Genomic DNA, 142,962 nt, shown 5'->3' with positions numbered 1-142,962 from the left:
CTCTCTCTCCCTCTTTATCTCTCTCTCCCTCTTCCTCTCTCTCCTTTTTTCTCTCTCTCCCTCTTCCTCTCTCTCCTTTTTTCTCTCTCTCCCTCTTTCTCTCCCTCTTCCACTCTCTCCTTTTTTCTCTCTCTCCCTCTTCCTCTCTCTCCCTCTTTCTCTCCCTCTTTCTCTCTCTCTCCATCTTTCTCTCTCTCCATCTTTCTCTCTCTCTCCATCTTTCTCTCCCCCTCTTTCTCTCTCACTCCCCCTTTCTCTCTCTCTCCCTCTTTCTCTCTCTCTCCCTCTTTCTCTCTCACTCCCTCTTTCTCTCTCTCTCCCTCTTTCTCTCTCTCTCCCTCTTCCTCTCTCTCCCTCTTCCTCTCTCACTCCCTCTTTCTCTCTCTCTCCCTCTTCCTCTCCCTCTCTCTCTCCCTCTCTCTCTCCCTCTCTCTCTTCTTTCTCTCTCTCTCTCCCTCTTTCTCTCTTCCTCTCTTCCCTCTTTCTCTCTCCCCTCTTTCTCTCTCTCTCCCTCTTTCTCTCTCCCCCCCTCTTCCTCTCTCTCTCTCTCTCTTCCCTCTCTCTCTCCCTCTTCCTCTCTCTCCCTTTTCTCTCTCTCTCCCTCTTCCTCTCTCTCCCTCTTTCTCTCTCTCCTTTTTTCTCTCTCTCCCTCTTCCTCTCTCTCCCTCTTTCTCTCTCTCTCCCTCTTTCTCTCTCTCTTCATCTTTCTCTCTTTCTCCCTCTTTCTCTCTCTCTCTCCCTCTTTCTCTCTCACTCCCTCTTTCTCTCTCTCTCCCTATTTCTCTCTCTCTCCCTCTTCCTCTCTCTCCCTCTTCCTCTCTCACTCCCTCTTTCTCTCTCCCTCTTCCTCTCTCTCTCCCTCTTCCTCTCTCTCCCTCTTCCTCTCTCTCTCCCTCTTTCTCTCTCTCTTCCTCTCTCCCTCCCTCTTCCTCTCTCTCTCCCTCTTTCTCTTTCTCTTCCTCTCTCTCTCCCTCTTCCTCTCTCTCTCCCTCTTCCTCTCTCTCTCCCTCTTTCTCTCTCTCTTCCTCTCTCCCTCCCTCTTCCTCTCTCTCTCCCTCTTTCTCTTTCTCTTCCTCTCTCTCTCCCTCTTCCTCTCTCTCTCTTCCCTCTTCCTTCTCTCTCTCCCCTCTTTCTCTCTCTCTTCCTCTCTTTCCCTTTCTCTCTCTCTTCCTCTCTCTCGCCCTCTTCCTCTCTCTCTCCCTCTTCCTCTCTCTCTCCGTCTTCCTCTCTCTCTCCCTCTTTCTCTCTCTCTTCCTCTCTCCCTCCCTCTTCCTCTCTCTCTCCCTCTTTCTCTCTCTTTCCTCTCTCTCTCCCTCTTCCTCTCTCTCTCCCTCTTCCTCTCTCTCTCCCTCTTCCTCTCTCTCTCCCTCTTTCTCTCTCTCTTCCTCTCTTTCCCTCTTTCTCTCTCTCTTCCTCTCTCTCCCTCTTCCTCTCTCTCTCCCTCTTCCCCTCTCTCTCCCTCTTTCTCTCTCTCTTCCTCTCTCTCTCCCTCTTCCTCTCTCTCCCTCTTTCTCTCTCTCTTTCCGGAGTCAAACCCACCTTATTGGAACCACTACAAAATACAATATCAGCACAGTGACACTATTCAGACCAAATCCTGACGGATGAAAGCAGTCCACAAGGGTTTCACTGTTCACCATGTTGTACCTGTGTGTGTGTGTGTGTGTGTGTGTGTGTGTGTGTGTGTGTGTGTGTGTGTGTGTGTTACCAGGTATGTGAATTGTGGATCATGAAAATGAATGAGGGCCATTTAAAACCCCTTTATTCATAGGCTACTTGGTTAATGCACAGCCAGGATAATAAGATGTGCATATGCGAAGCTGCAGAACCAGACTTGATTAAGGGGAGGGGAGGTGAGGCTTGGCTTTTAATCAAATTAAACAAAATGGAGGGGGAAACAAATAGTTTTTTAAAATGTTTTTAAATGAGAGTCACAGGCACAAAAGGCACGTCTCTTGTTCAATGGGCACTGTGCATCACGGCTGGATAGCTGAAATCCATTACCAACTGGGTTACTGCTGAGACCTGCTTAGTGCTGCATGAAATTGTCACTTGTGTGCTTAAAATTCATGACTTGAAGATGCTCTAAATTTGAATTGAATTTAATGTAAGTAATCCACTTCATGAAGTTGAAGAATAGAATTGGAAGTTTACATTTAATTGGAATTGAGAGAGACAGAGAGAGACAGAGAGACAGAGACAGAGGGAGACAAGAGACAGAGACAGAGAGAGACAGAGAGTGACAGAGAGAGACAGAGAGAGAGAGAGAGAGAGAGAGAGAGAGACAGAGAGCGACAGAGAGACACAGAGAGAGAAAGAGACAGAGAGACAGAGACAGAAAGAGACAGAGAGACACAGAGAGAGAGAGACAGAGAGCGACAGAGAGACACAGAGAGAGAAAGAGACAGAGAGACAGAGACAGAAAGAGACAGAGAGAGACAGAGAGAGAGAGACAGAGAGCGACAGAGAGACACAGAGAGAGAAAGAGACAGAGAGACAGAGAGACAGAGACAGAAAGAGACAGAGAGACAGAGACAGAGAGAGACAGAGAGACACAGAGAGAGACAGAGACAGAGGGGACAAGTATGTGTGTGTGGCTGGGGGAGAGAAAACTGCTAAATTCTAAAGTTCAAAGTAAAGCTGAACACATTGAGCCCACACACACACACACACACACACACACACACACACACACACAGACACACACACACACACACACACACACACACACACACACACACACACAGATTGAAAAGGGGAGAGATCTCCTCCAGTGGTGCTTTGATGTTGGGGAACACTAAAATAGCAGCCAGTCTGATTCTGTGTAATACTGTAGCAACCTACCAGTAGAAGAGAACACAGTGTGTCCCCTCCCACACACACCAAACAGACATAGATAGATACTGCTCGGGAGAGCTGTGTGTGTGTGTGTGTGTGTGGACCAGGGACCAGAGCCAAGACACTGGCTGCTCGCTCTGCATCAACACACACACACACAAACACACACTCCTCACCATCCCAGTATCTGAAGGAGAGGGTATAAGGACATTAGATGGGGAGAAAATATAAAGTGAGTGGTGAGGAGAGAAGGAACGAGCAGAGAGGAAATGGGGAGGCAGGAGAGAAGAGATGAAGCAAAGGGAAGTGGATTGAAGAGGGGGAATGGGGGGAGGAGGGGAGAGGGAGAAGAAAGTAGGAAGAGAGCTTGGGATAAATGTAGCCCGAGGCTGCTGTGGCCTCCCATCGTTCCAAATGGAATGAGCAGTGTGATTGTGTGTGTGTGTGTGTGTGTGTGTGTGTGTGTGTGTGTGTGTGTGTGTGTGTGTGTGTGTGTGTGTGAGAGAGAGAGAGACACGGGAACACAAACCTGATTACCCAGCCCCTGTAGGGGAGACAAATCTACATAATTTTCTTTCGCATCTTCACAAACCCCACTGAAAATGGGGGCAATTCAGTTACCCTGGCAACCAGTGTGCCTGCCTGCAGAATACAATTGATGGAGGGGGAAAACACAGACAGACAGACAGACAGACAGACAGACAGACAGACAGACAGACAGACAGGCAGGCAGGCAGGCAGGCAGGCAGGCAGACAGACAGACAGACAGACAGACAGACAGACAGACAGACAGACAGACAGACAGACAGACAGACAGACAGACAGACAGACATACAGACAGACAGACAGACAGACAGACAGACAGACAGATAGTGAGAGAGACAGACAGAGAGGCAAAGAGACAGACAGACAGACAGACAGACAGACAGACAGACAGACAGACAGACAGACAGACAGACAGACAGACAGACAGACAGACAGACAGACAGGCAGACAGACAGGCAGACAGACAGGCAGACAGACAGACAGACAGACAGACAGACAGACAGACAGACAGACAGACAGACAGACAGACAGACAGACAGACAGACAGACAGACAGACAGACAGACAGACAGACAGACAGAGAAGCAGACAGAGAAGCAGAGACAGAGAGACAGAAGCAGAAAGACCCTCAATAAAAGTGGAGTGCGGCCCAGCCCCAGAAGTGACTCTTCTTATCAACTGTATGGAAGGACTCCTTTGTGTTGTCTTAGGAATGCCTCATTATCTCTCCAACCCCATTGGTCTCCCCTCTGAGAAGCAGAGGCTCTGTGGTCTTTACAGGTCTGTAGGTCTGATATCTTATTGGAGGTTCATTTCACAGTAATACTATTGGTAAACATATGAGGTCTTAGATTCCTAGTCTCTTTCTCATATGTACTTGTGGTGAGATACCGACACTCTTTCTTACTCTCTCTTTCCCTCTCCCATGAGCTTTGGGGTTTCTTTGTCTCTCTCTTTTCTCACTCTGATCATGCTTAGAATAATGCTTTGCTAATGTCAGTATTGCCTTGTCACTTAAGCTTCATGCCTTCTACACTACATGACCCAAAGTATGTGGACTCCTGCTCGTGGGACACCTCCTTCCAAAATCATGGTCATTAATATGGAGTTGGTCCCTCCTTTGCTGCAATAACAACCTCCACTCTTCTGGGAAGGCTTTCCACTAGATGTTGGAACATTGCTGCAGGGACTTGTTTCCATTCAGCCATGAGCATTAGTGAGGTCGAGCACTGATGTTGGGATATTAGGCCTGGCTGACAGTCGGCGTTCCAATTCATCCCAAAGGTGTTCGATGGGGTTGCGGTCAGGACTCTGTGCAGGCCAGTCAAGTTCTGACACACCAATCTCGACAAACCATTTCTGTATGGACCTCGCTTTGTGCACAGGGACATAGTCATGCTGAAACAGGAAAGGGTCTTTCCCAAACTGATGTCACAAAGAAGCACAGAAGCATATCTATAATGTCATTGTATGCTGTAACAAACAAAAAAATCCCTTCACTAGAACTAAGGGGTCTAGCCCGAACCATGAAAAACTGCCCCAGACCATTATTTCTCATCCACCAAACTTTACAGTTGGCACTATGCATTTCGGCAGGTAGAGCTCTCCTGGTAACCGCCAAATCCAGATTCATCCATCGGACTGCCAGATGGTTATGCGTGATTCATCACTCCAGAGAACGTGTTTCCACTGCTCCAGCGTCCAATGGAGGCGAGCGTTATACCACTCCAGTCGACGCTTGGCGTTGCGCATGGTGATCTCGGCCATTTCGTGAAGCTCCCGACAAAACAGTTATTGCTGATGTTGCTTCCAGTAGCAGTTTGGAACTCGGTAGTGAGTGTTGCAACCGAGGACAGCACTTGCCGGTCCAGTTCTGTGAGCTTGCTCCTAGGCGTTTCCACTAAACAATAACATCACTTACAGTTAACCGGGGCAGCTCTAGCAGGGCAGAAATTGTACAAATTGACTTGTTGGAAAGGTGCCATCCTATGACGGTGACACGTTGAAAGTCACGGAGCTCTTCAGTAAGGCCATTCTAGTGCCAATGTTTGTCTATGGAGATTACATGGCTGTGTGCTCGATTTTATACACCTGTCAGCAAAGGGTGAGGCTGAAATAGACAAATCCAATCATTTGGAAGTGTGTCCACAAACATTTGTATAGAATCCATTAATTTTACAATGTTAATAAAATATCTGCCTTTGACATAGACAATTCTCAGACCAATTCATGCTAATCAACGTCAACTCATTGCCTAATGATTGCTTGTATAGTCTTATTTCTACGAGTCATGTGAGGTACACAGTGCATTCGGAAAAGCATTAAGACACCTTGACTTTTTCCAAATGTGGTTACGTTACAGCCTAATTCTAAAATGGATGAAATAAAACATGTTCCTCAACAGTCTATGCACCAAAAAAACATAATGACAAAGTGAACACAGGTTTTTGGAATTTTTTGCAAATGTATTAAACATTTTAAAAGACAGAAATACCTTATTTACATAAGTATTCAGACCTTTTGCTATGAGACTCGAAATTGAGCTCAGGTGCATCCTGTTTCCGTTGATCAATCTTGAGATGTTTCTACAACTTGATTGAAGTCCACTTGGTCAGGGAGGTGACCAAGAACCTGATGGTCACTCTGACAGAGCTCCAAAGTTCCTCTGTGGAGATGGGAGAACCTTCTAGAAGGACAAACATCTCTCCAGTACTCAACCAATCAGGCCTTTATGGTAGAGTGTTCAGATGGAAGCCACTCCTCCGCTTGGAGTTTCCCAAAAGGCACCTAAAGGAATCTCAGACCATGAGAAACAAGATTCTCTGGTCTGATGAAACCAAGATTGAACTCTTTGGCCTGAATGCCAAGCGTCACGCCTGGAGGAAACCTGGCACAATCCCTACGGCGAAGCATGGTGGTGGCAACATCATGCTGTGGGGATATGTTTCAGCGGCAGGGACAGGGAGACTAGTCAGGATCGAGGGAAAGATGAACGGAGCAAAGTACAGAGAGAAACTTGAAGAAAACCTGCTCCAGAGCGTTCAGGAAAGTTCACCTTCTAATGGGACAACGACCCTAAGCACACAGCCAAGACAACGCAGGAGTGGCTTTGGGACAAGTCCCTGAATGTCCTTGAGTGGCCCAGCCAGAAAACGGACTGGAAACCAATCAAACATTTCTGGAGAGACCTTAAAATAGCTGTGCAGCGACGCTCCCCATTCAACCTGACAGAGCTTGAGAGGATCTGCAGAGAAGAATGGGAGAAACTCCCCAAATACAGGTGTGCCAAGCTTGTAGCGTCATACCCAAGAAGACGAGGCTGTAATCGCTGCCAAAGGTGCTTCAACAAAGTACTGAGTAAAGGGTCTTGTCTCAAAACCTGTTTTTGCTTTGTCATCATGAAGTATTGTGTGTAGATTGATGGGGGAAAAAACTATTTGATCCTTTTTAGAATAAAGTTGTAACGTAACAAAATATGGAAAAAGTCAAGGGGTCTGAATACTTTCAAAATGTACTGTATATAATATGCATATACAGTTGAAGTCGAAAGTTTACATACACTTAGGTTGGAGTCATTAAAACTTGTTTTTCAACCACTCCACATAATTTCTTGTTAACAAGCTATAGTTTTGGCAAGTAGGTTAGTACTGTGTGCATCTACTGTGTGCATGACACAAGTCATTTTTACAACAATTGTTTACAGACAGATTATTTCACTGTATCACAATTCCAGTGGGTCAGAAGTTTACATACACTACGTTTAAAGTACCTTTAAACAGTTGGAAAATTCCAGAAAATGATGTCATGGCTTTAGAAGCTTATGATAGGCTAATTGACATCATTTGAGTCAAGTTGAGGTGTACCTGTGGATGTATTTCAAGGCCTACTTTCAAACTCAGTGCCTCTTTGCTTGACATCATGGGAAAATCAAAAGAAATCACACAAGACCTCAGAAAACTGTAGACCTCCACAAGTCTGGTTCATCCTTGGGTGCAATTTCCAAACGCCTGAAGGGACCACGTTCATCTGTACAAACAATAGTACGCAAGTATAGACACCATGGGACCCCACAGCTGTCATACAGCACAGGAAGGAGATGCGTTCTGCCTCCTAGAGATGAACGTACTTTGGTGTGAAAAGTGCAAATCAATCCCAGAACAACAGCAAAGGACATTTTGAAGATGCTGGAGGAAGCAGGTACAAAAGTATCTATATCCACAGAAAAACGAGTCCTATATCGAAACACAACCTGAAAGGCCGCTCAGCAAGGAAGAAACCACTGCTTCAAAGCCGCCATAAAAAAGCCAGACTACGGTTTGCAACTGCACATGGGGACAAAGATTGTATTTTTTGGAGAAATGTCCTCTAGTCTGATGAAACAAAAATAGAACTGTTAGGCTTGCATGCCTAAGAACACCATCCCAACCGTGAAGCACGGGGGTGGCAGCATTATGTTGTGGGGTTGCTTTGCTTCAAGAGGGACTGGTGCACTTCACAAAATAGATAGCATCATGAGGGCGGAAAATTATGTGGATATATTGAAGCAACATCTGAAGACATCAGTCAGGAAGTTAAAGCTTGGTCGCAAATGGGTCTTTCAAGTGGACAATGACCCCAAGCATACTTCCAAAGTTGTGGCAAAATGGCTTAAGGACAACAAAGTCAAGGTATTGGAGTGGCCATCACAAAGCCCTGACCTCAATCCTATAGAACATTGGGGGGCAGAACTGAAAAAGCGTCTGCGAGCAAGGAGGCCTACAAACCTGACTCAGTTACACCAGCTCTGTCAGGAGGAATGACCCAAAATTCACCCATTCAACTTAATCTGGGAAGCTTGTGGAAGGCTACCCGAAACATTTGACACAAGTTAAACAATTTAAAGGCCATGCTACCAAATGCTAATTGAGTGTATGTAAACTTCTGACCCACTGGGATTATGATGAAAGAAATAAAGAAATAAAAGCTGAAATAAATCATTCTCTCTACTATTATTCTGACATTTCACATTCGTAAAATAAAGTGGTGATCCAAACTGACCTAAGACAGGGAATTTTTACTAGGATTAAATGTCAGGAATTGAAAAACTGAGATGAAATATAGTTGGCTAAGGTGTATGTAAACTTCCGACTTCCACTGTATCATACATGATAAATATCACTACACTACAAAAGGAGAGAACCTTATCTTTGCAGTGTGAAGCAATCCTCTCTCCTCTAGTGGCTTGGTGATACTGACTTGGCCTGTCACATCACTAGTCCTTGAGGTTCGAAGCCATTCTGCACCACCGAGGACAGGGTTTCTCAAACTTGGTTATCAGGACTACAAGGGGTGCACAACACAGCCGATTCAAATAATCAACTTATCATCACTGTGTACTGTTAGGTTAAAACATTTAAAACGACCACCCCTTGGGTCCCGAGGACCGAGTTTGGGAAACGCTGACCTAGGACCTCGCAGTCCTATCCCAGAATGCACTGTGGTGTATACCAGTGGGCAAGTGGCGGCTCCCGCCCTCGCTCCATCGAAAGGATCTCCCAGGAAGCATGTTCACATTCATCCCAGATACACACACACGCACGCACACACACACACACACACACACTACATAATTTAACCCTCTCCTCTCTCCCCAGCCTGTCGCACACACACACACACACAAACACACACACACACACTACATAATTTAACCCTCTCCTCTCTCCCCAGCCTGTCGCACACACACACTACATAATCTACATAATTTAACCCTCTCCTCTCTCCCCAGCCTGTCGCACACACACACACACACACAAACACACACACTACATAATTTAACCCTCTCCTCTCTCCCCAGCCTGTCGCACACACACACTACATAATCTACATAATTTAACCCTCTCCTCTCTCCCCAGCCTGTCGCACACACACACACACACACACACACACACACACACACACACACAATCTACATAATGCAGAAACCTGTATCCTCTCTCACCATGGGACTTGTCTGTGTGTTTTTATTGTATCACTCATCCCAGTTTATTTACAGCTGCTGGTCTTTCTTCTCTCCTCCGTAAAACAATCAATCAATACTGGATGTGTGTGTGTGTGTGTGTGTGTGTGTGTGTGTGTGTGTGTGTGTGTGTGTGTTTGTGTGCGTGTATGACAGGCTGGGGAGAGAGGAGAGGGTTAAATACGAACACACATATGAACATACATGCTGTGTGTGTCCTCATCTGTGTCCGTGTCTCAGTGTGTGTACGACTGCAATATTTAAACCGGAAAGTGTGTGTCTTTGTTTAAACCTGGGCTTTATATAGAGCTCAGTGTTCCTATTGCTATCAACTTTTCCCACCAGCACCAACATCCTATCTCTCTGGGACACACACACACACACACACACAGGAGTGATTATTGGGATTATTGGGCCAAGCAGCCTCAGCGGGCGTGTCTAAAGCTAATGTGTCAGATTTCATCATAACTGACAAACATTACTAAAGAGAGGAGAGAAGGGGGGGGAGACATAGCAGAGAAGGAGTGTTTTGGACTGGTGCTCCTGACACTGCTCTCATTGTTCGGCTCACACGTAGCCAGAGAGAAAGAAAGAGAGAAAGAGAGGGGTGTCCGAGTGCAAGGCTCATGTTTCACATTCTTACACACTCTCACCGGTTGCTCTGCGGTTGCTGTGAGTGTGTGTGTGTGTGTGTGCTAGCGTGCGCGTGTGTGTGCGCGAGTGCGCATTGTCACTAGGCAGAGCGTGGCACCAGGAGCACAGAGAGAAACGGAAACCTTCCATGACACACACATACAGCTCTGACCTCCAACTATGCTTCAAGACAACATATGAGGGGCTGAAGAAACATACTGAGTAGTTAGACAGGAGAGCCAGCAACCAGTGGGTTGCCAGTTCAAATCCCAGGTACGATGGGAAAAATCTGTTAGGGAAGGGAGCTGGCAACCGGAGGGTTGCTGCAGAGTTGTGGATTCGAGTCACATGACTTGAACTCGAGACAGACTTGAGTCATACATTTGACGACTTGATAGAAAATAAAATGACTTAAGACTTGGAGCCTTGACACTTGACTTTATCTGGCTAGGTTTGTAATGTTGTGATACAGCCTAGAATCGAACCAGGGTCTGTAGTGACATCTCTAGCGCTGAGATGCAGTGCCATAGACCCCTGCGCCACTTGGGTTTGAGGGTACTGTTTGTCACCGTTATAATACAATGAATGTATTGTTCAGTTTTGTGTTGCATAGTGGCTTTGCTGGCATAAGATTCACAAGAGACTACATGTTTTAGTTCCTGTTTGACAGATTTGAATTGATTTCTCGAGGGGAACCAGGCTGTACAGTCTGGCCCTCTACTTGCATTCGTTCAGATAGGACAGGTTAAGTCTGATACAGAGGCCTGTTGCCTGTGCATGTTGGGTCAATCTACTTGTATGTTTTGTATTATATGGTGCTTTCATCATTGGATCACCAAGACCTGTAAATACGTCTACACTGAGCACATCAACCTGCCTTGTCTTCTGCTGATGTCATGCCCTTACCACTGCTACAAGGTCCCTATTTTACAATGACATCATCCAAACGTGTTGAAGACAAAATAATGAAAAAGGCCTCAATAAATAGACAAAGATTTGTAGTTGTTGCATGTTATGATTTTTTTTTTTACTTGACTTGCAAACTCGTGACTCGACTTTGCTCTTAGACTGCACGGCATGGACTTGACTCGAGGTCTTGACCCGTTCTACTCGTGACTCGACTTTGCTCTTAGACTGGACGGCATGGACTTGACTCGAGGTCTTGACCCGTTCTACTTGGGACTCGACTTGCCCTTAGAATGCGCCGCATGGACTTGACCCGTTCTACTTGGGACTCGACTTGCTTGTGACTTGGTCCCACCTCAAATCCTAGATTCCATGGTCTGGCCGGCTCCCTTCTCTCCACTGGGATTCTCTGCCTCTGACCATATTACAGGGGCTGAGTCACTGGCTCACTAGTGCTCTTCCATGCCGTCCCTAGGAGGGGTGCGTCACTTGAGTGGGTTGAGTCACTGACGTGATTTTCCTGTCCGGTTTTGCGCCTCCCTCGGGCTTGTGCGGTTGAGGAGATCTACGTGGGCTATACTCAGCCTTGTGTCAGGGTAGTAAGTTCGTGGTCTGTTGATATCCCTCTAGTGGTGTGGGGGCTGTGCTTTGGCAAAGTGGGTGGGGTTATATACTGCCTGGTTGGCCCTGTCTGGGGGTATTGTCGGACGGGGCCACAGTGTCCCCCGACTCACCCCTGTCTCAGTCCCCAGTATCTATGCTACAATAGTCTCTGTGGCGGGGACTAGGGTCAGTCTGTTATATCTCATGTCCTGTGTGAATTTATGTATGCTCCCTCTAATTCTCTCGCCCTCCCCTTCCGGAGGACCTGGGACCATGCCTCAGGACTAACTGGCCTGATGACTCCTTGCTGTCCACAGTCCACCTGGTCATGCTGCTGCTCCAGTTTCAACTGTTCTGCCTGCGGCTAGGGAACCCTGACCTGTTCACCGGACGTACTACCTTGTCCCAGACCTTCTGCTTTCGACGCTCTCTCTCTACCGCACCTGCTGTCTCGACCTCTGAATGCTCGGCTATGAAAAGCCAACTGACATTTACTCCTGCGGGACTGACTGACCTGTTGCACCCTCTACAACCACTTTGATTATTATTTGACCCTGCTGGTCATCTAAACTTAACATGTGTAAATATTTGTATGAACGTAACAAGATTCAACAACTGAGACATAAACTGAACAAGTTCCACAGACATGTGACTAACAGAAATGGAATAATGTGTCCCTGAACAAAGGGGGGGGCCACCAGCTGCATTAAGTACTGCAGTGCATCTCCTCCTAATGGACTGCACCAGATTTGCAAGTTCTTGCTATGAGATGTTACCCAGCTCTTCCACCAAGGCACCTGCAAGTTCCCAGACTATTCTGGGGGGAATGGGCCTAGCACTCACCCTCATCCAACAGGTCCCAGAAGTGCTCAATGGGACTGAGATCCAGGCTCTTCACTGTCCATGGCAGAACACTGACATTCCTGTCTTGCAGGAAATCACGCACAGAACGAGCAGTATGGCTGGTGGCATTGTCATGCTGGAGGGTCATGTCAGGATGAGCCTGCAGGAAGGGTACCACATGAGGGAGGAGGATGTCTTCCCTGTAACGCACAGAGTTGAGATTGCCTGCAATGACAACAAGCTCAGTCCGATGATGCTGTGACACACCGCCCCAGACCATGACGGACCCTCCACCTCCAAATCGATCCCGCTCCAGAGTACAGGCCTCGGTGTAACGCTCATTCCTTCGACGATAAACACAAATCCGATCATCACCCCTGGTGAGACAAAACCTGCTACTCGTCAGTGAAGAGCACTTTTTGCCAGTCCTGTCTGGACCAGCGGCGGTGGGTTTGTGCCCATAGACGACGTTGTTGCCAGTGATGTCTGGTGAGGACCTGCCTTACAACAGGCCTACAAGCCCTCAGTCCAGCCTCTCTCAGCCTATTGCAGACAGTCTGAGCACTGATGGAGGGACTGTACGTTTCTGGTGTAACTCGGGGAGTTGTTGTTGCCATCCTGTACCTGTCCCACAGGTGTGATGTTCAGATGTACCAATCCTGTGCAGGTGTTGTTACACGTGGTCTGCCACTGTGAGGACGGTCAGCTGTCCATCCTGTCTCACTGTAGCGCTGTCTTAGGCATCTGTACGGACATTGCAATTTATTACCCTGGCCACATCTGCAGTCCTCATGCCTTCTTGCAGCATGATTAAGGCACGTTCACGTAGGTGAGCAGGGAACCTGGGCATCTTTCTTTTTGTGTTTTTCAGAGTCAGTAGAAAGGCCTCTTTAGTGTCCTGGGTTTTCATAACTGTGACCTTAATTGCTTACCGTCTGTAAGCTGTTAGTGTCTTAACGACCGTTCCACAGGTGCATTTTCAGTCATTGTTTATGGTTCATTGAACAAGCATGGGAAACAGTGTTTAAACCCTTTACAATGAAGATCTGTTAAGTTATTTGGATTTCTACGAATTATCTTTGAAAGACAGGGTCCTGAAAAAGGGACATTTCTTTTTTTCCTGAGTTTACTAACAACTTGAAGAACAATCTGGCCTTAAATGGCCATGTACTCTTATAATCTCCACCTGGCACAGTCAGAAGAGGACTGGCCACCCCTCAGAGCCTGGTTCCTCTCTAGGTTTCTTCCTAGGTTCATGCCTTTCTAGTTTATCCTAACCACCGTGCTTCATCTGCATTTGCTTGCTGTTTGGGGTTTTAGGCTGGATTTTCTGTATAAGCACTTTGTGACATCTGCTGATGTAAAAAGGGCGTGATAAATACATTTGATTGATTGATTGGTTATGCCCTTGAGCAAGGCAATTAAACCCCACAACAACAGCTCCCCGAGGTCTCAGTGTGGCAGCACCTAGCACCTCTCCACCCCCCCAAAAAATGTATGTGTCTTTTGGAGCGGTTGGATTAAAAACAGAAGTCAACTTTTGGTTGGACCTTGTGTACAATTGAGCAATAAAGTTATTATAAAATATCTTCAAGGTGGCTTATGGCTGGGGAACAAAAAACAGCTAACCTGTTTCTATTCTTCAGACAGACAGTACAGTTGCCCTGCATACAGGACTGTCTACTGTTGACGAATGCTTCAGCTGACGCCATGCAAAACACATAGCAGTTACACAGTGCACACATCAAAGCAGGAACACCTGACTGTGAGGCAAAGGAGCCATTGCACAATCCCAGCATGCCTCAGTAATGAGTGTGCGTTTAAGGGGCAGTGGCCTGTGTGTTTGCATTCACCAATCAGAGCGGTTTGAACATCTGTTATCTAATGAGGATAGATAGTATCCAATGAGCATAGATAGAACATCTGGCACCAATGATCGCCATTCTTCCAAAACCTGAACTTTAACCTCTCCTACCTTGCGCCATGGGCTGTTTTTCATCTCGCTCTCTCTCTCTCATTACCACACCCTTCTTCTACATACCATAGTATAGCACAATACATTTCCACAAATTTAACAATGTAGATGGATGATATTCCATCTAAAAAGATCTTTATGCAAAAGTTTATTAAAAATAATAATAATAATTACACACTTCGATTTTCTCCGTTTGAATGACATTTATCAAAAACGTATATACCAACAATACATTGCAGGATTTCATGGTAGCTAATGTTTGTGTTAGCCATGATAGTTACCTGGATTTACTGCTGCTAGTAGTAGCAATCAGGTTAGCATGTGGCTAGCTACAGGGCCGGACTACCGCATTTGGGGCCCCAGGCAACGACCTCTGGTGGTCCCCCACCCTCAGCTAACTTACTGCATTTCAACACATTTTTCCATAGTGCAGAGAGAAACATCTGCAGTTTTATAATACTATTTACACATTTTGTAATGGGGCTAAGAGAAAAGAATTAAGTTTGAAAGCTCATTTCCTGTAATTCTATACTTTTTGCCATGGGGCAGAGAGATAACTTTGCCGTTTTGAAACTCATTTCCTGCTATTCTACACATTTTGCCATGAGGCAGAGAGATAACTTTGCCGTTTTGAAACTCATTTCCTGCTATTCTACACATTTTGCCATAAGGGAGAGATAACTTTGCCGTTTTGAAACTCATTTCCTGCTATTCTACACATTTTGCCATGAGGCAGAGAGATAACTTTGCCGTTTTGAAACTCATTTCCTGCTATTCTACACATTTTGCCATAAGGCTGAGAGACAAGTTTGCAGTTTAAAGATATTTTCAACCCTCCCAACCCAAACTATTATTCACATTTTTGTTTGGGGGTTTAGGGGCCAGTTTGGTGTAACAGTTTGGTTATAGACGTTCAATGTCTACTATGATGGGAAAGGTGTATCTTAATTTGGCGTAACAGTAGGAGAAATGCTGATGTGCTGAACTGCTAATAAGTCAGGTGTTTCCAGGCTGCTCGTGGGCAGCCAGTAGGGGAAAGCCAGAGGTATAAGAGTCCCTATTCTAAAAGTCTGCGAGCTGTAGAAGTGTTTTTTAAAAATGGAGGGGGCTGATACAGAATAAATAAAACACTCCTGCGCGTCTACTGCTCCTCCTTACGTCACATCCGGAAAGCGTGTCCCGACATGCCTTCATGAATGTCGTATTGGGACTTTTAGTTGGAAGGATGAAACAAATCAGAATGTTTAACAGCAACCTAATTCTGCAATCTTCCATTTAAATCAATAATCCCCCCCCCACACACACACACACACACACACACACACTAACGGTCAATACACAAGCTGTTCAGAATCAACATGGTAAGTAGGAGAGAAAATGCCCAGCCCATTCATTCTCACCGGCGTGTAGCCCAGCGGTGTGTGTACTTTGGAGAAGGCTGACTCGGCATATTAGCCTAATTGTGTTTCTGAATTGGGTGGTGTGTGAGTGTTTCTCTGTGTAATTAAACAAAATGTATGCATTCAATGTAGAACAGAGAGGAAGCAGAAAGAAAGTCAATGGGACCATTTTTAACTGGACAGCAGATAGTGCTGACACAGCGTGCACACACACACACTCACACCTGTCAGATGGAGAGACCCTGGGAACAAACTGTTTCTCTGCTAAGTGAAGGAGAAAAATACACTATTCCTCCATCACTCCCTCCCCACCCTCCCCTTTCCATCCGTCCTTCACATTTGAATCTGGCCTCCTCCATCCTCTCCTGCACATGTCTCTTCTTCCTCTTCTCTGTCAACACAGAGAACAGACACATGCAGCTAGCACCATACACACACACACACACACACACGTAGACACACACACGCACGTAGACACACAAGCGTGCACACCTCAACAGGTATGACGCATCCTCTGTACCGATCACTCCATCAGCTGCAAGGACCAACAACTTTCTCTGTCTCTCTGTCTCTGTCTCTCCAGTATACCTTTATTTGTCTCTGTCTCTACAGTATACCTTTATTTGTCTCTGTATCTTTCTCTACAGTATACCTTTATTTGTCTGTCTCTACAGTATACCTTTATTTGTCTCTGTCTCTTTCTCTACAGTATACCTTTATTTGCCTCTGTCTCTACAGTATACCTTTATTTGTCTCTGTATCTTTCTCTACAGTATACCTTTATTTGTCTGTCTCTACAGTATACCTTTATTTGTCTCTGTCTCTTTCTCTACAGTATACCTTTATTTGCCTCTGTCTCTACAGTATACCTTTATTTGCCTCTGTCTCTACAGTATACATTTATTTGCCTCTGTCTCTACAGTATACCTTTATTTGTCTCTGTCTCTTTCTCTACAGTATACCTTTATTTGTCTCTGTCTCTACAGTATACCTTTATTTGTCTCTGTCTCTTTCCCTACAGTATACCTTTATTTGTCTCTGTCTCTACAGTATACCTTTATTTGTCTCTGTCTCTACAGTATACCTTTATTTGTCTCTGTCTCTACAGTATACCTTTATTTGTCTCTGTCTCTGTCTCTACAGTATACCTTTATTTGTCTCTGTCTCTACAGTATACCTTTATTTGTCTCTGTCTCTACAGTATACCTTTATTTGTCTCTGTCTCTTTCTCTACAGTATACCTTTATTTGTCTCTGTCTCTACAGTATACCTTTATTTGTCTCTGTCTCTTTCTCTACAGTATACCTTTATTTGCCTCTGTCTCTGTCTCTACAGTATACCTTTATTTGTCTATGTCTCTACAGTATACCTTTATTTGTCTCTGTCTCTACAGTATACCTTTATTTGTCTCTGTCTCTTTCTCTACAGTATACCTTTATTTGTCTCTGTCTCTTTCTCTACAGTATACCTTTATTTGTCTCTGTCTCTACAGTATACCTTTATTTGTCTCTGTCTCTTTCTCTACAGTATACCTTTATTTGTCTCTTTCTCTACAGTATACCTTTATTTGTCTCTGTCTCTACAGTATACCTTTATTTGCCTCTGTCTCTGTCTCTACAGTATACCTTTATTTGTCTCTGTCTCTACAGTATACCTTTATTTGTCTCTGTCTCTGTCTCTACAGTATACCTTTATTTGTCTCTGTCTCATTCTCTACAGTATACCTTTATTTGTCTCTGTCTCTACAGTATACCTTTATTTGTCTCTGTCTCTACAGTATACCTTTATTTGTCTCTGTCTCTACAGTATACCTTTATTTGTCTCTGTCTCTACAGTATACCTTTATTTGTCTCTGTCTCTACAGTATACCTTTATTTGTCTCTGTCTCTGTCTCTACAGTATACCTTTATTTGTCTCTGTCTCATTCTCTACAGTATACCTTTATTTGTCTCTGTCTCTACAGTATACCTTTATTTGTCTCTGTCTCTACAGTATACCTTTATTTGTCTCTGTCTCTTTCTCTACGGTATACCTTTATTTGTATACCTTTATTTGTCTCTTTCTATTTGTCTCTGTCTCTACAGTATACCTTTATTTGTCTCTGTCTCTACAGTATACCTTTATTTGCCTCTGTCTCTACAGTATACCTTTATTTGTCTCTGTCTCTACAGTATACCTTTATTTGTCTCTGTCTCTACAGTATACTTTATTTGTCTCTGTCTCTCTATACCTTTATTTGTCTCTGTCTCTACAGTATACCTTTATTTGTCTCTGTCTCTACAGTATACCTTTATTTGTCTCTGTCTCTACAGTATACCTTTATTTGTCTCTGTCTCTACAGTATACCTTTATTTGTATCTGTCTCTACAGTATACCTTTATTTGCCTCTGTCTCTACAGTATACCTTTATTTGCCTCTGTCTCTACAGTATACCTTTATTTGCCTCTGTCTCTACAGTATACCTTTATTTGTCTCTGTCTCTTTCTCTACAGTATACCTTTATTTGTCTCTGTCTCTACAGTATACATTTATTTGTCTCTGTCTCTACAGTATACCTTTATTTGTCTCTGTCTCTACAGTATACCTTTATTTGTCTCTGTCTCTTTCTTTGTCTCTGTCTCTACAGTATACATTTATTTGTCTACAGTATACCTTTATTTGTCTCTGTCTCTACAGTATACATTTATTTGTCTCTGTCTCTTTCCCTACAGTATACCTTTATTTGTCTCTGTCTCTACAGTATACCTTTATTTGTCTCTGTCTCTACAGTATACCTTTATTTGTCTCTGTCTCTACAGTATACATTTATTTGTCTCTGTCTCTTTCCCTACAGTATACCTTTATTTGTCTCCGTCCCTCTATTTATACAGGAACACGACATTCAGCCCTTCTCAACAGCGTCCGTCTGTCTTTCTGCTTCTGTCTCTGCTTCTCTGTCTGCTTCTCTGTCTGTCTGTCTGTCTGTCTGTCTGTCTGTCTGTCTGTCTGTCTGTCTGTCTGTCTGTCTGTCTGTCTGTCTGTCTGTCTGTCTGTCTGTCTGTCTGTCTGTCTGTCTGTCTGTCTGTCTGTCTGTCTGTCTGTCTGTCTGTCTGTGTGTGTGTGTGTGTGTGTGTGTGTGTGTGTGTGTGTGTGTGTGTGTGTGTGTGTGTGTGTGTGTGTGTGTGTGTGTGTGTATCCATGTCCGGGGTATAGGTTGGCGGTTCAGGACAAAATGGAATCAGGCCTCAAACAAGAAGCAAGCAGCATGTACACGCACACACAATATGTGTTGTACACTGACTCCCGATCCTCTCTCCCCCTCCCTCACACACAGAAAACCGCTCTCTCCCCCTCCCTCACACACAGACTACCGCTCTCTCCCTCACACACAGAAAACCGCTCCTCCCCTCCCTCACACACACAGACACACAGACTACCGCTCTCTCCCCATCCCTCACACACAGACTACCGCTCTCTCCCCCTCCCTCACACACAGACTACCGCTCTCTCCCCTCCCACACACACAGACTACCGCTCTCCCCCATCCCTCACACACAGAAAACCGCTCTCTCCCCCTCCCTCACACACAGACTACCGCTCTCTCCCCTCCCACACACACAGACTACCGCTCTCTCCCCATCCCTCACACACAGACTACCGCTCTCTCACCATCTCTCCCCTCCCTCACACACAGACTACCGCTCTCTCACCATCTCTCCCCTTCCCTCACACAGACTACCGCTCGCTCTCCATCTCTCTCCCTCCCTCACACAGACTACCGCTCTCTCCCCATCCCTCACACACAGACTACCGCTCTCTCACCATCTCTCCCCCTCCCTCACACACAGACTACCGCTCTCTCACCATCTCTCCCCTCTTCCCTCCCTCACACAGACTACCGCTCGCTCTCCATCTCTCTCCCTCCCTCACACAGACTACCGCTCTCTCTCTCTCCATCTCTCTCCCTCCCTCACACAGACTACCGCTCTCTCTCCATCTCTCTCCCTACCTCACACAGACTACCGCTCTCTCACCATCTCTCTCCCTCCCTCACACAGACTACCACTCTCTCTCCATCTCTCCCCCTCCCTCACACACAGACTACCGCTCGCTCTCCATCTCTCTTCCTCCCTCACACAGACTACCGCTCTCTCACCATCTCTCCCCCTCCCTCACACAGACTACCACTCTCTCTCCTTCACACACACTCACAAACTTCCTTGCTCTCTCACACACAGATGGAGTGAACAGTCATCTGATTGAGCCTTGCAATCCACCTCTGAGTGTGGGTCGTTAGAAACACACACACACAGTTCAGCAATAATTGACTATGGGTCGTTAGGAGATCGTACTAAAGTGGACAATGGGAGATTAGGGGAACTTAATGACCGCTTTACAAAGCCTCTACTAGCATAAACATACACACACACACACACACGCACCAGTACACACACAGGCAAGTAATCATGTATGATGATGACAGATTAGAAGGTAATTGCAGACGGGGCCAGTGTTTCAATAGGTTTGAATTCTATCGGTTTGACTAAGAAATGGTCGTCTGGCTTTCGGTTGCCCTGGATACTGACGGAGAGGCACTGCACGTTCTCACGTTGCTGTAAGACCAGCACAAAGCCACGGTGGACTAGGTTGTCAGGAAACGGAGGAGGTACGTCGACAGTTCTACCTGGACTTGTCCCGTGCCACATTCTCCCCTGAAAAAAAGACAGTTCTAGCAGCAGGTGGCCTCTGCTCTCTCCATCATTCCCTTTGTCTTTCTCTCTCTGTCTCTCTGTCTGCTGGTTGTGACCCATTTAACAGCAGACTCTGCTATAGACATAACATACTCAGTATTCAGCTGGCCCACTCTTTCCCTAGTGCTCCGTCTGATCAAATATACATTAAGTCAGCCTGTGAACACGCAAGTAGAGGTACCAAAACACACTCTAAAAACGCACATATGGTGCCTCCTCCATTTTCCGCCATTGTGTGGAAGCAAAATCAGCCTTTCACAATCAGACACACACACACACCATTGACATCATACGTCTCCAAGAGAGTTGCTTAAGCTGGCAGACAATTTTAATATCACAGGGCAGCTTCGTTCCTCAATGGAGCTTAGAACTGTTTGTGTGGTGTGTGTATGTGTAAACGCGAGTGTGTGAACCCATAGCAACTCTCCACCAAGTATCTTTTGGGGGAGAGACGGAGTAGATGGACAGCCTAAAGCAGATATGAACTACGATTTCTCATTTGTCGTCCCCAGAATGGTTCCCTACGGAATCAGGGCAGCTCAGAGCTCAGAGTTCAGCCTTCCAACACTCAGACCTCATTCCAATCAATATTTCTATCAGGAATATAAATGGATTCTTGTTTGTTTGACCAATGCAACAGGGAGAATTTAAACCCTTTCTCAGACATATGACAGGGTTTATTTCTAGAGAGAGAAGACGGAGGATCTCCCTAGGAAAACAACCTGATGCCTCTTTGAGCGAGTGGTTCTCTCTCTGTGTCACACTTGAGACCGTCGTGTGTGTGTGTGTGTGTGTGTGTGTGTGTGTGTGTGCGTGTCCATTTGTGTGTTGTTACTGTCTAACTGCGTTTTGAGTAATTGTGTCGTAGTCGAGATGGTGATCACGATTACGTTTCCTCTTAACATTTGAGTCCCTGCATCTCCGTAGGAGTGACATTCCTCTCTCTCTCACACACACACACACACACACACACACACACACACACACACACACACACCACCTGGGATTGGACTGGAAATAACAGGGGGGGAAAAGTCTGCCTGTGGAATTCCAGAGCTGTGAAATGGGGTGTGCTATTCTGCTGAGCTGCTGGTTCTGGGAATAAAGGACTGAGGAGTTGCATACATGCATTTTCCCAGAGTCCCAGAACAGCCCTGAGGACGGAGAGAAAGAGGAGAAGGGGGAGCCGGGGGAAAAGACAGACAGGCAACACCTCCACATCCCATCACCTCCTCCCCCTTTCAAGAACCTGACAGAATAAACTGTGTGTGTGTGTGTGTGTGTGTATAGCTGCCATGGCACAATATTGCTATCAGGCCTGTAGATTTCTATTCATTTTCCTTGGAGGCGACATGTGCTTTCGTTGCAGGGTGCAGATTAATGTCTTAGTGGGGCTCTGCTGGGATTGAGAGACACCACAGCTATACAGAGAGAGATAGAGAGAGAGATACAAGCAGAATTAAGAGAGAGGGATAGATAGGGGAATACAAATCAATAAAGATGCTTTGTTCAGTAGACTTTTTACACTCGTAAGCACAATAGAAATCCTTTCCAAACTGGTAAAACACAGACTGGTTACCCTGTACGCTGTTTAAAGACAGCGATGACAGGTGTGGTAGGGGAACAGGAGGCCTCGGCAGGGGAACAGGAGGCCTCGGCAGGGGAACAGGAGGACCCGGCAGGGGACAGACACACAGCTAACCCAGCCTGCTGGAGACTCACGAGTTTCAAAGCCCTAGCACGCCACTGATGCCAGGGTGCCAATCTGTCCACACAGGCTGGTCACAGGAAAGAGCCGTCGATTTGGGACGTTGAAAAGGTCCCGAGGACGTGGATATATGCCTTCGTCGGCGCTCACCAAAACAAAAACAATGGCGCAGCGCTGGAACTGACGAGGCTCAGAGCCAGAGCGCGACCCTTAGACCACCGCACAACGGCAATTCACAATTCTCTAACAAGCAGGGAGAGTACTTGATGATACTTAAAACGCATCGTTTTTTAAATTATGTTTGAAGCTTTCCCCAAACCATAGCCCTAACCTTAACCACTCAAAATGTATACCTAAACTTAAGCCTTTGAGCTGTTTCTCTTTTAACCCTGTAACCATGTGGAATTAACCCTGTAACCATGTGGAATTAACCCTGTAACCACGTGGAATCGATCCACAAGCTCAACACTGCCATGTTCAATGGGCATCAGTGGTGTCGTGGAGGATATACACAGCTATACGCTGCAAATCCACTTGTTCTTCAGAGGGCATTGCGTATACTCACTTCTTAATCCCCATGATGCCTATCAAAGTAGTGGAGTGGAGGCCTACGCCGTATCAATGAACAAGGCTGATGGAACAGAACAGAACGCTTAGCTTCAAATGTTGATGAACTGTTATTTCGTCACATTTTAGGCGCAGCGGTGTGCACACGGCAGTAGTAGCGCGAATGTTACAAAATGCAATTTGCGGAAAGACACCGTTCTAAAATGCACGTGCAAACGGTTTCATGGACAGAGATGGAAATATCTGTTAGACATTTAGAAAGAGGGGAGATCTAAAGATGCAACAACTATTATGGGTTGCTAATGTGACTAGGAGAATGCCTTTGGCTGCTAGACAATGAAATAAAAGTTGAAAGAAAACCAATAGAACAGGAGAACGCATAATAAGGAAGTCTTCGTAAAAGAATTGCCTCCACCGTTATAACATTTTGGTTATAGGTTACTTTGAATCAAGGTGAGACATGCCTCATTATCTGAAGTAAAATGTCCAGGTTTAAAACAATTAAGGAATGGGAAAAATATATAGTGATGCTAATGACAGGCCTAATCGTGTTCTTGTAGATGGAAAGGCTTTCCCAGAAACCATCTCAATGAAAAGTTCACAAGCTACAGAGTAGCTACAGACCTCCATCTCATGTGCTACAGAAACACTGCTAACTGAACAGCAGTGTTAGGTGCCTGTGCACTTGAATTAAAGGGTAACTACACAACAACAAAAAATGGGGGAAAAATAAATAAATCGGTCTCCTGATGTGGTTTAAGCATAGTTATGGACCTTTTCTATTAAAAATATGTGACTTTGAGAGTGAAAACCTGGGGGGGGATTCAAAAATCAGAAACATGTGACTCAGTTGACAGGCTAATTTATCTGTTTTAATAGACGGCCTACTATTAGCCTGCTTGCACAGTACAGCTTGGGTTGGCCTGACTCAAAGACTAATATGGGATTCCTCATTTTAGGTCATTCAGAGTGTGTTACTGTTTCTCATAGAACTTCACACAGATCACCTTTCCTTCGCTGGGTGGTCCGTTTGGGAAAACGTTGGCTACATTAGAGTATATCCAAATCTCCTGGCGCCACTACACCACCGATGGGCATGAAATGGGAGAAAACATGAAGAAAAAGAGGACGTAGGTGTACTCCCTGAAATTGTTGTACATTCTTATAAAACTTTAGTAAGAACACATTGTCTGCTTCAGAAAGCAGACTCACTGCAGCAACCTCAGACACTTGGCCAGGCATGAAACCCCTGTCATTGTAGGAAAACAGCAACAGCCTTCAGGGCAACAAGCAGTGTTGGGGAAACTACTCTGAAAAGATAGTTTACCAAGTTACAAATTACTTTACACTGAAAGAAGCAGTGTTGGGGAAACTACTCTGAAAAGATAGTTTACCAAGTTACAAATTACTTTACAGTGAATGAAGTTAAGCTACACGAAAGCTACCCTTAAGAGAAATATAGTTTACTTAACTACTTTTTCAAAGTAACTTTAGTTAACTACATCCAACCTAATTTGTGAAAAATCCTCATATGTAAATCTGAAATGTCAACAACAAACTACAAGACCAGTTCACTTTGGGGTCATATGTTAACAGAATGTGTCATTTAGCTATTAAACACAAAAACGATGTTTCAAGTGAGAATTGGGCAGGTCTGATGCCAAAAAATGAAGGAAATTATTGCCCATATCTTATTTTTGCAAAAAAAGTTGTGTGTAGTTCCAGTAGTTATCTACACCGCTACATGGCAAAAAACAGTTATTAACTACTGAAAACAGCACCTAGATTTGAATTCAGTTCAAATACCACCAAGCTACTTCAAAATGTACTTAAATTACTCATTTAACAACATGAAGTTCACTCCTCCCCAACACTGGTCAAGAAGTCACTGCCAACAACCCAGATCCTACAGGGTTATGGCTCCATTGAGATGCTGCTAAGCAATAGAGAGCCATACTATCTGTGAATACTTCTGACCTGCTTTCATGCTCCATTCCCTGGGTGGGGAGAGAAAGGGGGAAAAGAATGAAAGAGAGAGAAAAGGTATGGGCCTACTTCCCAGCCTCCTCCTCATTGGACCATGAAAGCTTCTCTTTCTACCCCTCTGTTCTCTTCTGTGTATGGCAGCCGGAAACACATTCGTATCCCTCGTGGACCGGTTCGTACCTAAAACATTTTCCATTCAGGCTGCATAGGCTTCGATCTCCTCCTTAACTTTATTTAATGGTGAGAAAAGAGGAAATAAACTGGTAAAATATGTGTACTTTCCTTATGAAACACCATTTTCCACCACCATGCAAGAGTGGCTAAATGCTAATCCTGTGTATCACGTTCAGGCAATCAGGTTAAATCTATATGACCAGAGGTTCATTTATTTTATTTTACGCCTGCTGCAGTTTCTTTTGACGCGTCAAAATGTGCGCGCGAGAGTAAAGAGCGTCAATTCACAGGCACCGCGTTGCAAAAAACAACTTAAATGTCAAGAGAATCCATTTAAACAGTTGTATTTGTTATGTTCGCTATGTAGCCCTTACATACTATTGTTGTGTGTTCCTTTTGACTCGCCTTAAATGTCCTATGGGAGCTACTGTACCTGCCTGCCAGCACCAAACAGTTATGCTGGCTCACCAACTGTGAGGAAAGTTGTAGATACATCCTAGCAGTTCATGAAGAATTTAGCTAGAATTTAGCTAGAATTTAGCTAGTCTCTTCGTTTAACATAAAAGTATTCTCTCTTATCTCTCGATTTTTCCAGGTCAGCCTGCCTAGGCTATATACGACTAGGCTATATACGACCAGGCTATATACGACTAGGCTATATACGACCAGGCTATATACGACTAGGCTATATACGACCAGGCTATATACGACCAGGCTATATACGACTAGGCTATATACGACCAGGCTATATACGACCAGGCTATATACGACTAGGCTATATACGACTAGGCTATATACGACCAGGCTATATACGACTAGGCTATATACGACCAGGCTATATACGACCAGGCTATATACGACCAGGCTATATACGACTAGGCTATATACGACCAGGCTATATACGACTAGGCTATATACGACCAGGCTATATACGACTAGGCTATATACGACCAGGCTATATACGACCAGGCTATATACGACCAGGCTATATACGACCAGGCTATATACGACTAGGCTATATACGACTAGGCTATATACGACCAGGCTATATACGACCAGGCTATATACGACTAGGCTATATACGACCAGGCTATATACGACCAGGCTATATACGACTAGGCTATATACGACTAGGCTATATACGACCAGGCTATATACGACTAGGCTATATACGACCAGGCTATATACAACTAGGCTATATACGACCAGGCTATATACGACCAGGCTATATACGACTAGGCTATATACGACTAGGCTATATACGACCAGGCTATATACGACCAGGCTATGTACGACCAGGCTATATACGACCAGGCTATATACGACTAGGCTATATACGACCAGGCTATATACGACCAGGCTATATACGACCAGGCTATATACGACCAGGCTATATACGACCAGGCTATATACGACCAGGCTATATACGACTAGGCTATATACGACCAGGCTATATACGACCAGGCTATATACGGCCAGGCTATATACGACCAGGCTATATACGACCAGGCTATATACGACCAGGCTATATACGACCAGGCTATATACGACCAGGCTATATACGACCAGGCTATATACGACCAAAATCAACACAGGTGGGCTGCATTGTTTCAAATATATATCTTATTTGACTGAAACCTTAGCTTACAGACCAATACATTTTAAACTAAATGTTTAGCTAGTCTACTTAGCACAGGGAAGATCATAACAATTTCTCAAATTCCTTTGCAACAAACGACCCACGCCATTTATCGGCTTATTTTATCAGAATTGCTCCGCATACACTTGAGAAAAATACACCGTTGACGCTCACGCCGGTTTGTTTTCTCTCAGTCTTGGTTTCCACTAATGAGATACAGCCCTGCATTAGGTTAGGGGTGAAAAACCAGACTGCTGTAACATGATTGGCTGAACACGATACACATCATCTGGGATTAGCATTCAGCCACTAGCATTGTGGTGTAAAAATGAAAATATGCATAAAGAGGAAATCGAAGCCTTTGCAGCCTGAATGGAAAATGTTTTTGGTAAAAACCGGTCCACGGGGAAACGAATGTACTGCCGGCGGAATACAATGCATTTGGACGGTAAGATGACATGACTCAATATCGCCATCTGCCAGCCTCTGGGCTAGTCTTACTGGTCTGTTACAGTCACAAACACACTGTGCCAACTTAATCAAATGTTTCTTCTCCTTCTCTCTCCTGTTCTTCCCGTCTGTCCATTGTTGGAAACCTGTCCATTAATTTCTCCTATATGGATGGATTTGGGTATAGTTATAGCAGGGGTTGTGAATTAAAGATGTAAGGAGAGGGGGGAGCGCTTTCAGACTCTTAGGATGCAGCTAACCTGACTAGTTTATGATGAAGTGGTGTCTGTCCCCCTCTCTGTCTCCTTCTCTGACCCATAACAGGGGGGTCACCTAATCTTCTGTGGATGCAGTGCTGTTCATTAGGAGGATCATATCCTGTCCTCTCTTTCACTCTACAGTTTCCTCTCCAATCCGTATTACCACTCAGATATAAATCTAGTATGACTGACTCCCTAACCACGAAAATACCACGATCCCCTTGACAGCAAACATCGATGAACCATCAGCGAGTAAACAGTTAACCCGCTAAACACTACCCCTCTCATCCTCTCCCCACTCGCCCGTGACAAACCTCGCCAAAACCCTCCCGTGCGCCCATGTCCTTGGTTCAGGCGACATACGGTGAACCTCGGACAGACCCTCGCACGTGAGGCGACGGGCCATTTAATTCATAATTCTGTCCTCTATTCCTAACGTTGTTCTGAATGCCTAGCACCACACCAGAAGGCAGGGAGACCTGCAGGGAGAGAAAACGCCCTGCGTTGTTTCACGGGCATGTGGAATCTGTAGGCTACATACATAACATCCCCATGGAGAGCAAAAACACATTTCATACTGTCTTATTAATGCAGTATATGGATGCACCGATACCGCGTAATTCAGACATAAGGCTATCAGATGTATTTTTATCAACTGTGGGCCTGATAATTTGGTAGGCTACTCTCGATAAAATAGGTTATCAAGATGTTCTTAATAAACAGAACGCTTCGATGTGACACCACGGTAGACTATGATGACAATTAAACAAGAATAATCTGCCTACTAAACCCGTCGAATAGGAACCACACGGTGTTACCCTTTGTAAAATGAATAGGCTATTAGTTTGAATATTGGGGTAGGCTTAGACAGGAATAACTGATCCACGTTGACGTATCCACGAAGCGGAAAATAAATGCGCCAAGGCATTGTGGGCTGGATAGCCAACATGGGCGCAAGGAACAGCATTTATAACAATATAAAACTTGGTAGAAAAGTATTACCTTTGGCTTGAGTCTCATATTCGGCTACGATCTCCTTGTCCTTTCGGAATTTGGCCGTAGACGTCATGGCTTGTTCTTCTAATCAAAAACACTATTCGTCGCAATAATGGGTTATAGGAGCAATCAGAGAAGAAAAAAATGGAACTGTAACTATTCGCTTGGAAGCAGACCCCACTGAAATATTGATAGCGAGCAGCCCCACAGCCCGTGGAATGGTATTGTCTTCTACCCCCTTCACTCTGGCCGCATTGCAAGAGTTTGGCGCTGCCGTATTCCCATTCGTGTGGACCCCTTCCTCAATGCGTTCCCAAACCCGTTTATAGAGCAGAGGAGAGATGCATTCCCCTAAACCAACAATAACCAGTCAGCCAGCACGGCCGGATGAGGAGACTCCCAAAAAGTTTAGTCCTTCAGTGAGTGGCTGTAACCACGACGGTCGGAGGATGGCTTGGCTCCGTGGTTCTCTGCTCTTCCACCTAGAGTCAGAGTGGGGTACATGGATGAGCTGGGAATGGGAAGCCAATGCGCAGGCATGGGGAAAAGCACACACACCATGCATGTATCGCATTTATTTGGTTGATACATAAACTGCTGAGTGCTTGTCCATGCATATTCATTATCACTATTCATTATTCATTATTCATTATTATCATTATTTACACATCATTCAAACCTATAACAATGGGCAACTTTATTGATACTGCAGTGATTAGGCCAGATGCTGGGTGTTGCCATGTGTCTGGGGGGTGGGTGTAGGGCCTTGCAGGGTTGGGACGGCAGTCAGATGATATCCAACTATAGTTCTGAACAGTGACGGTTAGAGTTGGTGAACGGGCCCTTGCCTACACACTACACTGTAATAACACATAGGGCTAATCTGACTCAATATAATAGCTGTACTCTTGAATTGTGATGACTAATTATCCGACAGAAATGCATTACATTGTTTTAGGGTGGGGTCATATCTGGCAGAGCCCAGAGAACATAAAGCTACAAATATATTTCAGTTCAATGTGGTCCAACGTGCCCATGACATTGACAATATAATTGACTAAAAACAGTTTAACTCCGGGTGTGTTGTGAAAAACAAAAACTCAGAAAAAAGTAAGAACACTTAAAAACAAACTGGGGTACCTTTTATAGGGGTTTGTAAATTATATAGGCAGTTACACTTTGTATTAGTTTATTGGTAGCTTAGAACACGTTACAGTTCATTTAGCCTAGGCCTATATCATTGTGTGAAATAGAGTCATGTGGTGCTTGCAAAACATGGGCATATCGCAATGTCAACCAATCAATGAGTTATAGCTGTTTTACTAAACTAACTATAGCAGCTGACAACCCCTTTAAAGAAGATGCTATCAAAGTTTAGCCCTACAGATGATATTAATGATGTTATATATACAACATTGGATCTTGCAGAGTAGTAGGCTGCAATATAGCCTGGAATTGAGGCACGAGGTTAAAATCTATCATGTATATATTTTTTTACAGACAGTCAGATCTAATATATTTATAATTAGCTCATTGTTATATCTGCGGTCAGATCACGCAATGGTCACGCAAGTTGCAATATTGTCCCGAGATGCATTTGGCTGTAGAAAAGAAATAGGAGGATATTTAAATACATACATTACAACAATGTGAAAAACTAAAGGCTTTTATACGTGGAGGGAAATATAACTGTTGCATTTGAGCATGTGTGGCATAAGAATGAAAGCCTTGTGGAAGCAGCCTGTTGCTAAATTCACAATTATTTCCTTTTCACTAATCCATAAGTGAAGGGGGAAATAATAGTGATGGTTACATCAAGCTATATACGAATAAAGTATTTCGCTTTTTTTTTTTTTGCCATAGAAAAGTCTCAGGATCAGAGGTATGAGCTAGCTAGTCAAGTCCACTGAGATATAATAAGAAGGTAAAGTCTCCGGGACACCGTTAGCTAACTAGCTTGATACCCATTGTCTTTCTACAAACGTTGACATACATCCAAGTTATAAGTTGCAAAAGTTACTTTTCTAACTATTTGTGTGATATAAACGCATACTGCATCGCACACGCTTTACAATGCAAGTTGCTAAAAGCCAATCTTATACATGCACCACATTGATTTTTACCTCGTATGTCGACTTCAATGAGAATACGAGCTTTACTATTTAATTGAAGTCCCTCGTGAAAATTTATTTGGTGCTTTCTTCACAAATTCTCAAAAAAATAACCCCGCCTCTTCATGGAAAAATATGAGATTTTGCATCTTTCGATTGGCTGAATTGATTATGAATGACATAGCATCCTTTAAATCGACTGTCAAGATTACTTAGGTAGGCGTGATATACGATTATTACCCAATGGAATAGTCATTATTGTCCCCGAGAGCCAATCAAAATTTGAAATAAAGCCGTTTAAAAAATGTTTCAGGAAGTATCGGCAGCTAACAGGAAGTTATAAACAATCAACACAACAGTGAAACTAGCTGGCTACTACTACAACAATTGACTGAATCTGTGAATGCAACGACGTAACTGAACAAAGATTCAGGAAATTGTTTCATATGAGAAGAGCACGTCGAAGATAAGTTGAAATGGCAACAGACCATTAGCTATTTTGAACATCGGATGCTGTGTTATTGTGGTCACTCGTTACTTTAAGGAAAGTAGCTAACGATAGCTATCTTGCAGCTCTGTGTTGACAAGTAGTTAATGTAGCTAGCTTGCTATCAACAAGAGTCGGTAGCTATCTAGTTAGTTAATTATTGACACCTCCAGTATAGACGTGGAAACGTTAACGGTAGCTATATGACAACGTTACGCCATCTGATTTGTGGCGTATGTTTTATAACCAACCTGCTGCTAGCGACGTCCAGGTAGTTGTTGCTAGCTAAGTTACCTACTAAGTTATCCAGTAACAATAGTGTTTAGCTAGCTAACTTAGGTATCAGTTAGCGATACATTTTTATTTTTGTTAACGTTTGCTTCAGAGGAGCTACCATTGCTACATTGATCGATCTGCTTTGACACATTTCCTCTGGACACTGGGATTCTGGGGCTAGCAGGACAGCATTTGAAGAGCATGTCTACCTCCAACTTCAAAAACAAATGTGTCACTCAAGTGAATTGTATATACTGTGAGAGTCTACTCTGCACAAGAGGAATGAAGGCAGTACTTCTTGCAGACACCGAAATTGAGCTGTTTTCTACGGACATACCTCCCAACAGGTAAGCAATACCGCCACTATGTTGTTATGACATGATCACTGAATGTTTGGATGTAGTTGTGACTAATGAGCTAATATTATGTTTTCTACTGGGGGAGGGGATCGCTCAGTTGTTTTTGTTCATATGTTGTGTGTTTGATTACAGTGAGATATAGTGAATACTTTATAAATCGACATAAGTTCTTATCAATTATCACACTCTATGGCTAGAATGAGATGGTGCCCCTTTGTCCCCCCTCTTCTAGGACTGTTGACTTTGTGGCCAGCTGCTACTCTACAGAAAGCTGCAGATGCAAACTGAGAGATATCGCCTGCCTGAAATGGTGTGTATTTAACCTTACTGTAATCACAGATTTGCCTACTCCCATCACTCTAACCTGTTTGCATCGCCATATAATCCTATGTGCTTTATGTTTACAAAATAACAGCGCAACACTACCGTGGCTGTTTTGGTGGGGGTGTTGTTTATTCATGTTTATATTGACAAATACCAATGTAAATGTGTGCAAATGTCCATGTGTTGTGCTTCAGTAGGAAAGTTGTTCAGCCAGCAGTTTGGTGGGTACAGGGAGGCTTTTGTCAGGCCCCTTTTGTTTCTCCGGTGCTTTGTTGTTGTTCACAGAAACGCATTGGGTAGATAATAGACACCTACTGCCTACTGATAGTTAGCACTTTCACAGGTGCTCCCTATAAAAAGCTGATGTGTTTTTTTTTTTTTCTCTCTCTTCCCTCTCTCTCTCTATATATATATCAATTTCCCGCTACCCCTTTCTCTGTATCTATTTCCCCTGCTCTGCCTCCCCTCTCTCCCCCTCTTCAGTGGTAATGTTGTGGGGTATCATGTGGTCGCTCCCTGTAAGCCCTGCTTGCTGTCCTGTAACAATGGCCATTTCTGGATGTTTAACAGTGATGCTGTGTCCACCCTCAACCGACTGGATGCTACAGGTTAAAACTTCTTCACTCACTGTCTCCCCAGCACACTGCCCTCTTACAGTACCTGCTCATGAACAATACAGACTATCCCAAGAGGACTGTCCTGAACCCAAAGGAGTTAGTTAAAGTAGATGTAAAGAAGAAATTCCCCTAAATGCATAGTTTGTGACAAGATACAGTACCCTCTGCAACACCGAGAGGTTGAATATATTACTTGGGGTCATTGTGCAACGCCTGGATGCTAGCCTGTTTCCGCTTTGGCCAATTTTTGATTGGCTTAGCGAGTTGGCCAGACTTAATTAAACTGCTGCACCACACAGTCTGCCACACACAAACTTTGGTGTTGACTTTGTCTTTTGTTGCAGGTTTAAACTTGTTGCTGTGGGGAGACCTTCCCGAGCTAGAGGACAGCGAAAACGAGGAATCAGAAAGCCCATCAGAGGAGGAGTGTATCAGGTAGAGAGGGATGAGGGATGGAGGAGCAAGATGTTACCCTGTGACCTACCAGAACCCCCAGGAACAGACGGAGAAGAAGCAGTGAGCGGAAGAGGAGAGGGGGGCTTACCCTGTGACCACATCCCCCTTCCCAACATCTGCCCGTTAGAAACACACTCTCCTCTCACGGTCCGCTCTCTCTCTAGGTAGCAGTCCAAGTAAAGCACATCCCTGTAACCATTAACTGCCTGCACGTTGTCGGTCAGTCTGCCCTTTGAACTCTTGTCAAATACACTATGTATTCTCACCTAATTGAATTTCTTTCTTTCTTTGGGTGAAACCAATGGTAGAACTGCCCTCTCTCCTCAAACTCACAACTGAAACCCCACTCAAACAAACTCATCTTTCTGATTCACCGACGGACAGCCGGATGGATGGATGGTCTTACCATTTCACATGGCTATTTTATACCCTTTGGGTTGCCTATTGCCATTGGACACTGGATTAAACATTGTATGCTGTGTTTTAGATGTTTGTCAGTCCTGTGTTGCTCCTTGAACAATCACGATGATCTTGTGTTTAAGTTTCAGAATCTGACATTGTTTACATTGAGTATTTGCCAGTTTATCTTGTCACTCTTTCACGAGGAGGGCCAGTGTGATCAACAGATGGTACTAGAACATACAGTATAGATACACGTTTGGTTCTAGGGCGCCTCTCTGGTGGGACTGAAGATGCTCTAGGAAAATAGATTAGGCCTAATTACGCACATGTCATCTGAACTTGGCGAAGGAGCCGGGCAGAAAATACATGATCGTGAAAAGGAAAGCTGATGTCCACTCACTACATTGTTGACATAGTAACAATATTGCAGCAAAAACAGTGAGAAAGTTGCTATCCAAACCCTGTATGATTGAAAACTTGAACGGTTGTGTGCTTGTCAGAGCACTGTATGAGTATACTGTATAATTGAGTATGGATCACTTATATAAAGGAGTGCCTGTGTAGAGCAGAACTTTCTATTGCTGCTGAAGCTTTTGCTTCAGCCGACCTTCTCAACTTGTATTCTAATGGCCTTGGATCTGATTTTTATTCTGTGGAGAGCTGTGGGCTGACTGTCATTGCAGGAGGTCATGCTCACCCTCTCACTGGATCTAAAAATGTGTTCGCTAGCATTGTTTTGATGCATCGGTGCCCAGCAAGTACTGTCGCAATGAGGGACATATCTTACATTAGCGTTAATATACCTCCCAGTTCAAGCAGACAAGCTATGCCTGTGTTAAAAAGATATGCTGAAGCTTACATGGGATATTATTTTGGGGGTCATAACAAGCATTACGAAAGGTATACCTACACACCAAATACCTGAAATGGCAGTCACCACTTTGAAATGGCAGTCACCAAGGCCCAGCGCAGTCAAAAATGTGATGGAATAATGGAATAATGGAATAATACTGTGAAATTGTGAATATGATGATAATGCCTTTTTAGTGTAAAAGCTGTTTGAAAAGACCACCTGAAATTGCAGCCTGTTTTGGTGGGATGGAGTTTTGACGTGCCTGGTATCACCACCAGGCAGTAAATTGGTTAATGGACCAATAAGAAAGAGTTCCAAACCTCTCGGCCAATAACAACTAGTTTTCCGTTTCCCCTCCCCACTCAGACCACAAAATTCTTGCTTGAGAAATAGCTCTTTTGCTAAGAAGCTATTTTTGTTTATTTTTGACAATGTTTAATTCAAAACTATCACATCAAGGTACTTGATTGTTACCCAGAAGTGAGTTCATATTGAGGTGAAAGCAGTTGCATTGGACCTTTTTAAATGATGTTCTAAGCTCTGGTTTAGTGGATCACATCTTGTGACATGATTAACAAAATGATTAGCCATTTATCTAAATCCCACAGACAATCTCTTTCCACTTAAATGTTCCTTTTTGTTTCATTTTCATTCACAAAAGCAATGTTTTGTAGTGTACTATAGTTTTTATTTTTCTCTGTTTATTTCACATTTCACTTGCATTTGAGTGTTACGTTTGGAGGCTGGTTTTTGTTTTGAGGTTTTACCTTAGTGACGGTATCACCTAAGAGCTTCCTATAGCATAGGACAATAGGGAGATAATCAATGACCATCAAAACAGTGACCAATTTTTTTTTTTTTTTTTTTAGAAATCTCCCTTGAATATGATTAACTTAAGTAGCGTGCTTTTTATTTATTAATTTTAATGTATGTATTTATTAACAGGCATTTGCTGTGTTTATACTGATGTGACTTGCCCTGCTGAAAAAATATGTATATTTTGAAATTGCACTGAAACTGCATTGGTAGTTTGAAACATTTGTTATTTTTAATGCTTATTGTATTGGTAATACACCTTTTTCCAAAATATCTATTGTTTTGTGAACTTTTTGGTCACAAAGAATCTTCAGGTACTGAAGCAAGTCTTCACATGTGAGTTCTCTAACATTGAGTTCAGGCCTAACTGTGTAGGTGTGTAATGTCTGTGGATGTGATGTTGGAATGTTGCTCTGACTGTCCTGGTCCTGATCTGCCAGCCAGCCATGGCAGCTCTCAAGTGATTCCGCCAGCACTGGGCTCCCTGCAACACACAATACATACAGCACAGCCATGGTAGGAGTCCATATGCACACTCAGCAAACGTGCGTGTGTAGGTTTTACCGGAAGTCCTCACAAGAATAGTAAACCAACGAAAATTCAGAGAAGTGAGGCCATTTTGCCATCCACACTTTGAGAAAGGCTATTTTATGCTTAGGAGTTAGGGTTAAAATGAAGGTTAGGGAAGGATTTTTAAATGGAAATTGTTGGTCCCCAAAAAGTCCTAAAGTATAGTAAGACACGCTGCCTTCAGAAACTATTCAGACCCCTTGACTTTATTCACATTTTGTTACATTACAGCCTTATTCTAAAATTGATTAAAATGTTGTTTTTTCTCTTCATCAATCTACACACAATACCCCATAATGACAAAGCTAAAACAGTTTTTCTAGACCTATATTTACATAAGTATTCAGACCCTTTACTCAGTAGTTTGTTGAAGCACCTTTGGCAGCGATTATAGCATCGAGTCTTCTTGGGTATGACGCTACAAGCTTGGCACCCGTATTTGTGGAGTTTCTCCCATTCTTCTCTGTAGATCCTCTCAAACTCTCAGGTTGGATGGAGAGCGTCGCTGCACAGTTATGTTCAGGTCTCTCCAGAGATGTTCGATCGGGTTCAAGTCTAGACTCTGGCTGGGCCACTCAAGGACGTTCAGAGACTTCTGCGTTGTCTTGGCTGTGTGCTTAGGGTCGTTGTTCTGTTGGAAGGTGAACCTTTGCCCCCAGTCTGAGGTCCTGAGCGCTCTGGAGTAGGTTTGCATCAAAGATCTCTCTGTATTTTGCTCCTTCTCATCTTACAGCACGAAGCTCAGGACCAGTCTACTGTCAGTCTGTATGTACACACACACACGTCACACTGTGCAATGTAACCCCCTCTCTGTTTCGTCTCACAGGATATTGATAAGGAGTATGAACCAAAAGGCCTGTCCTGATTTTTCTACTGGGTTAGAACCCAGACGTCACCAGACTGAATATCATCATACAGCCTCCAGTCACTGGGTTGGTACTTTTGTGTATTGGTTTTAGCTTGTGTGTTTCTACATGTACCCTGTGTGTGTGATGGCGCTCCTCAGGGATGACTATAACACGGAGGAGTCTCCACTTACTGACGAGGAAGAGCAGGAGAACTACGCCAGAGAATCGTACCCTTCCAACAATATCATTTTCGGTTATGATACTTTGCAATCTTTGTTTTTCATTCCCTTCACCTTGATCACCAGATTTACTAAGACTGTCGATGAAGATCAAACCGTTCAAAACATCCTGTACTTTCAACACGAACCCTCTCAATTACTGTATGCCCGTTATAAGTGATGATGTTCCATAGGTACTGCTGAAGGAGGGATCATTGCGTCATGCAGGAGCGAGGAGAAAGATGAGTTTGCCATCCAACTGCCACCGGCGTCCCCCAGTGGCTTGAGAGGAGCGTGCACACACAGACAGCCATAGCTACCCACCAGGTGAAGGACCTCGGCCCTAGGGCGAATGGCTGCTCTTGTCATATAGTAATATCACCTGAATTTCAACCAAGAGTAAATGACCAAATGTCTCCGTTTCAGTTCTGATTTAATGTATGATAGATGTATTAGTAGTATTAGTAGAAGTAGTATTAGATAGTATTACTTGCACTTCTATAACACTTTTTTTGAATTATTAAATAAAATGTTATGTCACATGCGCCGAATACATCAGGTTACTCCTACACCTTACTGTGAAATGCTTGCTTACGAGCCCTTAACCAACAATGCAGTTTTAAGAAAAATAAGTGTTAAGTAAAAAAATAGATAAGTCAAAAATAATAATTCAAGAGCAGCTGTAAAATAACAGTAGCGAGGCTATATACAGGGGGTACCGGTACAGAGTCAATGCGTGGGGGCACAGGTTAGTCAAGGTAATTGAAGTAAAATGTACATGTAGGTAGAGTTGGTCACTATTTATAGATGATAAACAGAGAGTAGCCGCAGTGTAAAATAGGGGGTGGGGGGACAATGCAAATAGCTGTTCAGGAGTCTTATGGCTTGGGGGCAGAAGCTGTTAAGAAGCCTTTTGGACCTAGACTTGGCGCTCTGGTACAGCTTGCCATGCGGTAGCAGAGAGAACAGTCTATGACTAGGGTGGCTGGAGTCTTTGACAATTTTTAGGGTCTTCCTCTGACGCCGCCTGGTATAGAGGTCCTGGATGGCAGGAAGCTTGGCCCCAGTGATGTACTGGGCCGTACGGACTACCCTCTGTAGTGCCTTGCGGTTGGAGTTTGAGCAGTTACCATACTAGGCAGTAATGCAACCAGTCAGGATGCTCTCGGTGGTGCAGCTGTAGAACATTGAGGATCTGAGGACCCATGCTAAATCTTTTCAGCCTCCTGAGGGGGAATAGGCTTTGTCGTTCCCTCTTCACGACTGTCTTAGTGTGTTTGGACCAATATAGTTTGTTGGTGATGTAGACACCAAGGAACTTAAAGCTCTCAACCTGCTCCACTACAGCCCTGTCGATGAGAATGGGGGCGTGCTCGGTCCTCCTTTTCCTGTAGTCCACAACCATGGTGCTGCATCATCATGGTCTGTTTCAACAAAGTGTGATTTGTTTAGCTTGAACTAATTCGGTTAGGATTCTTCTCTCAGTCTGGCAGCCAGCTGTTTTTTTGATGTGTCACAGGCCACCCGGCTGCCTATTCAAGTCTGTTGTCAAGACCCCCCTGCTGTCCTGCTCTCTGACAACCGAACACAAGAGGGCAGCATATCATTGCCATTCCACTCATTGTAGGTTCACATATAGATTGATAGCCACAAAGGACAATCCGCATTGTTAAAGGGCTTCAAAGGCTTTAATATGTGATGAAAGCGTTTGAATGATTTTGAATGACAATGTGTGTCAGGTGGTTCCTACCTCTATCCTTCCGGGTCTGTTTCCTGCTTGTCACTTACTGGTACCGAGGGACTTTTAATTTCCTTTTCATATCTAAAAGTTTGATCATGAATATTTGTAGGATATTGTTTTACGCCTATTCAAGCAGATAGGGAACTATATATAAAATGTGATTGCGGTCCAAAAATGCAATTATATTCCTCAATGCCGAGTTTTTCCAGATCCTTGCCCTCTTCAATTCAAAGCAGAGGTTTCCAATGGGGTTCAAGTCTGAAGACTGAGATGGCAGTTGCAACATGTTGATTTTGTGATCAATTACTAATGACTTTTCAGTTGTGCTTGAGCTTATTGTCTTGCTGTATGATTCACTTGCGTCAAAGTTTCAGCCTCTCGGCAGAGGCAACCTGATTTTTGCCTAAAAATGTTCTGGCACTAGGTGAAGTTCATGATGCCGTTGATCTTAAAGGCCCCCAGGACCAGTAAAAGCAAAATGGCCCCATAACATCAAAGATCCACCACCATATTTTACAAGTAGGTATGGGGTTCTTTTCTGCATATTTCTTTCATAGCAAAAACCCACCACTGGTGTGTGTGGCCAAAGAGCTCTATTTTCATGTCATCCAACAAATGTAAACTCCAGGAGTTTGCTAAACGGCATTGGCACTTGGATTGGAACCAGTGCTATGGTCAGATGACATGAAAATAGAGCTCTTTGACCACACATATCAGTGTTGGGTTTTGCGGTTTAAAAAATCTGCATATACAGAGAAGGGCTACTGCAAAATATGTTGGTAGCAACAAAGCCGGATGCCTCTAAAAGGAGGCTGAAATTTGGCCGCAAAGTGAATCTTCAGCAAGAAAACAACCCCAAGTACCAATTATACTGTGTTCCAATAACCCCAAACACACATTATTATCAAAATAATTTCCCCCCCAAAAATTGCATACAATAATAGCTCAGTATTTGTATTATTTTATGCAGTCTTTTTTTGTTCATCTTTATCAAGGGTGCTAATAATTTTGGACCTGACTGTATCTGTCCCTATACTGAGAGATTTGACAGCAGTTTGTAAAGAAGGGAGACTGTGACTAATCCACTCTGAAACTCTACTGTGTAACTATGAATAAAATATTTTAAAAAAATCAAAGATAAAAAAGGAAATATGAGAAAGAGGCAGGGCCAGAGAGATGATATGGAGGAGGATGTTTGCTCTGAAATTCGACTCTTACTGAGCCCCCTCCACGCCCAACTAAATTCTCTGTGCGCACAGCTCGCTGCATTGCCATAGAAACCTTCCCTTTAATCACAACAGAACCTAATTTCTTCCTCCTGACAAAGGCTCCACATCTGCCTTGGAGACCGCCTGCACCAGCCAGTCCCCAGCCCAGTCCCAAGGCCCACCTCCTACTCTCTAAGCCCTGCCAACCAGCAGGCCACCACTGCTCTTCCTACTCTCTCCTCTTTTCACTGTCTCCCTCACTTTCTTTTTTCCTCCCCATTTTCCTTCTCTTATTACTCCCATGCTCTTTCCATTCACTTCTCCACCTTCTGCCCCCCACTATCCTTTTTGCCGTCTACTCTGATTTGAGCCCCTATTCTCATCCCTATTTTGCTTCACATGAAATATTGCGATTAGTCTCAGACAAAGCATAAGAGCAGCTAGTGGAAACTTGCTGAGAGACATTTTACACCCACACTTGCCAGACCTGCATCTACACGAACACTCTCTGTCTCTCTCGCTCTCTTATCTGAGCTTTCCAAACTGGCCTGTTTCCTGTTCATTTTTGCCATTTCTATCTCACCTCCTCTATGCCCTTATCAGTTACAGTCAATGTCCTGTTTTGTATTATTTTTTTTCCTGTGTTTTTGCCTTCACTCTCTCTTTTGGCTCTCGTCACTGTAGGTCTAGTCAAAACGGCACTTCATTTCTTTTACGTAATACTTGCATGCAGTTCGTCAATCCTTTCCAAATCCGTTTAGATATGTGTATGTACGACAACATATTTTCCCTCTCACCTGGTAGGATTCACTTTTTATATGGCATGTTATCAGCTTCTAAGCACAAGAGAGTGCAATGGATTTTATTGCTCAGATAAATCACCTCCCTTCACACAAACCAGAAATATAATTTATTTGCAACAACTCTGTGATCTGCACTCTCCACCGGTTAAGACTCTCACCCTAATTCCCTTTTCTCTCTCTCTCCTTTTCAGATTGTCTATTTGGGAATTGTGCCAGGTATTTCCCTAGCCTGCCTGCTGCTCTGGAACATGACTAAAGAGCCCAGAGCCCTCCCCCCATTCCCCTCCAATTCACCCACCAATATGTGCTGCTAGGCAACCAGCAGACCAAGAGTCTCCAACCAATCAGGCTGTGCTGTTATTTTTCAAATCTGTTGATTGAACATCTACCTTCAGATACCATTTTATTCATGTTCTGTTTTAGGTTTTATTCTCACTTTAAAGGGTCAGTTTTCCAGGCTTTGTGTATTTTGGGGGGTGAATGTTGTGCCTAGTCCTATACTTGGCATAAAGGCAGTCCACCACTAAGCGGCAACACTAGCAGTTTACTTTTGCTTTCAGCTGGGCAAAAAAACAGGCTACCGGGCAGTGGATGCTAAGTAATCTAGATCCTTTACCTGTAGATATTTTGTAATTGACTGTGTGATTGACACAGATGTCCGTTTAATATGATTATACAACGTTATATCATTATCAGCAGTGCTACTATTGTCAGTACACTTGCATTAAAGTCATGATAGTCATCACGTTTCAGTAGTTCTAAATTAAAAAGCAAGCGATGTTATTATGCTCTCTTTCATAGTGGTTTTCCCTTCTATGAGAGGACATACATCTGAAATACTTGTGTTCTGGTGTGGACTTAAAAACCCTCAGTTTGTGGTAAATGTGAAATGTTGAGATGACAGAGTCTGCTGGAACCAGAACAGGCCCTGGGCTAGGTTAAACATTAGTCTTGATCAGCCTTCTGAGTTTCAGTTGACTTGGCGTCATTCTGCCATTTACAGGAAGTTTGCTCATGAATAATTACAGCGGCCCTCCATTTCACAGGCTGCTAAGAGGGTTCTAGTTTGTGTGTCTGAGGAGCCATGTAAATCCCCCACTGGTGGAAAAAGTACCCAACTGTCATACTTGAGTAAAAGTAGAAAATGACTCAAGTGAAAGTCACCCAGTAAAATACTACTTGAGTACAAGTCTTTGGTTTTAAATATACTTATGTATTAGAAGTAAATGTAATTGTTCAAATATATGTAAGTATCAAAAGTAAAAGTATAAATAATTTCAAATTCCTTATATAAAGCAAACCAGACGGCACCATTTTCTTTTTTTACGGACAGCCAGGGTCACTCCAACACTCAGACATCATTTATAAACAAAACATTTGTGTTTAGTGAGTCTGCCAGATCAGAGGCAATAGGGATGACCATGGATGTTCTCTTGATACTGTAAGTGCGTGAATTTGACCGTTTCCTGTCCTGCTAAGTATTAAAAATGTAACTAATACTTTGGGTGTAAGGGAAAATGTATTGAGTAAAGGGCATTATTTTCTTTAGGAATGTAGTGAAGTAAAATTAAAAGTTGTCAAAAATATAAATAGTAAAGTACAGATAACCCAAAAAACGACTTAAGTAAAAATACTTTAAAGTACTACTTAAGTACTTTACACCACTGAATTCCCCTGAGCCCCAACTTTATTTCACCATGTGCACTGGGGACCACTGCTTTTTACGAGGACTCCGTATTCCCTGTTATTACAGGTCCAAACATCTATTCTCTTATTCCTCCTTGTCCTTTCATTCCACTTGAATAAGTTTGCCCTAAATATTTCAAAAACTACAAGTTTGTATTTGGGACAAATCATTCACTAAACCCAGACCTCAACTAAATCTTGTAATGAATAATGTGGAAATCGAGCAGGTCGAGGAGACTAAACTGCTTGAAGTAACCCAGGATTGTAAACTGTCACAGTCAAAACATACTGATACCACAGTAGCTAAGATGGGGGACGTCTGTCTGTAATAAAGTGCTGCTCTGCCTTCTTAACAGCACTGTCAACAAGGAAAGTCCTAAAGAGGGACTTAGGAAAATTACAATTGGTATTGAAATGTTGAATACTCAGAGCTGTCTGTTTAAACTACGAGCACACAGCTCAGACACCTATCCACACCTCACAAGACATGCCACCAGAGAGCTCTTCACAGTCCCCAAGTCCATAACAGACTATGGGAGGCACACAGTACTACATAGAGCCATGACTACATTGAACTCTATTCCACATCAAGTAACTCATACAAGCAGTAAAATCAGATTTAAAAACAGATAAAAATACACCTTATGGAACAGCGGGGACTGTGAAGAGACACACACACACACACACACACACACACACACACACACATAATAACATACGCACTATGTACACATGGAGTTTGTGTTGTAGAAATGTAGCAGTAGAGTAATGGCCTGAGGGTACACACTTAATGTGTTGTGCAATCTGCTGTGAAATGTAATGTCATGTTTCTTTGTATAACTGCCTTTATTTTGCAATACCCCAGGAAGAGTAGCTTCTGCCTTGGCCACAGCTAATGGGGATCCATAATAAATACAAATATCTCTCGGCCAGCCCTGGTTCATTCTCTGTCCTTTCTTAGTCTCTATGCTCCTATCAGTCCCTCCCCCACCCTATCCCCCAAGTGTCCCTCCTCGTCTCTGCTCTCTGGTGGCTGTGCAGATGGTTCTTTGTTGGTGTTTCATTATGGGGCCGAGGTCAGTGTGCCCTAACATTAACCCATGGATACTCCTCCCTCGGTTTCTCTGTCTCACGGCCTCTGAATGGTACGCCATAATTTCTCAATCAACGTTCGCTTATCTATGACGTCTCCTTAACTACAGCTCCACCAATGTTTGAGAATACACAGAATGTCAGTCTCTCGCTACCTTGGTGATGAGGAAGGAGCCTTGTAAACCCCCAGATAAAGATCTAGCCAGTAGCCACCCTACAATTCAACTGTTGTGGTTGTGACTGAAAGGAAGAGCATATCTGTATTACCAACCATCATTTACCTATTACATCAGAAGATAGTCAAATTTCAGAAGAGCTGAGACATTTCAATTTGGACACCGTCTCATTGGTGTTCAATCTACACTGAACGAAAATACAAACGCAACATGTAAAGTGTTGGTCCCATGTTTCATGAGCTGAAATAAAAGATCCCAGAAATGTTCCATATGCACAAAAGCCTTATTTCTCTATAATGTTGCGCACAAATTTGTCTACATCCCTATTCGTGAGAATTTTTGCTTATGCCAAGATAATCCATCCACCTGACAGGTGTGACATATTAAGAAGCTGATTAAACAGCATGATCACAGGTGCACCTTGTGCTGTGGACAATAAAAGGCCACTCTAAAATGTGCAGGTTTGTCACATAGCATAATGCCACAGATGTCTCAAGTTAAGGGAGTGTGCAATTGGCATGTTGACTGCAGGAATGTCCACAAGAGTTGTTGCCAGAGAATTGAATGTTAATTTCTCCACCATAAGCCATCAACATTTTTTTTTATATTCAGTACGTCCAACCGGCCTCACAACTGCAGACTACGTGTATGGCGTTGTGTGTGCGAGCGGTTTGCTAATGTCAACGTTGTGAACAGAGTGCCCCATGGTGGGGTTATAACACAATCGCACAGAGATACATTGCCATGCCATTCATCCTCCGCCATTGCCTCATGTTTCAGCATGATAATACACTGCCCCATGTCACTTTAATGAAGACGCAGAGAGTCCGGAAGCAGGTACAGATGACTAGTTTAATAATGCCCCTAGAGCGTTACAAAACAAGAGACGCGTCTGACATGAAAACAGAACCAATACTGCCTGATGACTGAGGTTGGTGAGGGCTATAAGAAGGGAGAGTAGCCAGGGTGGTGCTGAAGTCCAGGTGCGCTTAACGATGGGAGCAGGTGTGCGCAATAATGGTTGCCAGGTGTGCGCAATGTGGGTTGCCAGGCCCGGTGGTTAGTAGACAGGCGACGTCGAGCGCCGGAGGGAGGGAGCAGGCGTGGCAGTGGCAAGGAAGGATCTGTACACAGAAGCTGAAAATGTTCCAATTCTTCCATGGCCTGCATACTCACCAGACATGTCATCCTTTGAACATGTTTGGGATGCTCTGGGTCGACTTGAACAACAGCGTGTTCCAGGTCCCGCCAATATTCAACAACTTCGCATAGGCCACAATCAACAACTATGTGAAGGAGATCTGCATGATGTAAATTGTGGTCACACCAGATACTGACTGGTTTTCTGATCCACACCCCTATCTTTTATTTATTTTTACCCCCTTTTTCTCCCCAATTTCATGGTGTCCAATTGTTAGTAGTTACTGTCTTGTCTCATTGCTACAACTCCCGTACGGGCTCGGGAGAGACGAAGGTCGAGAGCCATGCGTCCTCGGAAACACAACCCAACCAAGCCGCACTGCTTCTTAACACAGCGTGCATCCATACCGGAAGCCAGCCGCACCAATGTGTCAAAGGAAACACCGTACACCCAGCGTGCACTGCGCCCGGCCCACCACAGAGGTCGCTAGTGTACGATGAGACAAGGATATCCCCACCGGCCAAACCCTCCCTAACCCGGACGACGCTAGGCCAATTGTGCGTCGCCCCATGGACCTCCCGGTGGCGGCCGGCTGCGACAGATCCTGGGCTCGAACCCAGAGTCTCTGGAAGCAGCTGCGATGCAGTGCCTTAGACCACTGCACCACCCAGGAGGCCTATCTTTTATTTTTAAGGTGTCTGTGACCAACAGATATCTAAACTCAGCAAAAATAAATAAAACATCCTCTCACTGTCAACTGCGTTTATTTTCAGCAAACTTAACATGTTTGTAATATTTGTACGAACATAAGATTCAACAACTGAGACAAACTGATCAAGTTCCACAGACATGTGACTAACAGAAATGGAATAACGTGTCCCTGAACCAAGGGGGGGTAAAAATCAAAAGTAACAGTCAGTATCTGGTGTGGCCACCAGCTGCATTAAGTTCTGCAGTGCATCTCCTCCTCATGGACTGCACCAGATTTGCCAGTTCTTGCTGTGAGATGTTACTTAGCTCTTCCACCAAGGGCAGTTGTTGTTGCCATCCTGTACCTGTCCCGCAGGTGTGATGTTCGGATGCACCGATCCTCTGCACGTGTTGTTGTTACGTGGTCTGCCACTGCGAGGACAATCAGCTGTTCGTCCTGTCTCCCTGTAGCGCTGTCTTAGAAGTCTCACAGTACAGACATTGCAATTTATTGCCCTGATCACATCAGCAGTCCTCATACCTCCTTGCAGCATGCCTAATGCACATTCACACAGATGAGCAGGGACCCTGGGCATCTTTGTTTATGGTGTTTTTCAGAGTCAGTAGAAGTCCTAAGTTTTCATAACTGTGACCTTAATTGACTACTGTCTGTAAGCTGTTAGTGTCTTAACGACCGTTCCACAGGTGCGTGTTCATTAATTGTTTATGGTTCATTGAACAAGCATGGGAAACAGTGTTTAAACCCTTTACAATGAAGATCTGTGAAGTTATTTTGATTTCTACAAATTATCTTTGAAAGACATGATCCTGAAAAAGGGAAGTTATTTTTTTTGCTGAGTTTATGTTCCCAGTCATGTGAAATCCATAGATTAGGGACTAATTCATTTATTTCAATTGACTGATTTCCTTATGTGAACTGTAACTCAGTCAAATCTTTGAAATTGTAGCATGTTGTGTTTATATTTTTGTTGAGTATAAATTGGAGGCAAAATGTCTGATCTACTGTAGAAGGAAATGTACATGTATCATCTGTTCTGTCATCCCACAACAGCTCTGCCTCATCATTGGTCAGAGCCACCATTATTGAGCCATTAGCCACGGATTCTAAGTTCAACAGTGATGCTGACTGACCCCACGGGTGATGGCATTTTGCACCTAGTCCAAGTGTGTGTGGTCAAATCTGTTCAGAGAAAAATAAAATAATACTACATTTGAGAGCAAAAATCAAATCAAATGTTATTGGTCACATACACATGTATGTTAATGCGAGTGTAGCGAAATGCTTGTGCTTCTAGTTCCAACAGTGCAGTAATACAGTACCTAACAAGTAATCTAACAATTCCCCAACAACTACCTAATACACACAAATCTAAAGGGGTGAATGAGAATATGTACATATAAGTATATGGATGAGCGATGGCTGAGCGGCATAGGCAAGGTGCAATACATGGTATAAAATACAGTATATGCATGTGAGTAATGTAAGATATGTAAACATTATTAAAGTGCCATTTTTCAAAGTGGCATTGTTTAAGTGACTAGTGTTCCATTTATTATAGTGGCCAGTGATTGGGTCTCAATGTAGGCAGCAGCCTCTCTGAGGTAGTTGCTGTTTAGTAGTCTAATGGCCATGGGATAGAAGCTGTTTTTCAGTCTCTCTGTCCCAGCTTTGATGCACCTGTACTGACCTTACCTTCTGGATCATAGCGGGGTGAACAGGCAGTGGCTCGGGCGGTTGTTGTCCTTGATGATCTTTCTGCCTTCCTTTGACATCGGGTGCTGTAGGTGTCATGGAGGGCACGTAGTTTGCCCCCGGTGATGCGTTGTGCAGACCGCACCACCCTCTGGAGAGCCTTGGGTTGCGTGCGTTGCAGTTGCCGTACCAGGCGGTGATATAGTCCGACAAGATATTCTCGATTGTGCATCTGTAAAAGTTTGTCAGGGTTTTGGGTGACAAGGCAAAATTCTTCCGCCCTGATGTTGAAGAGGCACTGTTGTGCCTTCTTCACCACACTGTCTGTGTGAGTGGACCATTTGAGACATGTGGACCATTGGAGACTTATATCTCCCTCACTAACTTCAAGCATAGCTATCTAAGCAGCTTACCGTTCGCTGCAGCTGTACACAGCCCATTCTACTTGCACATCATCATCTGCACATCTATAACTCCAGTGTTAATTTGCTAAATTGTAATTACTTCGCTACTATGCCCTATTTATTGCCTTACCTCCTCACGCCATATGCACACACTGTATATAGACTTTTTTTCTATTGTGTCGTTGACTGTACGTTTGTTTATTCCATGTGTAACTCTGTGTTGTTGTTTGTGTCTCACTACTTTGCTTTATCTTGGCCAGGCCACAGTTGTTAATGAGAACTTGTTGTCAACAGGCCTACCTGGTTAAATAAAGGTGAAATAAAATAAATTCAGTTTGTCTGTGATGTTTACGCCAAGGAACTTTAAATCCTTCCACCTCCACTGCTGTCCCTTCATGTGGACAAGGGGTTTCATGTTGTTTTGTTACATAACAAAAAAAAACACTCAAGGCATGACTTATGAATGTAGGTTCAGAGGAAAAGGGTAGTGAGGAGGGTCCACCAATGAGATGCCTCTGAGCAGGCATTACACAGACCAATAGTCGCAGTACGGAACAGGTAGAATGAAGGCGGGAAACCTAGAGGGAGTTGGAGAAACTGAATTAGTGGAAATTTCCACTTTCCTGGCAAGGCAGGAGTGTGGGTGGGGCTTGAGATGGAATAAGGTGGTGTTGTACAAACACAGGGCACATGGAGTCATTCCCTGTTCTCCTTACTTCGACTCTGCTACTGGGGTGGGCTGCCATTAACCTTTTTCTCTACCACAATCTCTCTATAGAGCTCACCTTATCTCTAGGCTGTTCTTTCTACCTGCCACAGATGTTTGCACTTGGGAAAGCAGGAGATAACACCAAGAATAGAGTACAATAAGAATTCTTAAAATAGCGCTCAGCAGGTTGGCCTATCGGGTTGAAGTAAAATGTGTTTTTTTCTCCACTTGCTCATCCATTCAGTACTTTTTCCTCTCTCCTTTACACTCTGTCCCTTTTCAGTCTCTTCACAAACTCCACTATTTTGGTACTAGCAGAAATAAAAGGTGGCATCCATTTTGCAAACCTTTCCTCCCGGTCCTTTTCATTTCAGTCCTCTCTCCTTTAATGCTAATTTGACAAAACGAGAGATTAAATCAATGATTACATGCTTCGATGTTCCTGTCACCTTAAAATGAGCCGGACACCTCCGGGTTGGGGCCAAGGGGCCACATTCCAGGAGGTAGCCGGCCATGTGGCTTTGTAAGTCCACAGTCTGTAAGGATACAGAGAATACATCATGCAAGACCAATTACAGTGGTGAAGGTACGATAGCAATCATAGGTGTTTTCATTGTTGCATGTACTTATGAAAGTGTACATGACCAACACCCCTGTTGGCACTGATAGCAAAGACTGAGCTCCCCTGCTGGCACATCCACTGTCTAGGAACTCTTCAGAGGTTCTGTACACTCTGTCACTGTGCAGCAGTCAACTTATATGTTGTCCTGCTTCTTTATTGGATCTGCCTGGAACCCCGAGAAAGCCATTCAGAGCGTGCAAGACACCACTGTTCAGAAGAATAGAGCCCAGTTAGCCACTGCCAATTCTTCTAATTATGGGGACCCTTGCCCCTCCTAATCCTGACCTCTGCTCTTTGATGCCCCCCGCTCTGCTCTCCCCTCAAGCACTGACATTCCATGGATCAGGTCTTTTGTCTCCCTGTTTGTCAGGTGTGATTGATTGTGAGTAACTCTGTCTTGTGTTTATTCAGATTTTTTGGGGGGGACAATCATGAGCAAAAAAAACTCTGACATTGAAAGTTCTTTGTTTTGTGATGGTGGTGGTGGTGGTGGAGGGGATGCCTGATGGCCAAACGACTCACTTTTGCCTGTCATTCTAAAACTAAAGATCAACTTCTTGAGCACAAAGACTCTATTCTCTCTGCCTGGCCCCGACAGTTATAGAGACTCTCTGTTGCACCGCATCCGTTCATAAGTCAAAATAATGTTCCATCATGGCTTTCTAAGTCGTGTAGCAACTGTGAGGAAAATACTCTTACTGTGTCAGAGGGTAAAATGGAACACTGCCCATGATTCTGAGACCTTCTCCTGCAAACCGTAAAGATGATAGATCACACAACCGTGAACAGCATACAGATGTAGGATATTTCTCTCACTCCCTCTTCACTTTTTGCTCAAACTCACTCTTTCTCAGTGAACTTCTCTACCTGTTTCAAGCAACCTACTACAAGGGACCAGCAGGGGGACATTTCTGGAAGAGGTCCAGTATCCATGGAAACAATTTGAGGTGGTAGGCATATGAAAGAGAGAGAGAGAAAAAAAATGACAGGAAATTATCTCACAAACACTCCCCTCTCTGATTGCCCCCATTTTCCAGTCACAGAGAATGAGTAATGCTTGGACTGACTGCTTTTTTTCGGGCAGTTAGACTGCTTCTCTTTTGGTTCCGGACTACGCAAAGACTGGGATCATTAGATTGCAGATGTCTGTTTCAGTGCTCTGTGGTCTCCACGTGGTCTTCATTTCCAAAATAAAAGGACTACCGTAACTGTAGGCCTTTATATACACTATGTCAGCCTTCATTGAGTGCATTTCCTTTGCTGTCGTCTATTGATTTAGTGCCATTAATGACCAGGAAATATTGGGAAGTATTTGATTAAACTATTAGTGTAAGTATTTACCAGTTCAAGTTTATTTTTATTTTTATGATGGACACAATAGTTGTCCTCTTCCCCACGAAAAAACAAGATTCCCAGACACAAACTCCCATGGACTGAGATAACCCACTATGACTCTGACACAGCCCTTTGATCTCGCCATGTAATTATAGCTGTTTTCCACCGGTTATAATTACATTTGAGTCAAATCTGGGATTAATGACTGAATGAGCTCTCTGAGGCTTCCTCAAATAAAGCTTCGGTATTTTGGTGAACATAATATAACCAAACCAGCCAGCCAGGGTATTACTCTTGAGGGTGCCCTGAAAATAAAGTCTGGGCCTTCATTTAACACTTGTTTTGATATTCTTCATATATAAAGGGTGCACATGCATGAGTCCCAATCATTTCAACCTGAGAGTAGAAATATCCAAGCTATGGATATGGAAGATGAGCAATATCAGCAAAAAAAAATGCAAATAATCTCATAAATTCTCTCTCTTGTCACTGTTCTATCCTTTTAAAGGTTGTCTCAGCCTAATGCCAAAGAAGGATATTCATATACATCAGTAAATGTTGGCCAGGTGGAGTCAAAAGCTCATGTAACAAAAACGCTCTCCATCTAGGACCTCCAAGAGGGCTTTGTTATCAATCTTGGTGATCTCTGACATCTCTAGTGAGCACCTGGAGAGAAGCAAATGAAAATATTCTGCCCAGTGGCCCCTACCGAGCTGCGACACAAGCTGTTACAGCACCATGTTCAGGTGATCCCCGTTTTTGGTGGCCTGTACATACTTCCTGAATCAGCCCGACTAACCGGTGTCTGTATGTAGCCTCGCTACTGTATATGGCCTCACTACTGTTATTTTTCACTGTCTTTTTACTGTAGTTTTTATTTCTTTACTTACCTATTGTTCACCTTATACCTTTTTTTGCACTGTTGGTTAGAGCCTGTAAGTAAGCATTTCACTGTACGGTCTACACCTGTTGTATTCGGCGTACGTGACAAATAAACTTTGATTTGATTTAATCACCTTGAGCTCAGTTAAGCGTGTTCAGTGGGATGGCTCTGGGCACGTGATATGCCATATGTCGCGCCCTGAGCTTTAAACCATGAGATGAGTGAGAAACGGAGCAGAAGGGCTCACCTTAAATTACCCAGGAGAGAGGAATCAGGTGTGATCTGTGATATGCAGTACCACTTTCTAATACTCTGGAGCAGGTGCTCACCCCACCCACTTAGTGGGGGACAAATGAAAAGTCTAATTTCATAATAGTAAGAATAATGAAAACGGTTCTTAATACCGTGATACTAATGACATACATGTATCATATCAGAGGCAAAACTGGAGTTATCGTATTTGAGCATTGATTGTATTGTCTGGGTCTGGGTAGAGGAGATTGACAAGATAATATTCCACAGTGAGTGAGTCTGCATTATACTGGAACAGATGCTCAGTGTAGCTCCATTTGCAATACAATAGCCCCCACACAACAAGCTAAACGAAACGGTGGCCATAAACAAAAGACTCCAAAGTGGCTTGGCGTGGTGTGTGTGTGGTGCCTGCATCTGTGTGTAAGCGCGCGTGTGTGTGTGCATTTGAGTGCGCGTGCAAATACACAGGCATACAGAAAACTACAACATGTGATGGTCCTGCCCCAACCTTAGACCAAATGATGACTGTGTGAGGGCTCACCAATGCCACACTCAATTATCTAATTATATTTATAAAAGCATCCAGGTGTTATAAGGAATCAACTTTAAACGTACAGTGGGGCAAAAAAGTATTTAGTCAGCCACCAATTGTGCAAGTTCTCCCACTTAAAAAGATGAGAGAGGCCTGTAATTTTCTTCATATGTACACTTCAACTATGACAGACAAAATTAGAAAAAAAATCCAGAAAATCACATTGTAGGATTTTTTATGAATTTATTTGCAAATTATGGTGGAAAATAAGTATTTGGTCACCTACAAATAAGCAAGATTTCTGGCTCTCACAGACCTGTAACTTCTTCTTTAAGAGGCTCCTCTGTCCTCCACTCGTTACCTGTATTAATGGCATCTGTTTGAACTTGTTATCAGTATAAAAGACACCTGTCCACAACCTCAAACAGTCACACTCCAAACTCCACTATGGCCAAGACCAAAGAGCTGTCAAAGGACACCAGAAACAAAATTGTAGACCTGCACCAGGCTGGGAAGACTGAATCTGCAATAGGTAAGCAGCTTGGTTTGAAGAAATCAACTGTGGGAGTAATTATTAGGAAATGGAAAGCATACAAGACCACTGATAATCTCCCTCGATCTGGGGCTCCACGCAAGATCTCACCCCGTGGGGTCAAAATGATCACAAGAACGGTGAGCAAATATCCCAGAACCACAGTGAGGGGGACCTAGTGAATGACCTGCAGAGAGCTGGGACCAAAGTAACAAAGCCTACCATCAGTAACACACTACGCCGCCAGGGACTTAAATCCTGCAGTGCCAGACGTGTCCCCCTGCTTAAGCCAGTACATGTCCAGGCCCGTCTGAAGTTTGCTAGAGAGCATTTGGATGATCCAGAAGAAGATTGGGAGAATGTCATATGGTCAGATGAAACCAAAATATAACTTTTTGGTAAAAACTCAACTCGTCGTGTTTGGAGGACAAAGAATGCTGAGTTGCATCCAAAGAACACCACACCTACTGTGAAGCATGGGGGTGGAAACATCATGCTTTGGGGCTGTTTTTCTGCAAAGGGACCAGGACGACTGATCCGTGTAAAGGAAAGAATGAATGGGGCCATGTATGGTGAGATTTTGAGTGAAAACCTCCTTCCATCAGCAAGGGCATTGAAGATGAAACGTGGCTGGGTCTTTCAGCATGACAATGATCCCAAACACACCGCCCAGGCAACGAAGGAGTGGCTTCGTAAGAAGCATTTCAAGGTCCTGGAGTGGCCTAGCCAGTCTCCAGATCTCAACCCTAGAGAAAATCTTTGGAGGGAGTTGAAAGTCCGTGTTGCCCAGCAACAGCCCCAAAACATCACTGCTCTAGAGGAGATCTGCATGGAGGAATGGGCAAAAATACCAGCAACAGTGTGTGAAAACCTTGTGAAGACTTACAGAAAACGTTTGACCTCTGTCATTGCCAACAAAGGGTATATAGCAAAGTATTGAGATAAACTTTTGTTATTGACCAAATACTTATTTTCCACCATAATTTGCAAATAAATTCATAAAAAATCCTACAATGTGATTTTCTGGATGTTTTTTCTCATTTTGTCTGTCATAGTTGAAGTGTACCTATGATGAAAATTACAGGCCTCTCTCATCTTTTTAAGAGGGGGAACTTGCACAATTGGTGGCTGACTAAATACTTTTTTGCCCCACTGTATGTACAGTATGAACCACAAAACGATGAGAGACATACTGTACAATCTTGGCCATGGGACACAATCTATGTTGGACATGACATCAAATCTGTGAAGGAAACATTTAGGGCTACTTTTTTTGAAGGACTTCCGAGGCTTTGGTAGCGTTAAGTGAGAGAAGTGGCCAACGGTCCATACAAGTGCAGTAATCCAATGTGCAGAGCAAAGTTTCTCCAGATTCACAAAAAAAGGAGACCACCCTACTCTCCTCCCCTCACACCCCATTCTCCTTCCTGCCGTCATTGTCTGTCAGACTCAAATCAGACGGCCACACCTTAATTGCTGACCCTACGACCAAAGCCATTGTACTGCATGTGGACTTTCCTGCCATAGAATACGTGGCCCCAAACAGACCAATGATTTCTGACCAGCCCTCAGCCTGTAGTCCATTGCGTTATGTTTCATAAAAATACTGAACACGGATAAAGCATTGGTGGGACACAGAATCAGAAGTTTTATGAAACATGTTTCGAAACAACTCAGAAAAGAACTCATAGGCCTAGTTGATCCCATGATTCCCATCATTCATAGATGACCAGCATCTATGAACATTTGAACATCTTGGCCATGTTCTGTTATAATCTCCACCTGGCACAGCCAGAAGAGGACTGGTCACCCCTCATAGCCTGGTTCCTTTCTAGGTTTCTTCCTAGTTTCTGGCCTTTCTAGTGAGTCTTTCCTAGCCACCGTGCTTCTACACCTGCATTGCTTGCTGTTTGGGGTTTTAGGCTGGGTTCATGTACAGCACATTGAGATATCAGCTGATGTAAGAAGGGCTTTCTAAATGCATTTGACTAGACATACTGCTTGTTTCCCAATTATTACTCTGGCCCAAGAATTGCAATGGTTAACATTCACATGGATCACCATTCGTGCTTTACAGTTCAGATATTTCATATTACACAGACAGTCACAGACACAGCGAATAAGTGTAGGTAGCTTACTGGCTTGCTTGTAATAGGCTTATGTAGGCTAGCTATTGTATTCAAATACAAAAGCCTCCTTCTCATTTTTTTCATACGAGGCACTGTGTTCCTGACCTTCATGTTTAAAATAGAGAAGTCTAACCGAGGCAAGAGGTGTGGTTTAGTTAGTAAATGGTTTCACATCATATCATCTTTGTGCTGTAATTTGATACTTAGGCACTGAAGACAAAGGGATAAGAGTCTCTACCAGGGCTTTACACATGCTTCTAGATGGACGAAATCAAGGACAACTTGTTTTGAATACAAATATGTCAAAATCAAGACAAGAAAGAACTACAATTGGCAACAGCATTAATGATAAAAAATATTGTTGTTTTTGAATGTAGGGAATGCTTGCAGTCACACAAAGGAACTGCATTCATCAACGCACACTTCAAGCACGTTCTTAGAATAGGCTATTGCTTACATTAAACACCATTAAAATGTCAAATGTTATTCATGAGAGAAAATAACAATGTTAATATCCCTAAAATACTTTCAATTTAAATAATTTAATGTTATCACATGAACACTTTCTTTATGCTTTACATCAGAGTGCACGCTTTACATTTTCAACCAATTAGGAGAAGGACAGCTGGGAGGAGCTTGATAATCGGGCTCAAATTCCGAAGATTGACAACAATCTGTCCAATAAGAACCGCTTAAACGTGTTTGTTACTTTAGATTGTCCAATTACGTTTTAGATCGACCGTCTCCATTCTAACTAATGGACTACAGTTGAGCCTAACAGATGTCGCTGGTGTTCATAACTCTCTCCTCAGCGTGTCATTGAAACAGGCTTATATCACTGCCATAAACATCAAACAAAGTATTTATTTCGGAAGCATATTATACCCTTAAATCAAACTAGCTATGGCTGATACCGCAGTAGAGACGACCACAACCACCGAGATTTCAGCAAAGGTGAGTGATTAATTTGACTAGCTAACAACTTTACTCTTCAGCTAAGCCTGCATGAACACCAGCTAGCTAACTTGAGCTGCAATAGCAAGCTACAGTAGCCAGCCGTGTAATAATAACCAAGTAGCTAGCTAACATTAATGTTAGTCACTGTCAATGGCTGAAACATAGTATGTATTTCTCAAACATTTAGTTAGCTATTTAACCTGTTCAATAACTTCGCTAGCTCCATTAGTAGTACTACATTGATTACTGCGTTGTTTTGATTTTGCAAGAAAGGACTTTCACTGTACTTCAGCACGTGACATTTAACTTAAACTATTGGCGACTTGGCCTGTGACTAACTTTCCTAACCAGCTAGTTTTATCGTTACATTTGCAATGTGGCTACCTTAGCAAGTTTAAGTTATTACTAGTTAGTAAACGTTAGCTAAAAAGCACCTCAAATTGAATGCGCTCGAGCTACACTGTTGCGCGATGGCGGGAAGGGATAACGTTAATCTTTCACAGTGCGAGAGGAGTATGCACGCTTATCTTTCTCGTAGGGAACAGCGATGCTAGTTCCCGATGCCTTCCGTTGTGTGCACTTTGGCAGTGGTCGGGCATGCGCCGCTAGTAAATACTGGAGATATGTAGAAAGGTTACTACAATTTTAAACATCCGAATTAAAGATGGCGACGAGTATATGGCCACATCGTGGTGGACATGCTTCAGTTGTGTCAGTGAGACAACCAAGAATAACATATTTTTAGGAGCTTAAAGAGAAGAAAGAGGTTGCCGAGGAGGTGATGGTGGAGAAGAAGGAGAACGGCAGTGGGGACGCACCTGGCAATGAAACAGTGAGTTGATGCCGAAGTTCATTTCCTTGGGAGCCTCATGGCCTTTTGTCTTGGCGCCATCATCATACAGGTGTCTCCAGACTCAGCCCCAACTACCCCACCCCCACTCACTACTCTTTGTTTATTTTGTGAAATGGCACAAATGTTTCTTAAGGCATGTGTTGGACCTCATTGCATTCCCTTTCCTTATTCTCAGGGGGAATTAAGTATAAACTGCAACATGTGCCCTGTTTTAACTCTGAAGCGTGTTGGCTGTAACTCTTGGGTTAACTTTTGCAGAATACTTTTCTGAAAGAAATTCCTTATCACTCATGCATACAATTAACCCACATTTATGTGAAATATTAAAGTTTGTCATTCTTTGATTCCTTCCCTCTAGCACACAAATGGTGCAGAGGAGACAAATGGTGCAAAGGAGAAGACAAATGGTGCAATTCATTCTGAAGTAACTCCAGAGGTTGAAGAGGATGGTAAATTCATGTCCCTCTTTGGACTAACAGCTGGATATTTTTTTAAAGTTTAATGGTTATTTGATACATGTGAGGTGCTTGAAGCCCATGTTTTTACTTCATATATGCATGATTGCAGGAGAGGGAGAGGATGCAGAAGAAGATGCAGAAGAAGCTGCTGATGAGGAGGTTGACCACCCTGTGAAGCGCCCAGCTGAGGAGGAGGTACAGTTTTGTCCGATTTTAAAACCGTCAATATACAATAGTCTCACAGTAAAAGTTGAGCCATCTTTATTACTGTTTTATATCTGGCCACTAAGTTCTCTCCTCACTTAAAAAAATGTTTGTTTGCCCTCAGGAACAAGGGGAAACAAAAAAACAGAAAACAGAAAACGATGACTCAAAGGAAGCTGAAGTGGAGGCCTAGAACACTCCGTCTGTACTCTTCCGCAGCTCTGTCTACATGACGTTGTCAACTTTACCTTGTAGAGCTTGTGCTTTATGTATGTTTTACAGATTTTGTTTGCCCCCAAGATATTACATTGCACTGGAGTCCTTAAACATAGTGGCCTCCTCCCTTTTTTTATAAGATGTTATTTATTGGTTTCTTACGCAAAAAAAACTTGTGCAAATAGGATCCATGCTGTTTTATCAGTATGTTAGTTTGTTGTTGTTACTGCTGACCAGTTGATTCAGGCAGGCAGCTGCACCCTTCTCCACATTTTCAAGGTGACCTCAGACTCACTAAAGACCAAAGATAAGTTTTAAGCAGGGGCTAATGGACTATTGTTAGCATTATTAGTTCAGGCTTTTTTAATACCTTTTGTTTAGTGCTGCTGCTAGTAGTTAATCCTTTGTCTGACTGATCTGTTAACACAACAATGGCACAAATAAAAGAACACCTCCGTGATCAAAGATGGCTTGATCCTGTTTAGGGGTCTGGCTTCTGCAATGTTAATTACCCCCTGTTAATTCTTAAGGCGTTGGTCATATGTTTTGTATGCATTTTAAAACAAGTTTGTACCCAAGATACTGTTTTTCTGTTTTATTTTCAGTTATTTTTTTGTCTGGTTGACTCAAATTGTCTATAATGGTCTATATCAGAACAACATTCCCAACCTAGTGTTCTTTCTCTTCTAGTGCAGTTATATTTCATGATTGCTATTTGGTTGCTTCGGCCACTGCTTTGTATATTCTGGTTGTTGATGATTAAATAAGTCAGTCTTGTCTTTTTAACCATGGTGTTTTGTTTTTGCATACGCTGTAGTTAAATGTGCTGGATATTTACCTGTTTAAAGGGCAATTCTGCCACTTTTCAACCTCTTATTCTTGATCTCCAGTGCCATACTAGTGTCTACATATCTGTAAACGGTACTTTTCCATGGTCTGCGGTTAAGATCCTAAAAAGCGCTTCTCTGTGACATCACAGGGTAGATTTCAAAGTAAAAAATGTAAATGTCAAACCCTGCCACGAGTTTCTAGCCATAGAGAGGATATTTTCTTGCTCTCAGGGTTTTAAAAATCATTGCTTTAACTTGATATCATCGGGTTGAATTTTGTAACTTTTTTCCTACAAAACAGAAATGCGCTGTTAAACACATGTAGACACTGGTATTGTGCTGGAGATAATGAAAATGAGGTTAGTGGTGGAATTGCCATGTAAGATGCTTTACACTGTTAACACCAAATTACAATTGTGCCTAACACTAGTGTTAACAATTAAATAAGGGATGCTTTCAGTTAAAACAGTTCTAGCCATGTAAAGTATCTGATGTCAGTTGACTTAAGGCATAAGACGGAATATGGATGGGAGTAATTCCCAAGATGATTTTGTAACTGGGAAAGGGGTGATTCTTGTCATCTGGATTTTGGCTTTTTTTTCTCCATAGAACTACACTACACGTCAATCAATTGAAGTCCTGACGTGTTGCAGTTTAGACCCATCTAGTGGTGTAAACTGGTACTGTAGGTCCATTCAGGGTAGAATTGATTTTTGAGAATCGTTTTTATTTGATAGAACCCCCATGTGGATAGAGGTTTTCTGATAATGACCAGTTATGAAGATTACATAGCTGTAATCTAATACCAATATTTTACAAAAGGAAATTAAGCCTAAAGTACACATGCATAATTATCTGCATAGAGGAGACCTAAAATGTGTGAAGTTCTATGATAGTGAGCTTAATAAAAAAGGACAATAGCCCAAAAAGTAAAAATTATCATTTTAATTGAACTCAACCCTAAAGTAGCTGTTACAGTAATACAGTTAATATTGGAATTAAGGATGAAGAACATCAGAAAACACTTTATTGTAAAATACTAGAAATGTTGTGTTGAATTGAAGCAAGTTGCAACAGCATGATGATCCATACAGTTGCTGTTTTCTCAAAAGAAACCAGTCAGAAACATGACATCATCATGGCACGTGTCCAGTCTGTTATGGAGGCTTTAGTGGTAGACCCTGATCAACATTCCGCTGAGGCATCAGCTCTAGATGACTCATGACAGTGGGGTGTTTCACGGTGGTGGGCATTTTAGTGAAACTTAAAATGAAGCTGAACGCAGGCATGAGTTATTGATAACAATTCATTTTTTTAAAATGCCCGGAAACAGTCTCTGTGTCAACTAAGTGATGTTCAAGGTAAGCAATGCCGAGCAAGTTTTTTTTAGCCTGTCATAGATTTTCTCAATTGAAAAGTAACTATGATTTTACCAATGTTTTATAATTGGCTGATTACATGAAATGTTATTTGAGCTGTTTATAATCAAATGAATTGAGTGAATAAATGCAGCAGCGTGTGATGAGACTGGATAACTAACCCAAATGTGAGAGGGTCACCAGTGAGCCAGTTTGGGTCGTGTGGTGAAACAAGCCTAAACCTTAACTAAAGCATGCACCTTAGCGGTGAAAATAAGCACTTGCTGTTGGCAAATATGAACCCAAAAGTCTTCCCTCTCAAAGTTGTCCAGCGCCATCTTAAGCATAGTTCACATGCATCTTCCTGAATTCTTTCTCGCCACCAAAACAACAGAATTGTTGTTCTTCTTTTTTGTTCGGTTTCCGATGGAATGCCGAATCACACCCCAGTTTCAACTTCTCTTCCTGGTAATGACAAGAATCACTGTCATTACAACAGTCACGCCAGGAGCAAGGTGACAGGACAGAGTGATGTCCATGGCTTAGTAAAGGGTCCATCTCTGTGTGTATGTTTGTAAACGCATTAGTGAGTGTCAAGTCAAAATGGTAATAAATAATGACCATAATAATCTGAGTGCCTTGTGTGAAAGATGTAAAACCTCAGAGGCACAGTTTGGCTCTTTATTGTTCACATAGTACAAACTACATTGAGTGAGGGTGGTCCTATGGCTTGCATGTGTGTGTAAATGTACTGTAGATATGCTACTGTGCTTACATGAATTCAGGGCTTCAAGCAAAAGGTCATTGGTGACACATTCAGACAGTCCCTAAGCCTGCCTACAGTGGGATGATAGTGTGCTGACAGAGAAACAGGCAGGTAGACATTCCCTCGGACATCAGACCAAAACAGAAGATGCAGGGCATTGAGACTACAGCGCATGCATATATTAGGCGAGGCCAAAACAATTAACCCCTTCAAAGATTGTTTACATTTTTTCCTGATGTCCTGGGGAATAGGAGCCGTAGGGCCGTAATTATTTAGGCACGCACAAAATTAACATAAGTGCCGCTTTTTAGTGGAAATTATGGGAGAGAAATACATGGACACACTATAACACACTGACACCGCAGAACGGTGGCCTCTGTCAGTCTAAGCTCTAAGAGGAGCTATACTAAGTAGTGCGAGAGAGTACAGTACTGTATGTGCTTTGCAGAGAGACACAGAGTGTAGGCTATACGCGGTGTGCGTTGTGATAGAAGGCTGCAGTGTGATAGTGTGTAGTGCAGTGTGAGACAAGGGGGGGTCTAAATGTGCACCAGTAGTGGCTGGGCCTCACTTTCGGAAGGCTCACCCTCAGGGGGGGGCAGGTGGTACACCACGCAGAGGGAGGAGTACAGACAGCCCACGAATGACATCGCGCTAGAAAAGTACATCACTCCCTGGGCCCCGCCCACCAGCGAGGTCAGAGGTCCCATCGCCACGGAGACTATGATCTGAGCTAGGAAGTACTGGCAGCTGAGCAGAGAGATGTCCACCCCCATCCCTCTCCTGGTCCCTTCCTCTGACGAGCCACAGAACTACACAAACGGAGAGAGATGGCACATGTATGATTGATACTGTGAACACTTTTACAACAAACACATTTTTACAAATAAATCTATAAAGACAGTACTGTGCTATATCAAAACACTTGACCAATACTGTATAAAATACTTTCACAAAACCCCAATTCAGAACATTATATAATATGTTCACATTTATGTGTTGTATTCAGTGTATACCCATTCATATTCACTAACCTGTGGGCTCTGGTAGTATTCACACAGCAGAGAGTAAGGCAGTGTGCACAGAGAGGAGAAGAGCACCCCGTAGGTGACACAGAGCGACAGCACCACATAGAGGTTGGTGGAGAGTGTAGCAAGGCCCGTGCCAAGGCCAAACGCCAGGTAGGCAAAGAAATAGAGAGAGCGGAGGGAAAAACGCTCCTCCAGCTTCTCCAGTATGGCTATGAATAGAAACAAGAGGAGAGGAAGATAACAGAAGGGGAAAGCCTGTAAAACAACTATATCTGATAAAGAATCTAAATGATGGCTGTTGTGTGTGTTCTATTTCTGTGTTTTTGTGAGTGTGTGGAATGTTGAGTGGATTTACACTTGCTACCAGACTGAATAATCTGTTGAACATGCTCAACAGTGACGATGCGGCAGTTAGCCAGAGCCTCCCTCCTTCGTCAGTCCATAAGGTCCCACTGGCCACGGACAGTGGCCTCGGACAGTTAGTATCACTGATATTTGGCAGTCTCTGCAATGTATATAGGCTCACAGTACTTGGCCTCCATTTTGCAGGCCTGCCTAAGACTTAAGCAAAGTAACTGGCTAGGTATGGTTCTTTTTCAGCTGTAATAGGCAGCGTAGCTGTTTGGAGAACAGGGTGTTTTCTGTTTCCTTAAGTGTCCATGCATACAAAGACCTTTGAAATGTTTGAATCCTTCTTGAAAGTAATGTGATTTGTGGATTCAAATAAAGTATTTAAAAATGTGTGTTTTTCTTTTTTTGTTTATGAGTGTACTGGTGTGTGTGTGTGTGTGTAGGACTCACCTGAGTAAAAGGCAGCACTGAATGCATAGATGCACATGCCCCAGCAGCCCATGCTGACCCCAGCATTGTAGCGTTGGTAGGCCTCAGAGTCATGGGGTGCTCTGGGGTCTCCCTCAAACACTACCTCCCCCATGAAGTCAGTGTAGAACAGCAGCATGCCCTCAAAGGACAGCCAACCTATAGGATCAAGACAGGGTGGCAGATGGCTCATGTTTACATAGACATACTCACACAGCTTCCACTGGAGTACAGATAGGTTAAAATCATCAGTGATGATGTCACCGCAACCTTAGTGGGCGTACAGACAATAAAACACAAGGACATGAGTGACAAGACTCACCCAAGAAATGGTTAGTGCATAGGCTGCGCAGTGACGGAGGCATCCTGTAGATGGCGATACACAGTAGCCTCATTGACATCTGTGAATCTGCTGTCTCCACATTTTCACTCAGGTCACTCTCATAGCGCACCCCATTCAGCAGAATGTTTGCCACCTTTATTACAGGAGGAAGAAGAATCAGAAACATTAATTATCTCAACATGATGATTTGTTAAACTAATCAGAGGAATTAAACTCCAGGCTGACCTGCTGACTGAAGGTCACGGTTCTTCTGCGGCCATTTTCCAGCCCTTCACTCTGGATCACCATTGGCTCCTCCACAAGTGCAAGGCTCTGAGGGCGCTTAAGTATACCAGCGGACGAACCTCGATGGGACCCTGCCTCCATCTGAGCCTCCCCGGCCTGAGCCCCGGCCTGGGATCCTGCCCCAGCCAGGGCCGCTGTCCCAGCCACGGTTAGTGCTCTAGCCTGGGCTACTGCTCCAGACTGTGACCCAGTTCCAGGTTGAGATCCCTGGGGAGGTGGGGTGTCCCCTGGAGGCAGTGGTCGGGCTGCAGTGTCCTGGTCAAGGGGCTGTGGGGATGGCTGTCCGGTGTAGCAGTCGATGAGCACACTGTCTATATAAGAGGTTCCCAGGGATGAGGCGAACTCATTGATGCCAGTGAGAGAGTTATCCCGACTGATAAAGCTGCCATATTTAGGAGTAAGGGGGCTGAGGGGGGAGATGGGGCTGGTGAGGCCGGCACAGAGGCGTGCATTGGCACTACAGGAGTGTGCCATGGGGTTAGGGTTTGAGGGGCAGGGTTCAGAGAACTGGTAGCTATAAAGCCTCTCCTCTGCATCTTCCTCCTCCAATCCCAGGCTTGCCCCCGGAGGGACGGGGGGAGAGGGAGGCAGAGGGAGGATGGGGCTCTTTAGAGAGTTTTTAGAGTTCTTCTGAGGCTGCGTCTTTGGCAGGGGCCGCTCAGGGATGCTGTTGAGGGTCATGCACGTGGCAATGACTAATGTGACACTGGTGAACATGTAGATGACTCGAAGTTGACCTCCCATTGACCTCCCAAACTCAGTGTGGTCCCAGTTAATTCCACCCACGATGTACCCGAATCCACCACCCAGGCCTGCATAGAGTGTGTGGGACATAATCATCATAGAATATAATCATCATTATGCTATCACTATCACATCTTAGACTTATTTTATAGGTTATGTTTAACTCTACATTGTCAGAAGTGTTTTATATGTACATTTTACTGTCTCACCTACCAGTGGTGAGTGTTATAGCCAGCCAGTAGTGTATAGCGTTCCCTGACTGACCAGTAGTTAGTGCATATAGTGCTCTCTAACCTGCCAGCAGTGCGTGAATATTGAGGCCACGGTCCTGGTCCTCTGGCAGGCACACGTCCATCATGTAGGCGTGGCTGGGATTATCTGCCGAGTCCGCACAGAAGTCCATCAGAACCACTCCACAAATAGTTAGTATGATGCCCCACTTGTGATTGGTTGCTGTGTCTGCCACCGCAGCTCCAATATCTCGCCCATTCAGCACCATTGTCAAACCAAGCAGAGCTCCTACAAAGTTAAAACAGAGAACTCCACTTCAGGACTACAATATTAGTTAAAAACAGGAACAGAGTTTCACCAGAGGAGGGAGAGCCTTGCAAGACAGAATATTCCTTACCAATAGCTAAGGCTAAAATAAACGGTCTCCGACGGCCAAAGCGGGATGTACAACGATCACTCCAAGCTCCTAGGAGAGGCTGGACCAGGAATCCTAAAAACCATGAGGAGAAATTAGAAGGATTTAGTGGCACTCAAATGGGCAATGCTGATGGGAACAGCAATATAATCTAACTCTACTATTCAAAGCACAGTTATGCATTATCTTTATCTAATCAAACAGGACTTTCTGTATCTACTTCATCTCTCCCTGCCACTTCATTACCCAATATAGGACTGATGAACCACACCAGGCTGTAGAACTCTTCGGGCAGACCCATCTGTAGCAGGACAGGGGTGACATAGGCCGTCTCCATGGCGTAGCTGAACTCAATGCCAAACAGGACACAGCCGTTGAAGAGCAGCTCAGGGAAGGTGCGGCGAGGGGGCATCTCACTGAGGTCCAGCTGATCTAGGGGGCAGGGGGTGTTGGGCGGGGGGGGCGGGGACGGTCTGATAAGCTTCCGCCGCTTCGGGTGTCTCTGGAAGTTGTTGGCACGGTGACTCAGGAGGCGTGTGGTAGACGATGGGAAGCTGACAGTCTTGGGCATGGAGCTCCTCCAGAGGCCATCATTTGTGGCACCCAATGACCTCTCTGATGACCTCCCTCCTGGGCTGGCCAACAGGGGGTCACTGGCTGTGCCCATTCCTGGAGATGACATCACTCTGCTGGGCCCAGTTTACTCTGGACACACTAGGAGATTCTCATTCATAGATCAAAATGCAATCACATTAAAGTTCAAAAGGTAAATGTACCATTGTATGAGGAGAAAGACTTTACTGTAAGGAGGCATATCAATAACAGAATTGCAGTAATTACATCCATAAAGTATTAGTAGCTTTGGCAAGCTCCTTTTAGAGGACACTCAAGGTAACATCTGCTCATATGGCTAGTACTGTAAAACAGGAGAGGAATAGTAGACACCAAGGTAACCGGCGGTAAGGCCACTGCCAGCCTATGATGGCACTATACTCCTCATGGGCAAGACGCACTGCAACAAATGTGCATGTTGATGTGCACAAAACCCATGTGCTCTAGTACAGCAGTGTGGTATGCGGCATCGTCTCTCACCGTGGCTTTTTCAGTTTAGATTTTTCATGGGTGTATTTTGCCCATGTTACAAGCTAATCGGATGCGTAGGAGCTATAAAAAGCCATTGGCACAAATCGTCTCAAATAATACGTTTTAACATGCAAGGCTACACATTATTTATTTGTGAAACACACGTCCTTAAACATTAAACATGCTTGGCATGCGTCTACGGCTTGATAGGTCTGGTTTATCATCATTTATTTTCCAATTGTCATCGACGTTATGCTCGTTGACTTAAAAACATTTTTGTTCTCGAGTCAAGGTGAAGATTATACAATCGAATTAACACATGGTCTTAGACAGGGCAGAGCGTGCAAATTGAAACGTTAAAGAAATTACCTTATCACCGTTTCTCTGTCATTTATTTCAGTATTCTCTGTTGGTAAACAAGTCAATCATATTTATGATTTAGAATATTTACGTTGGATGAGAGAAATATGTTTGTTTTTTCCTTAGATGCAGTCATCTCCCTTCTTTATCCTCCGTCCCTTTTCCTTCTCCCTCTCTCTCCCTTCCCGTTCCTCACCCGTGACGTCACCACCACCCCTCCTGTTCCCTGCGCTTGGTTCTTGGTAGACCTGCAGCCTCAGCACCAATACATATGAAGTTAGCGTCATCCATATTTAAAGGCCCAGTGCAGTCAAAAACATGACTGTGTTATATATATATATATACATACTATGAGGTTGGAAGAATGGCACTGGAGGGGATGGATGCCGTTATGGCCTGCTAAGCAATTGTGCTATTTTGTGTGTTTTTTCGCGTTGTTTGTAGCTTATTTTGTACATCATGTTTATTGCTACCGTCTCTTATGACCAAAAATTGCTTCTGGATAGCAGAAGAGCGATTACTCACCTCGAACTGGACAAATATTTTTTCTTTAATGAGTCTGACCCAAAGGATATAATGTTGCTCCCGGACAAAGGCCAAATCCTCATCATTCGCATGAAGAAAATAAGTAAATACAGGGGCCTCAGGTCAGGGTGCCTTGTGAGAATTCGTCAGTGAGTGGGTAACCTGCTTCTACCATCATTCTATTGGCCAATGTGCAATCACTGGAGAATAAACTGGAGGAGCTCGGTTCGAGACTATCCTACCAACGGGACATTAAAAACTGTAATATCTTGTGTTTCACAGAGTGGTTGCTGAACGACAACACGGATAATATACAGTTGTCTGGTTTTTCCGTGCATCTGCAAGACAGAACAGCTACGCCCTGTAAGACAAGGTGTGGGGGTGTGTGTTTATTTGTCAATGACAACTGGTGCGCAATGTTTAATATTAAGGTAGTCTCGAGGTATTTCTTGCCTGAGGTAGAGTACCTCATGATAAGCTGTAGACCACACAATATACCAAGAGAGTTTTTATATTTTTCGTAGCTGTCTATTTACCTCCACAAACCAACGCTTGCACAAAGACCGCACTCAACAAGCTTTTAAGGCCATAAGCAAACAAGAAAATGCTCATCCAGAATAGTGCTCCTAGTGGCCGGGGACATTAATGCAGGGAAACTTAAATCCACTTTACCTCATTTCTACCAGCATGTCACATGTGCAACCAGAGGAGGAGAAAAATAAACAAAAAAGTCTAGATCACCTTAGATCAGATCACTCCACACACAGATGCGTACAACGCTATCCATCACCCACCATTTGGCAAATCTGACCATAATTCTATCCTCCTGATTCCTGCTTACAAGCAAAAACTAAAGCAGGTGACTCAGTGACACACTCAATACGGAAGCGGTTAGATGACGCGGATGCTATGCTACAGGACTGTTTTGCTAGCACAGACTGGAATATGTGCTGGGATTCATCCAACGGCATTGAGGAACAGTGGTGTAAAGTTCTTAAGTAAAAATACTTTAAAGTACTACTTAAGTCTGGGTTTTTTGGTATCTGTACTTTGCTATTTATATTTTTAGCAACTTTTACTAAACTACATTCCTAAAGAAATAATGCACTTTCTACTCCATACATTTTCCCTCACACCCAAAAGTACTCGTTACATTTTGATAGGAAAAATGGTCCAATTCACACACTTATCAAGAGAACATCCCTGGTCATTCCTACAGCCTCTGATCTGGCGGACTCACTAAACACAAATGCTTCGATTGTAAATTAGTGTTGGAGTGTTCCCCTGGATATCCCTCAATACAAATTGTGCTCTCTGGTTTGCTTAATATAAGGGGAGTTGAAATGATTTATACTTTTACTTTTGATACGTAAGTACATTTTAGCAATTCCATTTACTTTGATACTTAAGTATATTTAAAACCCAAATACATACTTTTACTCAAGTAATATTTTACTACTTTACTACTATTGCGTGACTTTTACTTGAGTCATTTTCTATTAAGGTATTGTTACTTTTACTCAAGTATGACTATTGAGTACTTTTTTCCACCACAGTTGGAGTATTTTATTTTATCTTTAATTAACTAGGCAGGTCAGTTAAGAACTAATTCTTATTTTCAATGACAGCCTAGGAACATTGTGTGAATTGCCTTGTTCAGGGGCAGAATGACAGATTTTTACCTTGTCAGCTCGGGGATTCGATCTTGCAACCTTTCAGTTACTAGTCCAACACTCTAACCACTAGGCTACCTGCCGCCCCTTGAGGACTATACCACCTCAGCTTCATCAATAAGTTCATTGATGACATCGTCCCCACAGTGACCATACGTACATATCCCAACCAGAAGTCATGGATCACAGGCAACACCAACACCGAGCTAAAGGCTAGAGCTGCCGCTTTCAAAGAGCGGGACACTAATCCGGACGCTTATAAGAAATCCTGCTATGCCCTCAGATGAACCATCAAACAGGCAAAGTGTCAATACAGGACTAACATTGAATCATACTATACTGACTCTGACACTCGTCGGATGTGGCAGAGCTCGCAAACTATTACGGACTACAAAGGAAAATCCAGCCACCTGCTGCCCAGTGATGAGAGTCTACCAGACGGGCTAATTACCTTTTATGCTCGAGTCGAGGCAAGCAACACTGAAGCATGCATGAGAGCACCAGCTGTTCCGGATGACTGTGAGATCACGCTGTCTGTAGCCGATGGGAGCAAGACCTTTAAAACAGGTCAACATTCACAAGGCTGCAGAGTCAGACAGATTAACAGGACGGGTACTCAGAGCATGCGCGGACCAATTGGCAAGTGTCTACACTGACATTTTCAACCTCTCCATGACCGAGTCTGTAATACCTACATGTTTCAAGCAGACCACCATAGTCCCTGTGCCCAAGAAAGCGACGGTAACCTGCCTAAATGATTACCGCCCCGTAGCACTCACGTCAGTAGCCATGAAGTGCTTTGAAAGGCTGGTCATGGCTCACAACAGCATCCTCCCGGACACCCTAGACCCACTCCAATTCGCATACCACCCCAACAGATGACACAATCTCAAATCGCACTACCCTATCCCACCTGGACAAAAGGAACACCTATGTGAGAATACTGTTCATTGACTACAGCTCAACGTTCAACACCATAATGCCCACAAAGCTCATCACTACAACAAGCCTGGGACTTAACACCTCCCTCTGCAACTGGATCCTGACGGACCACCCCCAGGTGGTAAGGATAGGAAACAACACATCTGCCACACTGATCCTCAACACGGGGGCCCCTCGAGGGTACGTGATTAATTCCCTCCTGTACTCCCTGTTCGCCCACAACTGCGTGGCCACGCACAACAACATTATTAAGTTTGCTGACGACAACGGTGGTAGGCCTGATCACCAACAACGATGAGACAGCCTATTGGGATGAGATCAGAGACCTGGCAGTGTGGTACAAGGACAACAACCTCTCAACGTGAGCAAGACAAATTAGATGATCGTGGACTACAGGAAAAGGAGGGCCCGAACAAGGCCCCTATTCACATCGACAGGGCTGTTGTGGAGCGGGTCAAGATTTTCAAGTTCCTTGGTGTCCACATCACCAACAAACTATCATGGTCCAAACACACCAAGACAGTTGTGAAGAGGGCACGACAACACCTTATCCCCCTCAGGAGACTGAAAAGATTTGGCATTGGTCCCCAGATCCTCAAAAAGTTCTACAGCTGCACCATCGAGAGTACCCTGACCAGTTACATAACCGCCTGGTATGGCAACTGCTCAGCGTCTGACCATAAGGAGCTACAGAGGGTAGTGCGTACGGCCCAGTACATCACTGGGGCCAAGCTTCCTGCCCTCCAGGACCTTTATACTAGGCGATGTCAGAGGAAGGCTCCAAAAATGGTCAAGGACTCCAGTCACCCAAGTCAGACTGTTCTCTCTGCTACTGCACGGCAAGCGGTACCAGAGCACCAAGTCTTGGTCCAAAAGGCTCCTTTAACAGTTTCTACCCCCAAGCCATGAGACTGCTGAACAATTAATCAAATGGCCACCTGGACCATTTGCATTGCCCCCCTCCACTTTGTTTTTATGCTGCTGCTACTTGCAGTTTATTATCTATACATAATACATAGCCACTTTACCCCTACCTACACTACCGTTCAAAGGTTTGGGGTCACTTAGAAATGTCCTTGTTTCTGAAAGAAAATAAACTATTTGTTTGTCCATTAAAATAACTTCAAATTGATCAGAAATACAGTGTAGACATTGTTAATGTTGTAAATGACTATTGTAGCTGGAAACGGCTGATTTTGAATGGAATATTTACATAGTTGCTGATAATGGGCCTCTGTATGCCTATCACTCCTGTGTTCCAATGGCACGCTGTGTTAACTAATCCAAGTTTATCATTTTAAAAAGGCTAATTGATCATTAGAAAACCCTTTTGCAATTGTGTTAGCACAGCTGAAAACTGTTGTCCTGATTAAAGAAGTAATAAAACTGACCTTCTTTAGACTAGTTGAGTATCTGGAGCGATTACAGGCTCAAAATGGCCAGAAACAAAGAACTTTCTTCTGAAACTCGTCACTCTATTCTTGTTCTGAGAAATTAAGGCTATTCCATGCGCGAAATTGCCAAGAATCTGAAGATCTCGTAGAACGCTGTGTACTTCTCCCTTCACAGAACAGCAAACTGTCACTAACCAGAATAGAAAGGTGTGGGAGGTCCCGGTGCACAACTGAGCAAGAGGACAAGTACATTAGAGTGTCTAGTTTGAGAAACAGATGCCTCACAAGTCCACAACTTGGTGTTTTGCTGGCCAGTCTAGTTCATAGTTCTGTCCTTCACGCTCATACCATTCCCCGACAGTCCTAGCAAAATTATTGCTTGAGAATTTGCTCTTTGCTGTGCTATTGTCGTTTCTTTTTTTGTGTAATATTTCAATTGAAAACAATAACAGTAAAAGGTACTTAACTGTTACCCAGAAATTATTTTATATTGAGATAAAAACAGCTGCATTGGACCTTTAAAATTATTGCCAACAATAACTAATAGTTAAAAGCAGTACCGATGTGTCGACCATTTACCATACAAATAAGCCTGGGCTCAGACTACCTAGACAAACATCTGCATTTGGTTTTTGTGGTGTCCAGACAGTTTTAGCCCAATACGCAATGGAGTTTCATAGAAATGCTCTCTGGTAGAAGTACAGTAGCCTAGTAGTTTTATTTTCATAAACCATAATGAGCAACATGAAAGCTGATGCCAATACTGTGTCTCCTCCTGTTAATCTTTGATCTCACCAACATTTCATAATAGAACACTTGCCACACCTTTGTTAACTTATGCAACTTGTAAACCCCAGCCCCTATCGAAGCACAAGGTCTGATAACACCAGGCTCAGAGAGTTTCTATCTACAAGCCATCAGACTGCTGAACACTTGAACTGGACTGACAACCTGCTTTGATTCTCAGCAAATTAGCACACATGCACTCAACTCACACCACCACCCACCAACACAGACATGCACTACATCCACTGCTACCAAACTCTTATTGAGTACCACAGTATGAGTCATAATACCCATAAAACCTAGCGGTAAAACCCAGAAATGGTTCCATTTTTTTTCCCACCGTTCATTTTTCCATAGGGGATTTTAGAACTACTGCATTTAAGGTCTGTGTTTCGTGTAGGCTTACTCTGGCTTGATGTTTTGATAACCGTGCAAATCTCTCTCGGGCAAGGACACTTTTAACAATACATTTCCCTGTAATTACCCCCCCCCCCCAAAAAAAAGTAATACTAATTAGCCGCTAATGTGGCTATCATACAGAACTACACATCCTGTCCCAAGCTTTGATGTAATCACTCAAGGTGCAGGGTGGGGGAAAAAACTCCATTTCTCCATGCAAACGCTCATCGACAAGCTTTAAGTAACCTAACAAGTAAATGATAGCCTTTTGTTTGTGTAAATAATTGATAGGGATACAGCTAGCTAAATATCGCCTGGTGGGCTAGCAAGTTAGGTACCTTGGTTGGCTAGTTGGCTACATTAGCTAATGTTGAACTGTATCTCACCATGGGGTAGGTGGACTTTCCCAATAGGCATATTCGATAGCATGTTAGCGCTAACGTTAAATATTCCTGCCCTGGTGGACTAGTTAGCATGTCACCATCCGTGGTGTCTGGGGGAAACTCTGACTACACGAATGATGAGCTAATGTAACTACCTAGCTAAACGTTACCTAAATATTCCTGCCCTGGTGGGCTAACATTAGCCAGCATGTTACCACATGGAAAAGTTTGACTACACGAAAGGTGAGCAAAAGTTAACTGGCTAGCTCACAAAGGACTTGTGGGCTCAATGTTTTCCCATTCAAAACAAATGCCTTTGTTCCAGGAGTGCATCTGTTGTACATGGCTAATATGTGTGAAGTCAGTTATGCATGTCAGCAGGGATGGAAATCAGGCTATTACTTTTCAGACTGGAATAGGAGACAATGTGCCAAATTAGCCTGACACAGCAGTGAAATTTTGCATTTCTAAACATTGCATGCCACAGATTTAGGACCTGAATGTTACCGGGGCTGGAGGAAATCGTAGTCTGCTGGCCAGTACATCTCAGGCTTTTTCAGAGGATCCCCTATTGCTGTTGGTCCTTCTCAGTGACCTCATGGTTAAGGGTTGTAACTTTCCTCTTTAGAATCAAAGTACAGCCATATACTGTAGCTAATTGCAATACTTACCCTAGACGGATCATTTTTCCATTCCAGCAGAAATGTCCCATCCACATAGTTGTCACGTCTACTCCCACTCCTCCTCGTTGTTGCCAGTTGTCTCATCATTGCGTACACCTGACACCATCGTTACCCGCACCTGCGCCTCATGACACTCACCTGGACTCTATCACCTTCCTGATTACCTCCCCTATATCAGACCAGCCTTTGTGATTGAACTTATGTTAACTACATTACTTCAGTTGGCTGCTTTGAGCGAAACCTCAAGTTAACATAATCTATTCTAGGAGCCTGTTTGTGTATGGTCTTTATTAATTGTTCACTTGTTTTTCAACCATGTCAGCTACAGGCAGGGATGACTGGGCCCTTCAGCAAGTGAAACAGGGGCTAAGAAATAATTGAAACATCACAGCTACTCCAACTGAAGCCTATGGGGAAAGTTAAGTAAATTACCCTTATTTAGGGTTGCACATTTTGGGGAATATTCATAGGTGGAAACTTTCCATGGGAATTAATGGAAATATGGGAATTAAAATGAATACCATTTACATGTTTATTTTTGCAATGGATATTTATATGGAGACAAACACAAACCTTAACATAAGTAGACATGATTAAATCCTTTCAATAGAGAAATTAATGTGGGGTTACAAAATGAACTTTAATTAAATTAGTCGATTTCACTGAACAACAAAAGGGAATATTGACTGTCCCGTGTATTCTGTGACGTGCATGGGCTTCAGGCAGAAGGCTTCATGCTGCTTTATGTATGTCAGGACTGCAGTTTGTTCTGCTTGGCGCAACAGTGAAGTGGGCAGGGCAGTACGGATTTCTTCTTACACCTGCAAGCAGCATCTGAACATCAGACAGTATGGCATTGTCTCCCTCAAGCCGTGCAATGGCTACTGCTATAGGTTTCAGGCTGCTTACCACTCTCCCAAAATGCTTCAACCAGAAGGATCCTCTTGATGGGGCTGTCCATATCGGCAGACTGCGATGTGGCCATTTCTTGGCGAGACTCCTTCCCCTCCAGGTGACTGTCAAACTTGACAACACAACCCCAAAGGGTGTTTATGGGCAACTTCAATATGGTGCTCTTATTCTTCTCACTTTGCTTGGTGAGGTAGGTTGCTGCTATAACTTGATGACCCATCACATACCTAACCAATTCCTTGGTTATCTTGTAGAGTTTCCTTTTCAGTGCCATGATGTCTTTGAGGAACAGATTCAATGCATGAGCAGCACAGCCAATGGTTGATGTGAGGTTTGGACTCTACTTTAGACCAAGCAGCCTTCACGTTTGCAGCATTGTCGGTCATCAGTACAAATACCTTCTGTGGTCCAAGGTCATTTGATTGCCTTCAGTTCATCTGTAATGTAGAGACCGGTGTGTCTGTGCTCTTATAGAATACTGGTTGAGGGGTGGAGATGTAGTTAATTATTCCTTTCCCACAAACATTCGATCACCCATCAGATGATTGCAATAGTCTGCTTTCTGATATGCTTGGCCTTCACTTGAACTCTGCATCCAGCAAATGAGTAGATAAAGCAAGTCTGATTGGAGGGGTGTATGCTGGACAAAGAACATTCAGAAATCTCTTCCAATACACATTGCCTGTGAGCATCAGAGGTGTACCAGTTATGTACACAGCTCGAGCAAAACATTATCAGCATTTCTGACTAGGTTCCTCCATTTGAGTTTTAAAAAATTGGATTCTAGGAGGACCATAAGCTGTTGCTATCGACTAGAAGTAGAGGGACTTTTGTCAGAGGCTGCTTGTTGTGAGCGCTGAGGGAATTTTATGCACTTGGCCAGATTCTGCGTCTTTGTTGCATTCTTCACATATGATTTGGCACAGTATTTGCGAATGTACACAGCTTTTCCTTCTATATTAGCTGCAATGAAATGTCTCCACGCATCAGTGCCCGTGGCATTTTCCTGTAAAGATGAGAAAAAAAGGAGTTAAAAAAAAACACATTTGCATGTACAGATAATTAGTTAAGCGGTTAGATTAAACAACTCCTTTGTAAGATAAATGTTTTAAAATGAAAGATGTATGGAAACTGGTTTATTAACACTCAGTTAGCAGGCTCAAGCAAACTAAAACCCACATGGTAGCAAAAACTAGCTAGCAGAAATTGTTAAGTTAGAAATGATTAAAACACACTTTGCTGGAGGCTACTATTTACTAGTTAACAAAAAAATAATGTATGTCAAAATACATTACAATACTGGGTGGGGTGAATCAACTTACCAGAAACCATGCAGTCCTTGGCTCAGACAGTGTAGGAGTATGGGCTCGATAGCATCTCATTAGTGCAAGATCTTGATAATCAGCTGTATATGTGAGGGAAGAATGCACTGTACATGCAGAGGGTTGCAATTGGGGATAGTTTAACCAAAATATGCCCAAAGACCTAGAACTGGCTTGTGTATCCAACAAAGGTCCACTGTCAAGTAACTTTTGTGGTGATTTTAAGCAAAATTCCCAGTCTTCCCATGGAAATGTTTGCAACCCTACTTGTATGTAATATAACCTTTTCTGGGAAGTGTGTGCACACATGAACTATGGAATATTTGTGGACCATTGCCTTCCCTGAAAACAGGTCCTGACAGGAGGAGGAGCATGTGTGTCAGAGGTTGTCATGCTGGATGGTGCTGGAGACTTTGGTTGTCCACGCAGCGACGACGCATGTGCTGATCTTGGTGCCAGCGAAGATGGTCTTCACGGAGGCTATAAAACCCTCTGTCCTTGATAGAGAGATCCTTCTACTTCACTGCCTCTTCAATGGTAAGGTCCCTTGCACCGTAGGGACACTTGACCTCCAGCACTGCTGTGGTGCCCACCAAACCATCCAGTGAGGCACCCAGGATCCCAGACCTGTGACAGCCCTGTGACAGATGGCTGTGTACAGGGCCTCTACTGACTGCGCACCTGCTTGGGCACAGCTGGCTTCCTCCACTTGCATTCCACATCTGCAAGGTCAACATTGTGAACCGCCAAGATAAGCTGCATGGCTACACTTACAAACTCCACGGAGTCATTCACATGTGGTAGAGGGAATCCCCTGGTCACATATAGAGACCTGCTAAGAGTCTGGATGTTAAGTGCCACATGTCTTTCAATGCAAGAAATGTGCTATATACTGTGAATTGATGTAAAATATATCACTAGCCACTTTAAACAATGCTACTTAATATAATGTTTACATACCTTACATTACTCATATCATATGTATATACTGTACTCTATACCATCTACTGCATCTTGCCTATGCTATTCTGTACCATCACTCATTCATATCTTTATGTACATATTCTTTATCCCTTTACACTTGTGTGTGTATAAGGTAGTAGTTTTGGAATTGTTAGGTTAGATTACTTGTTGGTTATTGCTGCATTATCGGAACTAGAAGCACAAGCATTTCGCTGCACTCGCATTAACATCTGCTAACCATGTGTATGTGACAAATACAATTGATTCGTTTTGAATATTTAGCTTTATGACATTGCACCTGTAGAATACTTAAGCTGTCATTTTCACATGCAGTTTTTCCATAAACTTTGAATTGCTAACTTGGGATTTTACCACTTGACATATCAATCATATATTGGGAAGGATCCTATAAATCAAGACTGAATGCATGTACCACTGAATAAATACTGTGCTTTTCAATATTTGTCTCTGGTCATGAAACTACAATACAGGCTGGATGTCTAAACAAAGTCAATTCTGAATGTCAATAGACTTTGATTAATTCTCATTAATGACAACATTCTAGAACTGAGTTCTTGCAATGTAATCTGGTTAGTGATTATATAATTAAGTGGTTCTTTCCTTTGAATTTTGGCAGCTCTACAGAACACATTGTCTTGCTAAGATGCTTTAACTTAACTGCTACACAACTCAGTGGCATGGTGATTTGTTTTGGCCCTGAGACTGGAAGGTTGTGAGTTCAATCCCTGGCTGAGTCATCCCAAAGAATGTAAAAATGGGCCATGATGCGTCTCTGCTTGGCACTCCGCATTAATGAGACAGATTGGAGATAAGGCTCTGCGATAGACTACGGTCATATCCAGTGGGTGTACTTGTACATCAAGCTACAGAAACAGGAGATGGGCTCCTGCCCTATGAGCCAATGCTACTTCACTCACCAACCTAAACGTTATCCCTCACATCCCTCTCCACATGGACAGATTTAGGGGTCCTCTCCCCTTTCAATGGTCTTATGCTCATCCTTAAATTCCACAAGGTCTGAAATGGACATAAGTCGACATACTGTACAATTATCTAGGCTACGTAACACAATCTATAACTAGTTACTAGTTAAAGTGTACTTAGTAGCTAGCTGATACGGAAGAAGTAAAACCCTTAATTTCCCTGGAACGAAACACCTCCCTCTGCAACTGGATCCAGGATGTCCTGACGGGCCGCCCCCAAGTGGTAAGGGTCGGTAACAACACATCCGCCACGCTGATCCTCAACACGGGGGCCCCTCAGGGGTGCGTTTTAAGTCGCCTCCTGTACTCCCTGTTCACTCATGACTGCAAGGCAAGACTCCAACACCAAGTTTGCTGACGACACAACAGTGGTAGGCATGACCAACGATGAGACATCCTATAGGGAAGAGGTCAGAGACCTGACCATGTGGTGCAAGGACAACAACCTCTCCCTCAACGTGAGCAAGACAAAGGAGATGATTGTGGACTACAGGAAAAGGAGGACCGAGCATGCCCCCATTCTCATCGACAGGGCTGTAGTGGAGCAGGTTGAGAGCTTCAAGTTCCTTGACGTCCACATCACCAACAGACTATCATGGTCCAAACACACCAAGACAGTCATGAAGAGGGCACGACAACACCTTTTCCCCCTCAGGAGACTGAAAAGATTTGGCATGGGTCCTCAGATCCTGTACATAGTCCATCTGTAAATAGCCCACCCAATCTACCTACCTCATCCCCATACTGTTTTTATTTACTTTTCTGCTCTTTTGCACACCAGTATCTCTAATTGCACATAATCTGCTCATTTATCACTCCAGTGTTAATCTGCTAAATTGTAATTCTTTGCTACTATGGCCTATTTATTTCCTACCTCCTCGTGCCTTTTGCACACACTGTATATATACTTTTTTCCCCTACTGTGTCATTGACTTGTTTATTGGCTTGTTTATTCCATGTTACTGTAACGGCTTTCTTCTATCTCCTCCTCTGACGAAGAGGTATAGCAAGGATCGGACCAAAATGCAGCGTGATGATGATTCATGATATTTTAATGAAGGAAAAAACTATACATGAAAAACTACAAAATAATGAAAACCGAAACAGCCCTATCTGATGCAAACACAAAGACAGGAACAATCACCCACAAAACACTCAAAGAATATGGCTGCCTAAATATGGTTCCCAATCAGAGACAACGATAAACACCTGCCTCTGATTGAGAACCACTCCAGACAGCCATAGACTTTGCTAGATACCTCCACTAAGCCACACACCCAATAACTAACAAAACCCCAAGACAAAACACACCACAATAAACCCATGTCACACCCCGGCCTGACCAAATAAATAAAGACAAACACAATAATACTTCGACCAGGGCGTGACAGTTACTTCATGTGTAACTCTGTGTTATTGTCTGTGTCACACTGCTTTGCTTTATCTTGGCCAGGTCGCAGTTGTAAATGAGAACTTGTTCTCAACTAGCCTACCTGGTGAAATAAAAAATAAATCCTTAAAAGGTTCTACAGCTGCACCATCGAGAGCATCCTGACGGGTTGAATCACTGCCTGGTATGGCAAATGCTTGGCCTCCGACCGCAAGGCACTACAGAGGGTAGTGCGTATGGCCCAGTACATCACCGGGCCAAGCTTCTGCCATCCAGGACCTCTATACCAGGCGGTGTCAGAGGAAGGCCTTAAAAATGGTAAAATACTCCCGCCACCCTAGTCATACTGTTTTCTCTGCTACTGCACTGCAAGCGGTACTGGAGCGCCAAGTCTAGGTCCAAGAAGCTTCTAAACAGCGTCTACCCGCCAAGCCATAAGACTCCTGAACAGCTAATCAAATGGCTACTCAGACTAGTTGTATTGCCCCCCCCCCCACACACACACACACACACACACACGCTGCTGCTACTCTGTTATTATCTATGCATAGCCACTTTAATAACTCCACCTACATGTACATAATTACCTCCACAACAGTGCCCCCTGCACATTGACACATTGACTCTGTACCGGTACCCCCTGTATATTTACTGCTGCTCTTTAATTGTTTGTTATTCTTATCTCTTACTTTTGTAAGGATTTCCTTAATACCGCATTGTTGGTTAAGGGCTTGTAAGTAAGAATGTCACTGTTATTTCACTGTTTTGTATTCGGTGCATGTAACAAATACATTTGATTTGATTTTAATATAGCACATGGATTAGTCATGAATTGGGCACAGGTCTCTGATCGCGCTGGTGAACGGTAGCTGACAGTGTTGGCTGATAATGACAAGCAGGAGCTTCCTGCAGGAATTTGTAGTCTTGCTGAGTGAGATCGTCTCTGTAGCTAAATAGCATTTCACATTTTTTTTGTAAATTCGAGGTGAATATATTGATAATACTCACGTGTCCATTAAAAAATGACATGGTAATCAAAACATCACGCTGAGGTAGGCCTACACCAAACACATACTTCTTTTGAAGTGTTTGTAAAATTCACAAAGTGAAAAATTAATGCTGAAAAAACGATTGGAACCATTTCGGTGTTTGACCGATAGGTTTTATGGGTGTTATGACCTGTCTACTGTGCAGGACTATTACTATTGCTAAATATTGCACAATTTGAATACTTGCCCACCAAATCCCACCTTCCCCAAAATACGTGTAAATATTGGACAAAACATGGTGGCTCCTGTATTAGATTTATGCTAAAATATTTATTATATTCTACTGGGCCATTTACTTTTTGTTCGTATTCTTATTTTTTAAATATTTCTAGTTGTTGCATTGTTCGAGAAGGAACCTGCATTCTACCTGTATGCAACCTTGATATTTCAATTAGTGTGATATGTTTAATTTCATATGGTATGTATTATTTTGTCGGTGTCCATCATCCATTTCATATGATATACTACCAATTACAATGTGTATGGTATGCTACGAATTAGAATTACTACTATATGTTACAAATCCCAATTTGTTGTAGCTAACGTAAACCTTAGCTAGATGGCTAAAATGAGCTAGGCTATTGGTTAGGTGTTAGGGTTGACTAACATGCTAAGTAGTTGTAAAGTAGCAAGTACCTAAAGTTGTCTGTAATAAGATTCAAACACACAAACATTGGGTTGCTAGACGTTCACATTATACACCTACCCACCGTACTGTCTGCCTTAAGTAACCTTCTGTCTTACATAACCAAAGATCATATCATACTAATTTGAGAGTTCCGGATTTAAATTTACTGTGTTACGTCTAGTTTACGAGACCAGGCTGGTGTAAACCCGTACATATAGTAAGTAATACAACTTGAAACTTGAAAATATGTCTGTTTTGTGCTTCAAAAGCATGCACAAACTGCGTGAAATTACATCATCTTTGAATACATAGCTATATATAATCCCAGCTATTCACTTTACTCACTTTACTTTACACTTTACTCAACAACACTGGAAATTGGAATATAGGCGACTTTGTATCTGCTCATAAAAATGTATACTTTATGTTATCAAACCCGCCCACGTGCGTTCATCGCGCCAGGGTGCTGTTCTCGATTGTGATTGGATATCAATATGGAAATAGGCGTGGTCGTTGTACATTCGCTTACCGGGCTCGTTGTGCAACTAGCGTGTCTGCTAAAGTCGGTTGTGTAAGTCGTTTTTACGCACGTATTTTGTCTCCAGCCAATTCAATACATTCCGTGGAAATGGCAAAGATTGAACTAAAGCCAGTTGGAACGAACCTGTTGAAGAGTGTTTCTGGAGAGGTACGTATGTGTTGAAACGTCAATGTGTGTGTGAGATAATGTTGGGTTGTAAACGATCCTGGCTTTATAAGCGAGGAAATCGACTCTGCCGCACCAGCGTGGTTTTGCGACACAGTCTTCGCTGGACTTCGGGCTAGAAGGTCGAGGGTTCGAGACCTACTCCCTCCTTGTTTCATTTACAATACTAAGTAGATATAGACCCAGGTCTTTACTGGTTCGGACAGATCTGTTTTCTCTTTATCAGGTTGTGCCAGGTTTAGAAAGGTCGTGAACGGCTTTCCTAGCCAGCTAACTTGCTACTTTGCGAGCCACAGGCAGCACTTTAATGATTGATATAATCCCTCCATTGCTGAAATCACAACCTTATCATTATCTCTTCATCCATATTATTATTGCAGCAAATTGTAAATGGCATCACCTAGGTATGGGTCAAAATGATCAATACAATTCAGTAGAGGAAGCATAAACATTGATCTTCCCCATCTCAACCACTCCCTATCTACCTCCTCCCTCAACGTTTCATACCTCCAGCTCTCCCTTGCTGACTTCTATCCTGCCTCCCTCCTCACTCTCTCAATGTTTCATACCTCCCGCTCTCCCTTGCTGACTTCTATCCTGCCTCCCTCCTCACTCTCTCAATGTTTCATACCTCCCACTCTCCCTTGCTGACTTCTATCCTGCCTCCCTCCTCACTCTCAATGTTTCATACCTCCCGCTCTCCCTTGCTGACTTCTATCCTGCCTCCCTCCTCACTCTTTCAATGTTTCATAACATGAAAGTGTTACTTTGTTCTGACTGACTTTTTTACATTGATTATTCAGTCAGCCATTGTTTGTGAGCCACTAATGTACTTCATTTAATTTAAACAGATACAGATAACTATTCAGGGAGGTAACCTCCCTCCTTGCCTCCCTCCCTCAATCTTTCATAACATGTCATTTTTCTCTGTCATTTGTTGCAGAGTGTGGAGCTCCAGTCTTTATGGAGTGACAAGCCTGTGGTGCTGTTCTTCCTGCGCAGGTTTGGCTGCCAGGTGTGCCGCTGGACAGCTGCAGAGATCAGTAAACTGGAACCAGACCTGACAGCCCACGGTATCGCCCTGGTGGGCATTGGACCTGAGGAGACAGGCCTGGAGGAGTTTAAGGAGGGGGGATTCTTCAAAGGAGGTTAGAAAAACCATTGCTGCTTTGCAAAAAAACACATTCTCGATTGGAGGCACAGAGTCAGTTGTCCAAAGTCACATTACAGTTGGCTGTAAGTGTCAATGCACCAATGATGTCTACAACCCAGCCTTTTTGACTTCTCAAGCAACCACAAATGTATTCAAGCACAAATGACTTTTTTTTTTTAAAGAAGCTAAATACACCCTTTTTTTAAGCAAATAAAATATTTACTTAAATAGTATATGAAAAAATATATAAGTATATAAAAATATATTGATCTTGGAATACCATTTTACATTTTAATGACAGTTTGTCATTTAGAATCAATATAAGCTTTGTCACCCTTACACAACATATGTAGCTTCCTTTTGTAACACTCAGTGCAAGCGGGAGTGTCCTAAGTAGCCATAGTTACATAGTTATGGCCATTTACTAGGAAAGCAATAAACTTGCCTCCTGATGGATTCCACAGCCGACCATAAATGCCCTGCCATAGTAAGAGTTTTGAGAATTTGTTGATCGTATCATTATCCTCCTGTTGTCTTCTGTGGCAGACCTTTACATTGACGAGAAAAAGCAATGCTACAAGGACCTGGGCTTCAAAAGGTAAGCTGGGTCGTCTGAGAACTATTTACTTCCCTAGGTGTACTACTTGGAGTGCCAAGAAGAAAAATAGCTCTTGAAAAGAACTTACATTTGTAATTTTACATTTGTAAACAGGTACACGGCTCTGAGTGTGGTTCCTGCAGCACTGGGGAAGAAAGTACGAGACGTTACGACAAAGGTAACGTTTGTGATTTCACTTTGTCCAATAGCATTTCTGTATTCATGGTTGACACGGGAGGGGGGTTATGTTCAGTTGATACTGCATGTATATGTCCTCGTCTGAGTGGAATTTGAAGGTGTTTTACATGATTTGTCCTCTGCTCTGTCCTCCAGGCCAAAGCTCAAGGGATCCAGGGGAACTTCACTGGGGACCTCCTACAGAGTGGAGGCATGCTTATCGTGGCCAAAGGTAGGTCCATACACAGGCATGGGGAGAAAAGGTTGAAGTACATTCCAGATAATCGCCATAGGAACCATATATAGGTCAGAAATGCAGCTTTCAGGGGTTGACCTGTCTGGAAAAACATATCAAAGCTGTTGTGATTAGAATTGATTGCTGGAAAGATACGTTTTTCAAATATTAGTTAAATACATAAAAAATAACCATGTGTGATAATAAGTTTCATAAGTTAAGATCCTCATGGGATTTTTTTCATAAATAGATGTAATGCTGTGGCCACTTTGTACTGTACCAAAGATTTTTTAGAACTAACCCAAGATGCACTATAGCATGCCGTTTCCAATGGAGCAAATGAAGCATAGTAGGCAGAACAAGCAAGGAGGTGGGCAAAACCAAGCACGCGCTAGCGAGATCCAATTGGTTCGTTCTACCATGCGTTAGCATATTTCTAATAGTGAATGCCTATGAAGCACGCGTGTGCAATGACTCAATTTGCCCTTGCAGTCTTTCTAAACAACGCAATTCTTAGGGTAAAGTCTATAACACATAATCCTTTTTTGGTGATCAGAAAACTGTATTGAGATCAAATGTTTCATAGATGAGAAAATTAGCAGAATGTCGGCCCAGTCTCGCTCCATTTTCTCCCACTCCTGGCCACTGGGCTTCCTCTCATCACAATATTTGGTGGTGAGTGGAAATTCCGACCACATGCTTCAGATTTATACTTCTGCCTAAACATCCGTCTCCTTGTTCTATCTGTGACTGTACTATACTCTCCACCAGAGGGCAGTGTGATAACATCAGTTCACACTAGACTGGTATTTGAGGTTGTTGGTATGCATCTCAGGCCTGTCCATGCTGTGTTTTGTGTACTATACAGGTGGAGAAAAAGTACTGCTACACTTTGTCCAGGATTCACCCGGAGACTATGTACCATTGGAGGACATTTCCAAGGCTCTTGACATCTCAGCCAATGTACAAGCAGGGGAGAGACCACAGGTAAGTTGGCAACCAACCAATGACGGGCAAGACAAGAACATTCTTGAGAGAGACCATGTTCTGGAATAATTTATATTATCATGATTTAGGGATTACTGCTGTTGTGAATGAGCTCAGAGTAGAACATTTTTAGATCTGATCATGTCACTCTTGAGATAAAGAGCTGAGTTTTTCCAGGCTGCGGACAAGTTCCTTATGGTGATTTTCCCACTGATGCTGTGTGCAGACACAGCCACACGTATATCAGAGAATACTCCTTATTGACAATGCCACACACATTCTGCCTGCACTCCATGATCCAGATCTCTTCTTCAATTTTAGATAGGCAGCCTGTATTATCACTCTTAATTCTCCAAACTCCTTTGAACCTTGACAATGGTCTTTCTGGCTGGTGTAATAGTTTTTTCAGCATATCCCTACAGTGTGAGATTTTGAAATAGCTCCCATGAGAACCTGATGATTTCTCAGTGCTCCTATGGAATCAGGAAGAGAACAGATAGACCAAGAATACCATAGCTGCTGTTTCATCTCCTGAGGATGTTCCCGTGAATAGGTTGAGCTGTTGATCATTTGTTGTAGGGAGAGGTCAGATTGGCAGGGTTTATATTTTTAACCTGTAGAAAATTTTCAGACTCCATTTACCCTTTCTTGGTGATTTAATCGTTAATGTGTTATAATCTGTCTAAATCATGCGTTATCTTAAACCACCATTCAGATAAACACAAATTGGAGCTTTAACGATGAGTGCCCGGTCTGGCCACCTTGAACCTATGTGAACGTGAATAGATTACATAGGAAACGACAGACATCTTGGACACATTCTCCAGTTCTTATTTTACCTCTGTGGTCAGTGTGTGAATGGGCACAGTTTGACTACGCTACTGATATTCCCTGGGGTTGACTTGTAAATTACTTGTAGATCTATGAATGTCAACACAGTTATATACTTAGTTCGACACTGAAGGATAAATTGTCACAAAAGATGAGGTATTTTTGGAAGGTAGAACTTAATATGAGCAAAACATTTGAGGAAATCGGCAATTCGGGATGTTTTAAATTGATTTTCTGACTGACGCATGCTACATTTGGATCAGTTTGGGGAATGTGGATTGATGCAGTCGTATCTTCAACATTTTGAATCAGGGACCGATGCATGTCGGTGAATCATTACGTCCCTAATAGTCACGTTTACGTCCACCCACCCATCGTTTGTCATTCAACAACACAATAGGGGTTTTGTAAGCACATGCCTCGAGAAATAAACAGTCATACTTCCAGACGACTGAGTGGCTGGTGACCCGGTGATTGTTAGTGATGTCTGCAGGCCTAAGAGGCTCAGCATGTGGGACACAACTGCAGGCTGCCCTCAGGCAGGCCGATGTTCTGCTAACACTTCAGTGCCAGGCCTAGAGCCAGCAAGGCATGGGTGTTTCCCCGTGACTGCTAAGGACAAGCAGATGTCCTCTCACCAGCTCGGGAACACAGCAACCTTTATGCTTTCTTTATAAGGGTGAAGAGGTGGGTGAAATAAGCCTTTAGGCTCCAACGCCTACATTGCAGTGCCGCGGTCTGTAAGCCCGGAAGGCGATGCATTTAATGGATAGCCATTTTATCACGGTTATCATGAGCTAAACATGACAGCATTAGTTAAAAAGGCATGTGGCTGTTTGATAATCACAGGAGAACAAGTTTCAGCTTAATCTGTCCATGGTGAGAAATGACTCCAGCTCACCCAGTGTGGGTGGGTTAATATGCCCACATAGGTCCTCTGGCCTGTCTGGTAGTAAACACAGTGTCACTCACAGGCTGCTATCTGTGTCTGAATCAGAGCTGGAAATGCTCCATTTCTCCCAGGGGAATCACTTCAGTCCCCTGCATTTTATTTGATATATTTATTTTATTTTACCTTTACTTAACTAGGCAAGTCAGTTAAGAACAAAATCTTATTTACCATGACAGCCTACACTGGCCAAACCCGGATGATGCTGGGCCAATTGTGCGCCACCCTATGGGACTCCCAATCATAGCCAGATGTGATGCAGCCTGGATTCAAACCAGGTACTATAGTGATGCCTCTTGCACTGAGATGCAGTGCCTTAGACCGCTGCACCACTCGGAGCCCCTGTGCCCTACCGCATCACCAGGGACATTATTTCACCCTCTCCCTCAGGAGGCCAGGTGATTTCCCCTGGACAGGGCATGGTGCACAGGGCATTGCGAGGTGGTTCCTAAATTCTATACTACAGGCCAGCTTCTGTGAGGTGTGCTGCACGGCAAAGAAGCTATGTTTTGTTATTGGTGGACTGAATTAAGTTCATGTCATTGAACCTTTTATGAGACCTGCTGTCAGTTGTACGTCTATGACAGGAGAGTGTTCCTGTGGCTGAAGGCCAAGTCCTGTTCTCAATGACGCATTAAAATAAGTGTTTGAGCCAACACTTAGCTGTCCTAGTTGGCTGTAAATCCAGCCATTGTAGCAGTTCATTTGACAGCAAAATTGATTAAATCTCATCCCTTCTCCAGAATGGACTAAAAGCTCTCCATTCCTGACTTACCACATCTCTGAGAGAGTGGCAGTCAGAAAGAAGGAAAATATTTGGGTCGCATAAATCAAACTACAACCTTTATCTACAGCATAAATGAATCAAGCCCAAGGACCAGTAACTCCTCATCAATGCAGCCCACATAACTCAAAAGGCACAAAGTAAAAGCAAATGAAAATACTGTCTGTAAAACAAAACAGTAGCTCTTAATTTTACCTTTATTTTACGAGGTAAGTCAGTTAAGAACAAATTCTTATTTTCAATGACGGCCTAGGAATAGTGGGTTAACTGCCTGTTCAGGGGCAGAACGACAGATTTGTACCTTGTCAGCTCGGGGATTTGAACTTGCAACCTTTCGGTTACTAGTCCAACGCTCTAACCACTAGGCTACCCTGCCGCCCCAGGTACCATAGTGATGCTACGCCGAAGTCCAAAACATATGGTGTATATATAGTAGTACTAGCTATGGAAAAACGTGACGTGTCTTCCCCTGGCTTTGCACCTACAGGCACGCAGACTGCCTACAGTGTGGGCCGCAATAACATCTCCAAACTGATTTGACAATTTCCTCTCGACAGCTACTGTAGGCAGCAGAATATCTGAGAAATCTTACAACTGTAACCTTGGAGCAGTGTGCTTATTATGTCACTCACAGTTGACTTACCTGTCTGAGTACATGTACAGCAGGGGTAGGAAACCCCGATCTTTGAGAGCTGGAGTCACATAACATGCAGAATCTACTGCACACACAGCTGATTAGTGAAGGTGCTGGAGGCAAAAGTCTTTGCCACACTTCCAGTCATGTGGAAATGTATTTAATTGTGGCTGAGCTTTCAGTCAGTCAGCCTTTATCAGAGCACTATGTAAAATACCCTGTTGAAGGTTTATCCATATAGTAGTATAACCTCTGTATCTCACTGCATCTCCTCCCAGTGCAACGATGATGTTTGTACCAGATGAAGCCTGAACACACCCTGGACTGGTGACAACTCAAGTGCACTTCGGGGAGGAGAGCTGAACCCCAACCACCAATCAAGCGGGGGCAAATCTGGACTGTGAAGCAGGATGATTATAACCTTTTGAATCTGCGTCAATGTTTATTATAATGGATACCCCAACTCGGTACAACCAAATCCATTTTGATTCTCGATTATAGTAGATTACTAGATGTTTTCCAGTTTGTAAATCCTTATTTATAAATGATTGTGGATAATGTTATTAAATAGTATCAAGTTGCTTGTTTACTGGTGAGTGGCCAGTCACTCCAGTTCCGTCACAGAGCGGCTAATTTAAACACCAACTGTATGTGTGCTGAGGCTTGTGCTGACTTACGCACGCCTCGCTAGACATTCCTATAAATTATCCTGATACTTTTTCCTTAATCAGATACATAACATTTAACATTGAAGATTTTATTGTCTAGTAATTTCTCTATGGTCTGTGACATTCTACGACGTACTGTGTTTGAAATACTTTTTTGTATGTATGTGTCGTGCTCAATTAAAATGAAAACTTGCTGTTTCGTGGCTTACGGGATTGAATACAATGACTTCACCCTGATGTTGGTGAGTGTTTTGCAGAGATCTGTGAATGTTTTCCACACTCGTGAAATACAAACATGGAGTTCAGTCATCTGATCTGGACAGAGCTGCCAGGTGTTGGTTGTAAAGACCTTACAGTAACCATATTCTTTTTGACATAGAGAGCTGGAACACACACGATCAACATCTTCTGAATCAAATATTTGTACCTGATCTGAAATAGCACCATTAGATCGACTTGGGTTTACCTAGGCTAAAATGTATATACCTTATGTAAGGTCATATAAACTGTTAAAATATCCAACTTGCATTCCACAAACTCAGGCCAAACACTTGTTATTCTTAGATAAAAGTGAATTTAATCCATTTATGTAATATCTTCAATAAGCATAGCATTTGTTTTTACACCAAGATATACAGTAACATAGTTTGCATATTACTAATGCAATGCGATATGCATTTTTATCACAAAACGGCACAAATTCAGAACATTGTGATGTACACAAACATTTAACAAGTTTGAATGACTCACTAGTTTGATTAGGTGAGGATTTAGCTCCATAGCTCTTTATAATGATCACAATAAAACATTGGGAAAAAAAGACTTGAAACGTCTCAGGTAAACAATCGATAGCGCTAATAACAGATTGAGTCGCAAAAATAGCTGTTTATATAGATAATTATATAGCAGCATGAGCTTTCACCTGTAAATACCAGAGAAGCACACAGCACTGACAAGGTATCTTATTGTTGCTTCAGAAATATATTTTATTTGTGTTCCATTTAGGTTTATAGTTATATCAGCTAGTTATGCAAGAAAAGTACAAATCCAATTGCAGATAGCTGTAGTTTGGGTATTTATTTGATTCTAATGGTCTAAGGAATACTGGTGGCAGAATGTATATCTATCACAGGTTGGAGAGGCTATTTTGTGTGTGTGTGTCAATGTGTAAGAGGTATGTACAATTCTCAAACTGATTTTGTGCGAATGGTATTGTTTAAATCTTATGTGCATGATGAAACCATTATAACAGATTGTTTAAAAGGACAACCAAACAACAAATACAATGGCACATCCCAAAGTAGTGTACTATATAGGGAATAGGGTGCTATTTGAGAAGCAACCCAAGTAGCTTATCTAGATGTTATCTTTATATTGTCACTGTTGGTTATTTTAATTCCTTGTCAACTACGGATAGTCGCTTTGATTGGCAACAAACTACTTCACCACTTACATCCCAAGTGAAACAGGCACCAGTAACAAAGCTATTGGAATCCCCTGCACTGCACTGTACAACATCCAAGCCATTACAAGAAGTAAACAGGCAGAGTGATTGTAAATAAAGCTTCAAAGGCAAGATACATGTACCATGAACAGTCACTAAATCAGCCTCTGATCAGACATAACAGTCGTTCAATTGACAAAGGCATCCTGAATTTTCTCAATGACAATGTTGAGCTTTTAACAATGTGTGTTTTCTTTCCCCAGCAGTGCTTCAAACCCCTCTGTTCCACCACCATGGCAATCTGTTTGATCATGTTGTCAGTTTCTCAGTCGCTCTCTCCTGTTCTGCCCTTTAGTTCTGCTGTCATTAGTTGTTAATCAAGGTAGAAAATAACAGTCCTGGCCTTGACTGGGAACTCTCTAATGAGCAGCTATTTCCCCAGTGTCAATCTGTCAAGTCTGTCCAAGAGGCCCCTATAGCAGCTAGTTACCAGGCTCCCAACTGTCCCCACACACGCACCAGCACAGTCTTTCTCTGGGCCACTAGTCAATGGCAGAGATCAAGACGTGCCCCTTCACCTGCTTCTCTATTCAAACCTACGTTCCACTTCTGTGTGGATATGCCAATGGGGTTTTGCCTCAAAGGTTGCATACAATAATCAAGTTCTAGCTTTTAGATGTTCTGAGAAGAGCATGTGTTCAATCATGGCAAGATACACAACAACGGGTAAGGAATTATGAACAATGGACATTTCTAAAAAAAAAAACATCTTTGTCAAATTGTGAACATGTGTTGCCTGTCCTGGAAACTATTGTGGAAACACCTCGCAGTGATATCTGAAATATTGGCATTTTAGACATCCAAGCCACACCATAAAAAATGTCACGCCTAGTATCCCTTTGTTGGGGGGAATATAATATTTTATTTCATTTCTCTATTTCTTGCACACCCAATATGGAAAGGGGTATCCGGATCCAAAAGTAAAGAGTGTATTTGTCTCTGTATATATTTTTTTAAACAGAGGAAGGAGACATGGCTGCACATTCCTCATTATATGAAGTATCAACCCCAGGACTATTGGTAGGCGAAGCCAGGACTATTGGTAGGCGCTAACCCCATGACTATTACGGGATGCTGGGAACAGTTTTCTGTTCTGTTTTTTATTTTATGCAGTAAACACAAAGCATTGAATACACTTAAAGACTTCTCTGTGCAGCTTTTTGAAAAACACTCCTCTAAACATTTCTTTCTGATCATATCCTGGTCCCAAATGCTGACTGGTGCTGTGTGGACAAAGCCTGAGATCAGAAACACTGTTGATCAAATGTTTGTCTCTGAAACATCCTTTAACACAACAATAAGTCAGTCAAGTAAGTCAAATCACTTTCAGTTGTGATCGAGTATAGAGTATCTAATATAAATAAGACACTGATCACTCCAAGGCAGATCATTATCACTATAAATTAATCTCAAACAAAACCGTGCTAGCCTAGCAAGTATTTAAACTTATTTCCAAGCATTTATCTTCATAGGTCTCACATTTATATATGCTATATCAAAAACATTTTAAGCCATCTTTTTTTTGTTTTTGATTTTCAAAATGTTCATATAAGGTTAAAGCTGCAAAGGTTTAACAGTCTGATGTCTTCAGGTAAATGGTTTCATTTCAAAGAGTGACGTAGCCAAGCCTTAGCCTAGGAGTGAGACTAATTATGTCCATCTCTAGGTCACCGCTGCTCCTCATTTTCACAGAGCCTTTATTCATTTCATATAGTCACACTGTAATGTCAGACTTATTATTCACTTTTGCCTCTTGCCCTGTGGCAAAATGTCTTAAAAAACAAATGTTCCATATCAGACAGTATCATACCAGGCAACTCAGTACCAAAAGATACTTTTTGCACATAAATGAAAGCCACTAAATATGTGGGCTTAAAAGCGCTGTGGATTTGCCATCTGAATGACTTGGCAAAAAGAACAAAGAGTTTAGGAAATTCTTTAAAAAGTCAGTTAAAGCATATTAAGCCAGCTTGGCTCAAACATATTCTACAAGGCTTTAGGAATGTCCTACATTTGCCCGACTATGCATGTATCCACTGACCACCCACATTGGTCCAGAGGAGCTTCAGATGTATGCATGTATACAACAAAACCACTTGTAAACAAGAACAAGCAAAAATGTTCACCCACAGACAACATCTTTAGGTTGAGTAGCCATATAAGTACATACGCATTCCAAGTGTTTTTTGTGTGTCATCATAGTTTACGTCTGCTTCAAGTGGTGATACTAGGGTGTAGTTTGGTCAGTCATCCAATCTGTAACACTTATGTAAATGTCTTATCTTCTGCCATGTAAATCAATCGGACATACTCCAAAGCAGGATGCCTCTTTGGCGTCAGTATAACACAAGGTGGTTGTTAAGCATGTTCTTTTGTTTAGCTGCCCCAAGTCAAGAAATAAATAACAAGAGTAGAGAAAAGCCCAAACTGGCTACCACACCCGACATTTAATCTCAGGATTCATGGGAGTACCCGGTTTGCACTGGAATGCATCTGAGAATGCTCCAAAATTCTGTAGGGAGCCGAGTACCCTGTGAGAGAAGATAGGTAAAGAGTGTTAACAGATTGACAGAAAATACTGTATGATACAATAGCCAAGCGCTACATTTTTACTGTTGGTCGATACCTGTATTCCAGGGGACTGTGGGAGTCAGTCTTGATGCACTGGCTGGCATATTCAGGCCGATAGGCACCACACCATACCTGGAGGAGAAAGATGTATCACTAATTAAATACATTCAAGTTCGAAACAGTAAAAGCACATTCCTTTTCTCAGCTACATGTGTTTGCATTTTACCAGTGCTGATATTTTTTGAATATACAGTAAATGTAAACCATAAAATGATAATGAAATTGATATGCCTGAGAAAAGTATTTTTCCCAAAGTGCCTTTCGACTGAATAATCCCAGCAGGGATTTTGTTTGGCTGTTATGCAGACATTGGCTTTTGACCTGGTTTTGGATAAGGACTATAAAACACTAGTCTGGCTTTGCTCTTGCCTTGTTTTCCCTGGCACCGCGGTGGTCTTTAAAAACAACAACATTCTGTACCCCTAGGTAGGTCGCTTGATATAGTCATGATCTGGTGTAGTTTTAAACTCCTTGGGCCAATTGTTTATCTCTTGAAAACCAAGTATTTAGGAAAATATCATCTCTTTGTGTTTTTGTTCTCAATGGTCTGTGGACAGCAGTGGAGGAGGGACGCTAATATAGCTTTTAGGTCCCATGGTGTAATAAAGGTTGAGAAACAGTGGCCTACTTTAGACCAGGGTTTCCCAACCTCGGTTAGCACTACACAGCTGATTCAAATAACCAACTCATCATCAAGCTTTGATTATTTTAATCAGCTGTGTAGTGCTAGGCGCAGGGGTGGGCAACTCCAGTCCTCGAGGGCCTGATTGGTGTCACACTGTTTCTCCATCACTAGCAAACACAGCTGATTAATCAAATTGCATTCTAAACTGAAGATCATGATTAGGTGATTATTGGAGTCAGGTGAGTTAGCTGGGGCAAAACTGTGACACCAATCAGGCCTTTGAGGACTGGAGTTGCCCACCCCTGTAGGGGAATCCGGCTTTAGACTACTCAATTTATTAAAATGGGAGCTTACTCACTTGGGCAAAGTTAAGGAAAAAAAGTTGCTTGTGGTCCATGTCCAGACCAGGTAAACGAAGCTCTTCTCCTTCTCTCTCCACCCACTTCATATAGGCCTGACCACAAACATGAAAAACATACAAATATAAAATATAATTAGTATTTAGTCAGAGATTTTTTGTTGTTGTTATGAAGTGGTTCATTGTGTTTTATGGGGGTTCAATGCGTTTTGTCAGGGTGCTATGATTGTGTCGCACCTTGTAAGCTTGCCGAACTCCTCCGTTGTCTGCGATGTTTTCCCCCAAAGTACTAATTCCACTGACCTGGGGTAACACAGAGACAGTCATTAAAGTCCTAATCCAGTCTCCTTTTTACCTCTTAACACCTGATTTAGGTTGTCTTAAGTGTTTGTACATAAAATATTGGAAAAAGTTCCAAAATCACCGCAGGACGTATATAACACACTCAAATTTAATCAAATCTATGTATATAGCCCTTCTTACATCAGCTTATATCTCAAAGTGCTGTACAGAAACCCAGCCTAAAACCCCAAACAGCAAGCAATGCAGGTGTAGAACCACGGTGGCTAGGAAAAACTCCCTAGAAAGGCCGGAACCTAGGAAGAAACCTAGAGAGGAACAAGGCTCTGAGGGGTGGCCAGTCCTCTTCTGGCCATGCCGGTGGAGATTATAACAGAACATGGCCAAGATGTTCAAATGTTAATAAATGACCAGCATGGTCAAATAATAATAATCACAGTAGTTGTCGAGGGTGCAGCAAGTCAGCACCTCAGGAGTAAATGTCAGTTGGCTTTTCATAGCCGATCATTAAGAGTATCTCTACCGCTCCTGCTGTCTCTAGGGAGTTGAAAACAGCAGGTCTGGGACAGGTAGCACGTCCGGTGAACAGGTCAGGGTTCCATAGCCGCAGGCAGAACAGTTGAAACTGGAGCAGCAGCACAGCAGCTAAATGGTAAACACTCAATCGAGGTTCTTTCAAAAAAAAATCTAGCATCTTCTATAATCTTTAGTTTTAGTCATTATACCAAAATACATATAACATTTTGCCCATGCTTCTGCTACATTGGGAAACTCACATTTTGTCCTCCTGCAAGCTTCCAGTTGAAGTTGCCATACTGTTGCACCATGCACTGTGACTGGTCCTTAAAGCGCTCAGCAGAATAATTACTCCACCAGTTAAGCATGTTACCATCCTTGTCAAAATTACGGCCTGTTTTTGAAAGATATAATGTGGAATTAATTGTGATGCAATCTCTTTGACATTTTCCCATGAATTAATGCTCTATACTAAAAATGATTTTGCAACACATTGGACACAGACATGGACAGTGACTGTAAATATGAGGACTGCCTCACCATTGTCATCAAACCCGTGGGTGATCTCATGTCCAATAACCATCCCTATTCCACCAAAGTTCAGGGCCTGGAGCTGCTGCTTACTGAAGAAAGGAGGTTGCAGGATACCGGCAGGGAATACTAGGAAAAGGGACAGAGAGAATCGTACAAGGAACAGATCGGGCCAAATGAACATAGACCGTCTATAATCGTTGTGATGGAAACTAATGTTGGTGCTTTTCTTTTTTACCAATTTCTGTGTTTTATGTTTGTGCTTTTCTAATAACCATTTTCATGCAAGTGACTGATTGAATGAACCTTCACGATCAGTATCTGCAATTTGGCAGTACGCCCAGACCCTTATTTTGAGAACGAAAGATACAGTGCCTTGCAAAAGTATTCACCCCCCTTGGCGTTTTTCCTATTTTGTTGCATTACAACCTGTAGTTTCAATTTATTTTTATTTGGATTTCATGTAATGGGCATACACAAAATAGTCCAAATTGGTGAAGAGAAATTTTAAAAATAACTTGTTTAATAAAAATAAAACATGGAAAAGTGGTGCGTGCATATGTATTCACCCCCTTTGACATGAAGCCCCTAAATAAGATCTGGTGCAACCAATTACCTTCAGAAGTCACATAATCAGTTAAATAAAGTCCACCTGTGTGCAATCTAAGTGTCACATGATCGGTCACATGATCTCAGTATGTATACATGTATATATATATCTGTTCTGAAAGGCCCCAGTCTGCAACACCACTAAGCAAGGGGCACCACCAAGCAAGCGACACCATGAAGATCTAGGAGCTCTCCAAACAGGTCAAGGATGAAGTTGTGGAGAAGTACAGATCAGGGTTGGGTTTAAAAAATATATCTGCAACTTTGAACATCCCACAGAGCACCATTAAATCCATTATTAAAAAATGGAAAGAATATCGCACCCCAACAAACCTGCCAAGAGAGGGCCGTCCACCAAAACTCATAGACCAGGCAAGGAGGGAATTAATCAGAGGCAACAAAGAGACCAAAGATAACCCTGAAGTAGCTGCAAAGCTCCACAGCGGACATTGGAGTATCTGTCCATAGAACCACTTTAAGCTGTACACTCCACAGAGCTGGGCTTTACGGAAGAGTGGCCAGAAAAAAGCCATCTCTGAAATAACTTTTTTTGGTGTTCGCCAAAAGGCATCTGGGAGACTCCCCAAACATATGGAAGAAGGTACTCTGGTCAGATGAGACTCAAATTTAGCTTTTTGTCCATCAAGGAAAACAATATGTCTGGCGCAAACCCAACACCTCTCATCACCCCGAGAACACCATCCCCACAGTGAAGCATGGTGGTGGCAGCATCATGCTGTGGGGATGTTTATCATCGGCAGGGACTGTGAAACTGGTCAGAATTGAAGGAATGATGGATTGCACTAAATACAGGGAAATTCTTGAGGGAAACCTGTTTCAGTCTTCCAGAGATTTGAGACTGGGACGGAGGTTCACCTTCCAGCAGGACAATGACCTTAAGCATACTGCTAAAGCAACACTTGACTGGTTTAAGGGGACACATTTAAGCGTCTTGGAATGGCCTATCCATTTTAATTCCAGGTTGTAAGGCAACAAAATAGGAAAAATGCCAAGGGGGTGAATACTTTCGTAAGCCACTGTATCTCAGTTTCAAGGTCTCAGCTTAGAGAAGAAGCCTCGTGAGGTATTGATCTGTCACATGCATGACCCAATATTGGTCAGATGAATTAAATATAGATAAGCTAAATCATGCAAATATGACTTGTCTGCATTATATAAGAGAATTAATGACTGCCCCGTGAGAACTCCTGACAGACGTTCACTATGGTGCATCAAGTTTGTTGGAACCTCTTCAGCGCGCTGATAATAAACAATGATTCTTTTATGATCCCTGTGTAAGAATTTCCACAAAATATTGACGTCACAAACTGGATTATTCATTCTGTCTGCCGAGCTTTCCAGTGGGGGGGAGGCATTGTATGACGCATGAGGGAAATTCCTGTCTGACCAAAACAGGACGAGACCCGCCCAAACCAGAGCCTTACTATGAGCTGCCCAGGAGGAGATGTATCATCCGCAAACAATTGAGGGATGGTAACTGATTTCAGTAAGTCAATTATAAATGAATCAGTATAGAAAATAAATTATACAAAATAAAATGAAGGTGACCAATGCATAAAAAGGTACTCATATTCTTATAGAGAGAAGGCTATTCACTAGTCTAACGAGAAGACTAGAGCGAGGACGTAATGGTACCATGGAAAGCCTCGCTGACAGCTGTCTACAGGCATTTATAATAAATATCTACAGTTGAAGTCGGAAGTTTACATACACTTAGGTTGGAGTCATTAAAACTTGTTTTTCAAACCACTCCACAAATTTCTTGTTAACAAACTATAGTTTTGGCAAGTCGGTTAGGACATCTACTTTGTGCATGACACAAGTCATTTTTCCAACAATTGTTTACAGACAGATTATTTCACTTATAATTCACTGTATCACAATTCCAGGGGGTCAGAAGTTTACATACACTAAGTTGACTGTGCCTTTAAACAGCTTGGTAAATTCCCCAAAATTATGTCATGCTTTAGAAGCTTCTGATAGGCTAATTGACATCATTTGAGTCAATTGGAGGTGTACCTGTGGCTGTAATTCAATGCCTACCTTGAAACGCAGTGCCTCTTTGCTTGACATCATGGAAAAATCAAAAGAAATCAGCCAAGACCTCAAATTTTTTTGTAGACATCCACAAGTCTGGTTCATCCTTGGGAGCAATTTCCAAACACCTGAAGTTACCACTTTCATCTGTACAAACAATAGTACGCAAGTATAAACACCATGGAACCACGCAGCCGTCATACCGCCCAGGAAGGAGACGCGTTCTGTCTCCTAGAAATTAACGTACTTTGGTGCAAAATGTGCAAATCAATCCCAGAACAACAGCAAAGGACCTTGTGAAGATTCTGGAGGAAACGGGTACAAAGGAATATATACACAGTAAAATGAGTCCTATATCGACATAATCTGAAAGGCCGCTCAGCAAGGAAGATGCCACCACTCCAAAACCGCCATAAAAAGCCAGACTATGGTTTGCAACTGCACATGGGGACAAAGATCGTACTTTTTGGAGAAATGTCCTCTGGTCTGATGAAACAAAAATAGAACTGTTTGGACATAATGACCATCATTATGTTTGGAGGAAAAAGGGGAGGCTTGCAAGCCGAAGAACACCATCCCAACCGTGAAGCACGGGGGTGGCAGTATCATGTTGTGGGGGTGCTTTGCTGCAGGAGGGACTGGTGCACTTCACAAATTAGATGGCAGCATGAGGCAGGAAAATTATGTGGATATATTGAAGCAACTCAAGACAACAGTCAGAAAGTTCAAGCTTGGTCGCAAATGGGTCTTCCAAATGGACAATGACCCCAAGCATACTTCCAAAGTTGTGGCAAAATGGCTTAAGGACAACAAAGTCAAGGATTTGGAGTGGCCATCACAAAGCCCTGACCTCAATCCTATAGAAAATGTGTGGGCAGAACTGAAAAAGCATGTGCGAGCAAGGAGGCCTACAAACCTGACTGTTACACCAGCTCTGTCAGTAGGAATGGGCCAAAATTCACCCAACTTATTGTGGGAAGGCTGTGGACGTTTGACCCAAGTTAAACAATTTAAAGTCAATGCTACCAAATACAAATTGAGTATACTTCTAACCCACTGGGAATGTGATGCAATAAATAAAAGCTGAAATAAATCATTCTCTAGTATTATAATTCACATTCTTAAAATAAAGTGGTGATCCTAACTGACCTAAAACGGGGAAGTTTTTCTCGGATTAAATGTCAGGAATTGTGAAAAACTGAGTTTAAATGTATTTGGCTAAGGTGTACAGTATGTAAACTTCTGACTTCCACTGTATGTACTGGATTTACATATGGTGCATAGCAAGTAATGACAAGAGAATCGTTGAAGATGCACATGGGTAATAAGGGAGATTACAGAGTGTGTTTGGGAATGTGGATGTGAAAGTTGTGTGATTGTGAGAAATGGCTTATTAAACTGATTGAAATTTGGATAATAAATCGATTGACATGATTACTATTACGATTGAAATTTGGATATTAAGAGTGATTGAAATATGATAATAAACTGATTGAAAATTGGATTAGAAGAGATTGAAATTTAGCTGTAAATTACTGAGTGAATGAAAGCTGTCAGGGGACTAGCTCACGTGTGAAAGAGGGGAATGAATGCCGCAACCAGTTCTGTGAATTTAGTTTTTCAGTCTGTAACGTTATCTAGGGTTTTGTCCACCACCACCCGTTGGATCTACAGGTGGAGGATAACATGTCTCGATAAGTAACAAGGATTACATGATAACATGTCTTCAGAGGATAACGTGATTACACGTCTCATTAGTAACGAGGATTACATGATAACATGTCTTCAGAGGATAACGTGATTACACGTCTCATTAGTAACGAGGATTACATGATAACATGTCTTCAGAGGATAACGTGATTACACGTCTCATTAGTAACGAGGATTACATGATAACATGTCTTCAGAGGATAACGTGATTACACGTCTCATTAGTAACGAGGATTACATGATAACATGTCTTCAGAGGATAACGTGATTACACGTCTCATTAGTAACAAGGATAACATGTCTCTGAGGGTAACATGCCTTTAGAATACATGAGGATAACATGACTCATCAGTGGAGTTTGATGGTACAACGTTATTATGTATGTGGAGATATGAAAGGAGAAATTACTATTCCCAAATATTCTGTTAAATAGAGCACTAGAGTGAATATTCAAACCCCTGTATGAATAGAACACTGGTGTAGAGGAGGAATTTGTGATGTAAAACACGTGTGTAATGGGTTACTAGAGATAAAGTAACATAATATTGAGTATAAGGGGTTACTAGAGAAAAGTAACATAATATTGAGTATAATGGGTTACTAGAAATCTGAAATCTGATGAAGTAACAATAGAAATAATAATAATATACAACTTGCACACCCACACATCAACGTGCTTAAGTGGTGAAAAAAATTTGGAGTAATCTTCAGTGGTCCCTTTTTGGGATCATTTGATAAATATACGGTTAAAGCATTGTACGGGACTTGAATTAAACCTAACCAATAAAACTATAAATGCTTATGAGACTTCCTCCACCCTGGTAATACATTTTGAAATAAATCCCTTACCCTGTTAAATAGACCCAATGATTTTCTGTATTCACCTACTCAACCATTTAACTTGCTAGGTAGAGACTTATTATGGACAGAGCACCATGCCATCTACAGGGGACTGATAGACCATAACACGGTCACCACCGATAAATCCATGATTATCGAAAACTTCAACAAGCATTTCTCAACGGCTGGCCATGCCTTCCTCCTGGCTACTCCAACCTCGGCCAACAGCTCCGCCCCCCCGCAGCTACTCGCCCAAGCCTCTCCAGGTTCTCCTTTACCCAAATCCAGATAGCAGATGTTCTGAAAGAGCTGCAAAACCTGGACCCGTACAAATCAGCTGGGCTTGACAATCTGGACCCTCTATTTCTGAAACTATCCGCCGCCATTGTCGCAACCCCTATTACCAGCCTGTTCAACCTCTCTTTCATATCGTCTGAGATCCCCAAGGATTGGAAAGCTGCCGCAGTCATCCCCCTCTTCAAAGGGGGAGACACCCTGGACCCAAACTGTTACAGACCTATATCCATCCTGCCCTGCCTATCTAAGGTCTTCGAAAGCCAAGTCAACAAACAGGTCACTGACCATCTCGAATCCACCGTACCTTCTCCGCTGTGCGATCTGGTTTCCGAGCCGGTCACGGGTGCACCTCAGCCACGCTCAAGGTACTAAACGATATCATAACCGCTATTGATAAAAGACAGTACTGTGCAGCCATCTTCATCGACCTTGCCAAGGCTTTCGACTCTGTCAATCACCATATTCTTATCGGCAGACTCAGTAGCCTCGGTTTTCTGATGACTGCCTTGCCTGGTTCACCAACTACTTTGCAGACAGAGTTCAGTGTGTCAAATCGGAGGGCATGCTGTCCGGTCCTCTGGCAGTCTCTATGGGGGTGCCACAGGGTTCAATTCTCGGGCCGACTCTTTTCTCTGTATATATCAATGATGTTGCTCTTGCTGCGGGCGATTCCCTGATCCACCTCTACGCAGATGACACCATTCTATATACTTTCGGCCCGTCATTGGACACTGGGCTATCTAACCTCCAAACGAGCTTCAATGCCATTACAACACTCCTTCCGTGGCCTCAAACTGCTCTTAAACGCTAGTAAAACCAAATGCAGGCTTTTCAACCGTTCGCTGTCTGCACCCGCACGCCCGACTAGCATCACCACCCTGGATGGTTCCGACCTAGAATATGAGGACATCTATAAGTACCTAGGTGGCTGGCTAGACTGTAAACTCTCCTTCCAGACTCATATCAAACATCTCCAATCTAAAATCAAATCTAGAGTCGGCTTTCTATTCCGCAACAAAGCCTCCTTCACTCACGCCGCCAAACTTACCCTCGTAAAACTGACTATCCTACCGATCCTCGACTTCGGCGATGTCATCTACAAAATAGCTTCCAACACTCTACTCAGCAAACTGGATGCAGTTTATCACAATGCCATCCGTTTTGTTACTAAAGCACCTTATACCACCCACCACTGCGACCTGTATGCTCTAGTCGGCTGGCCCTCACTACATATTCGTCGCCAGACCCACTGGCTCCAGGTCATTTACAAGTCCATGCTAGGTAAAGCTCTGCCTTATCTCAGTTCACTGGTCACGATGGCAACACCCACCCGTAGCACGCGCTCCAGCAGGTGTATCTGACTGATCATCCCTAAAGCCAACACCTCATTTGGCCACCTTTCGTTCCAGTTCTCTGCTGCCTGTGACTGGAACGAATTGCAAAAATCGCTGAAGTTGGAGACTTTTATCTCCCTCACCAACTTCAAACATCTGCTATCTGAGCAGCTAACCGATCGCTGCAGCTGTACATAGTCTATTGGTAAATAGCCCACCCAATTTTACCTACCTCATCCCCATACTGTTTATATTTATTTACTTTTCTGCTCTTTTGCACACCAATATCTCTACATGTACATGACCATCTGATCATTTATCACTCCAGTGTTAATCTGCAAAATTGTAATTATTCGCCTACCTCCTCATGCCTTTTGCACACAATGTATATAGACTCTCTTTTCTTCTGTGTTATTGACTTGTTAATTGTTTACTCCATGTGTAACTCTGTGTTGTCTGTTCACACTGCTATGCTTTATCTTGGCCAGGTCGCAGTTGCAAATGAAAACTTGTTCTCAACTAGCCTACCTGGTTAAATAAAGGTGAAATGAAATTTTTTTAAATAAAAATGCCAGCTCAGTTAATACGTATTGATCCATCCAAAGCATTACATGTTAATCTTAAAATAATAGACATTTTAATAAGTGTGAAGCAGAAAGTGAATATCCAACAGAAATTTGAAATAAATATATAGAGTAACATTGTTAGGGTAGATTCAAATGAAAACAATGCCTTCCAATATGGATAAAGTTATCATTTTTGTTTTAAACCTTGCAATGAGGGAAAAGCAGAATGTTGTTTGAGAGTGATCCATGTGTATTAGTAATAGTAGATTAATGCAACCGCTGTGTCAGATTTTTAAAAAACTTGACGGAAAAAGCATAACCTGAGAATGGCGCTCAGAGTCCAATCCAGCCAAAGAAATATCTGCCTTGTTGGAGTCAACAGAAGTTAGAAATAACACTATAAATATTCACTTACCTTTGATGATCTTCATCAGAAGGCACTCCCAGGAATCCCAGTTCGACAATAAATGACTGATTTGTTCCATAAAGTCCATAATTTATGTCCAATTATCCACTTGTTGTTAGCATTTCAGCCAAGTAATCCATCTTCATGAGGCGCGAGCACTTCGTCCAGACAAAAACTCGAAAAGTTCCGTTACAGGTCGTAGAAACAAGTCAAACGATGTATGGATGTATGGAATCAATCTTTAGGATGTTTTTAACATAAAACATCAATAATGTTCCAACCGGAGAATTCCTATGTCTTAAGAAAAGCACTGGAACGAGAGCTAACTCTGTCGGGAGCGCGCGTCACGAGCCTGAGACACTCTGCCAGACTACTGACTCATTCAGCTCCCATTCCCCCCTCCTTTATAGCAGAAGCCTGAAACAAGTTTCTAAAGACGGTTGACATCTAGTGGAAGCCGTAGGAATTGCAACTTGACTCCATAGACACTATGTATTCGGTTCGGTAGGCCAAGCTTTGAAAAACTACAAACCTCAGATTTCCCACTTCCTGGTTGGATTTTTCTCAGGTTTTCGCCTGCCATATGAGTTCTGTTATACTCAAAGACATCATTCAAACAGTTTTAGAAACTTCAGAGTGTTTTCTATCCAATACTAATAATAATATGCATATATTAGCATCTGGGACAGAGTACGAGGCAGTTCACTCTGGGCATGCTATTCATCCAAAAGTGAAAATGCTGCCCCCTATCCCAAAAAGGTTTAGAGTGCTTCCTATTGGGAAGGGAGTCCTAGTTGAAGGAAACTGATATGGAGACTCGTGAAAGTAACAAAGTGAATGGTAAATAGGCTTTCAAATTGCACTCCAATAATGCAATATCTTAGTAATTTGAAGAAGTAAGAGGGATCGAGCATTGGGAATGATATTAAATTAGAGGCTGCTCACTCTTCAAGGCCTGGTCCACTGCTCTCGTGTTTATGTCATCTGTTGTTCGGGTTAGAGATAAGATTCCTGTGATACAATAGATAGCTGCCAGTCCCTTCTGAACTCAAACAGGCTGTATGAAAGACAGTGGGGAAATTTGGGACAGGGTTATGAATAATTTAATAAGCAAGTTTTTGCTTAGTTGCTATAGTTTGGGTAGCACCAGTGATTTAAGTAAAGAAGGTAATGTCATCTAAAACAATACTCTGTTTCCATTACATGGAACTGTGTCCAGTGACTTGCCTAGTTAAATAAAGGTTAAATAAAAAAATTAAAATGTAAATAAGTAATATAATCTAAAACTTTTTTAAAAAATCCATTACGTGGAACTGTGTCCAGAATGAAGTAGATCTAAGTAAATGTTTTAGTACCGAATATTAAGTTGATAAGCCAGCACTAACATTTTGAAGGTCCTAGTAGATTTCATATTTTGACTAGTTTTATGTCCCAGGGACAGTTTGTACAGAATTGTATGTTAATGCAACAGGTCAAAATGACAAGGTTACAAGAGAGGGGCTCTGGGATTGTTTACTTTAGAAGGTGCCTATTCAGCTTGACGGGACACTGCATCATCATCAAGTCTGAAGCATAATTATGTATACGACTGATGGAATGTCCACTAGCAAGTTTTTTTTAACATGTTTATCAATGATTGTTTTTTCTGGGGGGGTTTTCACCTTTATTTAACCAGGTAGGCTAGTTGAGAACAAGTTCTCATTTACAACTGCAACCTGGCCAAGACAAAGCAAAGCAGTGTGACACAGACAACAACATAGAGTTACACATAATTTTGGATTGAATATGTTTAATATGAGTCTGGAAGGAGAGTTTACAGTTTAGCCAGACACCTAGGTATTTATAGTTGTCCACATATTCTAGGTCGGAACCATCCAGGGTGGTGATGCTAGTCGGGGAGGCGGGTGCAGACAGCGAATGGTTGAAAAGCATGCATTTGGTTTTACTAGCGTTTAAGAGCAGTTGGAGGCCACGGAAGGAGTGTTGTATGGCATTGAAACTCGTTTGGAGGTTAGTTAGCACAGTGTCCAAGGAAGGGCCAGAAGTATAATAAATGGTGTCGTCTGCATAGAGGTGGATCAGGGAATCGCCCGCAGCAAGAGCGACATCATTGATATATACAGAGAAAAGAGTCGGCCCGAGAATTGAACCCTGTGGTACCCCCATAGAGACTGGCAGAGGTCCGAACTACATGCCCTCCGATTTGACACACTGAACTCTGTCTGCAAAGTAGTTGGTGAACCAGTTGAGGCAGTTGTCAGAAAAACCAAGGCTATTGAGTCTGCCGATAAGAATACGGTGATTGGCAGAGTCAAAAGCCTTGGCCAGGTTGATGAAGACGTCTGCACAGTACTGTCGTTTATCGATGGCGGTTATGATATTGTTTAGTACCTTGAGCGTGGCTGAGGTGCATCCGTGACCGGCTCGGAAGCCGGATTGCACAGCGGAGAAGGTACGGTGGGATTCGAAATGGTCAGTAATCTGTTTATTAACTTGGCTTTCGAAGACTTTATATAGGCAGGATGGATATAGGTCTGTAACAGTCTGGGTCTAGGGTGTCACCCCCTTTGAAGAGGGGGATGACCGCGACAGCTTTCCAATCTTTAGGGATCTCAGACGATACGAAAGAGAGGTTGAACAGGCTGGTAATAGGGGTTGCAACAATGGCGGCGGATAGTTTTAGAAAGAGAGGGTCCAGATTGTCTAGCCCCACTGATTTGTACTGGTCCAGGTTCTGTATCTCTCCCTTTGAAAGGCAAGTGCCTTGGGAGCGCAGTTAAAGCTACCCAGATCCAGCTGTTAAGGGAGCTCCCAAATTAAGTTATGCCTGGCCATTTAGTTTGTTTTTACCCTATGATTTTTTCCACACACGCCAGCACCCACACACAACCCACCTACTCACAGGTTAGAAAGGATGCTGTACACAAATGACATTTTCTTTCGTTTCTATTGTCAGCGTTTTGGTTGCACACATGTAAATTATCTTGATAAGAAATGTACTGAATAACCCAATGTAAGCCTGATACACAAAATGTTTGAAATATCTTTAAATAATGTCTAAGGTACAGGGAAACAAACACTCACTGAATTGGGCTGACTGACCTCGGACCTCTGTTCTGACTTCCTGGTGAGGCCTGATCACCCACACTAGAAAGACTAGAGACATTGAGTGAGATTTAAATGGGCTATGTAAACTCTAATAATTAAGAAAAAGTTAATCATTTATCAATCGTCCTATGTGTGATTCGGACCATGAGAAAGACAGAGGGAGAGAGCGCTGCCCCTGAATCAGGAACACCTGTCGCTAGTCTATTTTACTATTACCTTTTGGGATACAATTATTTCCTGATGGAGTTATCAAGAGTTTTAATTCTAATTTGATTTGTTATTCTAATTAGTTTATTTTTGATTTAACAGGCAGTATTGTTGTTTTCTTGGACGCATGAATCACGATGTGAGTCATGTCCAAAGGGGGAATTACCGGTCCCCTGGGCCTTTGGTAAATATGCAAATAGATTTTCTTCACATGCCTGCCAGTAAAAGGAAAAAAGATGGTGGGAATGGTTGACAGTTACTCCAAATGGACTGAAGTTTTCTCCACCTCGAGTGATATATTTGTATTGCTGTTGTTGTTTTGTTTTCTTTGTTTTTGTCTTGCTTCAATAACAAATCTCACCAGATTGGGTCTGCTGGATGGTCGTGATTTCTCCCTAAGGATTCTCCCTTAGCCCTCTAACTCCCTGACCCTTTAACTCTGCGGTGAGATCGCCAAAATGATAGGGGAGTATAAGCCAATTTGAGAAATAATATTTTCAACTGTGTATTAAGAGTATTGGTAGTAGTAATACATTGTCATAAATTATTTACTGTATCTGGATTTCCTAAATCAGAAATGCCCTAAACTAAACTGTTGTTCTGGTCTGTCCTCTCTCGAGGTTATGGCGAAGGTGACCACAGATGGTATCTAGATGCATGGAAGGGATCATTTTACCAAGAACAGTGTGAACCTCAAACCCCCCCTAACCGGCTGAAGCAATGACGACAATGGCGTTCAGTACGGTCCTTCACCACAGCTACCGTGAGACCTGATCCGAGCCAGCACCCTGCACAAAGCATCCAGTCGAGGCTATCAACTGCCTTTTCTCTCATGCCTTTTCTCTTGGGAGTACGACATAAGTTCATGTCATACTGTTGGTGTACTGGTTGAAAAATGGACAAAGACATAATGGACTGTAAAGCATAGTGGAGGCTCAGGTGAGAGACATTATCAAGGGCTATCCATTTTGAACATGTGCCATTAGGAGGACAAAATGAAACACTATCTGAAGAAGAACATGAAGAAAACGGCAGAAGGATGAGTGCCGGGAGGGTTGAGGGGGGTCAACCATGCACGTAATTGATTTAGACTTATCCAAAATTGTTTATTTGGGGTATCAGGTTGATTGTGGAGGTCTGCAGACTGCGAAATTGAGTGTAATTTAGACTAAGAATGCATTGAGATACCAATCTGTCATTACCACAAATTGGGGCCGTGATGAGAAACGTTAATGTTATAAAAATAAGAGAAATATACTGTATGTCAATGTAAATTTACATTCCGCCAGTATTGGTGTATGCTAAATTGAGGGTCTTAAATTAAAGTGATAGAACCAACGTGAAGCACTAAGGACTGTCATTCTAAATTTGGGTTGGATAATTTATCAATAGTTATAATTAGGATTTCGAAAGGCGAGGCTTCTATAGACAGAGCTATGCCCCTAGATCTCTAGGAGATCTCTAGAGACGTAGAGAAAATTGGAAATGCTAAAAGAATTGCTTACATTGGCTTTGCAAAACAGAGAGACTATCTTGTGGCAGGTCAAGGGGGCACTTGTGCAATCATTGGCGATGAATGTTGTACTTTTGTCCCAGATCACTCTTCTAATATGACTGATCTCGCCGAATACATTGCCACTGTTGCTAAGAATAATTCCCCACAACCAGAGTGGACATCTGCAACTTGGTTGGAATCCCTGTTTGGAAGTTGGGGATCCCAAATTGCCCAATGGGCTGCAACATGTTTTTTATTTCTTAGTTTGTCTAAATTGTGTTATTTAACATGCTGTGTATGTGTATTCTTGATAAATTCACTCCTGCTAATAAAAGTATAACCTTTATCATGATGATAGTACCCTACTACTACTTACCCTACTAATAAGAATGTATAACCCAAAATGAAGGGTTTGAAATGATCTGTGTTTTCTGTGTTGATTTCCCTTACTTTAATAGGAGTATAGAATATTTTGATATTGAAGCTAAAATCGAAATGCTTACATTAAAATGTAATGATTATTATCACACGAGATAAGAGAATGGAATGTGATGGAACATTTTATGTTGGTGCTTTTCTATTTAACAATTTCTGTGTTCATGCAAGTGACTGATTGAACAAACCCTCAATATCAGTATCTGCAATTTGGCAGAACGCCCAGACCCTTGTTTTGAGAATGAAAGTCCTCTCAGTTTCAAGGTCTCAGCTTAGAGAAGAAGCCTTGTGAGGTATTGGTCGGTCACATGAATGAAGTAAACGTTAATGATGAATGAATTATGAATAAGCTAAATCACTGCTCCGTGGGAGCTCCTGACAGACGTTCACTATGGTACTTCAAGTTTGTTGGAACCTCTCCATTTAAGATGGACTTTGAGTGCCCCGTGGTAGAATTTCCACATCATGCACATCATCTTTTATATCAAGTGAATGAAACAAAATTCTTCACATCTGACTAATCATTGCAGCATTGTCTGAGTTACATTCATTGTTGCTGGCGCCCCAAGCCAAGTCCATATTTTTTAGCCACAAAGTTTGTGTGCACTGGAGCCTGAAACTATCAACAGCAGAACGGATTACCGCCAGTCATTGTTCTCAATGAGGTGAGAGTGGAGGTGAGCCAGCCTTTATGGAAAAACCACATGATTTCACATGTGGAAAATCACGTTTTGCACATGTGAAATCATGTGAAACCATGTGTTTTTGGAACAATTCACATGGTGATGTGGATTTTCACACTAAATTTCACATGGATTTTCACGCGATCGCATAACCTTTCACGTGGATTAAAATTCACGAGATTTCACAGATGATGCCCTGAAAATAAATGTGTTATGATACACAGTGCTTTTAACTAACATTTTTGACTACAGTGTGTATGTTTATTTAAACAGCAATTATTATTCCTCATGTCCTTACCTGGGATTTGAACTCAGAACCTCTAGGTTCACTGCATTCTGATCATCCTGCTACACCAGAATGTCTGTGTTAATAACTGATTTCACCTGCATTCTTCAAAGTATATCTCCGTTTTGTTAAAAATACACTCAAGAAAAATGATTATATTTATCATAGTGATTCAGGTGTTACATTAAAACAGAATAATATACCCCACCAACATTTGACAACTATACAGAAAACTCTCAAATAGCTAAAGTATGTAAATGTAATCAATGATGGCAGCTTCATTAAATAGTATGTCTGAATTCCATGTCTGAAATGTGCTGTATAAATAAAGCTGGATTTGATTTGATGATTTGATGGCAAAGTAGGTTACTGGCAAGGAGTGGCAGCAAGTGTCCTGTAGATTACTAGCAATGTTTTGCCAGTAAGTTCTTCTGAATGTTAAAATAACTTATTAACTAGTAGTGTCCAGGTAAGAAATGACAAATTCACAGCAACTTCTGGCAATACACTGTCATTAACTTACTGAAAAATACACAATAACCTCTTTATAGTGCATCTCATTACTGACATCTCTTCCTAAATTTGCAGGACAGACTGTGTCAAATGAGGTGCTTTACTGGCTTCGGCATAACCATCAAACACTTAGTTAATATATTTTCCAAGTAATGAACCTAGTGGCACGGCAGAAACATCAATGCACTCCCATTGTTCAAATCTCCAAAGAGTTGATGTATTCTCTAAGTTCTTGAGCACTGCTAGTTTTATGTTAATATTATATTGGTGGTGATAATTGGATAATTATTTACTTGCTTCTTGGCCCATATCTCTTCCATGCTCACAGATTTGACGCTTTAGCTACACTGAAGCAGGACATTAGAGGTTGCTGAGATGTTATGAGTTACAGTTTGTTACAGACTACGGTTTGCAACTGCACATGGGGACAAAGATTGTACTTTTTGGAGAAATGTCCTCTGGTCTAATGAAACAAAAATAGAACTGTTTGGACATCATGACCATCGTTATGTTTGGAGGAAAAAGGGGGAGGCTTGCAAGCCGAAGAACACCATCCCAACCGTGAAGCACGGGGTGGCAGCATCATGTTGTGCTGGTGCTTTGCTGCAGGAGGGACTGGTGCACTTCACAAAATAGATGGCATCATGAGGTAAGAAAATTATGTGGATATATTGAAGCAACATCAAGTTTGAGTATCTTGTAGCAACCTAAACCTATCAATGTTACATTGAGCTGGGTGAATGGAATATGAATGACAGTCATTCAGTATGCTATAATAGAAATAAGGCCATGCTCATAAAAACGCTCCTCCTTCCTCTGCAAGGTCACCAACCGCAGCTGATATAGCATCATACTGTCCTTTCACATGAACACCTTAAATTAGCTGATGGTGATGTAACCGGTCAGGATGCTCTTAATGGTGCAGCTGTAGAACTTCTTGAAGATCTGAGGAACCATGCCAAATCTTTTTAGTTTCCTGAGGGGCAATAGGCATTGTCGTGCCCTCTTCATGACTTTCTTGGTGTGTTTGGACCATGATAGTTTGTTGGTGGTGTGGACACCAAGGACCTTGAAACTTTCGACCCACTCCACTACTCTCGACCCACTCCACTACTACCCGCCAGAAAGTCCAGGATCCAGTTGCAGAAGGATGTATTTAGTCCCAGGGTCCTTAGCTTAGTGATGAGCTTTGTTGGCAGTATGGTGTTGAACGCTGAGCTGTAGTCAATTAACAGCATTTTCACATAGGTGTTCTTTTTGTCCAGGTGAGAAAAGGCAGTATGGAGTGCGATAGAGATTGCGTCATTGGTGGATCTCTTGGGGCGTTATGCAAATTTGAGTGGGTGCTGTTGATGTGAACCATGACAAGCCTTTCAAAGAACTTCATGGCTACTGATGTGAGTGATGTGGGGCGGTAATCATTTAAGCAGGTTACTATCGCTTTCTTGGGCACAGGGACTATGGTGGTCTGTTTGAAACATGTAGGTATTACAGACTCGGTCAGGGAGAGGTTGAAAATGTCAGTGAAGACACTTGCCATTTGGTCCGCACATGCTCTGAGTACACGTCCTGGTAATCTGTCTGGCCCCACAGCCTTGTGAATGTTGATATATTTAAAGGTCTTGCTTACATTGGCTACGGAGAGCGTGATCACACGGTCATCTGGAATAGCTGGTGCTCTCATGCATGCTTCAGTGATGCTAGCCTTGCAGTGAGCATAAAAGGCATTTAGCCCGTCTGATAGGCTTGCGTCACTGAGTAGCTCGCAGCTGGGTTTCCCTTTGTAGTCTGTAATAGTTCGCAAGCCCTGCCACTTCCATCAAACGTCAGAGCTGGTGTAGTAGGACTCAATCTTAGTCCTGTATTGACGCTTTGCCTGTTTGATGGTTTGTCTAAGGGCATAGTGGGATTTCTTATCAGCTTCGGGGTTAGTGTCCCGCTCCTTGAAAGCGGCAGCTCTAGTCTTTAGCTCGGTGCGGATGTTGGCTGTAAACCAAGGCTTCTGGTTGGGATATGTACGTATGATCACTGTGGGGACGACGTTGTCGATGCACTTATTGATGAAGCCGGTGACTGAGGTGGTGGTATACTCCTCAATGCCATTGGATGAATCCCGGAAACATATTCCAGTTTGTGCTAGCAAAACAGTCCTGTAGCATGGTATCCGGGTCATCTGACCACTTCCACATTGAGCGAGTCACTTGTACTTCCTGCTTTAGTTTTAGCTTTTAAACAGGAATCAGGAGGATAGAATTATGGTCAGAATTGCCAAATGGTGGGCGAGGGAGAACTTTGTACGCATCTCTGTGTGTGGAGTAAAAGTGGTCTGCAGTTTTTCCCCTCTGGTTGCACAAGTGACATGCTGGGTGAAATGAGGAAAAACGGATTTCAGTTACCCTGCATTAAAGTCCCCGGCCACTAGGACTGTCGCTTCTGGATGAGCGTTTTCTTGTTTGCTTATGGCCTTATACAGCTCGTTGAGTGCGGTCTTAGTGCCAGCGTCGTTTTGTGGTGCTAAATAGACGGCTTCAAAAAATATAGATGGAAACTCTCTTGGTAGATAGTGTGGTCTACAGATTATCATAAGGTACACTACCTCAGGCGAGCAATACCTTGAGACAACCTTAATATTAGACATATGTAACATATTGACAAATAGACACACCCCCACCCCTCGTCTTACCGGATCTAACTGTTCTGTCCTGCCGATGCACAGGAAACCCAGCCAACCGTATATTATCCGTGTCATCATTCAGCCACGACTCGGTGAAACATAAGATATTACAGTTTTTAATGTCCCATTGGTAGGATAGTCTCGAACTGAGCTCATCCAGTTTATGGTTAAGAGCTCTTTCAAGTTGTTTTTTGATCATCGTTAGACAGCCATTTTCAGGTCTTGCCATAGATTTTCAAGCAGGTTTAAGTTAAATTGCAACTCGGTCACTCGGGAACATTCACTGTCTTCTTGGTAAGCAACTCCAGTGTAGATTTGGCCTTGTTTTTTAGGTTATTGTTCTGCTGAAAGGTGAATTCATCTCCCAGTCTCTGGAAGAAAGCAGACTGAATCATTCTTCTAGGATTTTGCCTGTGTATAGCTCCATTCCGTTTCTTTTTTATCCTGATAAAATACCCAGTCCTTAAAGATTACAAACATACCCATAACATGATGCAGCCACCACTATGCTTGAAAATATGGAGAGTGGTACTCAGTAATGTGTTGTATTGGATTTGTTTTGGATTTGCCCCAAACATTTAAAAAGTTATTTGCTTTGCCATGTTTTGCTGTATTGCTTTAATGCCTTGTTGCAAACAGGATGCATGTTTTTGCTTTTATTCTCTACATGCTTCTGAATTCATCAAATAATTATGGTGTTTGCAGAACTTGTTCATTTTCTAGTAAGGGATTTTTCTTTAAGTCATGATTGGCTGACAATAGCTAACTGTGGATGGGTGACAAAAGTTGCAGCTCTTGTGTTGGCTGGTGTCATCTTACCTATCTGGTTTCTGTTTGGCGAGTAGAAAGCATTGACAACAGCAGCGCCAATGATCCACCTAGAAAAACCCCAATTAGAATAAAGATCCCATCATTTGAGAGGGAATGTGTGCTCAGTGTTCATGTCCCACTGGGCACACACTGGTTGAGTCAATAATCTTAATGAAATGACGTTGAACCAACGTGGAATGGATGTTGAATTGACATCTGTGCCCAGTGGGGGGTGCAACTACAGTATGTGAGGCTAGATGGATGTATCTTACATGTCCGGGTCGACTGGCTCTCTCAGCTTCTTCAAAGTCTTGTGTGCTTCAGCCTGCAGGTTCTCAAGGATGTTCTCAAAGTAGCTCTCCTCACTAAAGTTCAGCTGCAGAAAGAGACCAGATCATCAGAAACAATCTAGACAACAAATTCTACATCCATTTCTCTTTCAAATTGGAAGATGTATCACAGTACTTTGGCCAGGTCACACATACATGGGCATACTCCTGGTCAAGCTTCAGATTGCTCTCTTCCAGAATGTGGTCAGGATAGCCAATATGCTCCTTAATGGCCATGGCCTGTAACATAGAGCAGTAGAACAGTCAGCTGGTAAGTTCTTTGAATTACACTTTCAAAATGCTGAGGTACATGGTATGTTTGTTTGCACCGCTTTGTTTGTACCTTCTCTCTTGCCTTCTCCTTAGACTGGTCATCCATCCAGTTCAGCTCCTCAAGTGTCTCCACGTACGCTTCCTGGATCTTACTGATGAGGTCACTGACCTGTCCACACAAAGAGTTAATAAATCAACATATACACACCCGTAACAACTCACATGGACACAAATGGGCACTCATGTTAAAAGTGCAGCCTAAACTGCTTTAGTGACAGTGATATAATATGCCGGGGAGGGATTTTCCCTGTTTTGCCTGCATCTCGTCAACAGGAGTGACTCACCATGCGTTTACTCTCACCAGCAAAGGTCTCTCGCACATACAGAGCACCCACTGCGTTCTCCATGCTGCCCTGGACGTAACGCACACAGTCTCTCCACCGTGCCTCTTCCACGGTGGTCCCATACAGTGCCTGACACACACACAGACAGTCTAATTTGCCACACGTTTACACATGAATTTGCTTTTCAATGTGCTTGTTTCGACGTGTGCTCCTAAGTGTGCTCAAATATCTGTCTCACCTTTCTGTAGTGTGCCCTGGCATCTTTGAAGCGGCGACTCAGGCTGCTGACTCTCTCCATGACGAGCTGCCAGGTAAGGTAGTTCTGCAAAGTTCTGGATGAGAAAAACATGGACATATTTCACCAACTATGTCCCTCAATCGCTCAAGCAATGTATCTACATGACACACACAGCCCAAGATGGTGTGACCACAATCCACCCTCCTGCATGACTCGCGTGATAATTCACAGTATCTACTATACTGATAGAAGCACATTTGAACCATGGGCTTCTCATGATCCTACCATTGTTCTACATGAACAGCTGCCATTGGGCAGAGTCTGACCTGACAGTGTGTTTGGAAAGCACGTCGTTCATCTTCTCCAAGTAAGGAGAGCTGTAGACCACCACCTCCTCCTCTCGCTGTAGGTCCACAGCCACGCTGGACAACACTCCACGCACAAACCTTGTCCAGTTAAAACCCTGTCAGAAATATATATTTGCTGCTATTACTATCAGGCTGAGCCTTCTTCTGCAATCTACAAATACATACAGTGAATTTGGAAAGTATTCAGACCCCTTGACTTGTTTGTTACGCTACAGTCTTATTCTAAAATGGATTGAATTGTTTTTCCCCCTCATAAATCTACGCACAATACCCAATAATGACAAAGCAAATAAAGTTTTTTTTAAAATTGTGCAGATGTATAAAAAAAAACTTAAATATCACATTTACATACAGTTGAAGTTGGAAGTTTACATATACCTAAGCCAAATACATTTAAACTCAGTTTTTTACAATTCCTGACATTTAATCCTAGTAAAAATTCCCTGTCTTAGGTCAGTTAGGATCACCACTTTATTTTAAGAATGTGAAATGTCAGAATAATAGTAGAGAGAATTATTTATTTCAGCTTTTATTTCTTTCATCACATTCCCAGTGGGTCAGAAGTATACACACACTCAATTAGTATTTGGTAGCATTGCCTTAAATAGTTTAACTTGGTCACCTCCCTGACCAAGGCCCTTCTTCTCCGACTGCTCAGTTTGGCCAGACGGCCAGCTCTAGGAAGAGCACTTGTTTTTGTTGAATGTGGTAAAGTGTATGTCACTAATATGAATGGCTGGTCTTTGTTGTGACTATGCCTTGTGGGTATTTGGTTAACCCCCATACTCAAATAAGAGTATCAAGTAATGTAAGCAAAGCCATTCTTTTCATTGTAAATGTATTTTTCTGATCTTACAAGCTAAACCTAAAGGCATTGCCAATACATCTACCCTTATTGCACTAACATAAATCTATAGTTCTGGTTTATGTGCCTAAAGTTTGCTTCATTGTTTTTGGTGGTTCCAAACTTCTTCCATTTAAGAATGATGGAGGCCACTGTAATCTTGGGGACCTTCAATGCTGCAGAATTTCTTTGGTACCCTTCCCCAGATCTGTGCCTCGACACAATCCGGTCACAGAGCTCTACAGACAATTCCTTCAGCCTCATGGCTTGGTTTTTGCTCTGACATGCACTGTCAACTGTGGGACTGTGGGATGTATGTGCCTTTCCAAATCATGTGCAATAGATTGAATTTACCACAGGCTGACTACAATCAAGTTGTCAAAACATCTCAAGGATGATCAATGGAAACAGGATGCACCTGAGCTCAATTTCGAGTCTCATAGCAAAGGGTCTGAATACTTATGTAAATAAGGTATTTCTGTTTTTTATTTTGTATAAATTTGCAAACATTTCTAAAAACCTGTTTTTGCTTTGTCATTATGGGGTATTGTGTGTAGATTGATGCGGGAAATCAATCATTTAAGCAATTTTAGAATAAGGCTGTAACGTAACAAAATGTGGAAAAATGGAATGGGTCTGAATACTTTCAGAATGCACTGTACATATAGTACAGTGTACTATAAATAGACAACGCCATCCGACTCAAGTCTCATCCACTTGAAATCACTGGAGTGGAAGCACTTACGTTGAGATTGAAGGACTCCTGCAGTTTACTAAGGGTCATCTTATTGTAGAGAATCGTGACATCCTGACGTTCCTCTGCAGGGGATGTGGCCTATGACACGACAGCACAGAAAGTATAGGTGTACAGTAGTGTCTGATGTATTATAATTTGAGGTGACAAACTGTATTTAGCAGTAATATTGATCTATTCATGATATTCATCAAGTTTATAACATGCGGACAACATAAAGTAGAGTGTAGTTGATTTCATGAGTCTCTATTAGATTAGTTTCTTGCTGTAGACTAATTCATTGAAGTCTATTTTTAATTTCTGTCCCAGTTCTGGTCCCTATTGTGGCAGGTTGGCACTCACATTGGCTATATCTGTCTCTAGATCCAGCACCTGCACCATTTCCTCCACCACACGGTCATCTTCCTGGGTCAAGTTCCTGGCCTCGCGGGCAATCCTCGCCATGGAAACCATGAACTGCAAGTAGGCCTCTCGCACCTAAAGAGCCATACGACACATAACTGCAAAGTTGACCTGCAATGACATCAATATAACGTTATTAAACACGCTGTTGATGAAAGTACCCTTTTGTAGTTTCCATCGTTGAAGTAATAATCTCTGGATGGCATTCCCAGTCCTGGCTGGTCAATCTGTAAAATATAAACAGACATGTCAGTTTTCTATCACCAAATCACTATTGGTGAAGATTGACAAATAAAACATTGTGTATTCAAGACACTGTCCTTACGTAGATAATGTGGCGCCGGGAGTCGCGGTCATCCGTCCACACATACATGTCCAGAATAACCTTTTTGTGGTAATGAGAGTTGAGGGTGGCTAGAGTATCTTCCAGGCTCCAAGCCTGTTCTGGTATAATAACATTAAACAATTATATACAAGGCCATTTAATATAACATTAATCATCTGGCTTGCAGAGGGTACACTGAATACCTCTCACACAGCCAAGCATACAGTGCCTTCAGAAAGTATTCATACCCCTTGATTTAATCCACATTTTGTTGTGTTACAGCCTGAATTCAAAATGGATCAAATAAATACAAATTCTCACCCATCTACACACAATACCCCATAATGCCAAAGTGAAAACGTGTTTTTAGAAATGTTTCCATAACTATTCACACCCCTGAGTCAATACAATGCAGAAGCACCTTTGGCAGTGATAACAGCTGTAAGTCTTTCTGGGTAAGTCTCTAAGAGCTTTCCACACCTGGATTGTGCAACATTTGCTCATTATTCTTTTCAAAATTGCTAGACAACCATTTTCAAGTCTTGTCATAGATTTTCAAGTAGATTTAAGTCAAAACTGTAACTCGGCACTCAGGAACATTCACTGTCTTCTTGGTAGATTTGTCCTTGTGTTTTAGGTTATTGTCCTGTAGAAAGGTGAATTCCTCTCACAGTGTCTGGTGGAAAGCAGACTGAACCTGTGGATTTGACCTGTGCTTAGCTCCATTCCGTTTCCTTTTTATCATGAAAAACTCCCCAGTGCTCAACGATTTCAAGCACACCCATAAAATGATGCAGATGCCACTATGCTTGAAAATATGGAGAGTGGTTCTCAGTGATGTGTTGCATTGGACTTGCCCCAAACATAACACTTTGTATTCAGGACCAAAAGTTCATTGCATTGCCACATTTTTGTTGACTTGTTGCAAACAGGATGCATGTTTTGTAATGTTTTAATTCTTTACAGGCTTCCTTTTCACTCTGTCATTTAGGTTAGTATTGTGGTGTAACTACTATGTTGTTGATCCATCCTCAGTTTTCTCCTACCACAGTCATTAAACTATGTAACTGTTTTACACTCACCATTGGCCTCATGGTGAAATCCCTGAGCGGTTTCCTTCCACTCCGGCAACTGAGTTAGGAAGGTCACCTGTAACTTTGTAGTGACTAGGTGTATTGATACACCATCCAAAGTGTAATTCATAATTTGACCATGCTCAAAAGGATATTCAATGTCTGCTTTTTTTTTTTTACCCATCTACCAATAGGTGCCCTTCTTTGCGAGGCATTGGAAAACCTCCCTGGGCTTTGTGGTTGAATCTGTGTTTGAAATTCACTGCTCAACTGAGGGACCTGAGAGCCATATAATTGTATGTGTGGGTTACAGGGATGAGTTAGCCATTCAAAAATTAAGTTAACCACTATTGTTGCACACAGAGTAAGTCCATGCAACTTATTATGTGACTTGTTAAGCAAATTTTTACTCCTGAATTTATTTAGGCTAGTCATAACAAAGGGATTAAAGACTTATTAACTCAAGACATTTCAGCTTTTCATATTTTATTAATTTGTTCAATTCCATTTATGGGGTACTGTTTGTAGATCAGTGACACAAAGTCTACATTTAATCAATGTTAAATTCAGGCTGTAACACAGCAAAATGTTCAGAAAGTCAAGGAGTGTGAATACTTTCTGAAGGCACAGCACTGTAGATGGCCACTGCTGCACAATTTACAGTCATATATCCGCTTGTGAAAATGCACCAGATGCACTTACGTGTGTTCAATTTTGTTTGAGCCGGCGTCCTTGACTACATTTAATTATACTGGCGGCAGTCAGGAGGTTTGGCGCAGAGCACAGTGGTCTATTTTAAGAATCAGTCACAGTCCTGATTGAGGGTTGTTCTGCTGCCCACTCAACCCCCCCCCTCCCCCCCTTCACAACACCTGAGAGCTGGGAGGAGGGGCAGGTTGGACGAGCATGTCACACGTCACTCTCACTCATATCACTCATCATTTCAGCTAGTGTGTGTGTGTGTGTGTGATCAGTACCTGTAGCGCTGTTCCAGTCCTCTGAGGCAACAGGCCAATCTCCTATGCTGTCGATGAGACGCATGAGAGGCTTGGAGTCGAGCTGCTCTATCAGAGCTACAGCAGACAACACAGACAACACAGTAACACCTTTACGAATGCACCGTGAGTCAATCTTACATACTTACTGTTGATTAATATTACAGAGTATGCAACTAATTCTGATGAGACCAAAGAGCTGCGTAACAGTGTTAACTGCTGTTGAGTTAGTATGAGTTTAGACGTGAGAAATCCTACTCACTCTCATTCATGCAGGAGCTGTAGAGAGTTTTGGCCTTCTTGAAGGCATCACGGTCCTGATCACTCTCAGTCTCAAAAACTCCTGTGAGAAGATAACCGACAGCATTGCAAAGATTGACCTAATGTTATTCATTGATTTTATCGAACACAGCAAGTTGATGATAACACCGTGTAATCCTGCATACAAGACAGTAGCTGACCATGGGTCACTTTTATCACATAATGGCTGACCCTGAGGTTACTATGGAAACATGTTGCTGACTGACCTTTAAAGGCCCATTGATTTTCCTGTATTTCCACACTATGAGGTTATGATCATGCCGTTTTGGTGTAAGAACTGTTTGAAAAGACCACCTGAAATTTCAGCCTTTCTTGGTGGGATGGAGTTTTGGCCTTCCATGGTGACATCCCCATGCAGTAATTTGTTAGTAGACCAATAAGAAAGAGAGTTTCAAACCCCTCTGCCAATAACAACTAATTTTCAGTTTTCCCCTCCCCACTCAGACCACTCCTGGCAAAATTCTTGCTTGAGATATCGCCTTTTGCTAAATTTAATTGAAAACAATCACAGTAAGATACTTCAGTGTTACCCAAAAATGATTTGACATTGAGATAAAAAAAAAAGAATGGCTGCATTGGACCTTTAAGCACGATCTCCAGCTTATCTCTGAGGATGTCGAAGACGCTGTGGCGGGAGCTGGTCTCTGGGATGACATGGCGCTCCAGCCAGCCCCCACAGGCATACTGGTAGAAGTTCTGACAAGCCTCTACCGTTGCATCCATGTTCTGCAGAAGACGAGCAGCTGTGGGGCCACAGTCAGATGAGGAGTCAAGAGAGGGGAATATGGGATTACATAGCAGTTAAGGGAAACTTGTGATGCAGTTATCTGTGATGTTGATGTAATATTGAGTGACGAGTTTGTTTTGGGAGGAAGAACAACCCCATGTGAAGGCAGAATGCTCACCTGCAGTAACACACTCAGGAGTTGTGCAAACATTGCTGGGGGCAGAACGATACTGCTGCCCTGAAAACATGACACAGTGAATGGATATAAGAGGAACTTTTAATAGAAAACAACTATCGTCATTCCTGGCAAAGAGTATGAATTTATTTTAACAGCAGCATTAAGGACCATTTGGATTTCTCTGTCAATCATGGCTTGATACTGTCTGTCTGTCTGGTCTCTCTGTGTCACAACTTCTGCCGAAGTAGGTTCCTCTTCTATTTCGGGCGGTGTTCGGCGGTCGTCACATGTCACATGTCACTAGCCATCGCCGATTCATTTATCATGTTCCATTTGTTTTGTCTTGTTTTCACACTCACCTGGTCTCAATTCCCTAATTACATGTTGTATATTTTCCCTCTGTTTCCCCCATGTCCATGTTGGGAATTGTTTATTTTGTAAGTACGTGTTTTATGTGTTACTGGTGCACTACTGGTTTTGTAGCCATGTGTTTGTTGTTTTGCATGCAGTTAGTTTTATATATTAAACTGCTCCGGCTATTCACCACGTTCTGCTCTCCTGCGTTTGACTTCCCTGCCAACAGTTACGCACCCCTTACAGAATTCCCGACCATATCATGGAGTCAGCAGGAACAGGTGCCCCTGGTGTAGGGGTCGAGGAGCGCATCCAGGAGCAAGCAAAGGTAATCCACGCAAAGGTAATATGGGGTTGAGATCTGGAGACTGGCTAGGCCACTCCAGGACCTTGAAATGCTTCTTACGAAGCCACTCCTTCGTTGCCCGGGCGGTGTGTTTGGGATCATTGTCATATGCTGAAAGACCCAGCCACGTTTCATCTTCAATGCCCTTGCTGATGGAAGGAGGTTTTCACTCAAAATCTCATGATACATGGCCCCATTCATTCTTTCCTTTACACGGATCAGTCGTCCTGGTCCCTTTGCAGAAAAACAGCCTCAAAGCATGATGTTTCCACCCCCATGCTTCACAGTAGGTATGGTGTTCTTTGGATGCAACCCAGCATTCTTTGTCCTCCAAACACGACGAGTTGAGTTTTTACCAAAAAGTTATATTTTGGTTTCATCTGACCATGTGCCATTCTCCCAATCTCCTTCTGGATCATCCAAATGCTCTCCAGCATTCTTCAGATGGGCCTGGACATGTACTGGCTTAAGCAGGAGGACACGTCTGGCACTGCAGGATTTGAGTCCCTGGCGGCGTAGTGTGTTACTGATGGTAGGCTTTGTTACTTTGGTCCCAGCTCTCTGCAGGTCATTCATTAGGTCCCCCAGTGTGGTTCTGGGATTTTTGCTCACCGTTCTTGTGATCATTTTGACCCCACAGGGTGAGATCGTGCGTGGAGCCCCAGATCGAGGGAGATTATCAGTGGTCTTGTATGTCTTCCATTTCCTAATAATTGCTCCCACAGTTGATTTCTTCAAACCAAGCTGCTTACCTATTGCAGATTCAGTCTTCCCAGCCTGGTGCAGGTCTACAATTTTGTTTCTGGTGTCCTTTGACAGCTCTTTGGTCTTGGCCATAGTGGAGTTTGGAGTGTGACTGTTTGAGGATGTGGACAGGTGTCTTTTACAAGTTCAAACAGGTTCCATTAATACAGGTAACAAGTGGAGGACAGAGAAGCCTCTTAAAGAAGAAGTTACAGGTCTGTGAGAGACAGAAATCTTGCTTGTTTGTAGGTGACCAAATACATATTTTCCACCATAATTTGCAAATAAATTAATTAAAAATCCTACAATGTGATTTTCTGTATTTTTTCCCCCTCATTTTGTCTGTCATAGTTGAAGTGTACCGATGATGAAAATTACAGGCCTCTCTCATCTTTTTAAGTGGGAGAACTTGCACAATTGGTGGATGACTAAATACTTTTTTGCCCCACTGTATGTCTCCGTCAGGGGTACATTCGGTCCTCCACTTCACCAGTCTCCTCAAATTTATTTTTTGTGGAGAAGAAGGAAGGAGGTCTGCGCCCGTGCCTTGATTATCGAGGTCTCAATAAAATCACGGTGAGGTACAGTTACCCCGCTACCTCTTATCGCCACGGCGATTGAATCAATGCACGGGGAGCGCTTTTTCACAAAACTGGATCTCAGGAGCGCATACCACCTGGTGCGTATCCGGGAGTGAGACGAGTGGAAGATGGCGTTTAGTACCATCTCAGGGCATTATGAGTACCTTGTCATGCCGTACGGGTTGATGAATGCTCCATCAGTCTTCCAATCCTTTGTAGATGAGATTTTCAGGGACCTGCACGGGCAGGGTGTAGTGGTGTATATCGATGACATTCTGATATACTCCGCTACACGCGCCGAGCATGTGTCTTTGGTGCGCAGGGTACTTGGACGACTGTTGGAGCATGACCTGTACGCCAAGGCTGAGAAATGCCTGTTCTTTCAGCAAGCCGTCTCCTTCCTAGGGTATCGTATTTCCACATCGGGTAGAGAAGGAGCGTGAGCGCATTTCAGCCATGTGTAATTGGCCGACTCCCACCACGGTAAAGGTGGTTCAGCAATTGTTAGGGTTTGCCAATTACTACCGGAGATTTATCCTGAGTTTGGTCAGGTGGCTGCTTCCATTACCTCACTGCTGAAGGGTGTCCTGTACTTCTGCAGTGGTCAGTTGAGGCGGACAGGGCTTTTGGGAAAATAAGGGCTCTGTTTACCTAGGCGCCCGTGCTGGCCCATCCGGATCCCTCTTTGGCGTTCATAGTGGAGGTTGACGCGTCTGAGGCTGGGATAGGAGCAGTGCTCTCTCAGCGCTCGGGTACGCCACCGAAGCTCCGCCCCTGTGCCTTCTTCTCAAAGAAGTTCAGCCCAGCGGAGCAAAACTATGACGTGGGGGACCGGGAGCTTTTCACTGTCGTCAAGGCCTTGAAGGCGTGGAGACATTGGCTTGAGGGGCTAAACACCCTTTTCTCATCTGGACTGACCGCCGCAATCTGGAGTACATCCGGGCAGCGAGGAGACTGAACCCTGGCCAGGCAAGGTGTGCCATGTTTTTCACCCGTTTTGTTTTCACCCTTTCGTACAGACCAGGTTCCCAGAACATTAAGGCAGACGCACTGTCCCGGCTGTATGACACAGAGGAGCAGCCCGTGGATCCCACTCCCATACTCCCCGCCTCTTGCTTGGTGGTGCCGGTAGTGTGGGAGCTGGACGCGGACATTGAGCGGGCGTCACGTGCAGAGCCCGCTCCCCCTCAGTGTCCAGCTGGGCGTCTGGTGTCTGTACTGCTGTCCGCAACCGGCTGATCTATTGGGCCCACACGTCACCCTCCTCTGGTCATCCTGGGATCGGTCGGACGGTGTGCTGTCTTAGTGGGAAATACTGGTGGCCCACTTTGGCTAAGGATGTGAGGGTTTATGTTTCCTCCTGCTCGGTGTGCGCCCAGTGTAAGGCTCCTAGGCACCTGCCCAGAGGTAAGTTACAACCCTTACCCGTTCCACAACGGCCGTGGTCGCACCTGTCGATGGATTTCATAACCGATCTTCCACCTTCACAGGGTAACACCACGATCCTGGTCGTTGTGGATCGTTTCCCTAAGTCCTGTCATCTCCTCCATTTGCCCGGTCTCCCTACGGCCCTACAGACTGCGGAGGCCCTGTTTACTCACGTCTTCCGGCAATATGGGGTGCCTGAGTATATTGTGTCTGATCGGGGTCCCCAGTTCACGTTGAGGGTCTGGAGGGCGTTCATGGAACATCTGGGGGTCTCGGTCAGTCTTACCTCAGGTTTTCACCCCGAGAGTAACGGGCAGGTGGAGAGAGTGGGTAGGATGTGGGTAGGTTTCTGAGGTCTTATTGCCAGGAGGGAATTACAAGGGGAACATCCTCTGGCCAGTTTACATCGTAGCGTATCCTATAACATGGATATAATCACATATTTCAACTCAAGTGTCAAGACTCACCCTCGGTGATTGAGCTCCTTGACACACCAGATCTATTAGATTGCTCTGCATTGGAGAGAAAATAAACATGGAAAATGCTTGATCAGAGCACTTACTGTTACAATAGGCTGGAATGCTTTGCCCACCTCAATAATGGACATTTTATTCTGATTAGAAAATTGGTTGCCTATTTATCCCTCAATATATTTTACAAAGCACTCTGGGATAGTTGTCACAAGATGCTCATAAAGTTTTTCAGATACTGCTTGGCTTTGTGCTTTCCAACTAGACAAATCATAACATGAAAACCTGATGAATATCACAGTAAGATGTGAGTGTAATTAGTGGAGGTCAAATTCTATTTGTATTTCTACTGCCCAATTGCCATCGCCCAACTATAGCCAAACCATATGACCTCCACAATTTGACATACCCGTTAAAATGTAAATTGCATTACTATTAGTGGAGAAAATCAGAGGGTCACAGACCAATTCTGGACATTAAGCACTTTACTTTACAAATGGAATGGCATTTAGCAATTGATTAGGGGAATAGTCCTCAGTCGTTGGGTTGAGCCTACCTCTCAAAGCCGAAGTGTAGAGGACTGTCAGTCCAGCTAGGGCACAGCTGACCAGCAACAACAGCACAGATAGCCCGATCTCCACAACAGTCCAACGGCGCTTCACTGGTTTGGTTGATTTTTCCATGATATCCATTTGGCTTTCGGATTTTCCCATTCTCACCTCTCCGGGCTCTCTGGGAAATGAGCGTGCAGAGTGAAGGGGACGGGGTACAGGCAGAGAGCCTGCGTACCCGTTTGTGAGTGGGCTGTGTCAAGTGATGCAGTGCTATGCCAGTCATTCAAGTGACCTAGACCAAGTGAGAGAAAACATAGTTGAACCTTCAACTTATCCCTTCATAGGAAAGTGTGTCTCCTTTCTATGCTAAAGCTTATTTATAGGCTAATAGCCTAATGAATCACACCCTTCCATTGGGCCTACTGCGCACCTGGAAATAAATTATTGTAGTGTCCGATGTGACCATGGTGTTCCCTTGACTGCTTCTGTGATATGACCCAGACACACCTGACAACAATGCGCAGAACAAATTATGAGCTCAGCTTTGCCACTTTGCTATTTTGAGAAAATTCTTAGTTTGGGACATAATATTTGCTCATTTGACTTTGGATACGTTTTTAGCCTTACAAGTGGTCATATTAGGCTTAATGTTAGATATAACGTGGGTTTCTTCACCCACTCATATCTTAAAGCATTTTGAATGAAATTATGCATTTGTGCTTTTAGCACACAAAAAAACGTGTAGGCCTAACTCAATAGGGTTATTGTGGCCCTTCATAATTCTACAGCTGGCCGTACACCTCCTGCACAATATTTCCTACTCATCATAATGTTTTATCTGAACACAATATTGCAAATGAGCATTTCTGGGGAACAAATCCCAATGACTCATACCTTTCAGCATCACTTTGCATCTTTTCACTCATCAACACCTGTTCCTCCTCCAATACCAGCCTGTTGTACACGCTCTCTAGCTGCTCTTCTATTAGGAGTGACAGGAGGCAGGGCTCTAAATCAGAGGTTCATGCCGCGGTGCCCCATTAGCTTCTCCTGATGAATACTCATGGGCACGTCTGGCACGGCTGTTGGAGGTTGGAGGAGCTGCAGGTCTTTACTGCCCGTCTCGAATGTATTCGCAAAAGCTGTCTGTCTCAATGTCAGAGCTACATATCTCTGTAGTCAACAAGACCAGGTTGCTGTAGTAGGCCTATATCCAAGCCAAAAATCTGCTTTCACCCCTCAGATAGACGATACAATGAATTCCTTATTTTGATAATTAGATATTGCATATTTGATACTGTATCTAATAGTGATGTGATTGCATTGTCATCTTCAGTTTTCTTACAAAAGGTTGTGGTCATTTATGTATTAAATTCTGTTGATATATGCTGAGCAAAAATATAGACGCAACATGCAACAATTTCATTGATTTTCCTGCGTTACTGTTCATATGAGGAAATCCGTCAATTTAAATAAATTCATTAGGCCCTAATTGATGGATATCACATGACTGGGAATACAGATATGCATCTGTTGGTCACAGATACCTTAAAAAAATGGGCCTCGCACTGAGCCTCAGGATCTCGTCACAGTATTTTTGAGCATTCAAATTTCCATCGATAAAAAGCAATTGTGTTTGTTGTCCATAGCTTGCTTGCCCATACCATAACCCTACCGCCACCATGCGGCACTCTTTTCACAACTTTGAGATCAGCAAATCGCTAGCCCACACGATGCCAAACATGTTCTGCGGTTGTGAAGGCGGTCAGGACGACTGGACATACTGTCAAATTCTCAAAAACAACATGGGAGGCGGCTTATGGTAGAGAAATTAACATTCAATTCTCTGGCAACAGCTCTGGTGGGCATTCCAATTGCACACCCCCTCAAAACTTTAGACATCTGTGGCATTGTGTTGTGTGACAAAACTACACATTTTATAGTGGCCTTTTATTGTCCCCAGCACAAGATGCACCTGTGTACTCAAAGCATGCACGGACCAACTGTCAAGTGTCTTCACTGACATTTTCAACCTCTCCTTGACCGAGTCTGTAATACCTACGTGTCAAGCAGACCACCATAGTCCCTGTGCCTAAGGAAGCAAAGGTAACCTGACTAAATGATTACCGCCCCGTGGCACTCACGTCAGTACTTTGAAAGGCTGGTCATGGCTCACATCAACAGCATCCTCCCAGATATCCTAGCCCCACTCCAATTCGCATACCACCCCAAACAGATCCACAGATGACGCAATCTCAATCACAATCCACACTGCCCTTTCTCAAATAGACAAAGGAACACCTATGTGAGAATGCTGTTCATTGACTACAGCTCAGCGTTCAACACCATAGTGCCCTCAAAGCTCATCCATAAGCTAAGGACTCTAGGACTTAACACCTCCCTCTGCAACTGGATCCTGGACTTCCTGATTGGCCGCCCCCAGGTGGTAAGAGTAGGCAATAACACGTCTGCCACGCTGATCCTTAAACTTCTTATGGCTGCAATCCCGTTAATGGGGGATGATATGACAACAGGCAGTGAAAGTGCAGGGCGCCAAATTCAAAACAACAGAAATCTAATAATTAAAATTCCTCAAACATACATGTTTCTTATACCGTTTTAATGGTAATATTGTTGTTAATCCCACCACAGTGTACGATTTCAAATAGGCTTTACAGCGAAAGCACCACAAACGATTGTTAGGTCACCCCCAAGCCACAGAAAAACAGAGTTTTTCAAAAAGCACAAATAGAGATAAAATTAATCACTAACCTTTGATGATCTTCATCAGATGACACTCATAGGACTTCATGTTACACAATACATGTATGTTTTGTTTGATTAAGTTCATATTTATCCAAATATGAGTTTACATTGGCGCGTTACATTCACTAGTTCCAAAAACATCCAGTGATTTTGCATAGCCACCTCATTCAACAGAAATACTCATCATAAATGCCAATGATAATACAAGTTATACACATGGAATTATAGATATACCTCTCCTTAATGCAACCGCTGTGTCTGATTTCAAAAACCTTTATGGAATAAGCAAACGATGCAATAAATAGCCAGAATTGCCGCCATGTTGGCGTCAACATAAACAAGAAATTACATGATAAATATTCCCTTACCTTTGATGATCTTCATCAGAAAGCACTCCAGGAATCCCAGGTCCACAATAAATGTTTGTTTTGTTCGATAATGTCCGTTATTTATGTCCAAATACCTTATTTTATTAGCGTGTTTGGTATACATATCCAAACGCTCATTCTGGTCAGCGTTATGTTGGACAAAAATTTCAAAAAGTTATATGACAGGTCGAAGAAACATTTCAAACTAAGTACAGAATCAATCATTAGGATGTTTTTAACATATAGCTTCAATAAAGTTCCAACCGGAGTATTCCTTTGTGTCTTGATGAGCAATGGAACGCAAGAGGAATGCGTGTGATCAGAAAATGGCTCACTGCCAGTCACCTGATAGATTCTGCTCTCATTCAGTACCACAACACAGTAGAAGTCTCATTCAAATTTCTATACATCTAGTGGAACCCCTAGGAAGTGCAACATCATTAATATCTCAAGGGGATTTCATTGGGAACTGTGGTGAATACATACCAAGCTCAGATTTATCACTTCCTGTTTTGATTTCTCTTCAGGATTTTGCCTGCCATATGAGTTCTGTCATACTCACAGACATCATTCAAACAGTTTTAGAAACTTTAGAGTGTTTTCTATCCAATACTAATAATAATATGCATATATTGGCAACTGAGACTGAGGAGCAGGCCGTTTACTTTGGGCAACTTATTCATCCAAGCTACTCAATACTGCCCCCCAGCCATAAGAAGTTAACACTGGGGCCCCTCAGGGGTGTGTACTTAGTCCCCTCCTGTATTCCTTGTTCACCCACGGCTGCGTGGCCAAACACGACTCCAACACCATCATTAAGTTTGCTGACGACACAACAGTGTTAGTAGGCCTGATCACCGACAACTATGAGACGGCCTATAGGGAGGAGGTCAGAGAACTGGCAGTGTGGTGCCAGGACAACAACCTCTCCCTCAATGTGAGCAAGACAAAGGAGCTAATCGTGGACTACAGGAAAACAGGCCCCCATTAACATCGACGGGCTGTAGTGGAACGGGTCGAGAGTTTCAAGTTCCTTGGTGTCCACATCACCAATGAACTATCATGGTCCAAACATACCAAGACAGTTATGAAGAGGGCACGATAAAACCTTTTCCCCCTCAGGAGACTGAAAAGCTTTGGCATGGGTCCCCAGATCCTCAAAAGGTTCTACAGCTGCACCATCGAGAGCATCCTGACCGGTTGCATCGCCGCCTGGTATTGCAACTGCTCGGCATCTGACCGTAAGGCACTACAGAGGGTAGTGCGAACAGCCCAGTACATCACTGGGACCAAGCTTTCTGCCTTCCAGGACCTATATAATAGGCAGTGTCAGAGGAAAGCCCATAAAATTGTCAGAGACTGCAGTCACCCAAGTTATAGACTGTTTTCACTGCTACCGCACGCCAAGCGATACCGGAGCGCCAAGTCTAGGACCAAACGGCTCCTCAGCAGCTTCTATCCCCAAGCCATGAGACTGCTGAACAATTAATAAAATCGCCACAGGACAATTTACATTGACCCCGCCCCCCCCCTCCCTTTTGTACACTGCTGCTACTCACTGTTTATTATCTATGCATAATCACTTCACCCCCACCTACATGTACAAATTACCTCAACTAACCTGTACCCCCGCACACTGACTCGGTACCCGTGCCGCCTGTATGTAGCCTCGTTATTGTTATTATTATTGTGTTACTTTTTATTTTAGTCTACTTGGTAAATATTTTCTTAACTCTTCTTGAACTGCACTGTTGGTTAAGGGCTTGTAAGTAAGCGTTTCATGGTAAGGTCTACACTTGATGTATTCAGCGCTTGTGACAAATAAAGTTTGGTGGGATTTGATTTGTAACTATCATGCTGTTTAATCAGCTTCTTGATATGCCACACCTGTCAGGTGGATGTGTTATCTTGGCAAAGGAGAAATGCTCACTAACAGGAATGTAAAGAAATCTAAGCGTTTTGTGCATATAGAACATTTCTGGGATCTTTTATTGCAGCTCATGAAACATGGGACCAACACTTTACATGTTGCGTTTATATTTTTGTTCAGTGTAGGTTATACCCTCAAATGTCTTGAGGGAATAGAGGAGATTCAGTAACCTTTAAAGGTGTATTTGTGAATTAGAGCAATGATGCAATGTTATGGTGCATAACTAGACATCAAAACGAAACCTTTGGGTGGAAAATGTCATGGATTTAGACTTTCTTTGCTCTAAGCACCTTTTCTCGTTAGTTGGGATTACATGTTTGGTGACTGGCACCACAGCCACGTCTCTAAACTTCTCAACTCGGTGCCAGGGATTAGTGCCTGTGTCAGGTCAACAGAATGAACTTACTCAGTGTTTCTGAACTCTGAGCCTGTGTTTTGTTTATACACTACATGACCAAAAATATGTGGACTCCTGCTCGTGGAACATCTCATTCCAAAATCATGGTCATTAACATGGGGTTGGTCCCTCATTTGCTGATATAACAGCATCCACTCTTCTGGGAAGGCTTTCAACTAGATGTTGGAACACTGCGGGAGGGACTTGCTTCCATTCAGCCACAAGAGCATTAGTGAGGTCGGGCATTGATGTTGGGCGATTAGGCCTGGCTCGCAGTCGACGTTCCTCCTGAAAGAGGAAAGGGCCTTCCCCAAACTGTTGCCACAAAGTTGGAAGCACAGAATCATCTAGAATGTCATTGTATGATGTAGCGTAAAGATTTCCCTTCAGTGGAACTAAAGGGCCTAACCCGAATCATGAAAAACAGCCCCAGACCATTATTCCTCCTACACCAAACGTTACAGTTGGCACTATGCATTCGGGCAGTTAGCGTTCTCCTGTCATCCACCAAACCAAAATTTGTCTGTCGGACTGCAAGATGGTGAAGTGTGATTCAACACTCTAGAAAACGCATTTCCACTGCCCAAGAGTCCAATGGCGGCGAGCTTTACACCACTCCAGCCAACGCTTGGCATTGCGCATGGTGATCTTAGGCTTGTGCCCCAGCTGTTCGGCCATGGAAACCCATTTCATGAAGCTCCCGACAAACAGTTCTCGTACTAACGTTACTTCCAGAAGCAGTTTGGAACTCGGTAGTGAGTGTTGCAACCGAGGGCAGACCATTTTTACGCACTACCCGCTTCAGCACTGTAAGCTTGTGTGGCCTACCACTTCACGGCTGAGCTGTTGTTGCTCCTAGACTTTTCCACTCCCCAAATAACAGCACTTAAAGTTGAACGGGGCAGCTCTAGCAGGGCAGAAATTTGATGAACTGACTTGTTGGAAAGGTAGCGTCCTATGACGGTGCCACGTTGAAAGTCACTGAGCTCTTCAGTAAGGCCATTCTACTGCCAATGTTTGTTTATGGAAATTGCATGGCTGTGTGCTCGATTTTATACACCTGTCAGCAACGGGTGTGGCTGAAATAGCCAAATCCACTAATTTTAAGGGGTGTTCATATACCTTTTGTATATATAGTGACAAAGAAAATGTCATTTTTTTGTTATTGTTCTCTAGTTTGTTAAGACTTTGGGGGTATTTTTAGGATGCACACATGTAGTATTCATGCTCAAAACATTCCATAAAGTAGGCAGCATGCATGATACAGTATTCATTTAGCACAGATAGATAGAAAAGTGTTATCTGACTGGTAGCAAAATTAGTGTACATTTTTACATTAAATAAAATGACCAGCAAAGATCATACAAATGAGTTTCAATCCTATGAAAACTTGAAACTATAGCAGCTCTAAATGTATATCTGTTTATGTACCAGTCGTGGTTAAATGTGTGCTAAGGTATGTAGCAACGGAATGCCTGTGAGGCAGTGCTCCTTACCTGGATCTAGACGGTAAAACTCCCTGAGACGTCTCTCACAGCAAGCTGTTTTCCCAAACACCCCTACTGAGCTGTCACCCAGAGCTGGTGTGTGAAGAAATGACGTTGTGGCGCTGGATGCTTGAGAGATACTATCTGGTTCAGTTTGCAGCTCAGAGTGAGAGAGAGAAAGAGTGAGAGAGAGAAAGAGTGAGAGAGAGAGAGAAAAAGATGGAGAAAGAAAGAGAGAGGGAGCGAGGGAGAGGTAGAGAGCATCCCTTACAAAAATACATTATTAAAATAAAAAATAAAAATATTTCCTTGCAGTATTTTGTTTTGCTGTCAATACTTTTGGGTTTATGTTTTGCTTTCAATATAATTGTTTTTTTTTGCAATACTAAGAATTTTGTTCTCTACTTCGGAAGCGTTGCTTGATGTTAATGGCACAAAATTATCTCACTCACTCGAGGATTGAACCAAGTAATAACACTATTACTCTATTGAAAGTGTTTAAAGCAACAGTCCTTAATTGAAAATGAACAAAGTGAACTCCCTGCCAGAGTTTCCGTAAAAAGCTGAGGGATGGGGCTGGAGGAATGCAACCACTCTCAAATCCATAGACTGCGCTATGGGATGCAAGGGCGACCATCCATGATATCAAACTAACAGTTTTAACAATGTTTTTAGGCTAAACAGTGGTTGTTTAAATGTACTTTGCTTACAAACATTGGGGTAAAAGAAGCTTATATGTGGGGTTCTGATGGGCGACAACAGTTGAACTAAACTCATGAGGCATTTATGTTATATTCTTCAAGAATCAATGCCCTCAGAAAAGCCTCAATGAATCAGGGCATGGACTCTTCAAAGTGTTGAAAGCGTTCCATTGGGATGCTGGCCCATGTTGACTCCAATGCTTCCCTCAGTTGTGTCAAGTTGGCTGGATGTCCTTTGGGTGGTGGACCATTCTTGATACACACAGGAATCTATTGAGCGTGAAAAACCCAGCAGCGTTGCAGTTCACACACACAAGTTGGTGCACCTGGCACCTACTACCATAACCCATTCAAAGGCACATTAATCTTTTGTCTTGCCCATTCACAATCGATGTCTCAAATTATCTCAAGGCTAAGAAATCCTTCTTTAACCTGTCTCCTCCCCTTCATCTACACAGATTGAAGTGGATTTAACAAGTGACATCAATAAGGGATCATAGCTTTCACCTGGATTCACCTGGTCAGTCTATGCCATGGAAAGAGCAGATGTTCTTAATTTTTTTGTACACTCAGTGTATGTCGCCATTTGAGCGTAATCCATTAAAACCTTCTATAGTCTAAGCCGGGGGAGGGAGGTTTCTACTAAGCTAATATATGGAATTATTTTAAGAATAACAGATTCATAGATGGAAAAATACATAGTAAAACAATTCAAACAAAATGAAGTTTGTTTTGAATTCTGTCCGATATCTGAGATATATGAGAAAGATCAGGATATTTATACATATTTCTTACACATATTTAACCCCTTTGTTTAGGCACTGAACTACATCCATATGTACTTCCCTTGTTTTGTAGGTTAAACTGTTTGGACGCTACAGATGTTTTCATGAGAAGACCGATTTTCAGGGTTGTCTTATGGTCTGACAAACACCGCTGTAGCTTGGTCACCTTCCACCGCAGATACAGAAGGCCGCCATTGGTGGATGCTGTGGATTGAGACGCAGCCCATGCAAAAAATATATGTAGAGGAAATGAACTCAAGATGATTTAACCCCCCACCACCTTTCAGGAAATGTCCAGCAAAATCGTTCCAGTGTCACACATTTGGGCTTTTTAGATGTGGTCATCCTAATTCCACTGGTGGAAACATTGCTACTCCAACATATTAACAACATCTTTTCACATGTGAGGAGAACAACATTATTTCAACCCCACATGTGAATCTGCAATTCAGTTTTTTTACGTGTGAAACTGCAAATTTGATTTTCACGTGATTGTTTTTCACATGTGAACTTGCAATTCCACATGTAAAAGTGAGATTTTATTTTTTATTTTACATGTGAAACGACAAATGTGGATTATAATTAATGGACATTTTTTTATAGGGGCTGATAAAATGTGCAATGGGGGAAAACAAATCTGAAATGTTTTAATGGTAATGACGAGATATAGAAGCTTTTTTAAACCTTGAATACAATCTCGAATACAAGTTTGCGTGCAGGAAAATTTCTGCAACAATAGGATGATCAAATTAAGATACAGCATCTGTATTCTCCACAAATGTAAAAAGGTAGTGTTATAATGTGAACTCTAAATTGATACATGTGAAAATATGGTTTCAGGTGTGAAATTTAAGCTCAACATGTGAAACAGCTATTTCACATGTGAAAAAGTGATTTTCATATGTAAAACTGCAACTTTGACGTATTTATTTTGTACGGGACGTAAGAGAGAGTTGAAGGGAGAGGAGGGGTAGAGGTAGAGATGGTAGAAGGCTGCCAGTGAGATAGTGACAGTGATAATAAGAAATCATGAGGAGGAGAAGACTTTTGTTATGGAGGGAGAGAGAGTGGCGAGAGAGAGGCAGAGGAGGGTAGAGGAGGATCGCAGTTGGCATCAGTTTCCTCAGTGTTTCATTTTCTTACAAAAGTTTCTATTGAAGGATCCCGCCCAGCTGCTGAGTGAATCAGTGAAAAGGACAAAGGGACTCTGAGAGAGGGGAAGCTGGCTGGAAGAGCAACTGGAGAAAAGCATGGGCTTACAGGAATCTGTGGAGGGAGTGTATGGAATGTAATATTGACTCTTTAGTGTCCCAGGCCGTATGAGCAGTTTAAAACAATCTCCAGCCCAAGGGAGGGCACTGCTGCTTGGGGGAAGTTAGTTAGCTGCTGCCTGGTCCCGCTGTTCGCTGAGACATGACCCTGCCCTGATGTCAGATTGAAATGGCATGGCGCCCAGGCTCATTATCAGGCTGATTAAACCACAATAATGAACTGATATTAGATAGAGAGTGGGAACCACTTTGGCCAGCTAACATCCGTTTCTCTGTCCATCTGTCCATGACGGTTTGGTGTTGCTGATAAAACAAGTTATGAAAACAGATCATGTTGAGAACAGTGTATAAATTTAGCAGTGGACAATCTTTATCACGCAAACTAGAACTAGAGGTTCATTACCAGATGAAAGGCCAAAATAGATTTTTCATACGTACTGTGGCAATCAAGGAAATACAGACTGGATATGGCTGGGGGAATGTGCAACACGTTATTATGCTTAATTCCATGTAAAAATATGTTTATTTTTTTGCATATCTTAAGCATACCTCTTGAGCTGTCTGTATCCTTGTGACTGATGGTAATTTTTCAAGAAACTAAATATGCTTCTCTGCATCTGCGGAAATCTGGGTAAAAGATTGAAAGGAATGTTAGTCTTATTCAGTACATTTAGTAATTGCTTGCTTTTCTAAAGGCTACCAACCTTGTCAGCATGCCAGCTAAGATAGTTAGACAAGCTAGCTTCTCTAACTTGATTGATATCCTCAAATGGCTTATTGGTCACTAGTTATGAGGTTGGGAGATTGGGAACCTATCTGGGCTAGCTAAAACCAACTTTATAAAATTGCTAGGTGGCTAGTAGTGTTACAAAGAAACAACAACAAAATAGGACAGGACAAATCTGAGAGGGCACGTGCCCCTCTTCTCCCTATGGGCATGACACCTCTGATGCAACAGACAGACCAGAGGAACAAAATATATGGGATATCACTAATATTTCCATTCCATTCCATTAGAAATGGGTCCTTGTGCCAAATATTCCATCGTTAGGCCCCGAGCCTGGGAAATCAAGACTTGCAAATGAGCTCATAATTCTGGAATCATTTAGTTGGAGGGAATGTGTTCCTATAACTCAGAAATCATTCAACATAACCATCGATAGCTACATGAATAAATAAACTCAAACTCTCGGATGGATGATAATATGCTCTGTGTGCATTCGAGAATGTATTGGAAGATGTTGGTTTCTTTTCGCTGAGATTTTGTCAACGCTCTTGGTTTCAGGTTAAGGGGGAAAGAAGGGGCCAGGAGTTGCAGGAGTTGTGCCCCGTGTAAGCATCCCCATTTCCTGACTTCATATAAGTACATACAGTAACTCAGTTAAACAATACAGTGCACATTTGTGTCACTGCTAATTTAATAGGGAGGACCATTGACAGCTGGTGATGGACAGTAGTTCCAGGTAAAATGTCTGGCTGTTTGGCACACGCCCACAACACATTTGAATAGTTCATTGAAACGAAGTGTTCATGGAGTCGTGGCCTTTGTTTTTCAGTAGCCAACTTGCAGCTTCTTGATATGTACTATATTATATATTGGTAGTTGTTTTAGGGTTTACCAGACATGGCTTGTCATGCTCATTATTCCTTATATGGCTGATTGTCTGATGTTCTCTGTCCTCCACCTGTATATGGAGCAGAGACTGCTCCCAGTGCTTGGTAAAAGCGTGTCTCATTGCAGGAGTTCAAATTCAATCATTATAGATTTATTTACTCTGTAAAGTGTATAAGGCAGTGTATGTTTGTGCTCGCTCAGGCCATAAGTTAATACTTCCCTGTCTCGATGATTAGAAGCTTTGAAAAACTAGCTTTGAAAGCTTTTTAATTAGGCTATTGGGAATGAACTCAACTCGTGCTTTTGCATGAGTTTGTTAAATTCTCAATTCTCAAATGCGGACAGTTCTCTGTGGGGAAAAATGAAATATAGGGTCACCTGGGTGGTAGTATTAATTACAGTTGTTGTTTTTACCAAGAACATACTGGACATTTATGTGCCTCTTTATTATAACAAATGAAAATGATTTTTCAAATGTCCTCCATTCTGCACATGTATTATAACTGTTATTTTCTTCAAGGTCTCTTCCTATTATAATAACATGGTAACAAAAATGCATGTATTTTTTTTTTAATATTCCATTTCATTTCCTGGAATTGTTTTGTTTCTTGCTGGAACACATATTTCTTAAGCCTATTGTGGCAGTCCAGGGGGTTTGGTCAAGACGTTTACACAGATCGGACACGGACAGAATTGTATTAGCTCGGTTTCAAGGGTGTTTATTTAAATAATAAACAAAAAGGAAATAATAGGCCTCCTTCAGGAGGTCTCCTCCGGGATACTGTCTTCTGGGCTCCGGGATCTTGCTGTATCCTGTTGGGAACAAAACCGAGCTCCCTCCGTTATCTCTGGTACTGAGCACGACTATACAGGAGTAAACTCTCTTCTCCAGTCCCCACTGCCCTTCTGGCAGCTTTATGAGACTCGTCCAGCTGGTGAGCAATCAGCCCCTTGATTACTCACAAACCACAATAAGCCCCAATTAGTCCTGGCCGGAGAGCCCGTCGAGACCTGGCACGTCCGTCTGTCACCAGGCCTTGACGAGTCTCCCCCTGGTGGCTAACCTGAGGGGGCTGTCGTCAGTGTGACGTATGTCTCCCTTCTCGATAGGGCATCCGTGTTCCCATGCTTCGCCCCTGACCTGTGCACAACAGAAAAAGAGAAGCGTTGAAGAACCACCTGGTGACCTGACTGTTTGTGTCCCTGGTCTGGATGGCCATGGGAGCATGGTCTGTGACCAGGGTGAAGTGGGTGCCCAACAGGTAATACTTGAAAGTGTCTAGCGCCCACTTCACCGCTAGACACTCTTTCTCGACAATTAAGTTTTGTTTTTCTCTGGGTATCAGCATTCGGCTTATGTACATGCTGGTTTGCTCCTCCCCATCATGTACCTGGGACAGGACGTCCCTAGTACCGTGTCCCAAGCGTCCGTCTGGACCAACATCGGTACCTGGAAATCGGGCGTTACGAGAATCAGATGGGAGCATAGTGCTTCCTTCAGGCGCCTGAATGCCGCTTCGGTCTCACCCGTCCATTTCACTGTTTTCGGGAGGCGAACCCTGGATAGATCGGTAAAGGGAGAGGCTATTGCCGAAAAGTTGGGGATAAACCGGCTGTAGTCCCTGCCAGTTCCAGGAAGGACTTGACCTGTGTCTTGGTGCATGGAACGGGACAGTCACATACCGTGTGGGCTTTCCTCTCTTTCCGTTCCCCCATCCGATCAAATACCCCAGGTACTCCACTTCCTCGAACACTAACTTGCATTTCTTGGGGTTCGCTGTCAACCCGGCTTGCCTGAGCGTGTCAGATTGTCTTCCCAACATTGGCTGTGGATGATGATATAATCCACATAGGCCGCTGTGTAATGTTGATGGGGTCTTAAGACTCAGTCCGTCAGATGTGGGAACGTGTGCGGGCTCCGTGGAGACCGAATGGGAGCACCCGGTATTTATAATAGCCGTCTGGTGTCTTCTCCCGGGAGGAGGCTGCCAACGATACCTGCCAATATCCTTTGGTCAGGTTGAGGGTGCTGATGTACCGGGCCTTTCCCAATTGGTCGATGAGCTTGTCCATCTTCGGCATGGGGTAGGTGTCGAACAAAGAGATGTCGTTCATACCACAGAAGTCATAACAGAAGCACAGGCTACCATCCTAGTTTGGGCACCAACATGATGATGGGCTGCACCAGGCGCTGTGGGACTCTTCAATGACGTCCATCCTCAGCATAGCCTCCACTTCCTGTTTCACAGCCTTCCTTCGGGCCTTGGGATCCAATATGGCCTCTTTTGTACATGGTGTTCAATGAGGGTCATGTGGCCTGGCTTCTCAGAGAACACTGCAGTGTTCCGATTGACGAGCTACCAGAGCGTTTGCTTCTGGGCCATGTCAAGGTCCTCATTGCTCAGTACCACCACTGGTACCATTGGCATCCTAGGTCCCGACCATAACACGGCCAAGGCTGTCCTCTCGTGCCACCTCTTCAATAGGTTCACATGGTAAATCTGTGGTTTCTGTCTCCCCGGCTGCCATACGTGGTGAATGATGGGCGTGACTCAAAACGCAGAAATAAAAATATAATTCATGCCTTACCTTTGACGAGCTTCTTTTGTTGGCACTCCAATATGTCCCATAAACATCACAAATGGTCCTTTTGTTTGATTAATTCTGTCGATATATATCCAAAATGTCCATTTATTTGGCGCTTTGGATCCAGAAAAACACCGGTTCCAACTTGCGCAACGTGACTACAGAATATCTCAAAAGTTACCTGTAAACTTTGCCAAAACATTCAAACTACTTTTGTAATACAACTTTAGGTATTTTTTTACGTAAATAATCAATCAAATTGAAGACGGGATGATCTGTGTTCAATACAGGAGGAAAACAAACTGTAGCTAGCTTTCTGGTCATGCGCCTCTATCTAACAGTACACTTGAAGTTACCCTCGTACAAGATGGCCGTACTTCTTCATTACACAAAGGAAAAACCTCACCAATTTCTAAAGAATGGTGACATCCAGTGGAAGTGGTAGGAACTGCAAGAAGGTCCCTTAGAAATCTGGATTCCCAATAAAAACCAATTGAAAAGAGAGTGACCTCAAAAAAAGAGAATCTGAATGGTTTGTCCTCGGGGTTTCGCATGCTAAATAAGTTCTGTTATACTCACAGCCATGATTAAAAAGGTTTTAGAAACTTCAGAGTGTTTTCTATCCAAATCTACTAATAACATGCATATCTTATCTTCTGGGGATGAGTAGCAGGCAGTTGAATTTGGGCATGCATTTCATCCGGACGTGAAAATACTGCCCCCTGTCACCAAGAAGTTAAGACCAGCACCTTGTCTCCCACCTGGATTTCTCAGAGCTGGGTTCCCCGATTGTAGACCTGGGCCTTCTCCATATGTTCCCTTACCACTGGCCATTTGGCTCCGCTCCCTCATCATCTCCACGTATTCTACCACGCTGCATAAGGGGGTTGGTTGTGCTTCCCACACCTCCGTGGCGAGGTCCAGTAGTACGCGTGGCCTCCTCCAATAGAGCAATTTGAAAGGGGAAAACCCGGTGGATGACTGGGCACTTCTCGGACCGAGAACATAAGGTGGGGTAGTAGCTGGTCCCAGTTCTTCCCGTCCTGCTCGTGGACTTTCCGCAGCATTTGTTTGAGCGTTTTATTGAAACACTCGATGAGCCCATCGGTCTGCGGGTGAAAGACGGAGGTCCGGATCTGCTTGATCTGTAGGAGAGCACACAAATCTTTCATTAGTCGGGACATAAACTCGGTACCTTGGTCGGTCAAGATCTTGTTCGGGATGCCCACCAGGCTAAAGACGTGGAACAGCTCCTGGGTGATTCCCTTGGAGAAAGCCGCCCATAGGGGAATGGCCTCAGGATACCGGACGGCATAATCTACTATTACCAGGATGTACCGTTGTCCTCGTTCCATTTTTACCAGGGGTCCTACTATATCCATGGCGATGCAATTCAAAGGGCACCCCAATGATCGGTAGGGGTACCAGTGGGTTTCGGAAGTGTGCTTTAGGGGCAGTGATTTGACACTCTGGGCAGCTGCCACGGCCCTCCTCATCCTGGGCAAGTGGAACTGGTTAGCAAGCCATTCCCGGATCTTCTACATTGCAAGGTGCACCCCCAACAGATGGGTGTGGGCCAGCTGAAGAACGGTTTCCACATACCGTCGGGGCAGCGACAGTACCTCTCGAAGTTCCCCCTGTTGGCGTCACACCTGATACAAAATGTTATTCTTGATTTGGAAATGGGGGTCTCACAGTCAACCCCGGAAGTAGCTGGCTATCCACCATTATCACTTGGGCTGCAGCGGCTTTCAAGTTTGGATCCTCCCACTGGGAAGTCCTAAACTGTCCCCTCAGTTGGCCCATAGCGGGCATCTTGGCTGGTCCCTCAAAATCAATGAGGGGGAGGTTGGGCTCCTCCTCCAGTTGTTCACCAGGGGAGTCTGGTTCCGGCGCCCCCTCAGACTCTGACTCTGAACCTTCTAGATATGGGTTAGTCAACCGCTTTCTTCCAGGCCGCGCAGGCGACAGGTCGTCCTCGCTCTCGTCTACCACCAGCTCTCTGTCCGTTTTCCTCAGCTCATGCCTCCACAGTGCCATGAACAGTGGACAATCTGGTCCCATGAGGAGGGGTATTGGCAACTCCGGTATGGCAACACCATCATCTGGCAGCTCCCTTGTGGCGTCACAATGCCGGATACTGCTCGGTGTCACTGTGGACACAGGAAACGGACATCTCCCCAGGCTCATGACGATGAGCGCAACCACATTCTCGGAGTCCAATAAAGCTTCAGTGTCATGTTTGTCGACTTTCATCGGGACCATGGGTGCCGGTGTTTTGTGGTGGCCCAACAAGAGGTGATGTAGTTCACAGTGTGACCCATCTCGCCTCCGGGGCTCGCTGATGGCATCGACTCCTCTCGAGCCGGGCAATTCCATGCAAGGTGCAACACTCAAAACACCTCCTTTGGTCTCCATCTACCAGGGGTCATCGGCTACGGGTTGGCTCTCCCCCAGCCGTCTCTCTGCGGCCCTTTGGCCCCGCTGACAGTTGGTTCGGGGTATACGGCGGCGGGGGTGTCCTTCCGTTCCCTCAGACGGGTCCACGAATCGGCCCGGCTCCCCTTCAGCAGGGCCTCTATGTTGTGATGTGTCTCCACTGCTCCCAGGAGGTCCTCCAAGGTCTGGGGCGCACGTAGACTCGCTGTCCTCGTCATGTTGTGGGGTAACTCCCGTAAGAAGCTATGATGGAGAGGTTGGATATGTCGGTTAGGAGCCATGCCTTGGTGATGTGCAGTAGGTCGCTTATCTGGGCTCCCTCCAGCAGAGGGAGCCATCGCCGTATGATGTAGACTTCGAGTCTCCCTCTGGTGGCTAACCTGAGGTACTCCACACTATGAAAATGGTTGTAGTTAGCAGTTGCAGATTTCCCATTGTCTGCGATTTATTAATACATCCCTGCAGAATTCTAAAGGATTATTGCTCTCTGAATGTCCCCAGCTAACACACCATATATGAGTTTATCATTGCATAACTTTAGAATAAGCATTGTTTTAGATGTGAATCCCCATTTAGTCATGCTGTCACTAAGATACCATCCCACATCAAAGAAAATTCATTCAATCCAATGGCTTTTCAAACACTGTCTCTGTAGGTCGGGTCTGGGTTTGTTAGCTTTCCCTACAGACTGGCTGTTAGGGTCGTAGTAGGCTGTAGATTAATGAGCTGATGTTCCCTCCTGATGTTCTGGCTCTGCTGTGACTAACCACAATGTTCTCCCTGTACAGATTTACTGCCTGGTTGTCTAACGCTTCCTATTTTTATTTATCCATTTTTTATTTAACCTTTATTTAACAAGGCAAGTCAGATAAGAACAAATTCTTATTTACAATAACGGCCTACCAAAAGGCAAAAGGCAAAAGGCATCCTGCGAGGACAGGGGCTGGGATTAAAAATAGATTCATTAATTATAAATGTAGGACAAAACACACATCACGACAAGAGAGACAACACAACACTACATAAAGAGCGACCTAAGACAACAACATAGCAACACATGACAGGCAGCAACACATGACAACACAGCATGGTAGCAACATGACATGATAACAACATGGTAGCAACACAACATGGTAGCAGCACAAAACATGGTACAAATATTATTGGGCACAGACAACAACACAAAGGGCAAGAAGGTAGAGACAACAATACATCACGCAAAGCAGCCACAACTGTCAGTAAGAGTGTCCATGGTTGAGTCTTTAAATGAAGAGATAAAACTGTCCAGCATGAGTGTTTGTTGCAGCTTGTTCCAGACGTAAGCTGCAGTGAACTGAAAAGACGAGCGACCCAGGGATGTGTGTGCTTTCGGGACCTTTAACAGAATGTGACTGGCAGAACGGGTGTTGTATGTGGAGGATGAGGGCTACAGTAGATATCTCAGATAGGGGGGAGTGAGGCCTAAGAGAGTTTTATAAATAAGCATCAACCAGTGGGTCTTGCGACGGTTATACAGAGATTACTAGTTTACAGAGGAGTATAGAGTGCAGTGATGTGTCCTATAAGGAGCATTGAAAAAAAGCGATGAAACAAGATAGTAACTAACTAATTGGATACCACGAACTTGGGGAGAAAAGGGGGTCAAATTTAAAATAAAAAATAAAAAATAAAAATGGCAGCACAACATTGTGCATTGTTCCTTGTTCCTTGTTGTTCCTTGTGTAGAATCAAGGAAACCAATGGTGACATCATTGAGGACCTTTAAGGTTGCGGTGAGATACCCGTAACCGGTGCAGAAACCAGATTGCAAACCAGAGAGAATACTATAGACATCAAGAAAGCCAGTCAGTTGATTATTGACAAGTGTTTTGATAAACAGGGCAAAATAGAAATAGGCCTATAACAATTAGGATCAGCTTGATGAAGAACAAACCGTGGCTGCCTTCCAAGCAATGGGAACCTCCCCAGAAACGAAAGACCGGGGGCAGCAATCTTAAAGAAGAAAGGGTCTGAACCATCTGACCCAGATGTTTTTTTGGGGGTCAAGTTTCAGGAGCTGTCACAGATCCCTCTGGAACTTTCATTGCGCACACCTGGCCCCTATTCCAACGGATTGTATTTGTATATATGTGCCCTTTGTTCACCATGGTGGGGTTGGTTATTGTTACAATGTCTGTTGGTGTGTGTGAGTACCCGTGTTGTGTGTTTTGGGATTTCGTGCCCTTGTGGATTGCGCAGATGATTACGGGTCTCGTCCCGTGTGTTAATCATTGTGCGAGTGTGTTATTTATTCGGGGTACTCCTCGCTCTTTTGTTTGGGTTTCAACTTCGTAACTTCGTAACTTTGTTACGGGGCAGGTGAAAAAGGGAGAAGCATCGGGGATAGTCGAATTAGAAGGGGTGGGAGATGAGGAAATTTTGGACGGACAAGGAGGCATGGCTGAGTCAAATAGGAATCCTGACTTAATGAATTGGTGATTAAAGAACTTAGCCATGTGCTTCTTATCAGTAACAAGCACATAATCAACTTTAAGGGACATGGGCAGCTGTGAGAAGGAGGGTTTATTTTCCAGGTCTTTAACCATTTTCCAGAACTTCTTAGGGTTAGACCCCAAGACACAGGGCTCTGCAGGCTTGTCAACTCACATTACATTAACATTTGCATTTTAGTTATTTAGCAGAAGCTCTTATCCAGTAGCTGTCACTTACAGTTAGTACATTCATCTTAAGATAGCTAGGTGAGACCTGCATATCACATCATAGTAAGTACCTTTTTCCTCAATAAAGTAGTCATCAGCAAAGTTTTAGGCAAGATAGACTCTTGTAACAGGTCCTGGTCAAGACATCTCTCCAGGCCCACTACGAACTGATATGATTTCTCCTCCTCATCTTGGTCTCTCCAGGCTTTCTCATCAGCTCTCTCCTGGTTATGATTTACTTAATTATTGAGTATCTGTATGGGTTGTTGTACATTAGCATACATTGCCTGTTGCCTGTTAGGTTGTCTTTCCTTTTATACAAGCTATCTGAGCACTGAGCAGTCTTCAATGTTTGGCCCTGTCCGGGGGTGTCCTCGGATGGGGCCACAGTGTCTCCTGACCCCTCCTGTCTCAGCCTCCAGTATTTATGCTGCAGTAGTTTATGTGTCGGGGGGCTAGGGTCAGTTTGTTATATCTGGAGTACTTCTCATGTCCTATTCGGTGTCCTGTGTGAATTTAAGTGTGCTCTCTCTAATTCTCTCTTTCTTTTTCTTTCTCTCTCTCGGAGGACCTGAGCCCTAGGACCATGCCTCAGGACTACCTGACATGATGACTCCTTGCTGTCCCCAGTCCACCTGGCTGTGCTGCTGCTCCAGTTTCAACTGTTCTGCCTTATTATTATTGGACCATGCTGGTCATTTATGAACATTTGAACATCTTGGCCATGTTCTGTTATAATCTCCACCCGGCACAGCCAGAAGAGGACTGGCCACCCCACATAGCCTGGTTCCTCTCTAGGTTTCTTCCTA

General features: G+C 43.1%; 6 protein-coding genes and 1 long non-coding RNA gene across 21 annotated transcripts in view; 4 read left to right on the top strand and 3 right to left on the bottom strand.

Annotated features, from left to right (window-relative positions):
• LOC112255243 (SLIT-ROBO Rho GTPase-activating protein 2-like) overlaps positions 1-28,747 on the bottom strand; it is a 133,744-nt gene extending 104,997 nt beyond the window's left edge. The window contains 1 exon segment of the mRNA XM_042324252.1: positions 28,255-28,747. Coding sequence (XP_042180186.1) covers positions 28,255-28,321 — 67 coding nt within the window. The 5' untranslated portion in view covers positions 28,322-28,747.
• A 239-nt stretch (positions 28,748-28,986) lies between these two features.
• LOC112255242 (protein FAM72A) lies at positions 28,987-35,222 on the top strand. Its single transcript, XM_024428280.2, has 4 exons — positions 28,987-31,469; positions 31,714-31,791; positions 32,289-32,413; positions 32,767-35,222. The coding sequence occupies exons 1-4, from the start codon at positions 31,324-31,326 to the stop codon at positions 32,859-32,861; spliced, it is 444 nt and encodes a 147-aa protein (XP_024284048.2). The 5' UTR covers positions 28,987-31,323; the 3' UTR covers positions 32,862-35,222.
• Positions 35,223-54,995: 19,773 nt separating this feature from the next.
• si:ch211-222l21.1 (prothymosin alpha) lies at positions 54,996-57,711 on the top strand. Its single transcript, XM_024426770.2, has 5 exons — positions 54,996-55,191; positions 55,940-56,026; positions 56,406-56,496; positions 56,615-56,700; positions 56,834-57,711. The coding sequence occupies exons 1-5, from the start codon at positions 55,141-55,143 to the stop codon at positions 56,900-56,902; spliced, it is 384 nt and encodes a 127-aa protein (XP_024282538.1). The 5' UTR covers positions 54,996-55,140; the 3' UTR covers positions 56,903-57,711.
• Positions 57,712-58,097: 386 nt separating this feature from the next.
• slc45a1 (solute carrier family 45 member 1) lies at positions 58,098-72,089 on the bottom strand. Of its 13 annotated transcripts, none has more exons than XM_024426767.2 (10): positions 71,800-71,953; positions 63,994-64,461; positions 63,730-63,822; positions 63,396-63,620; positions 62,298-63,169; positions 62,052-62,205; positions 61,712-61,888; positions 60,914-61,119; positions 60,451-60,691; positions 58,098-59,578 (listed from the first exon to the last, which is right to left on the bottom strand). In XM_024426767.2, the coding sequence occupies exons 2-10, from the start codon at positions 64,427-64,429 to the stop codon at positions 59,553-59,555; spliced, it is 2,430 nt and encodes an 809-aa protein (XP_024282535.1). In that variant the 5' UTR covers positions 64,430-64,461; positions 71,800-71,953; the 3' UTR covers positions 58,098-59,552. The 13 variants fall into 13 exon arrangements, 11 of the variants coding, with proteins under 11 accessions (XP_024282535.1, XP_024282536.1, XP_024282530.1 ...); XM_024426768.2 differs by having other exon boundaries at positions 60,466-60,691; XR_006083722.1 differs by lacking the exon at positions 60,914-61,119 and having other exon boundaries at positions 71,800-71,955.
• Positions 72,090-79,764: 7,675 nt separating this feature from the next.
• prxl2b (peroxiredoxin like 2B) lies at positions 79,765-87,164 on the top strand. The gene is made up of 7 exons (XM_024426758.2): positions 79,765-79,931; positions 80,893-81,097; positions 81,649-81,700; positions 81,815-81,878; positions 82,034-82,109; positions 82,981-83,099; positions 86,576-87,164. The coding sequence occupies exons 1-7, from the start codon at positions 79,872-79,874 to the stop codon at positions 86,600-86,602; spliced, it is 603 nt and encodes a 200-aa protein (XP_024282526.1). The 5' UTR covers positions 79,765-79,871; the 3' UTR covers positions 86,603-87,164.
• A 361-nt stretch (positions 87,165-87,525) lies between these two features.
• On the bottom strand, positions 87,526-130,210 carry LOC112254325 (membrane metallo-endopeptidase-like 1). Of its 2 annotated transcripts, none has more exons than XM_024426757.2 (24): positions 130,067-130,210; positions 123,112-123,401; positions 122,553-122,597; positions 118,633-118,692; positions 118,309-118,470; positions 117,669-117,749; positions 117,389-117,484; positions 115,339-115,457; positions 115,175-115,240; positions 114,954-115,088; positions 114,603-114,692; positions 112,972-113,108; positions 112,646-112,739; positions 112,408-112,536; positions 112,134-112,232; positions 111,947-112,030; positions 111,734-111,837; positions 111,471-111,529; positions 93,440-93,559; positions 93,160-93,293; positions 92,321-92,386; positions 92,084-92,179; positions 91,096-91,172; positions 87,526-91,000 (listed from the first exon to the last, which is right to left on the bottom strand). In XM_024426757.2, the coding sequence occupies exons 2-24, from the start codon at positions 123,266-123,268 to the stop codon at positions 90,901-90,903; spliced, it is 2,310 nt and encodes a 769-aa protein (XP_024282525.1). In that variant the 5' UTR covers positions 123,269-123,401; positions 130,067-130,210; the 3' UTR covers positions 87,526-90,900. The 2 variants fall into 2 exon arrangements, with proteins under 2 accessions (XP_024282525.1, XP_042180183.1); XM_042324249.1 differs by having other exon boundaries at positions 123,112-123,336.
• On the top strand, positions 106,946-142,760 carry LOC112254327. 2 transcript variants are annotated; one of them, XR_006083721.1, is made up of 4 exons: positions 106,946-107,172; positions 112,656-112,718; positions 114,975-115,073; positions 142,722-142,760. It is a non-coding gene; the product is annotated as an uncharacterized LOC112254327 (long non-coding RNA). The 2 variants fall into 2 exon arrangements; XR_002954146.2 differs by lacking the exon at positions 142,722-142,760 and having other exon boundaries at positions 106,946-107,160; positions 114,975-115,061.
• Positions 142,761-142,962: the final 202 nt, after the last annotated feature.

The sequence above is a fragment of the Oncorhynchus tshawytscha genome, linkage group LG07 (assembly GCF_018296145.1).
Source record: "Oncorhynchus tshawytscha isolate Ot180627B linkage group LG07, Otsh_v2.0, whole genome shotgun sequence".
NCBI lineage: Eukaryota > Metazoa > Chordata > Actinopteri > Salmoniformes > Salmonidae > Oncorhynchus > Oncorhynchus tshawytscha.
This window is presented reverse-complemented; position numbering and strand designations above follow the sequence as displayed.

Excerpts from the sequence above, each read along its gene's own strand:
- LOC112255242 (XM_024428280.2), top strand. The coding sequence starts at position 31,324 with ATGTCTACCTCCAACTTCAAAAACAAATGTGTCACTCAAGTGAATTGT. Across the intron at positions 31,470-31,713 it reads ACGGACATACCTCCCAACAG|GACTGTTGACTTTGTGGCCA; the intron begins GTAAGCAATACC and ends CCCCTCTTCTAG. Across the intron at positions 32,414-32,766 it reads CAACCGACTGGATGCTACAG|GTTTAAACTTGTTGCTGTGG; the intron begins GTTAAAACTTCT and ends CTTTTGTTGCAG.
- LOC112254325 (XM_024426757.2), bottom strand. The coding sequence starts at position 123,268 with ATGGGAAAATCCGAAAGCCAAATGGATATCATGGAAAAATCAACCAAA. Across the intron at positions 117,485-117,668 it reads CAGCTCCTGCATGAATGAGA|CTCTGATAGAGCAGCTCGAC; the intron begins GTGAGTAGGATT and ends TGTCTGCTGTAG. Across the intron at positions 93,294-93,439 it reads CCACGGGTTTGATGACAATG|GCCGTAATTTTGACAAGGAT; the intron begins GTGAGGCAGTCC and ends TTTCAAAAACAG.
- si:ch211-222l21.1 (XM_024426770.2), top strand. The coding sequence starts at position 55,141 with ATGGCTGATACCGCAGTAGAGACGACCACAACCACCGAGATTTCAGCA. Across the intron at positions 56,027-56,405 it reads ACGCACCTGGCAATGAAACA|CACACAAATGGTGCAGAGGA; the intron begins GTGAGTTGATGC and ends CCTTCCCTCTAG. Across the intron at positions 56,497-56,614 it reads TCCAGAGGTTGAAGAGGATG|GAGAGGGAGAGGATGCAGAA; the intron begins GTAAATTCATGT and ends GCATGATTGCAG.
- slc45a1 (XM_024426762.2), bottom strand. The coding sequence starts at position 64,429 with ATGTCATCTCCAGGAATGGGCACAGCCAGTGACCCCCTGTTGGCCAGC. Across the intron at positions 62,206-62,297 it reads CCGTGACCTTCAGTCAGCAG|GTGGCAAACATTCTGCTGAA; the intron begins GTCAGCCTGGAG and ends CCTGTAATAAAG. Across the intron at positions 61,889-62,051 it reads ATGCACTAACCATTTCTTGG|GTTGGCTGTCCTTTGAGGGC; the intron begins GTGAGTCTTGTC and ends TTGATCCTATAG.
- prxl2b (XM_024426758.2), top strand. The coding sequence starts at position 79,872 with ATGGCAAAGATTGAACTAAAGCCAGTTGGAACGAACCTGTTGAAGAGT. Across the intron at positions 79,932-80,892 it reads TGAAGAGTGTTTCTGGAGAG|AGTGTGGAGCTCCAGTCTTT; the intron begins GTACGTATGTGT and ends CATTTGTTGCAG. Across the intron at positions 82,110-82,980 it reads CATGCTTATCGTGGCCAAAG|GTGGAGAAAAAGTACTGCTA; the intron begins GTAGGTCCATAC and ends TGTACTATACAG.